Source organism: Salvelinus fontinalis, chromosome 39 (genome assembly GCF_029448725.1).
Source record: "Salvelinus fontinalis isolate EN_2023a chromosome 39, ASM2944872v1, whole genome shotgun sequence".
Classification (NCBI taxonomy): Eukaryota; Metazoa; Chordata; class Actinopteri; order Salmoniformes; family Salmonidae; genus Salvelinus; species Salvelinus fontinalis.
This window is the reverse complement of record NC_074703.1, coordinates 4,096,316-4,228,882: the sequence shown is the minus strand read 5'-3', so window position 1 is coordinate 4,228,882 and position 132,567 is coordinate 4,096,316. Positions and strand designations below refer to the sequence as shown.

The following is a 132,567-nucleotide window of genomic DNA, read 5'->3' as shown; positions in this document are numbered from 1 at the left end:
TTCCCTATGTAGTGTCGCGCTCCTATTGCACCCTATTCCCTATATTGCCCTGACCAAACGGTGTGTACAGGGCCTTCAGTGTTCACACCCCTCCACTTTTTCACATTTTATTGTTACAGCCTGAATTTAAAAAATTGATTAAATGTAGATATTTTTTTTTGTCGCTGCGTACCAATGTTCCCTCAATTTTTGGGGGGGCACCGAGCACATTTTAGGTCTTGTGAGCGGAAACTTGAACATTGAGAATGTTGTGCAACTTCCGGTGCACGTTTACAGTTTTAGACAGTAGCCAATAGGCTGTGCCCTTACAGTTTTAGACAGTAGCCAATAGGCTGTGCCCTTACAGTTTCAGACAGTAGCCAATAGGCTGTACCCTGACAGTTTTAGACAGTAGCCAATAGGCTGTATCCTGACAGTTTTAGACAGTAGCCAATAGGCTGTGCCCTTACAGTTTTAGACAGTAGCCAATAGGCTGTGCCCTGACAGTTTTAGACAGTAGACAGTAGCCAATAGGCTGTACCCTGACAGTTTTAGACAGTAGCCAATAGGCTGTACCCTGACAGTTTTAGACAGTAGCCAATAGGCTGTATCCTGACAGTTTTAGACAGTAGCCAATAGGCTGTGCCCTGACAGTTTTAGACAGTAGCCAATAGGCTGTGCCCTTACAGTTTTAGACAGTAGCCAATAGGCTGTACCCTGACAGTTTTAGACAGTAGCCAATAGGCTGTATCCTGACAGTTTTAGACAGTAGCCAATAGGCTGTACCCTGACAGTTTTAGACAGTAGCCAATAGGCTGTGCCCTTACAGTTTTAGACAGTAGCCAATAGGCTGTACCCTGACAGTTTTAGACAGTAGCCAATAGGCTGTACCCTGACAGTTTTAGACAGTAGCCAATAGGCTGTACCCTGACAGTTTTAGACAGTAGCCAATAGGCTGTACCCTGACAGTTTTAGACAGTAGCCAATAGGCTGTACCCTGACAGTTTTAGACAGTAGCCAATAGGCTGTACCCTGACAGTTTTAGACAGTAGCCAATAGGCTGTACCCTGACAGTTTTAGACAGTAGCCAATAGGCTGTACCCTGACAGTTTTAGACAGTAGCCAATAGGCTGTACCCTGACAGTTTTAGACAGTAGCCAATAGGCTGTGCCCTTACAGTTTTAGACAGTAGACAGTAGGCTGTACCCTGACAGTTTTAGACAGTAGACAGTAGCCAATAGGCTGTACCCTGACAGTTTTAGACAGTAGACAGTAGCCAATAGGCTGTACCCTGACAGTTTTAGACAGTAGACAGTAGCCAATAGGCTGTACCCTGACAGTTTTAGACAGTAGACAGTAGCCAATAGGCTGTACCCTGACAGTTTTAGACAGTAGACAGTAGCCAATAGGCTGTACCCTGACAGTTTTAGACAGTAGCCAATAGGCTGTACCCTGACAGTTTTAGACAGTAGCCAATAGGCTGTACCCTGACAGTTTTAGACAGTAGCCAATAGGCTGTACCCTGACAGTTTTAGACAGTAGCCAATAGGCTGTACCCTGACAGTTTTAGACAGTAGCCAATAGGCTGTACCCTGACAGTTTTAGACAGTAGCCAATAGGCTGTACCCTGACAGTTTTAGACAGTAGCCAATAGGCTGTACCCTGACAGTTTTAGACAGTAGCCAATAGGCTGTACCCTGACAGTTTTAGACAGTAGCCAATAGGCTGTACCCTGACAGTTTTAGACAGTAGCCAATAGGCTGTACCCTGACAGTTTTAGACAGTAGCCAATAGGCTGTACCCTGACAGTTTTAGACAGTAGCCAATAGGCTGTACCCTGACAGTTTTAGACAGTAGCCAATAGGCTGTACCCTGACAGTTTTAGACAGTAGCCAATAGGCTGTACCCTGACAGTTTTAGACAGTAGCCAATAGGCTGTGCTCTTACAGTTTTAGACAGTAGACAGTAGGCTGTACCCTGACAGTTTTAGACAGTAGACAGTAGCCAATAGGCTGTACCCTGACAGTTTTAGACAGTAGACAGTAGCCAATAGGCTGTACCCTGACAGTTTTAGACAGTAGACAGTAGCCAATAGGCTGTACCCTGACAGTTTTAGACAGTAGCCAATAGGCTGTACCCTGACAGTTTTAGACAGTAGCCAATAGGCTGTACCCTGACAGTTTTAGACAGTAGCCAATAGGCTGTACCCTGACAGTTTTAGACAGTAGCCAATAGGCTGTACCCTGACAGTTTTAGACAGTAGCCAATAGGCTGTACCCTGACAGTTTTAGACAGTAGCCAATAGGCTGTGCCCTGACAGTTTTAGACAATAGCCAATAGGCTGTGCCCTGACAGTTTTAGACAGTAGCCAATAGGCTGTACCCTGACAGTTTTAGACAGTAGCCAATAGGCTGTGCCCTTACAGTTTTAGACAGTAGCCAATAGGCTATTGTGGCTATTTGAGCATAATGTAGTCCTACCAACAAAACCAATGGCACAAATCCCATAACATTTTCACATGGCGATAGCTTTTGATTTCTATGGCCTACAGTAGCATATATGTGGTATTCAATTCAGGCCTACATTGCATGAGACTTTTAAAAACGTTTTTACATTTTGAAGGGCTTGACATTAATGATAGATTTTTTTTTTAACTTGGTCTTTAACACCATGGGTCAGTGTATTGTGTTGTATGATGCAAGAAACCACGTTACAAAATAGCATGTATTATTATTGCCATGCAGAAAATTAGACGACATTGTAGGCTACACTTCTGCCTATTGGCTTATTTACATATTCAAGCCTGTCTCAAAATCTAACACTGCCCCTTTTAAGACATACGCGTTTTACTTTGACAGGCTTCTCAGACTGCTTGAAATGTAGCCTACACGTTGTGTGCTTTAGGAAGCAGTAACTCCACCATTGCTGACCTATACTTATCTATAACTGGGCTAATAACTCGCTAACTAGCAAAGAATATCGACAATAGTGCACTGATCTGAATGGCGCATTCACTCGCGGGTGATGGAAAGACCGCTGGAGGACAACCCCCACCAATACAATTCTACTCCGTTGCGCTCTGGCTCTGCCTACAACAACATCACAGATTCAGATCTAGCGAAGTTACATTTGTTTTGGTTTGTTGCATTGAAAAGGGCCTGATTTTTTTTTTTTTTATAATGTTGATTCGATCACAGAAAAAAATGTTGATCTGCAAACTAGTGGAGCGAATTTAGTGAATTTCAATCTCTTGCGTCTATGCGCGCAGCATGGCATTAAAGCGGGATTAAGTTTTTCGAAATGTTTACAAATGACCTAATGAAAAGCTGAAATGTCTTGAGTAGTAAGTATTCAACCCCTTTGTTATGGCCTAAATAAGTTCAGGAGTAAACATTCGCTGAACAAGTCACATAATACATTGCATGGACAACAATAGTGACTTCCTCATCTCTGCTTTCCGCCAGACACTGGGAGATACATTCACCTTTCAGCAGGACAATAACCTGAAACACAAGGCCAGATACACTGGAGTTGTTTACCAAGATGACATGGAATGTTCCTGAGGGGCCTCGTTAACGTTTTGACTAAATTCTGCTTTAAAATCTATTGCAAGACTTGAAAATGGCTGTCTAGCAATGATCAACAACCAACTTGAGTTTGAACATTACAAAAAGTGTGCGAATGTTGATGTAGAAAGCTCTTAGAGATTTACCCATAATGACCCACAGCTGTAGACAGCTCCTAGATTTACCCATAATGACCCACAGCTGTAGACAGCTCTTAGATTTACCCATAATGACCCACAGCTGTAGACAGCTCTTAGATTTACCCATAATGACCCACAGCTGTAGACAGCTCCTAGATTTACCCATAATGACCCACAGCTGTAGACAGCTCCTAGATTTACCCATAATGACCCACAGCTGTAGACAGCTCCTAGATTTACCCATAATGACCCACAGCTGTAAACAGCTCCTAGATTTACCCATAATGACCCACAGCTGTAGACAGCTCTTAGATTTACCCATAATGACCCACAGCTGTAGAAAGCTCCTAGATTTACCCATAATGACCCACAGCTGTAGACAGCTCTTAGATTTACCCATAATGACCCACAGCTGTAGAAAGCTCTTAGATTTACCCATAATGACCCACAATTGTAATTGCTGTCAAAGGTGATTTATGTATTGACTCATCAAATCAAATGTATTCATAAAGCCCTTCTTACATCAGCTGATATCTCAAAGTGCTGTACAGAAACCCAGCCTAAAACCCCAAACAGCAAGCAATGCAGGTGTAGAAGCACGGGTGTGAATACTTATGTATTGAGAGATTTTGTTTTCATTTTCAAAAAATGTGCTAACATTTCTAAAAACATGTTTTCACTTTGTCATTATGGGGTATTGTGTGTAAATGGGGGGGATTAATGCTGTAACATGACAAAATGTGGATTAAGTCCAGGGGTATGAATATGTTCTGCTGTCCCAGTCTGTTCTCTGCACCCACCCACCCAGTTGACCATCCCCCTTCAGTTGGTGATGCCATTGTCTTCAGGGTGGATGGATGTTTCCCCCCCCCCCCTTCAGTTGGTGATGTCATTGTCTTCAGGGTGGATGGATGTTGACCCCCCCCCCTTCAGTTGGTGATGTCATAGTATTCAGGGTGGATGGATGTTTCCCCCCCCCCTACCCCTTCAGTTGGTGATGTCATTGTCTTCAGGGTGGATGGATGTTGACCCCCCCCCCCTTCAGTTGGTGATGTCATAGTATTCAGGGTGGATGGATGTTTGCCCCCCCCCCCCCCCCCCTCAGTTGGTGATGTCATAGTATTCAGGGTGGATGGATGTTTCCCCCCCCCCCCCCCCCCTTCAGTTGGTGATGTCATAGTATTCGGGGTGGATGGATGTTTGCCCCCCCCCCCCCCTCAGTTGGTGATGTCATAGTATTCGGGGTGGATGGATGTTTCCCCCCTCCCTTCAGTTGGTGATGTCATTGTCTTCAGGGTGGATGGATGTTTCCCCCCCCCCCCCCTTCAGTTGGTGATGTCATAGTATTCGGGGTGGATGGATGTTTGCCCCCCCCCCCCCCTCAGTTGGTGATGTCATTGTCTTCAGGGTGGATGGATGTTTCCCCCCCCCCCCCTTCAGTTGGTGATGTCATTGTCTTCAGGGTGGATGGATGTTTCCCCCCTCCCTTCAGTTGGTGATGTCATTGTCTTCAGGGTGGATGGATGTTGACCCCCCCCCCCCCCCTTCAGTTGGTGATGTCATTGTCTTCAGGGTGGTTGGATGTTTCCCCCCCCCCTTCAGTTGGTGATGTCATTGTCTTCAGGGTGGTTGGATGTTGACCCCCCCCCCCTTCAGTTGGTGATGTCATTGTCTTCAGGGTGGATGGATGTTGACCCCCCCCCCTTCAGTTGGTGATGTCATTGTCTTCAGGGTGGATGGATGTTGACCCCCCCCCCCCCTTCAGTTGGTGATGTCATTGTCTTCAGGGTGGATGGATGTTGACCCCCCCCCCCCCCCCCCTTCAGTTGGTGATGTCATTGTCTTCAGGGTGGATGGATGTTGACCCCCCCCCCCCCCCCCTTCAGTTGGTGATGTCATTGTCTTCAGGGTGGATGGATGTTGACCCCCCCCCCCCCCTTCAGTTGGTGATGTCATTGTCTTCAGGGTGGATGTTGTGCAGCTCTACTCTTATTAACCAGGAAGTGTTATCTCTTATTAACCAGGAAGTGTTATCTCTTATTAACCAGGAAGTGTTATCTCTTATTAACCAGGAAGTGTTATCTCTTATTAACCAGGAAGTGTTATGGGTGTTTCCCACAGAGAGCTGAGTGGCCCAGCATGTTCCACGTCTCAGTACCATATTATCACCTACCAACACCAGTCCACCATATCCTGCCCAGGGCCCACCCAGACGATACCATATTATCACCTACCAACACCAGTCCACCATATCCTGCCCAGGGCCCACCCAGACGGTACCATATTATCATCTACCACCACCAGTCCACCATATCCTGCCCAGGGCCCACCCAGACGATACCATATTATCACCTACCAACACCAGTCCACCATATCCTGCCCAGTGCCCACCCAGACGGTACCATATTATCACCTACCAACACCAGTCCACCATATCCTGCCCAGTGCCCACCCAGACGGTACCATATTATCACCTACCAACACCAGTCCACCATATCCTGCCCAGTGCCCACCCTGACGGTACCATATTATCACCTACCAACACCAGTCCACCATATCCTGCCCAGTGCCCACCCAGACGGTACCATATTATCCCCTACCAACACCAGTCCACCATATCCTGCCCAGTGCCCACCCTGACGGTACCATATTATCACCTACCAACACCAGTCCACCATATCCTGCCCAGTGCCCACCCAGACGGTACCATATTATCACCTACCAACACCAGTCCACCATATCCTGCCCAGTGCTCACCCTGACGGTACCATATTATCACCTACCAACACCAGTCCACCATATCCTGCCCAGTGCCCACCCAGACGATACCATATTATCACCTACCAACACCAGTCCACCATATCCTGCCCAGTGCCCACCCAGACGGTACCATATTATCACCTACCAACACCAGTCCACCATATCCTGCCCAGTGCCCACCCTGACGGTACCATATTATCACCTACCAACACCAGTCCACCATATCCTGCCCAGTGCCCACCCAGACGGTACCATATTATCACCTACCAACACCAGTCCACCATATCCTGCCCAGTGCTCACCCTGACGGTACCATATTATCACCTACCAACACCAGTCCACCACATCCTGCCCAGTGCCCACCCTGACGGTACCATATTATCACCTACCAACACCAGTCCACCACATCCTGCCCAGTGCCCACCCAGACGGTGTTCTGTCTGATTGGATAGGTTGTATTCACTACTTCCCAGCAGGGCTCCATGATCTACAGTAGATGTGGACCTGTAGCCAGGCAAGTGCAGGATCTGTACGTCTGGTTCCTTCATTCTCACAGCTCACTTTCCTTAATGTCCTTCTCTGTTTGATCAACACGCAGCATGGCACCTACCATGGAGGTAAAGTATAGTAACAGTGATCAGCACCTACCATGGAGGTAAAGTCTGTAGTAACAGTGATCAGCACCTACCATGGAGGTAAAGTCTGTAGTAACAGTGATCAGCACCTACCATGGAGGTAAAGTCTGTAGTAACAGTGATCAGCACCTACCATGGAGGTAAAGTCTGTAGTAACAGTGATCAACACCTACCATGGAGGTAAAGTCTGTAGTAACAGTGATCAGCACCTACCATGGAGGTAAAGTCTGTAGTAACAGTGATCAGCACCTACCATGGAGGTAAAGTCTATAGTAACAGTGATCAGCACCTACCATGGAGGTAAAGTCTGTATAGTAACAGTGATCAGCACCTACCATGGAGGTAAAGTCTATATAGTAACAGTGATCAGCACCTACCATGGAGGTAAAGTCTGTAGTAACAGTGATCAGCACCTACCATGGAGGTAAAGTCTGTAGTAACAGTGATCAGCACCTACCATGGAGGTAAAGTCTGTAGTAACAGTGATCAGCACCTACCATGGAGGTAAAGTCTGTAGTAACAGTGATCAGCACCTACCATGGAGGTAAAGTCTGTAGTAACAGTGATCAGCACCTACCATGGAGGTAAAGTCTGTAGTAACAGTGATCAGCACCTACCATGGAGGTAAAGTCTGTAGTAACAGTGATCAGCACCTACCATGGAGGTAAAGTCTGTAGTAACAGTGATCAGCACCTACCATGGAGGTAAAGTCTGTAGTAACAGTGATCAACACCTACCATGGAGGTAAAGTCTGTAGTAACAGTGATCAGCACCTACCATGGAGGTAAAGTCTGTAGTAACAGTGATCAGCACCTACCATGGAGGTAAAGTCTGCAGTAACAGTGATCAGCACCTACCATGGAGGTAAAGTCTGTATAGTAACAGTGATCAGCACCTACCATGGAGGTAAAGTCTATATAGTAACAGTGATCAGCACCTACCATGGAGGTAAAGTCTGTAGTAACAGTGATCAGCACCTACCATGGAGGTAAAGTCTGTAGTAACAGTGATCAGCACCTACCATGGAGGTAAAGTCTGCAGTAACAGTGATCAGCACCTACCATGGAGGTAAAGTCTGTAGTAACAGTGATCAACACCTACCATGGAGGTAAAGTCTGTAGTAACAGTGATCAACACCTACCATGGAGGTAAAGTCTGTAGTAACAGTGATCAGCACCTACCATGGAGGTAAAGTCTGTAGTAACAGTGATCAGCACCTACCATGGAGGTTAAGTCTATATAGTAACAGTGATCAGCACCTACCATGGAGGTAAAGTCTGTAGTAACAGTGATCAGCACCTACCATGGAGGTAAAGTCTGTAGTAACAGTGATCAGCACCTACCATGGAGGTAAAGTCTGTAGTAACAGTGATCAGCACCTACCATGGAGGTAAAGTCTGTAGTAACAGTGATCAGCACCTACCATGGAGGTAAAGTCTGTAGTAACAGTGATCAGCACCTACCATGGAGGTAAAGTCTGTAGTAACAGTGATCAGCACCTACCATGGAGGTAAAGTCTGTAGTAACAGTGATCAGCACCTACCATGGAGGTAAAGTCTGTAGTAACAGTGATCAGCACCTACCATGGAGGTAAAGTCTGTAGTAACAGTGATCAACACCTACCATGGAGGTAAAGTCTGTAGTAACAGTGATCAACACCTACCATGGAGGTAAAGTCTGTAGTAACAGTGATCAGCACCTACCATGGAGGTAAAGTCTGTAGTAACAGTGATCAGCACCTACCATGGAGGTAAAGTCTGTAGTAACAGTGATCAGCACCTACCATGGAGGTAAAGTCTGTATAGTAACAGTGATCAGCACCTACCATGGAGGTAAAGTCTGTAGTAACAGTGATCAGCACCTACCATGGAGGTAAAGTCTGTAGTAACAGTGATCAGCACCTACCATGGAGGTAAAGTCTGTAGTAACAGTGATCAGCACCTACCATGGAGGTAAAGTCTGTATAGTAACAGTGATCAGCACCTACCATGGAGGTAAAGTCTGTAGTAACAGTGATCAGCACCTACCATGGAGGTAAAGTCTGTAGTAACAGTGATCAGCACCTACCATGGAGGTAAAGTCTGTAGTAACAGTGATCAGCACCTACCATGGAGGTAAAGTCTGTAGTAACAGTGATCAGCACCTACCATGGAGGTAAAGTCTGTATAGTAACAGTGATCAGCACCTACCATGGAGGTAAAGTCTGTAGTAACAGTGATCAGCACCTACCATGGAGGTAAAGTCTGTAGTAACAGTGATCAGCACCTACCATGGAGGTAAAGTCTGTAGTAACAGTGATCAGCACCTACCATGGAGGTAAAGTCTGTAGTAACAGTGATCAGCACCTACCATGGAGGTAAAGTCTGCAGTAACAGTGATCAGCACCTACCATGGAGGTAAAGTCTGCAGTAACAGTGATCAGCACCTACCATGGAGGTAAAGTCTATATAGTAACAGTGATCAGCACCTACCATGGAGGTAAAGTCTATATAGTAACAGTGATCAGCACCTACCATGGAGGTAAAGTCTGTAGTAACAGTGATCAGCACCTACCATGGAGGTAAAGTCTGTAGTAACAGTGATCAGCACCTACCATGGAGGTAAAGTCTGTAGTAACAGTGATCAGCACCTACCATGGAGGTAAAGTCTGTAGTAACAGTGATCAGCACCTACCATGGAGGTAAAGTCTGTAGTAACAGTGATCAGCACCTACCATGGAGGTAAAGTCTGCAGTAACAGTGATCAACACCTACCATGGAGGTAAAGTCTGTAGTAACAGTGATCAGCATGGCACCTACCATGGAGGTAAAGTCTGCAGTAACAGTGATCAGCACCTACCATGGAGGTAAAGTCTGTAGTAACAGTGATCAGCACCTACCATGGAGGTAAAGTCTGTAGTAACAGTGATCAACACCTACCATGGAGGTAAAGTCTGTAGTAACAGTGATCAGCACCTACCATGGAGGTAAAGTCTGTAGTAACAGTGATCAGCACCTACCATGGAGGTAAAGTCTGTAGTAACAGTGATCAGCACCTACCATGGAGGTAAAGTCTGTAGTAACAGTGATCAGCACCTACCATGGAGGTAAAGTCTGTAGTAACAGTGATCAGCACCTACCATGGAGGTAAAGTCTGTAGTAACAGTGATCAGCACCTACCATGGAGGTAAAGTCTGTAGTAACAGTGATCAGCACCTACCATGGAGGTAAAGTCTGTAGTAACAGTGATCAACACCTACCATGGAGGTAGTCTGTAGTAACAGTGATCAACACCTACCATGGAGGTAAAGTCTGTAGTAACAGTGATCAGCACCTACCATGGAGGTAAAGTCTGTAGTAACAGTGATCAGCACCTACCATGGAGGTAAAGTCTGTAGTAACAGTGATCAGCACCTACCATGGAGGTAAAGTCTGTAGTAACAGTGATCAGCACCTACCATGGAGGTAAAGTCTGTAGTAACAGTGATCAGCACCTACCATGGAGGTAAAGTCTGTAGTAACAGTGATCAGCACCTACCATGGAGGTAAAGTCTGTAGTAACAGTGATCAGCACCTACCATGGAGGTAAAGTCTGTAGTAACAGTGATCAGCACCTACCATGGAGGTAAAGTCTGTAGTAACAGTGATCAGCACCTACCATGGAGGTAAAGTCTGTAGTAACAGTGATCAGCACCTACCATGGAGGTAAAGTCTGTAGTAACAGTGATCAGCACCTACCATGGAGGTAAAGTCTGTAGTAACAGTGATCAGCACCTACCATGGAGGTAAAGTCTGTAGTAACAGTGATCAGCACCTACCATGGAGGTAAAGTCTGTAGTAACAGTGATCAGCACCTACCATGGAGGTAAAGTCTGTAGTAACAGTGATCAGCACCTACCATGGAGGTAAAGTCTGTAGTAACAGTGATCAGCACCTACCATGGAGGTAAAGTCTGTAGTAACAGTGATCAGCACCTACCATGGAGGTAAAGTCTGTAGTAACAGTGATCAGCACCTACCATGGAGGTAAAGTCTGTAGTAACAGTGATCAGCACCTACCATGGAGGTAAAGTCTGTAGTAACAGTGATCAGCACCTACCATGGAGGTAAAGTCTGTAGTAACAGTGATCAGCACCTACCATGGAGGTAAAGTCTGTAGTAACAGTGATCAGCACCTACCATGGAGGTAAAGTCTGTATAGTAACAGTGATCAGCACCTACCATGGAGGTAAAGTCTGTAGTAACAGTGATCAACACCTACCATGGAGGTAAAGTCTATATAGTAACAGTGATCAGCACCTACCATGGAGGTAAAGTCTGTAGTAACAGTGATCAGCACCTACCATGGAGGTAAAGTCTGTAGTAACAGTGATCAGCACCTACCATGGAGGTAAAGTCTGCAGTAACAGTGATCAGCACCTACCATGGAGGTAAAGTCTGTAGTAACAGTGATCAGCACCTACCATGGAGGTAAAGTCTGCAGTAACAGTGATCAGCACCTACCATGGAGGTAAAGTCTGTAGTAACAGTGATCAGCACCTACCATGGAGGTAAAGTCTGTAGTAACAGTGATCAGCACCTACCATGGAGGTAAAGTCTGTAGTAACAGTGATCAGCACCTACCATGGAGGTAAAGTCTGTAGTAACAGTGATCAGCACCTACCATGGAGGTAAAGTCTGTAGTAACAGTGATCAGCACCTACCATGGAGGTAAAGTCTGTAGTAACAGTGATCAACACCTACCATGGAGGTAAAGTCTGTAGTAACAGTGATCAGCACCTACCATGGAGGTAAAGTCTGTAGTAACAGTGATCAGCACCTACCATGGAGGTAAAGTCTGTAGTAACAGTGATCAACACCTACCATGGAGGTAAAGTCTGTAGTAACAGTGATCAGCACCTACCATGGAGGTAAAGTCTGTAGTAACAGTGATCAGCACCTACCATGGAGGTAAAGTCTGTAGTAACAGTGATCAACACCTACCATGGAGGTAAAGTCTATAGTAACAGTGATCAGCACCTACCATGGAGGTAAAGTCTGTAGTAACAGTGATCAGCACCTACCATGGAGGTAAAGTCTGTAGTAACAGTGATCAACACCTACCATGGAGGTAAAGTCTATAGTAACAGTGATCAGCACCTACCATGGAGGTAAAGTCTGTAGTAACAGTGATCAGCACCTACCATGGAGGTAAAGTCTGCAGTAACAGTGATCAGCACCTACCATGGAGGTAAAGTCTGTAGTAACAGTGATCAGCACCTACCATGGAGGTAAAGTCTGTAGTAACAGTGATCAGCACCTACCATGGAGGTAAAGTCTGTAGTAACAGTGATCAGCACCTACCATGGAGGTAAAGTCTGTAGTAACAGTGATCAGCACCTACCATGGAGGTAAAGTCTGTAGTAACAGTGATCAGCACCTACCATGGAGGTAAAGTCTGTAGTAACAGTGATCAGCACCTACCATGGAGGTAAAGTCTGTAGTAACAGTGATCAGCACCTACCATGGAGGTAAAGTCTGTAGTAACAGTGATCAGCACCTACCATGGAGGTAAAGTCTGTAGTAACAGTGATCAGCACCTACCATGGAGGTAAAGTCTGTAGTAACAGTGATCAGCACCTACCATGGAGGTAAAGTCTGTAGTAACAGTGATCAGCACCTACCATGGAGGTAAAGTCTGTAGTAACAGTGATCAGCACCTACCATGGAGGTAAAGTCTGTAGTAACAGTGATCAGCACCTACCATGGAGGTAAAGTCTGTAGTAACAGTGATCAGCACCTACCATGGAGGTAAAGTCTGTAGTAACAGTGATCAGCACCTACCATGGAGGTAAAGTCTGTAGTAACAGTGATCAGCACCTACCATGGAGGTAAAGTCTGTAGTAACAGTGATCAGCACCTACCATGGAGGTAAAGTCTGTAGTAACAGTGATCAGCACCTACCATGGAGGTAAAGTCTGTAGTAACAGTGATCAGCACCTACCATGGAGGTAAAGTCTGTAGTAACAGTGATCAGCACCTACCATGGAGGTAAAGTCTGTAGTAACAGTGATCAGCACCTACCATGGAGGTAAAGTCTGTAGTAACAGTGATCAGCACCTACCATGGAGGTAAAGTCTGTAGTAACAGTGATCAGCACCTACCATGGAGGTAAAGTCTGTAGTAACAGTGATCAACACCTACCATGGAGGTAAAGTCTGTAGTAACAGTGATCAGCACCTACCATGGAGGTAAAGTCTGTAGTAACAGTGATCAGCACCTACCATGGAGGTAAGTCTGTAGTAACAGTGATCAGCACCTACCATGGAGGTAAAGTCTGTAGTAACAGTGATCAGCACCTACCATGGAGGTAAAGTCTGTAGTAACAGTGATCAGCACCTACCATGGAGGTAAAGTCTGTAGTAACAGTGATCAGCACCTACCATGGAGGTAAAGTCTGTAGTAACAGTGATCAGCACCTACCATGGAGGTAAAGTCTGTAGTAACAGTGATCAGCACCTACCATGGAGGTAAAGTCTGTAGTAACAGTGATCAGCACCTACCATGGAGGTAAAGTCTGTAGTAACAGTGATCAGCACCTACCATGGAGGTAAAGTCTGTAGTAACAGTGATCAGCACCTACCATGGAGGTAAAGTCTGTATAGTAACAGTGATCAGCACCTACCATGGAGGTAAAGTCTGTAGTAACAGTGATCAGCACCTACCATGGAGGTAAAGTCTGTAGTAACAGTGATCAACACCTACCATGGAGGTAAAGTCTATATAGTAACAGTGATCAGCACCTACCATGGAGGTAAAGTCTGTAGTAACAGTGATCAGCACCTACCATGGAGGTAAAGTCTGTATAGTAACAGTGATCAGCACCTACCATGGAGGTAAAGTCTGTAGTAACAGTGATCAGCACCTACCATGGAGGTAAAGTCTGTAGTAACAGTGATCAGCACCTACCATGGAGGTAAAGTCTGTAGTAACAGTGATCAACACCTACCATGGAGGTAAAGTCTATAGTAACAGTGATCAGCACCTACCATGGAGGTAAAGTCTGTAGTAACAGTGATCAGCACCTACCATGGAGGTAAAGTCTGTAGTAACAGTGATCAACACCTACCATGGAGGTAAAGTCTATAGTAACAGTGATCAGCACCTACCATGGAGGTAAAGTCTGCAGTAACAGTGATCAGCACCTACCATGGAGGTAAAGTCTGCAGTAACAGTGATCAGCACCTACCATGGAGGTAAAGTCTGTAGTAACAGTGATCAGCACCTACCATGGAGGTAAAGTCTGTAGTAACAGTGATCAGCACCTACCATGGAGGTAAAGTCTGTAGTAACAGTGATCAGCACCTACCATGGAGGTAAAGTCTGTAGTAACAGTGATCAGCACCTACCATGGAGGTAAAGTCTGTAGTAACAGTGATCAGCACCTACCATGGAGGTAAAGTCTGTAGTAACAGTGATCAGCACCTACCATGGAGGTAAAGTCTGTAGTAACAGTGATCAGCACCTACCATGGAGGTAAAGTCTGTAGTAACAGTGATCAGCACCTACCATGGAGGTAAAGTCTGTAGTAACAGTGATCAGCACCTACCATGGAGGTAAAGTCTGTAGTAACAGTGATCAGCACCTACCATGGAGGTAAAGTCTGTAGTAACAGTGATCAGCACCTACCATGGAGGTAAAGTCTGTAGTAACAGTGATCAGCACCTACCATGGAGGTAAAGTCTGTAGTAACAGTGATCAACACCTACCATGGAGGTAAAGTCTGTAGTAACAGTGATCAGCACCTACCATGGAGGTAAAGTCTGTAGTAACAGTGATCAGCACCTACCATGGAGGTAGTCTGTAGTAACAGTGATCAGCACCTACCATGGAGGTAAAGTCTGTAGTAACAGTGATCAGCACCTACCATGGAGGTAAAGTCTGCAGTAATAGTGATCAGCACCTACCATGGAGGTAAAGTCTGTAGTAACAGTGATCAGCACCTACCATGGAGGTAAAGTCTGCAGTAACAGTGATCAGCACCTACCATGGAGGTAAAGTCTGTAGTAACAGTGATCAGCACCTACCATGGAGGTAAAGTCTGTAGTAACAGTGATCAGCACCTACCATGGAGGTAAAGTCTGTAGTAACAGTGATCAGCACCTACCATGGAGGTAAAGTCTGTAGTAACAGTGATCAGCACCTACCATGGAGGTAAAGTCTGCAGTAACAGTGATCAGCACCTACCATGGAGGTAAAGTCTGTAGTAACAGTGATCAGCACCTACCATGGAGGTAAAGTCTGTAGTAACAGTGATCAGCACCTACCATGGAGGTAAAGTCTGTAGTAACAGTGATCAGCACCTACCATGGAGGTAAAGTCTGTAGTAACAGTGATCAGCACCTACCATGGAGGTAAAGTCTGTAGTAACAGTGATCAGCACCTACCATGGAGGTAAAGTCTGTAGTAACAGTGATCAGCACCTACCATGGAGGTAAAGTCTGTAGTAACAGTGATCAGCACCTACCATGGAGGTAAAGTCTGTATAGTAACAGTGATCAGCACCTACCATGGAGGTAAAGTCTATAGTAACAGTGATCAGCACCTACCATGGAGGTAAAGTCTGCAGTAACAGTGATCAGCACCTACCATGGAGGTAAAGTCTGCAGTAACAGTGATCAGCACCTACCATCGAGGTAAAGTCTGCAGTAACAGTGATCAGCACCTACCATGGAGGTAAAGTCTGTAGTAACAGTGATCAGCACCTACCATGGAGGTAAAGTCTGTAGTAACAGTGATCAGCACCTACCATGGAGGTAAAGTCTGCAGTAACAGTGATCAGCACCTACCATGGAGGTAAAGTCTGCAGTAACAGTGATCAGCACCTACCATGGAGGTAAAGTCTGCAGTAACAGTGATCAGCACCTACCATGGAGGTAAAGTCTGTAGTAACAGTGATCAGCACCTACCATGGAGGTAAAGTCTGTAGTAACAGTGATCAGCACCTACCATGGAGGTAAAGTCTGTAGTAACAGTGATCAGCATGACACCTACCATGGAGGTAAAGTCTGCAGTAACAGTGATCAGCACCTACCATGGAGGTAAAGTCTGTAGTAACAGTGTGTACTATAGTTCCAGTGTGATCTGTCTTCTCACAGGACCAGTAGCATGTTACATTATCTCTACCTGAAGTCATCTGGCTGAGACTCATACATGCCTTGTTATCTAGTGATTTAGCAGCGATGACTGTCTTTCCATTCACAATGGCTCTCTTTTTGGGGCTGTTGCCCTGCCGATCTTCCCCTCTCCACCCCTCCCTTCATTACTTCATCACGGCTTTCTTCTCCCCCCGCCATCATACCGCATCCATCCCTCCCTGTGACGCTTTGTAGGGGTGTATACCGAGGCAGCAGCTCCTGAGACCGCTGCAGAGTCGCATCTCCTCCGTATGGTTAGAGGGAGAACTGATATCTGATCATCGATTAAGACAGATCTATATATTTTAGCAACACTTTAATCCGTGTTTTTAAAGGCATAATTGCGCGAGATTTCCTCCTGGATGGAATAGACGTCAAGGCCATTTTCCTGTGGGCGCGAGACTGTTGACAGTTCTTGGGCTGGACCGGAGACGGAAAGATCAATGTGATTGATCAATCTCCCTCCTCCCTGGAAGACATCGGACTGTTGTGGAGCAGCTAGGCTGCTCGCGTGGGACGGAGGGAATAACGGACATTTACATTGAAGCAGCGCACAAAGGGAAAAACATTAATGTAGTCTACCGACAATAACTTTTAGGCTACACGGTGCGTGTGTCGGTTTGATTGGGAAATGAAGCAGGCCCGGTTTAACGCGGGGAGGAGGGCTCGGTCTGGGCCGTGTGTGTTGCGGCAGGGTTCGAGTGGTGTCGGTAACATCATCAGTAACGTCCTGAAGAAAAGGAACGGAATCTCACGGAGAGCGCCCCGTCTGCTCTGCACGCTCGAGCCAGGTGACCGACCGGAGCCCGTTCAGCTCCAGCCTGATTGATACTCTGTCCGTTTTTGTCTCAGGGGAGGGTGCGCTGTGGTCTGTCTGTCTACAGAATAACATGTCACTGCTAGTTGTGGTGGCGTCATGGGGGCTGTTCATTCATTGTGGTTCTTAAATCACGGCGATACTTTGAATCATGTGATTCCTCGTCAACTCGGTGTTGGGACCGATAGGCTGATAGAACTACAGCCCCGTAGTTGAATTCCTTCATTCATGTCGTCTTCTATTGGATGCTGCTGTCAGGTGTAGCCTAGCTACATGTAGCCTAGCTACATGTAGCCTAGCTACATATAGCATAGCCCATAGGTGTAGTCATATCTATCTCTAGCTAGCCCGTCTGGTGATGTAGCCTAGCTACATATAGCCTTGCCCATAGGTGTAGTCATATCTATCTCTAGCTAGCCCGTCTGGTGATGTAGCCTAGCTACATATAGCCTTGCCCATAGGTGTAGTCATATCTATCTCTAGCTAGCCCGTCTGGTGATGTAGCCTAGCTACATATAGCCTTGCCCATAGGTGTAGTCATATCTATCTCTAGCTAGCCCGTCTGGTGATGTAGCCTAGCTACATATAGCCTTGCCCATAGGTGTAGTCATATGTCTCTAGCTAGCCCATCTGGTGATGTAGCCTAGCTACATATAGCCTTGCCCATAGGTCTAGTCATATATCTCTAGCTAGCCCATCTGGTGATGTAGCCTAGCTACATATAGCCTTGCCCATAGGTCTAGTCATATATCTCTAGCTAGCCCATCTGGTGATGTAGCCTAGCTACATATAGCCTTGCCCATAGGTCTAGTCATATATCTCTAGCTAGCCCATCTGGTGATGTAGCCTAGCTACATATAGCCTTGCCCATAGGTCTAGTCATATATCTCTAGCTAGCCCATCTGGTGATGTAGCCTAGCCCATAGGTCTAGTCATATATCTCTAGCTAGCCCGTCTGGTGATGTAGCCTAGCCCATAGGTCTAGTCATATATCTCTAGCTAGCCCGTCTGGTGATGTAGCCTAGCCTATGACGGTCTGGTCTCAGCTGTCAGCGTCCTGTAGGCTACGGTTCTCTACGACGGGAGGGGGGTGTCATGGTAACACGTCGCTGTAATGTAAACAGTGTCGGAGCGACTCTGGTGGCCAGCAGCTAGCCAGCTATAGAAGACCTGACCAGATCTCAACATGGCGGAGACAGACAGCGCTCAGAGAGACCCAGGTTGGAGCTATACTCTAACCCGTATAGAAGTGTAGTGTAGGTGGGGAGAGTTAGAGAGGCCGGTGTGAGCTGTAGCATGAAGCCGAGCAGAGCAGGGCAAATGGCGGCTGTGTGGTCGCTGGCTGGCCGCCAGACAGGTTAGGGCTGGAGGAACGGGTTCAGTCTGAATCATTCTCTTTCCCGTTTGTTTCATTTAAGGCTCCTCTGATCTGGGTTATAGTTTCGTTACTTCCGTTGTGTGAGTGTCAGCGCGTAAGGTAGTGTCGTTAGGACCTGTTGTAGTGTAATTCGAGAGCGAACCCGGAAGGATTCAGCACCACAGTAGCGGACAGCAACATCTAATAATAAAACACAACCTGAGGCGTATTCGTTACGGAAACGTTTACCGTTTAAGAACCAAACGGAAGCAAGCAGAGAAAAACGATAGTTTTTATTGGGCAAATTCGGGTAGATGCCACCCTGTTTTAGTTCCGTTTGCTCCCGTTTTAAGAAAGGTTTTGTAACAGAATTGGCATAATGAATAGCCCCAGAGAGCCTAGCACCTCACAGCTGTTCGGGTGGAGCTGAACATAGATCAAGAGTAAATAATTGGAAGAACGCAAAGTCATTGTCACTAATATATTTCCACATCGCCATGTTTCAGTACTATGATAAATGTGATTTGTTTATCCCAGGTGCACACGGATAGCAGTGACGTCATTAGTATTGGACAAGCTTATTTTCCTCCCTGCATGTCACTGTACTTGAACTTAGACTGATGATATTATGTACCTGATTAGCCAGTAAGCCTTGTTAGAGAGCTTTCCATGTGTGTGTTGAGTGGTGACTGACAGTTCTGCTACAGTGGAGTCTTTGAGTCTGTACATTGTTCTCTGTAGGAGTGGACACCAGGTTAAAGTTCACCATCGAACCTTCTCTGGGCAAGAACGGCTTCCAACAGGTCAGTATGGTCGTGTCCCATCACATCTTTAGCCCAGTTTCAGGTGTCTGTGTGTGTGTGTATCATATTTATGTGATGTCGGTCTGTGTGAATCTGATCTGTGTGTGTTCTCTCTCTCCCCAGTGGTATGATGCTCTGAAGGCTGTGGTCAGACTTCCTACAGGCATCCCTAAAGAGTGGAGGAAGAGGGTACGTCATAGTAGTGCCACTGATGTAACAGATGTGATGGTACTTCCCATCTCTCTAGCAGTGTTTATTCTGACTGTCCAGCCAGCGGTCCCAGTTGATTGGTGTCCTCTGTGAGGACTCTTTACTGTGTCTCTCCTCTGTGAGGACTCTTTACTGTGAGTCTCCTCTGTGAGGACTCTTTACTGTGAGTCTCCTCTGTGAGGACTCTTTACTGTGTCTCTCCTCTGTGAGGACTCTTTACTGTGAGTCTCCTCTGTGAGGACTCTTTACTGTGTCTCTCCTCTGTGAGGACTCTTTACTGTGTCTCTCCTCTGTGAGGACCCTTTACTGTGTCTCTCCTCTGTGAGGACCCTTTACTGTGTCTCTCCTCTGTGAGGACCCTTTACTGTGTCTCTCCTCTGTGAGGACCCTTTACTGTGTCTCTCCTCTGTGAGGACCCTTTACTTTGTCTCTCCTCTGTGAGGACCCTTTACTGTGTCTCTCCTCTGTGAGGACCCTTTACTGTGTCTCTCCTCTGTGAGGACCCTTTACTGTGAGTCTCCTCTGTGATGACTCTTTACTGTGTGTCTCCTCTGTGGACTCTTTACTGTGTGTCTCCTCTGTGAGGACTCTTTACTGTGTCTCTTTACTGTGAGTCTCCTCTGTGAGGACTAGTGTGTACAGTATAACTGTGTATATATGAATACTCTGTGAGTCTCCTCTGTGAGGACTAGTGTGTACAGTATAACTGTGTATATATGAATACTCTGTGTGTCTCCTCTGTGAGGACTAGTGTGTACAGTATATATGAATACTCTGTGTGTTATCCAGGTATGGCTGACTCTGGCTGATCAGTACCTCCACAGTATCTCTATCGACTGGGACAAAACTCTTCGCTTCGCTTTCAACGAACGCAGTAACCCTGACGATGACTCACTGGGCATCCAGATTGTTAAGGTAACACCCAGACTGGTGTGTGTGTGTGTGTGTGTGTGTGGGGGGCAGGATATTTGTTCATGGAATCCATCATGGAAAACAACAGCTGTTCCCTCCATCCCTTGTCCGGAGTGAACCATGAATTAGCAGGACAAGGTCCATACCTCCTCTCTGTCTCTCTCTGTCTCTCTCTGTCTCTGTCTGTCTCTGTCTCTCTCTGTCTCTCTCTGTCTCTCTCTGTCTCTCTCTCTCTCTGTCTCTCTCTCTCTCTGTCTCTCTCTGTCTCTCTCTCTCTGTCTGTGTCTGTCTTTCTGTCTGTGTCTGTCTTTCTGTCTGTGTCTGTCTTTCTGTCTGTGTCTGTCTTTCTGTCTGTGTCTGTCTTTCTGTCTGTGTCTGTCTTTCTGTCTGTGTCTGTCTGTGTCTGTCTGTGTCTGTCTCTGTCTCTGTCTCTCTCTGCCTGTCTCTGCCTGTCTCTGCCTGTCTCTGCCTGTCTCTGCCTGTTTCTCTGCCTGTCTCTGCCTGTTTCTCTGCCTGTCCCTCTGCCTGTCTCTGTCCCTCTGCCTGTCTCTGTCCCTCTGCCTGTCTCTGTCCCTCTGCCTGTCTCTGTCCCTCTGCCTGTCTCTGTCCCTCTGCCTGTCTCTGTCCCTCTGCCTGTCTCTGCCTGTCTCTGTCTGTCTCTGCCTGTCTCTGTCTGTCTCTCTGCCTGTCTCTGTCTGTCTCTCTGCCTGTCTCTGTCTGTCTCTCTGCCTGTCTCTGTCTGTCTCTCTGCCTGTCTCTCTGCCTGTCTCTGTCTGTCTCTGTCTGTCTCTCTGCCTGTCTCTCTGTCTCTCTGCCTGTCTCTCTGTCTGTCTCTGTCTGTCTCTGCCTGTCTGTCTCTGCCTGTCTGTCTCTGCCTGTCTGTCTCTGCCTGTCTCTGTCTCTGCCTGTCTCTGTCTCTGCCTGTCTCTGTCTCTGCCTGTCTCCTCTGTCTCTGTCTCTCTGTCTCTGTCTCTCTGTGTGAAACTGTTGTGTTATATCATTAAATGCAGTCTCCTGGTATGGATGAATAAAGTCTTGTTGTTCAATAGGACCTCCACAGGACAGGATGTAGTTCATACTCCGGCCAGGAGGGGGAGCAGGACCGGGTGGTGCTGAAGAGGGTACTCCTGGCGTACGCTCGCTGGAATAAGGCTGTAGGATACTGTCAGGGCTTCAACGTACTGGCAGCTCTCATACTGGATGTTACAGAGGGCAACGAGAGCCACGCACTCAAGGTACACTCCAACACTGCTCTGAAAGGAGTTGATTTATTACACTGCTCTGAAAGGAGTTGGTTTATTACTCTGCTCTGAAAGGAGTTGATTTATTACACTGCTCTGAAAGGAGTTGGTTTATTACACTGCTCTGAAAGGAGTTGATTTATTACACTGCTCTGAAAGGAGTTGATTTATTACACTGCTCTGAAAGGAGTTGATTTATTACACTCCAACACTGCTCTGAAAGGAGTTGATTTATTACACTCCAACACTGCTCTGAAAGGAGTTGATTTATTACACTCCAACACTGCTCTGAAAGGAGTTGATTTATAACACTGCTCTGAAAGGAGTTGATTTATTAAACTGCTCTGAAAGGAGTTGATTTTTTACACTGCTCTGAAAGGAGTTGATTTATTACACTGCTCTGAAAGGAGTTGATTTATTACACTGCTCTGAAAGGAGTTGATTTATTACACTGCTCTGAAAGGAGTTGATTTATTACTCTGCTCTGAAAGGAGTTGATTTATTACACTGCTCTGAAAGGAGTTGATTTTTTACACTGCTCTGAAAGGAGTTGGTTTATTACACTCCAACACTGCTCTGAAAGGAGTTGATTTATTACACTGCTCTGAAAGGAGTTGATTTATTACACTGCTCTGAAAGGAGTTGATTTATTACACTGCTCTGAAAGGAGTTGATTTATTACACTGCTCTGAAAGGAGTTGATTTATTACACTCCAACACTGCTCTGAAAGGAGTTGATTTATTACACTGCTCTGAAAGGAGTTGATTTATTACACTCCAACACTGCTCTGAAAGGAGTTGATTTATTACACTGCTCTGAAAGGAGTTGATTTATTACACTGCTCTGAAAGGAGTTGATTTATTACACTGCTCTGAAAGGAGTTGATTTATTACTCTGCTCTGAAAGGAGTTGATTTATTACTCTGCTCTGAAAGGAGTTGATTTATTACACTGCTCTGAAAGGAGTTGATTTATTACACTGCTCTGAAAGGAGTTGATTTATTACTCTGCTCTGAAAGGAGTTGATTTATTACACTGCTCTGAAAGGAGTTGATTTATTACTCTGCTCTGAAAGGAGTTGATTTATTACACTGCTCTGAAAGGAGTTGATTTATTACACTGCTCTGAAAGGAGTTGATTTATTACTCTGCTCTGAAAGGAGTTGATTTATTACTCTGCTCTGAAAGGAGTTGATTTATTACACTGCTCTGAAAGGAGTTGATTTATTACACTGCTCTGAAAGGAGTTGATTTATTACACTGCTCTGAAAGGAGTTGATTTATTACACTGCTCTGAAAGGAGTTGATTTATTACACTGCTCTGAAAGGAGTTGATTTATTACACTCCAACACTGCTCTGAAAGGAGTTGGTTTATTACACTGCTCTGAATGGAGTTGATTTATTACACTGCTCTGAAAGGAGTTGATTTATTACACTGCTCTGAAAGGAGTTGATTTATTACACTCCAACACTGCTCTGAAAGGAGTTGATTTATTACACTGCTCTGAAAGGAGTTGATTTATTACACTGCTCTGAAAGGAGTTGATTTATTACACTGCTCTGAAAGGAGTAGATTTATTACTCTGCTCTGAAAGGAGTTGATTTATTACACTGCTCTGAAAGGAGTTGATTTATTACACTGCTCTGAAAGGAGTTGATTTATTACACTGCTCTGAAAGGAGTTGATTTATTACACTGCTCTGAAAGGAGTAGATTTATTACACTGCTCTGAAAGGAGTTGATTTATTACACTGCTCTGAAAGGAGTTGATTTATAACACTGCTCTGAAAGGAGTTGATTTATTACACTCCAACACTGCTCTGAAAGGAGTTGATTTATTACACTGCTCTGAAAGGAGTTGATTTATTACACTGCTCTGAAAGGAGTTGGTTTATTACACTGCTCTGAAAGGAGTTGGGTTATTACACTGCTCTGAATGGAGTTGATTTATTACACTGCTCTGAAAGGAGTTGATTTATTACACTGCTCTGAAAGGAGTTGGTTTATTACACTCCAACACTGCTCTGAAAGGAGTTGGTTTATTACACTGCTCTGAAAGGAGTTGGTTTATTACACTGCTCTGAAAGGAGTTGATTTATAACACTGCTCTGAAAGGAGTTGGTTTATTACACTGCTCTGAAAGGAGTTGATTTATAACACTGCTCTGAAAGGAGTTGATTTATAACACTGCTCTGAAAGGAGTTGATTTATAACACTGCTCTGAAAGGAGTTGATTTATTACACTGCTCTGAAAGGAGTTGATTTATTACACTGCTCTGAAAGGAGTTGATTTATTACTCTGCTCTGAAAGGAGTTGATTTATTACACTGCTCTGAAAGGAGTTGATTTATTACTCTGCTCTGAAAGGAGTTGATTTATTACACTGCTCTGAAAGGAGTTGATTTATTACACTGCTCTGAAAGGAGTTGATTTATTACTCTGCTCTGAAAGGAGTTGATTTATTACTCTGCTCTGAAAGGAGTTGATTTATTACACTGCTCTGAAAGGAGTTGATTTATTACACTGCTCTGAAAGGAGTTGATTTATTACACTGCTCTGAAAGGAGTTGATTTATTACACTGCTCTGAAAGGAGTTGATTTATTACACTGCTCTGAAAGGAGTTGATTTATTACACTCCAACACTGCTCTGAAAGGAGTTGGTTTATTACACTGCTCTGAATGGAGTTGATTTATTACACTGCTCTGAAAGGAGTTGATTTATTACACTGCTCTGAAAGGAGTTGATTTATTACACTCCAACACTGCTCTGAAAGGAGTTGATTTATTACACTGCTCTGAAAGGAGTTGATTTATTACACTGCTCTGAAAGGAGTAGATTTATTACTCTGCTCTGAAAGGAGTTGATTTATTACACTGCTCTGAAAGGAGTTGATTTATTACACTGCTCTGAAAGGAGTTGATTTATTACACTGCTCTGAAAGGAGTTGATTTATTACACTGCTCTGAAAGGAGTAGATTTATTACACTGCTCTGAAAGGAGTTGATTTATTACACTGCTCTGAAAGGAGTTGATTTATAACACTGCTCTGAAAGGAGTTGATTTATTACACTCCAACACTGCTCTGAAAGGAGTTGATTTATTACACTGCTCTGAAAGGAGTTGATTTATTACACTGCTCTGAAAGGAGTTGGTTTATTACACTGCTCTGAAAGGAGTTGGGTTATTACACTGCTCTGAATGGAGTTGATTTATTACACTGCTCTGAAAGGAGTTGATTTATTACACTGCTCTGAAAGGAGTTGGTTTATTACACTCCAACACTGCTCTGAAAGGAGTTGGTTTATTACACTGCTCTGAAAGGAGTTGGTTTATTACACTGCTCTGAAAGGAGTTGATTTATAACACTGCTCTGAAAGGAGTTGGTTTATTACACTGCTCTGAAAGGAGTTGATTTATAACACTGCTCTGAAAGGAGTTGATTTATAACACTGCTCTGAAAGGAGTTGATTTATAACACTGCTCTGAAAGGAGTTGATTTATAACACTGCTCTGAAAGGAGTTGATTTATAACACTGCTCTGAAAGGAGTTGATTTATAACACTGCTCTGAAAGGAGTTGATTTATTACACTGCTCTGAAAGGAGTTGATTTATTACACTGCTCTGAAAGGAGTTGATTTATTACACTGCTCTGAAAGGAGTTGGTTTATTACACTGCTCTGAAAGGAGTTGGTTTATTACACTGCTCTGAAAGGAGTTGATTTATAACACTGCTCTGAAAGGAGTTGGTTTATTACACTGCTCTGAAAGGAGTTGATTTATAACACTGCTCTGAAAGGAGTTGATTTATAACACTGCTCTGAAAGGAGTTGATTTATAACACTGCTCTGAAAGGAGTTGATTTATAACACTGCTCTGAAAGGAGTTGATTTATAACACTGCTCTGAAAGGAGTTGATTTATAACACTGCTCTGAAAGGAGTTGATTTATAACACTGCTCTGAAAGGAGTTGATTTATAACACTGCTCTGAAAGGAGTTGATTTATTACACTGCTCTGAAAGGAGTTGATTTATTACACTGCTCTGAAAGGAGTTGGTTTATTACACTGCTCTGAAAGGAGTTGATTTATAACACTGCTCTGAAAGGAGTTGGTTTATTACACTGCTCTGAAAGGAGTTGATTTATAACACTGCTCTGAAAGGAGTTGATTTATAACACTGCTCTGAAAGGAGTTGATTTATAACACTGCTCTGAAAGGAGTTGATTTATAACACTGCTCTGAAAGGAGTTGGTTTATAACACTGCTCTGAAAGGAGTTGGTTTATTACACTGCTCTGAAAGGAGTTGGTTTATTACACTGCTCTGAAAGGAGTTGATTTATTACACTGCTCTGAAAGGAGTTGATTTATTACACTGCTCTGAAAGGAGTTGATTTATTACACTGCTCTGAAAGGAGTTGGTTTATTACACTGCTCTGAAAGGAGTTGATTTATTACACTGCTCTGAAAGGAGTTGATTTATTACACTGCTCTGAAAGGAGTTGGTTATCTGTTGTGCTCGTTCTAACCGATCCTCCGTCTCGTCTCCGTCTCCTCCGTCTCCGTCTCTCCTCTAGGTGATGATCTACCTGATAGACAAGGTGCTACCAGAGAGTTATTTTGCCAACAACCTGCGTTCCCTGTCTGTGGACATGGCTGTGTTTAGAGATCTCCTGAGGATGAAGCTGCCCCATCTCTCACAGCACCTACACCTCCTGCAGAAGACTGCTGATAGAGAGGCTGGAGGTCTGTCCTACGGACCGCTACAACTCCCCTGACTAACGCTGTCTCTGTCATACGGACCACTACAACTCCCCTGACTAACACTGTCTCTGTGATACGGACCGCTACCACTCCCCTGACTAACACTGTCTCTGTCATACTGACCACTACCACTCCCCTGACTAACACTGTCTCTGTCATACGGACCACTTCCACTCCCCTCTGTCATACGGACCGCTACAACTCCCCTGACTAACGCTGTCTCTGTCATACGGACCACTACGACTCCCCTGACTAACACTGTCTCTGTCATACTACAACTCCCCTGACTAACACTGTCTCTGTCATACGGACCGCTACAACTCCCCTGACTAACGCTGTCTCTGTCATACGGACCACTACCACTCCCCTGACTAACGCTGTCTCTGTCATACGGACCGCTACGACTCCCCTGACTAACGCTGTCTCTGTGATACGGACCACTACCACTCCCCTGACTAACACTGTCTCTGTCATACGGACCACTACCATGCCCCTGACTAACACTGTCTCTGTCATACGGACCACTACCACTCCCCTGACTAACACTGTCTCTGTCATACGGACCACTACGACTCCCCTGACTAATGCTGTCTCTGTCATACGGACCACTACCACTCCCCTGACTAACACTGTCTCTGTCATACGGACCACTACCACTCCCCTCTGTCATACGGACCGCTACAACTCCCCTGACTAACACTGTCTCTGTCATACGGACCACTACCACTCCCCTGACTAACACTGTCTCTGTCATACGGACCACTACCACTCCCCTCTGTCATACGGACCGCTACAACTCCCCTGACTAACGCTGTCTCTGTCATACGGACCACTACCACTCCCCTGACTAACGCTGTCTCTGTCACACGGACCACTACCACTCCCCTGACTAACGCTGTCTCTGTCATACGGACCACTACCACTCCCCTGACTAACGCTGTCTCTGTCATACGGACCACTACGACTCCCCTGACTAACACTGTCTCTGTCATACGGACCACTACAACACCCCTGACTAACGCTGTCTCTGTCATACGGACCACTACCACTCCCCTGACTAACGCTGTCTCTGTCATACGGACCACTACGACTCCCCTGACTAACGCTGTCTCTGTCATACGGACCACTACGACTCCCCTGACTAACACTGTCTCTGTCATACGGACCGCTACCACTCCCCTGACTAACGCTGTCTCTGTCATACGGACCGCTACAACTCCCCTGACTAACGCTGTCTCTGTCATACGGACCACTACCACTCCCCTGACTAACACTGTCTCTGTCATACGGACCGCTACCACTCCCCTGACTAACACTGTCTCTGTCATACGGACCGCTACCACTCCCCTGACTAACACTGTCTCTGTCATACGGACCACTACCACTCCCCTGACTAACGCTGTCTCTGTCATACGGACCACTACTACTCCCCTGACTAACGCTGTCTCTGTCATACGGACCACTACCACTCCCCTGACTAACACTGTCTCTGTCATACGGACCGCTACGACTCCCCTGACTAACGCTGTCTCTGTCATACGGACCGCTACCACTCCCCTGACTAACACTGTCTCTGTCATACGGACCGCTACAACTCCCCTGACTAACGCTGTCTCTGTCATACGGACCACTACCACTCCCCTGACTAACGCTGTCTCTGTCATACGGACCACTACAACTCCCCTGACTAACACTGTCTCTGTCATACGGACCGCTACAACTCCCCTGACTAACACTGTCTCTGTGATACGGACCGCTACCACTCCCCTGACTAACACTGTCTCTGTCATACGGACCGCTACAACTCCCCTGACTAACGCTGTCTCTGTCCTACGGACCGCTACCACTGTCTCTGTCATACGGACCGCTACCACTCCCCTGACTAACGCTGTCTCTGTGATACGGACCACTACCACTCCCCTGACTAACGCTGTCTCTGTCATACGGACCACTACAACTCCCCTGACTAACACTGTCTCTGTCATACGGACCGCTACCACTCCCCTGACTAACACTGTCTCTGTCATACGGACCACTACCACTCCCCTGACTAACACTGTCTCTGTCATACGGACCACTACCACTCCCCTGACTAACACTGTCTCTGTCATACGGACCACTACCACTCCCCTGACTAACGCTGTCTCTGTCACACGGACCACTACCACTCCCCTCTGTCATACGGACCACTACCACTCCCCTGACTAACACTGTCTCTGTCATACGGACCGCTACGACTCCCCTGACTAACGCTGTCTCTGTCATACGGACCGCTACCACTCCCCTGACTAACACTGTCTCTGTCATACGGACCGCTACAACTCCCCTGACTAACGCTGTCTCTGTCATACGGACCACTACCACTCCCCTGACTAACGCTGTCTCTGTCATACGGACCACTACAACTCCCCTGACTAACACTGTCTCTGTCATACGGACCGCTACAACTCCCCTGACTAACACTGTCTCTGTGATACGGACCGCTACCACTCCCCTGACTAACACTGTCTCTGTCATACGGACCGCTACAACTCCCCTGACTAACACTGTCTCTGTCATACGGACCGCTACAACTCCCCTGACTAACGCTGTCTCTGTCCTACGGACCGCTACCACTGTCTCTGTCATACGGACCGCTACCACTCCCCTGACTAACGCTGTCTCTGTGATACGGACCACTACAACTCCCCTGACTAACGCTGTCTCTGTCATACGGACCACTACCACTCCCCTGACTAACGCTGTCTCTGTCATACGGACCGCTACCACTCCCCTGACTAACGCTGTCTCTGTCATACGGACCGCTACCACTCCCCTGACTAACACTGTCTCTGTCATACGGACCACTACCACTCCCCTGACTAACACTGTCTCTGTCATACGGACCACTACCACTCCCCTGACTAACGCTGTCTCTGTCATACGGACCACTACCACTCCCCTGACTAACACTGTCATACGGACCGCTACCACTCCCCTGACTAACACTGTCTCTGTCATACGGACCACTACAACTCCCCTGACTAACGCTGTCTCTGTCATACGGACCACTACCACTCCCCTGACTAACACTGTCTCTGTCATACGGACCACTACCACTCCCCTGACTAACACTGTCTCTATCCTACGGACCGCTACCACTCCCCTGACTAACGCTGTCTCTGTGATACGGACCACTACCACTCCCCTGACTAACACTGTCTCTGTGATACGGACCACTACCACTCCCCTGACTAACACTGTCTCTGTCATACGGACCGCTACGACTCCCCTGACTAACGCTGTCTCTGTCATACGGACCACTACGACTCCCCTGACTAACGCTGTCTCTGTCATACGGACCGCTACGACTCCCCTGACTAACGCTGTCTCTGTCATACGGACCACTACCACTCCCCTGACTAACGCTGTCTCTGTCATACGGACCACTACCACTCCCCTGACTAACGCTGTCTCTGTCATACGGACCACTACAACTCCCCTGACTAACACTGTCTCTGTCATACGGACCGCTACCACTCCCCTGACTAACCCTGTCTCTGTCATACGGACCGCTACCACTCCCCTGACTAACGCTGTCTCTGTCATACGGACCACTACAACTCCCCTGACTAACGCTGTCTCTGTCATACGGACCGCTACCACTCCCCTGACTAACGCTGTCTCTGTCATACGGACCGCTACCACTCCCCTGACTAACGCTGTCTCTGTCATACGGACCACTACAACTCCCCTGACTAACGCTGTCTCTGTCATACGGACCACTACAACTCCCCTGACTAACGCTGTCTCTGTCATACGGACCGCTACCACTCCCCTGACTAACGCTGTCTCTGTCATACGGACCACTACCACTCCCCTGACTAACGCTGTCTCTGTCATACGGACCGCTACCACTCCCCTGACTAACGCTGTCTCTGTCATACGGACCACTACAACTCCCCTGACTAACGCTGTCTCTGTCATACGGACCGCTACCACTCCCCTGACTAACGCTGTCTCTGTCATACGGACCACTACCACTCCCCTGACTAACACTGTCTCTGTCATACGGACCACTACCACTCCCCTGACTAACACTGTCTCTGTCATACGGACCACTACCACTCCCCTGACTAACGCTGTCTCTGTCATACGGACCACTACCATGCCCCTGACTAACGCTGTCTCTGTCATACGGACCACTACAACTCCCCTGACTAACACTGTCTCTGTCATACGGACCACTACCACTCCCCTGACTAACACTGTCTCTGTCATATGGACCACTACAACTCCCCTGACTAACACTGTCTCTGTGATACGGACCACTACCACTCCCCTGACTAACGCTGTCTCTGTCATACGGACCACTACCACTCCCCTGACTAACACTGTCTCTGTCATATGGACCACTACCACTCCCCTGACTAACACTGTCTCTGTCATACGGACCACTACCACTCCCCTGACTAACGCTGTCTCTGTCATACGGACCACTACCACTCCCCTGACTAACGCTGTCTCTGTCCTACGGACCGCTACCACTCCCCTGACTAACACTGTCTCTGTCATATGGACCACTACCACTCCCCTGACTAACACTGTCTCTGTCATACGGACCGCTACCACTCCCCTGACTAACACTGTCTCTGTCATACGGACCGCTACCACTCCCCTGACTAACGCTGTCTCTGTCATACGGACCACTACCACTCCCCTGACTAACCCTGTCTCTGTCATACGGACCACTACAACTCCCCTGACTAACGCTGTCTCTGTCATACGGACCACTACCACTCCCCTGACTAACACTGTCTCTGTCATACGGACCACTAACGCTGTCTCTGTCATACGGACCACTACCACTCCCCTGACTAACGCTGTCTCTGTCATACGGACCACTACCACTCCCCTGACTAACGCTGTCTCTGTCATACGGACCGCTACCACTCCCCTGACTAACGCTGTCTCTGTCATACGGACCGCTACCACTCCCCTGACTAACGCTGTCTCTGTCATACGGACCACTACAACTCCCCTGACTAACGCTGTCTCTGTCATACGGACCGCTACAACTCCCCTGACTAACGCTGTCTCTGTCATACGGACCGCTACCACTCCCCTGACTAACGCTGTCTCTGTCATACGGACCACTACCACTCCCCTGACTAACGCTGTCTCTGTCATACGGACCGCTACAACTCCCCTGACTAACGCTGTCTCTGTCATACGGACCGCTACAACTCCCCTGACTAACGCTGTCTCTGTCATACGGACCACTACAACTCCCCTGACTAACACTGTCTCTGTCATACGGACCACTACCACTCCCCTGACTAACACTGTCTCTGTAATACGGACCACTACAACTCCCCTGACTAACGCTGTCTCTGTCATACGGACCACTACAACTCCCCTGACTAACACTGTCTCTGTCATACGGACCACTACCACTCCCCTGACTAACGCTGTCTCTATCATACGGAACACTACAACTCCCCTGACTAACGCTGTCTCTGTCATACGGACCGCTACCACTCCCCTGACTAACGCTGTCTCTGTCATACGGACCACTACCACTCCCCTGACTAACGCTGTCTCTGTCATACGGACCGCTACCACTCCCCTGACTAACGCTGTCTCTGTCATACGGACCACTACCACTCCCCTGACTAACACTGTCATACGGACCGCTACCACTCCCCTGACTAACGCTGTCTCTGTCATACGGACCACTACCACTCCCCTGACTAACACTGTCATACGGACCGCTACAACTCCCCTGACTAACACTGTCATACGGACCACTACCACTCCCCTGACTAACACTGTCTCTGTCATATTGACCACTACCACTCCCCTGACTAACGCTGTCTCTGTCATACGGACCACTACCACTCCCCTGACTAACGCTGTCTCTGTCATACGGACCGCTACCACTCCCCTGACTAACGCTGTCTCTGTCATACGGACCACTACCACTCCCCTGACTAATGCTGTCTCTGTCATACGGACCGCTACCACTCCCCTGACTAACGCTGTCTCTGTCATACGGACCACTACCACTCCCCTGACTAACACTGTCTCTGTCATACGGACCACTACCACTCCCCTGACTAACGCTGTCTCTGTCATACGGACCGCTACCACTCCCCTGACTAACACTGTCTCTGTCATACGGACCACTACCACTCCCCTGACTAACGCTGTCTCTGTCATACGGACCACTACCACTCCCCTGACTAACACTGTCTCTGTGATACGGACCACTACCACTCCCCTGACTAACACTGTCTCTGTCATACGGACCATTACCACTCCCCTGACTAACGCTGTCTCTGTCATACGGACCACTACCACTCCCCTGACTAACGCTGTCTCTGTTATACGGACCACTACCACTCCCCTGACTAACGCTGTCTCTGTTATACGGACCGCTACCACTCCCCTGACTAACGCTGTCTCTGTTATACGGACCACTACCACTCCCCTGACTAACACTGTCTCTGTCATACGGACCGCTACCACTCCCCTGACTAACACTGTCTCTGTCATACGGACCACTACCACTCCCCTGACTAACGCTGTCTCTGTCTCTGTCATACGGACCACTACCACTCCCCTGACTAACGCTGTCTCTGTCATACGGACCGCTACCACTCCCCTGACTAACGCTGTCTCTGTCATACGGACCACTACCACTCCCCTGACTAACACTGTCTCTGTCATACGGACCACTACCACTCCCCTGACTAACGCCGTCCCTGTCATACGGACCACTACCACTCCCCTGACTAACACTGTCTCTGTCATACGGACCGCTACCACTCCCCTGACTAACGCTGTCTCTGTCATACGGACCGCTACAACTCCCCTGACTAACGCTGTCTCTGTCATACGGACCGCTACCACTCCCCTGACTAACGCTGTCTCTGTCATACGGACCGCTACGACTCCCCTGACTAACACTGTCTCTGTCATACGGACCACTACCACTCCCCTGACTAACGCTGTCTCTGTCATACGGACCGCTACCACTCCCCTGACTAACGCTGTCTCTGTCATACGGACCGCTACGACTCCCCTGACTAACACTGTCTCTGTCATACGGACCACTACAACTGCCCTGACTAACGCTGTCTCTGTCATACGGACCACTAACACTCCCCTGACTAACGCTAGCGTGTGTCTTACAGGCAGCTACGAGCCTCCCCTGACTAATGCCGGCGTGTCTTACAGGCAGCTACGAGCCTCCCCTGACTAACGCCGGTGTGTCTTACAGGCAGCTACGAGCCTCCCCTGACTAACGCTAGCGTGTGTCTTACAGGCAGCTACGAGCCTCCCCTGACTAATGCCGGCGTGTCTTACAGGCAGCTACGAGCCTCCTCTGACTAACGCCAGCGTGTGTCTTACAGGCAGCTACGAGCCTCCCCTGACTAATGCCGGCGTGTGTTACAGGCAGCTACGAGCCTCCTCTGACTAACGCCAGCGTGTGTCTTACAGGCAGCTACGAGCCTCCTCTGACTAACGCCGGTGTGTGTTACAGGCAGCTACGAGCCTCCCCTGACTAATGCCGGTGTGTCTTACAGGCAGCTACGAGCCTCCCCTGACTAATGCCGGTGTGTCTTACAGGCAGCTACGAGCCTCCCCTGACTAATGCCGGTGTGTCTTACAGGCAGCTACGAGCCTCCCCTGACTAATGCCGGCGTGTCTTACAGGCAGCTACGAGCCTCCCCTGACTAATGCCGGTGTGTCTTACAGGCAGCTACGAGCCTCCCCTGACTAATGCCGGTGTGTGTGTTACAGGCAGCTACGAGCCTCCCCTGACTAATGCCGGCGTGTGTTACAGGCAGCTACGAGCCTCCCCTAACTAATGCCGGTGTGTTACAGGCAGCTACGAGCCTCCCCTGACTAACGCCGGCGTGTCTTACAGGCAGCTACGAGCCTCCCCTGACTAATGCCGGTGTGTCTTACAGGCAGCTACGAGCCTCCCCTGACTAATGCCGGTGTGTCTTACAGGCAGCTACGAGCCTCCCCTGACTAATGCCGGTGTGTCTTACAGGCAGCTACGAGCCTCCCCTGACTAATGCCGGTGTGTCTTACAGGCAGCTACGAGCCTCCCCTGACTAATGCCGGTGTGTCTTACAGGCAGCTACGAGCCTCCCCTGACTAACGCTAGCGTGTGTCTTACAGGCAGCTACGAGCCTCCCCTGACTAATGCCGGTGTGTGTTACAGGCAGCTACGAGCCTCCCCTGACTAATGCCGGTGTGTCTTACAGGCAGCTACGAGCCTCCCCTGACTAACGCCGGTGTGTCTTACAGGCAGCTACGAGCCTCCCCTGACTAATGCCGGCGTGTCCTACAGGCAGCTACGAGCCTCCTCTGACTAATGCCGGCGTGTCTTATAGGCAGCTACGAGCCTCCCCTGACTAATGCCGGTGTGTCTTACAGGCAGCTACGAGCCTCCCCTGACTAATGCCGGTGTGTCTTACAGGCAGCTACGAGCCTCCCCTGACTAATGCCGGCGTGTGTCTTACAGGCAGCTACGAGCCTCCCCTGACTAATGCCGGCGGGTGTCTTACAGGCAGCTACGAGCCTCCCCTGACTAATGCCGGCGTGTGTCTTACAGGCAGCTACGAGCCTCCCCTGACTAATGCCGGCGTGTCTTACAGGCAGCTACGAGCCTCCCCTGACTAATGCCGGTGTGTCTTACAGGCAGCTACGAGCCTCCCCTGACTAATGCCGGCGTGTCTTACAGGCAGCTACAAGCCTCCCCTGACTAATGCCGGCGTGTCTTACAGGCAGCTACGAGCCTCTCCTGACTAACGCCAGCGTGTGTGTTACAGTTAGCTACGAGCCTCCCCTGACTAACGCCGGTGTGTCTTACAGGCAGCTACGAGCCTCCCCTGACTAATGTCGGTGTGTGTTACAGGCAGCTACGAGCCTCCCCTGACTAATGCCGGCGTGTCTTACAGTCAGCTACGAGCCTCCCCTGACTAATGCCGGTGTGTCTTACAGGCAGCTACGAGCCTCCCCTGACTAATGCCGGTGTGTCTTACAGGCAGCTACGAGCCTCCCCTGACTAATGCCGGCGTGTCTTACAGGCAGCTACGAGCCTCCCCTGACTAACGCCGGGGTGTGTGTTATAGGCAGCTACGAGCCTCCCCTGACTAATGCCGGCGTGTCTTACAGGCAGCTACGAGTCTCCCCTGACTAACGCCGGTGTGTCTTACAGGCAGCTACGAGCCTCCTCTGACTAATGCCGGTGTGTCTTACAGGCAGCTACGAGCCTCCCCTGACTAATGCCGGTGTGTCTTACAGGCAGCTACGAGCCTCCCCTGACTAATGCCGGTGTGTCTTACAGGCAGCTACGAGCCTCCCCTGACTAATGCCGGTGTGCGTTACAGGCAGCTACGAGCCTCCCCTGACTAATGCCGGCGTGTCTTACAGGCAGCTACGAGCCTCCCCTGACTAATGCCGGTGTGTGTGTTACAGGCAGCTACGAGCCTCCCCTGACTAATGCCGGTGTGTGTGTTACAGGCAGCTACGAGCCTCCCCTGACTAATGCCGGCGTGTCTTACAGGCAACTACGAGCCTCCCCTGACTAACGCCGGGGTGTGTGTTACAGGCAGCTACGAGCCTCCCCTGACTAACGCCAGCGTGTGTGTTACAGGCAGCTACGAGCCTCCCCTGACTAACGCCAGCGTGTGTGTTACAGGCAGCTACGAGCCTCCCCTGACTAACGCCAGCGTGTGTGTTACAGGCAGCTACGAGCCTCCCCTGACTAATGCCGGCATGTCTTACAGGCAGCTACGAGCCTCCCCTGACTAATGCCGGTGTGTGTGTTATAGGCAGCTACGAGCCTCCCCTGACTAATGCCGGTGTGTGTGTTACAGGCAGCTACGAGCCTCCCCTGACTAATGCCGGTGTGTCTTACAGGCAGCTACGAGCCTCCCCTGACTAATGCCGGTGTGTCTTACAGGCAGCTACGAGCCTCCCCTGACTAACGCCAGCGTGTCTTACAGGCAGCTACGAGCCTCCCCTGACTAATGCCGGTGTGTCTTACAGGCAGCTACGAGCCTCCCCTGACTAATGCCAGCGTGTCTGACAGGCAGCTACGAGCCTCCCCTGACTAATGCCGGCGTGTGTCTTACAGGCAGCTACGAGCCTCCCCTGACTAACGCCAGCGTGTGTCTTACAGGCAGCTACGAGCCTCCCCTGACTAATACCGGCGTGTCTTACAGGCAGCTACGAGCCTCCCCTGACTAATGCCGGCGTGTCTTACAGGCAGCTACGAGCCTCCCCTGACTAATGCCGGCGTGTGTGTTACAGGCAGCTACGAGCCTCCCCTGACTAATGCCGGAGTGTCTTACAGGCAGCTACAAACCTCCCCTGACTAATGCCAGTGTGTCTTACAGGCAGCTACGAGCCTCCCCTGACTAATGCCGGTGTGTCTTACAGGCAGCTACGAGCCTCCCCTGACTAATGCCGGAGTGTCTTACAGGCAGCTACAAACCTCCCCTGACTAATGCCAGTGTGTCTTACAGGCAGCTACGAGCCTCCCCTGACTAATGCCGGCGTGTGTGTTACAGGCAGCTACGAGCCTCCCCTGACTAATGCCGGAGTGTCTTACAGGCAGCTACAAACCTCCCCTGACTAATGCCAGTGTGTCTTACAGGCAGCTACGAGCCTCCCCTGACTAATGCCAGTGTGTCTTACAGGCAGCTACGAGCCTCCCCTGACTAATGCCGGTGTGTCTTACAGGCAGCTACGAGCCTCCCCTGACTAATGCCGGTGTGTCTTACAGGCAGCTACGAGCCTCCCCTGACTAATGCCGGTGTGTCTTACAGGCAGCTACGAGCCTCCCCTGACTAATGCCGGTGTGTCTTACAGGCAGCTACGAGCCTCCCCTGACTAATGCCGGTGTGCGTTACAGGCAGCTACGAGCCTCCCCTGACTAATGCCGGCGTGTCTTACAGGCAGCTACGAGCCTCCCCTGACTAATGCCGGTGTGTGTGTTACAGGCAGCTACGAGCCTCCCCTGACTAATGCCGGTGTGTGTGTTACAGGCAGCTACGAGCCTCCCCTGACTAATGCCGGCGTGTCTTACAGGCAGCTACGAGCCTCCCCTGACTAACGCCGGGGTGTGTGTTACAGGCAGCTACAAGCCTCCCCTGACTAACGCCAGCGTGTGTGTTACAGGCAGCTACGAGCCTCCCCTGACTAACGCCAGCGTGTGTGTTACAGGCAGCTACGAGCCTCCCCTGACTAATGTCGGTGTGTCTTACAGGCAGCTACGAGCCTCCTCTGACTAATGTCGGTGTGTCTTACAGGCAGCTACGAGCCTCCCCTGACTAATGCCGGCATGTCTTACAGGCAGCTACGAGCCTCCCCTGACTAATGCCGGTGTGTGTGTTATAGGCAGCTACGAGCCTCCCCTGACTAATGCCGGTGTGTGTGTTACAGGCAGCTACGAGCCTCCCCTGACTAATGCCGGTGTTTCTTACAGGCAGCTACGAGCCTCCCCTGACTAATGCCGGTGTGTCTTACAGGCAGCTACGAGCCTCCCCTGACTAATGCCGGCGTGTCTTACAGGCAGCTACGAGCCTCCCCTGACTAATGCCGGTGTGTCTTACAGGCAGCTACGAGCCTCCCCTGACTAACGCCAGCGTGTCTTACAGGCAGCTACGAGCCTCCCCTGACTAATGCCGGTGTGTCTTACAGGCAGCTACGAGCCTCCCCTGACTAATGCCAGCGTGTCTGACAGGCAGCTACGAGCCTCCCCTGACTAATGCCGGCGTGTGTCTTACAGGCAGCTACGAGCCTCCCCTGACTAACGCCAGCGTGTGTCTTACAGGCAGCTACGAGCCTCCCCTGACTAATACCGGCGTGTCTTACAGGCAGCTACGAGCCTCCCCTGACTAATGCCGGCGTGTCTTACAGGCAGCTACGAGCCTCCCCTGACTAATGCCGGCGTGTGTGTTACAGGCAGCTACGAGCCTCCCCTGACTAATGCCGGAGTGTCTTACAGGCAGCTACAAACCTCCCCTGACCAATGCCAGTGTGTCTTACAGGCAGCTACGAGCCTCCCCTGACTAATGCCGGTGTGTCTTACAGGCAGCTACGAGCCTCCCCTGACTAATGCCGGAGTGTCTTACAGGCAGCTACAAACCTCCCCTGACTAATGCCAGTATGTCTTACAGGCAGCTACGAGCCTCCCCTGACTAATGCCGGCGTGTGTGTTACAGGCAGCTACGAGCCTCCCCTGACTAATGCCGGAGTGTCTTACAGGCAGCTACAAACCTCCCCTGACTAATGCCGGTGTGCGTTACAGGCAGCTACGAGCCTCCCCTGACTAATGCCGGCGTGTCTTACAGGCAGCTACGAGCCTCCTCTGACTAACGCCAGCGTGTGTCTTACAGGCAGCTACGAGCCTCCTCTGACTAACGCCAGCGTGTGTCTTACAGGCAGCTACGAGCCTCCCCTGACTAACGCCGGCGTGTGTTACAGGCAGCTACGAGCCTCCTCTGACTAATTCCAGCGTGTGTCTTACAGGCAGCTACGAGCCTCCTCTGACTAACGCCGGTGTGTGTTACAGGCAGCTACGAGCCTCCCCTGACTAATGCCGGTGTGTCTTACAGGCAGCTACGAGCCTCCCCTGACTAATGCCGGTGTGTGTTACAGGCAGCTACGAGCCTCCCCTGACTAACGCCAGAGTGTGTGTTACAGACAGCTACGAGCCTCCCCTGACTAATGCCGGTGTGTGTTACAAGCAGCTACGAGCCTCCCCTGACTAACGCCAGCGTGTGTCTTACAGGCAGCTACGAGCCTCCTCTGACTAATGCCGGTGTGTCTTACAGGCAGCTACGAGCCTCCCCTGACTAATGCCGGTGTGTCTTACAGGCAGCTACGAGCCTCCCCTGACTAATGCCGGTGTGTCTTACAGGCAGCTACGAGCCTCCCCTGACTAATGCCGGTGTGTCTTACAGGCAGCTACAAGCCTCCCCTGACTAATGCCGGTGTGTCTTACAGGCAGCTACGAGCCTCCCCTGACTAATGCCGGTGTGTCTTACAGGCAGCTACGAGCCTCCCCTGACTAACGCCGGTGTGTCTTACAGGCAGCTACGAGCCTCCCCTGACTAATGCCGGCGTGTGTTACAGGCAGCTACGAGCCTCCCCTGACTAATGCCGGTAGGTGTTACAGGCAGCTACGAGCCTCCCCTGACTAACGCCGGCGTGTCTTACAGGCAGCTACGAGCCTCCCCTGACTAATGCCGGCGTGTCCTACAGGCAGCTACGAGCCTCCTCTGACTAATGCCGGCGTGTCTTATAGGCAGCTACGAGCCTCCCCTGACTAATGCCGGTGTGTCTTACAGGCAGCTACGAGCCTCCCCTGACTAATGCCGGTGTGTCTTACAGGCAGCTACGAGCCTCCCCTGACTAATGCCGGCGTGTGTCTTACAGGCAGCTACAAGCCTCCCCTGACTAATGCCGGCGTGTGTCTTACAGGCAGCTACGAGCCTCCTCTGACTAATGCCGGCGTGTGTCTTACAGGCAGCTACGAGCCTCCCCTGACTAATGCCGGCGTGTCTTACAGGCAGCTACGAGCCTCCCCTGACTAATGCCGGCGTGTGTCTTACAGGCAGCTACGAGCCTCCCCTGACTAACGCCAGCGTGTGTGTTACAGGCAGCTACGAGCCTCCCCTGACTAATGCCGGTGTGTCTTACAGGCAGCTACGAGCCTCCCCTGACTAACGCCGGCGTGTCTTACAGGCAGCTACGAGCCTCCCCTGACTAATGCCGGCGTGTCTTACAGGCAGCTACGAGCCTCCCCTGACTAACGCCAGCGTGTGTGTTACAGGCAGCTACGAGCCTCCCCTGACTAACGCCGGTGTGTCTTACAGGCAGCTACGAGCCTCCCCTGACTAATGCCGGCGTGTCTTACAGGCAGCTACGAGCCTCCCCTGACTAATGCCGGTGTGTCTTACAGGCAGCTACGAGCCTCCCCTGACTAATGCCGGTGTGTCTTACAGGCAGCTACGAGCCTCCCCTGACTAATGCCGGTGTGTCTTACAGGCAGCTACGAGCCTCCCCTGACTAATGCCGGTGTGTCTTACAGGCAGCTACGAGTCTCCCCTGACTAACGCCGGTGTGTCTTACAGGCAGCTACGAGCCTCCTCTGACTAATGCCGGTGTGTCTTACAGGCAGCTACGAGCCTCCCCTGACTAATGCCGGTGTGTCTTACAGGCAGCTACGAGCCTCCCCTGACTAATGCCGGTGTGTCTTACAGGCAGCTACGAGCCTCCCCTGACTAATGCCGGTGTGTGTTACAGGCAGCTACGAGCCTCCCCTGACTAATGCCGGCGTGTTTGTTACAGGCAGCTACGAGCCTTCCCTGACTAATGCCGGCGTGTCTTACAGGCAGCTACGAGCCTCCCCTGACTAACGCCGGGGTGTGTCTTACAGGCAGCTACGAGCCTCCCCTGACTAACGCCAGCGTGTGTCTTACAGGCAGCTACGAGCCTCCCCTGACTAATACCGGCGTGTCTTACAGGCAGCTACGAGCCTCCCCTGACTAATGCCGGCGTGTCTTACAGGCAGCTACGAGCCTCCCCTGACTAATGCCGGCGTGTGTGTTACAGGCAGCTACGAGCCTCCCCTGACTAATGCCGGCGTGTGTGTTACAGGCAGCTACGAGCCTCCCCTGACTAATGCCGGAGTGTCTTACAGGCAGCTACGAGCCTCCCCTGACTAATGCCGGAGTGTCTTACAGGCAGCTACGAGCCTCCCCTGACTAATGCCGGTGTGTCTTACAGGCAGCTACGAGCCTCCCCTGACTAATGCCGGTGTGTCTTACAGGCAGCTACGAGCCTCCCCTGACTAATGCCGGCGTGTGTGTTACAGGCAGCTACGAGCCTCCCCTGACTAATGCCGGCGTGTCTTACAGGCAGCTACGAGCCTCCCCTGACTAACGCCGGTGTGTCTTACAGGCAGCTACGAGCCTCCCCTGACTAACGCCGGCATGTCTTACAGGCAGCTACGAGCCTCCCCTGACTAACGCCGGTGTGTCTTACAGGCAGCTACGAGCCTCCCCTGACTAACGCCGGCGTGTCTTACAGGCAGCTACGAGCCTCCCCTGACTAATGCCGGTGTCTTACAGGCAGCTACGAGCCTCCCCTGACTAATGCCGCGTGTCTTACAGGCAGCTACGAGCCTCCCCTGACTAACGCCGGCGTGTGTCTTACAGGCAGCTACGAGCCTCCCCTGACTAATGCCAGCGTGTGTCTTACAGGCAGCTACGAGCCTCCCCTGACTAATGCCGGCGTGTCTTACAGGCAGCTACGAGCCTCCCCTGACTAACGCCGGCGTGTCTTACAGGCAGCTACGAGCCTCCCCTGACTAATGCCGGTGTCTTACAGGCAGCTACGAGCCTCCCCTGACTAACGCCAGCGTGTGTGTTACAGGCAGCTACGAGCCTCCCCTGACTAACGCCAGCTTGTGTGTTACAGGCAGCTACTAGCCTCCCCTGACTAATGCCAGCGTGTGTCTTACAGGCAGCTACGAGCCTCCTCTGACCAACGTCTTCACGATGCAGTGGTTTCTGACCATGTTTGCTACGTGCCTGCCCCACAACACAGTGCTGAAGATCTGGGACTCTGTGTTCTTCGAAGGTTCTGAGGTTCTGCTGAGGGTGGCTCTGGCTATCTGGTCTCACCTGGAGGAGTGAGTACCCTAACCCCTACACACTATAACCCTTACATACTATAACCCTGTGTTCCCTCCATCTCCTCCCTACACACTATATAACCCTGTGTTCCCTCCATCTCCTCCAGGCATATAGAGTACTGTCAGACCGCAGACGACTTCTACAGCACCATGGGATGGATCACTCAGGAGATGTTGGAGAACAGCCTCATAGACTGTAGCCACCTCATGCAGGTGAGATGTTGGAGCACGGCCTCATAGACTGTAGCCACCTCATGCAGGTGAGATGTTGAACAGCCTCATAGACTGTAGCCACCTCATGCAGGTGAGATGTTGGAGAACAGCCTCATAGACTGTAGTCACCTCATGCAGGTGAGATGTTGGAGAACAGCCTCATAGACTGTAGCCACCTCATGCAGGTGAGATGTTGGAGAACGGCCTCATAGACTGTAGTCACCTCATGCAGGTGAGATGTTGAACAGCCTCATAGACTGTAGCCACCTCATGCAGGTGAGATGTTGAACAGCCTCATAGACTGTAGCCACCTCATGCAGGTGAGATGTTGGAGAACAGCCTCATAGACTGTAGCCACCTCATGCAGGTGAGATGTTGAACAGCCTCATAGACTGTAGTCACCTCATGCAGGTGAGATGTTGAACAGCCTCATAGACTGTAGTCACCTCATGCAGGTGAGATGTTGAACAGCCTCATAGACTGTAGCCACCTCATGCAGGTGAGATGTTGGAGAACAGCCTCATAGACTGTAGCCACCTCATGCAGGTGAGATGTTGGAGAACAGCCTCAGACTGTAGCCACCTCATGCAGGTGAGATGTTGGAGAACAGCCTCAGACTGTAGCCACCTCATGCAGGTGAGATGGAGAACAGCCTCATAGACTGTAGCCACCTCATGCAGGTGAGATGTTGAACAGCCTCATAGACTGTAGCCACCTCATGCAGGTGAGATGTTGAACAGCCTCATAGACTGTAGCCACCTCATGCAGGTGAGATGTTGAACAGCCTCATAGACTGTAGCCACCTCATGCAGGTGAGATGTTGGAGCACGGCCTCATAGACTGTAGCCACCTCATGCAGGTGAGATGTTGAACAGCCTCATAGACTGTAGCCACCTCATGCAGGTGAGATGTTGGAGAACGGCCTCATAGACTGTAGCCACCTCATGCAGGTGAGATGTTGAACAGCCTCATAGACTGTAGCCACCTCATGCAGGTGAGATGTTGGGGAACAGCCTCATAGACTGTAGCCACCTCATGCAGGTGAGATGTTGAACGCCCTCATAGACTGTAGCCACCTCATGCAGGTGAGATGTTGGAGAACCTCATAGACTGTAGCCACCTCATGCAGGTGAGATGTTGAACGGCCTCATAGACTGTAGCCACCTCATGCAGGTGAGATGTTGGGGAACAGCCTCATAGACTGTAGCCACCTCATGCAGGTGAGATGTTGAACAGCCTCATAGACTGTAGCCACCTCATGCAGGTGAGATGTTGGGGAACAGCCTCATAGACTGTAGCCACCTCATGCAGGTGAGATGTTGGGGAACAGCCTCATAGACTGTAGCCACCTCATGCAGGTGAGATGTTGAACGGCCTCATAGACTGTAGCCACCTCATGCAGGTGAGATGTTGGAGAACAGCCTCATAGACTGTAGCCACCTCATGCAGGTGAGATGTTGGGGAACAGCCTCATAGACTGTAGCCACCTCATGCAGGTGAGATGTTGGAGCACGGCCTCATAGACTGTAGCCACCTCATGCAGGTGAGATGTTGGAGAACGGCCTCATAGACTGTAGCCACCTCATGCAGGTGAGATGTTGGAGAACGGCCTCATAGACTGTAGTCACCTCATGCAGGTGAGATGTTGAACAGCCTCATAGACTGTAGCCACCTCATGCAGGTGAGATGTTGGAGAGCCTCATAGACTGTAGCCACCTCATGCAGGTGAGATGTTGGAGAGCCTCATAGACTGTAGCCACCTCATGCAGGTGAGATGTTGGAGAGCCTCATAGACTGTAGCCACCTCATGCAGGTGAGATGTTGAACAGCCTCATAGACTGTAGCCACCTCATGCAGGTGAGATGTTGAACAGTCTCATAGACTGTAGCCACCTCATGCAGGTGAGATGTTGGAGAGCCTCATAGACTGTAGCCACCTCATGCAGGTGAGATGTTGAACAGCCTTGTAGACTGTAGCCACCTCATGCAGGTGAGATGTTGGAGAACGGCCTCATAGACTGTAGCCACCTCATGCAGGTGAGATGTTGAACAGCCTCATAGACTGTAGTCACCTCATGCAGGTGAGATGTTGGGGAACAGCCTCATAGACTGTAGTCACCTCATGCAGGTGAGATGTTGGAGAACAGCCTCATAGACTGTAGCCACCTCATGCAGGTGAGATGTTGGAGAACAGCCTCATAGACTGTAGCCACCTCATGCAGGTGAGATGTTGAACGGCCTCATAGACTGTAGCCACCTCATGCAGGTGAGATGTTGGGGAACAGCCTCATAGACTGTAGTCACCTCATGCAGGTGAGATGTTGAACAGTCTCATAGACTGTAGCCACCTCATGCAGGTGAGATGTTGAACGGCCTCATAGACTGTAGCCACCTCATGCAGGTGAGATGTTGAACAGCCTCATAGACTGTAGCCACCTCATGCAGGTGAGATGTTGAACAGCCTCATAGACTGTAGCCACCTCATGCAGGTGAGATGTTGGGGAACAGCCTCATAGACTGTAGTCACCTCATGCAGGTGAGATATTGAACAGCCTCATAGACTGTAGCCACCTCATGCAGGTGAGATGTTGAACAGCCTCATAGACTGTAGCCACCTCATGCAGGTGAGATGTTGGAGAACAGCCTCATAGACTGTAGCCACCTCATGCAGGTGAGATGTTGGAGAACAGCCTCATAGACTGTAGCCACCTCATGCAGGTGAGATGTTGGAGAACAGCCTCATAGACTGTAGCCACCTCATGCAGGTGAGATGTTGAACAGCCTCATAGACTGTAGCCACCTCATGCAGGTGAGATGTTGGAGAACGGCCTCATAGACTGTAGCCACCTCATGCAGGTGAGATGTTAGAGAACAGCCTCATAGACTGTAGCCACCTCATGCAGGTGAGATGTTGAACAGTCTCATAGACTGTAGCCACCTCATGCAGGTGAGATGTTGGGGAACAGCCTCATAGACTGTAGTCACCTCATGCAGGTGAGATGTTGGAGAACAGCCTCATAGACTGTAGCCACCTCATGCAGGTGAGATGTTGGAGAACAGCCTCATAGACTGTAGCCACCTCATGCAGGTGAGATGTTGAACGGCCTCATAGACTGTAGCCACCTCATGCAGGTGAGATGTTGGGGAACAGCCTCATAGACTGTAGTCACCTCATGCAGGTGAGATGTTGAACAGTCTCATAGACTGTAGCCACCTCATGCAGGTGAGATGTTGAACGGCCTCATAGACTGTAGCCACCTCATGCAGGTGAGATGTTGAACAGCCTCATAGACTGTAGCCACCTCATGCAGGTGAGATGTTGAACAGCCTCATAGACTGTAGCCACCTCATGCAGGTGAGATGTTGGGGAACAGCCTCATAGACTGTAGTCACCTCATGCAGGTGAGATATTGAACAGCCTCATAGACTGTAGCCACCTCATGCAGGTGAGATGTTGAACAGCCTCATAGACTGTAGCCACCTCATGCAGGTGAGATGTTGGAGAACAGCCTCATAGACTGTAGCCACCTCATGCAGGTGAGATGTTGGAGAACAGCCTCATAGACTGTAGCCACCTCATGCAGGTGAGATGTTGGAGAACAGCCTCATAGACTGTAGCCACCTCATGCAGGTGAGATGTTGAACAGCCTCATAGACTGTAGCCACCTCATGCAGGTGAGATGTTGGAGAACGGCCTCATAGACTGTAGCCACCTCATGCAGGTGAGATGTTAGAGAACAGCCTCATAGACTGTAGCCACCTCATGCAGGTGAGATGTTGAACAGTCTCATAGACTGTAGCCACCTCATGCAGGTGAGATGTTGAACAGTCTCATAGACTGTAGCCACCTCATGCAGGTGAGATGTTGGAGCACGGCCTCGTAGACTGTAGCCACCTCATGCAGGTGAGATGTTGGAGAACAGCCTCATAGACTGTAGCCACCTCATGCAGGTGAGATGTTGAAAAATCTCATAGACTGTAGTCACCTCATGCAGGTGAGATGTTGGAGAACAGCCTCATAGACTGTAGCCACCTCATGCAGGTGAGATGTTGAACAGCCTCATAGACTGTAGCCACCTCATGCAGGTGAGATGTTGGAGAACGGCCTCATAGACTGTAGCCACCTCATGCAGGTGAGATGTTGAACAGTCTCATAGACTGTAGTCACCTCATGCAGGTGAGATGTTGGAGAACAGCCTCATAGACTGTAGCCACCTCATGCAGGTGAGATGTTGAACAGTCTCATAGACTGTAGTCACCTCATGCAGGTGAGATGTTGGAGAACAGCCTCATAGACTGTAGCCACCTCATGCAGGTGAGATGTTGAACAGCCTCATAGACTGTAGCCACCTCATGCAGGTGAGATGTTGAACAGTCTCATAGACTGTAGCCACCTCATACAGGTGAGATGTTGGAGAACAGCCTCATAGACTGTAGCCACCTCATGCAGGTGAGATGTTGGAGAACGGCCTCATAGACTGTAGCCACCTCATGCAGGTGAGATGTTGAACAGCCTCATAGACTGTAGTCACCTCATGCAGGTGAGATGTTGGAGAACATCCTCATAGACTGTAGCCACCTCATGCAGGTGAGATGTTGGAGAACATCCTCATAGACTGTATCCACCTCATGCAGGTGAGATGTTGAACAGCCTCATAGACTGTAGCCACCTCATGCAGGTGAGATGTTGAACAGCCTCATAGACTGTAGCCACCTCATGCAGGTGAGATGTTGGAGAACATCCTCATAGACTGTAGCCACCTCATGCAGGTGAGATGTTGGAGAACAGCCTCATAGACTGTAGCCACCTCATGCAGGTGAGATGTTGAACAGCCTCATAGACTGTAGCCACCTCATGCAGGTGAGATGTTGAACAGTCTCATAGACTGTAGTCACCTCATGCAGGTGAGATGTTGGAGAACAGCCTCATAGACTGTAGCCACCTCATGCAGGTGAGATGTTGGAGAACAGCCTCATAGACTGTAGTCACCTCATGCAGGTGAGATGTTGAACAGCCTCATAGACTGTAGCCACCTCATGCAGGTGAGATGTTGAACAGTCTCATAGACTGTAGCCACCTCATACAGGTGAGATGTTGGAGAACAGCCTCATAGACTGTAGCCACCTCATGCAGGTGAGATGTTGGAGAACGGCCTCATAGACTGTAGCCACCTCATGCAGGTGAGATGTTGAACAGCCTCATAGACTGTAGCCACCTCATGCAGGTGAGATGTTGGAGAACATCCTCATAGACTGTAGCCACCTCATGCAGGTGAGATGTTGGAGAACAGCCTCATAGACTGTAGCCACCTCATGCAGGTGAGATGTTGGAGCACGGCCTCATAGACTGTAGCCACCTCATGCAGGTGAGATGTTGAACAGTCTCATAGACTGTAGCCACCTCATGCAGGTGAGATGTTGGAGCACGGCCTCGTAGACTGTAGCCACCTCATGCAGGTGAGATGTTGAACGGCCTCATAGACTGTAGTCACCTCATGCAGGTGAGATGTTGGAGAACAGCCTCATAGACTGTAGCCACCTCATGCAGGTGAGATGTTGAACATCCTCATAGACTGTAGCCACCTCATGCAGGTGAGATGTTGGAGAACAGCCTCATAGACTGTAGCCACCTCATGCAGGTGAGATGTTGAACAGTCTCATAGACTGTAGCCACCTCATGCAGGTGAGATGTTGGAGAACAGCCTCATAGACTGTAGCCACCTCATGCAGGTGAGATGTTGGAGAACAGCCTCATAGACTGTAGCCACCTCATGCAGGTGAGATGTTGGAGAACAGCCTCATAGACTGTAGCCACCTCATGCAGGTGAGATGTTGAACGGCCTCATAGACTGTAGCCACCTCATGCAGGTGAGATGTTGGAGAACGGCCTCGTAGACTGTAGCCACCTCATGCAGGTGAGATGTTGGAGAACAGCCTCATAGACTGTAGCCACCTCATGCAGGTGAGATGTTGAACAGCCTCATAGACTGTAGCCACCTCATGCAGGTGAGATGTTGAACAGCCTCATAGACTGTAGCCACCTCATGCAGGTGAGATGTTGAACGGCCTCATAGACTGTAGCCACCTCATGCAGGTGAGATGTTGGAGAACAGCCTCATAGACTGTAGCCACCTCATGCAGGTGAGATGTTAGAGAACGGCCTCATAGACTGTAGCCACCTCATGCAGGTGAGATGTTGAACAGCCTCATAGACTGTAGCCACCTCATGCAGGTGAGATGTTGAACGGCCTCATAGACTGTAGCCACCTCATGCAGGTGAGATGTTGGGGAACAGCCTCATAGACTGTAGCCACCTCATGCAGGTGAGATGTTGAATGTTTACTAATAACATGCCACTGGCTCTGAGTAAAGCCAGAGTGTCTATGTATGCGGATGACTCAACACTATACACGTCAGCTACTACAGAGTGTCTATGTATGTGGATGACTCAACACTATACACGTCAGCTACTACAGAGTGTCTATGTATGTGGATGACTCAACACTATACATGTCAGCTACTACAGAGTGTCTATGTATGTGGATGACTCAACACTATACACGTCAGCTACTACAGAGTGTCTATGTATGCGGATGACTCAACACTATACACGTCAGCTACTACAGAGTGTCTATGTATGTGGATGACTCAACACTATACATGTCAGCTACTACAGAGTGTCTATGTATGCGGATGACTCAACACTATACACGTCAGCTACTACAGAGTGTCTATGTATGTGGATGACTCAACACTATACACGTCAGCTACTACAGAGTGTCTATGTATGTGGATGACTCAACACTATACACGTCAGCTACTACAGAGTGTCTATGTATGTGGATGACTCAACACTATACACGTCAGCTACTACAGAGTGTCTATGTATGTGGATGACTCAACACTATACACGTCAGCTACTACAGAGTGTCTATGTATGTGGATTGACTCAACACTATACACGTCAGCTACTACAGAGTGTCTATGTATGTGGATGACTCAACACTATACACGTCAGCTACTACAGAGTGTCTATGTATGTGGATGACTCAACACTATACACGTCAGCTACTACAGAGTGTCTATGTATGTGGATGACTCAACACTATACACGTCAGCTACTACAGAGTGTCTATGTATGTGGATGACTCAACACTATACACGTCAGCTACTACAGAGTGTCTATGTATGTGGATGACTCAACAATATACACGTCAGTTACTACAGAGTGTCTATGTATGTGGATGACTCAACACTATACACGTCAGCTACTACAGAGTGTCTATGTATGAGGATGACTCAACACTATACACGTCAGCTACTACAGAGTGTCTATGTATGTGGATGACTCAACACTATACACGTCAGCTACTACAGAGTGTCTATGTATGTGGATGACTCAACACTACACACGTCAGCTACTACAGAGTGTCTATGTATGAGGATGACTCAACACTATACACGTCAGCTACTACAGAGTGTCTATGTATGTGGATGACTCAACACTACACACGTCAGCTACTACAGAGTGTCTATGTATGTGGATGACTCAACACTATACACGTCAGCTACTACAGAGTGTCTATGTATGTGGATGACTCAACACTATACACGTCAGCTACTACAGAGTGTCTATGTATGTGGATGACTCAACACTATACACGTCAGCTACTACAGAGTGTCTATGTATGTGGATGACTCAACACTATACACGTCAGCTACTACAGAGACTGAAATGACTGCAACACTTAACAAAGAGCTGCAGTTAGTTTCAGAGTGGGTGGCAAGGAATAAGTTAGTCACAAATATTTCTAAAACTAAAAGCATTGTATTTGGAACAAAACACTCACTAAACCCTAAACCTCAACTAAATATTGTAATGAATAATGTGGCATTGAGCAAGTTGTGATGACTAAACTGCTTGGAGTAACACTGGATTGTAAACTGTCATGGCCAAAACATATTGATACAACAATAGCTAAGATGGGGAGAAGTCTGTCTATAATAAAGCGCTGCTCTGCCTTCTTAACAACACTATCAACAAGGCAGGTCCAACAGGCCCTAGTTTCTACCTTCTTAACAACACTATCAACAAGGCAGGTCCTACAGGCCCTAGTTTCTACCTTCTTAACAACACTATCAACAAGGCAGGTCCTACAGGCCCTAGTTTCTACCTTCTTAACAACACTATCAACAAGGCAGGTCCTACAGGCCCTAGTTTCTACCTTCTTAACAACACTATCAACAAGGCAGGTCCTACAGGCCCTAGTCTCTACCTTCTTAACAACACTATCAACAAGACAGGTCCTACAGGCCCTAGTTTCTACCTTCTTAACAACACTATCAACAAGGCAGGTCCTACAGGCCCTAGTCTCTACCTTCTTAACAACACTATCAACAAGGCAGGTCCTACAGGCCCTAGTTTCTACCTTCTAAACAACACTATCAACAAGGCAGGTCCTACAGGCCCTAGTTTCTACCTTAACAACACTATCAACAAGGCAGGTCCTACAGGCCCTAGTTTCTACCTTAACAACACTATCAACAAGGCAGGTCCTACAGGCCCTAGTTTCTACCTTAACAACACTATCAACAAGGCAGGTCCTACAGGCCCTAGTTTCTACCTTAACAACACTATCAACAAGGCAGGTCCTACAGGCCCTAGTTTCTACCTTCTTAACAACACAATCAACAAGGCAGGTCCAACAGGCCCTAGTTTCTACCTTCTTAACAACACTATCAACAAGGCAGGTCCTACAGGCCCTAGTTTCTACCTTCTTAACAACACTATCAACAAGGCAGGTCCTACAGGCCCTAGTTTCTACCTTCTTAACAACACTATCAACAAGGCAGGTCCTACAGGCCCTAGTTTCTACCTTCTTAACAACACTATCAACAAGGCAGGTCCTACAGGCCCTAGTTTCTACCTTCTTAACAGCACTATCAACAAGGCAGGTCCTACAGGCCCTAGTTTCTACCTTCTTAACAACACTATCAACAAGGTAGGTCCAACAGGCCCTAGTTTCTACCTTCTTCACAACACTATCAGCAAGGCAGGTCCTACAGGCCCTAGTTTCTACCTTCTTAACAACACTATCAACAAGGCAGGTCCTACAGGCTCTAGTTTCTACCTTCTTAACAACACTATCAACAAGGCAGGTCCTACAGGCCCTAGTTTCTACCTTCTTAACAACACCATCAACAAGACAGGTCCTACAGGCCCTAGTTTCTACCTTCTTAACAACACTATCAACAAGGCAGGTCCTACAGGCCCTAGTTTCTACCTTCTTAACAAAACTATCAACAAGGCAGGTCCAACAGGCCCTAGTTTCTACCTTCTTAACAAAACTATCAACAAGGCAGGTCCAACAGGCCCTAGTTTCTACCTTCTTAACAACACTATCAACAAGGCAGGTCCTACAGGCCCTAGTTTCTACCTTCTAAACAACACTATCAACAAGGCAGGTCCTACAGGCCCTAGTTTCTACCTTCTTAACAACACTATCAACAAGGCAGGTCCTACAGGCCCTAGTTTCTACCTTCTTAACAACACAATCAACAAGGCAGGTCCTACAGGCCCTAGTTTCTACCTTCTTAACAACACTATCAACAAGGCAGGTCCTACAGGCCCTAGTTTCTACCTTCTTAACAACACTATCAACAAGGCAGGTCCTACAGGCCCTAGTTTCTACCTTCTTAACAACACAATCAACAAGGCAGGTCCTACAGGCCCTAGTTTCTACCTTCTTAACAGCACTATCAACAAGGCAGGTCCTACAGGCCCTAGTTTCTACCTTCTTAACAACACTATCAACAAGGCAGGTCCTACAGGCCCTAGTTTCTACCTTCTTAACAGCACTATCAACAAGGCAGGTCCTACAGGCCCTAGTTTCTACCTTCTTAACAGCACTATCAACAAGACAGGTCCTACAGGCCCTAGTTTCTACCTTCTTAACAACACAATCAACAAGGCAGGTCCTACAGGCCCTAGTTTCTACCTTCTTAACAGCACTATCAACAAGGCAGGTCCTACAGGCCCTAGTTTCTACCTTCTTAACAACACTATCAACAAGGCAGGTCCTACAGGCCCTAGTTTCTACCTTCTTAACAACACTATCAACAAGGCAGGTCCTACAGGCCCTAGTTTCTACCTTCTTAACAACACTATCAACAAGGCAGGTCCTACAGGCCCTAGTTTTGTCGCACCTGGACTACTGTTCAGTCGTGTGGTCAGGTGCCACAAAAAATGTTTTTTCTCCTATCACAGCCATTAAACTCTAACTGTTTTAAAGTCACCATTGGCCTCGTGGTGAAATCCCTGAGTGGTTTCCTTCCTCTCTGGCAACTGAGTTAAGGATGCCTGTGTCGCTGTAGGAACTGGGTGTATTGATACACCAGCCATAGTGTAGTAACTTCACCATGCTCTAACGGATATTCAACGTCTGCTTTTTATTTTATTTTTACCCATCTACATATAGGTGCCTTTTGCGAGGCATTGGAAAACCTCCCTGGTCTTTGTGGTTTGTGTTTTGAAATTCTGTGCTCGACTGAGTGACCTGACAGATAATTGTATGTGTGGAGAACAGACAGGTAGTTGTTGAAAAATAATGTTTAACACTATTATTATACAGAGTGAGTCCAGGTAATTTGTGACTTGTTGATGTTTACTCCTGATCTTATTTAGACATAACAGGGGCTGAATACTTATTGACTCAAGACATTTCAGCTCTTATATATATATTATATTTTTTAACATAATTTGTAAACATTTCAAAAAATATAATCCGTCTTTGACTTTATGGGGTAATGTGTGTGTGTGTGTGTGTGTGTGTGTGTGTGTGTGTGTGTGTGTGTGTGTGTGTGTGTGTGTGTGTGTGTGTGTGTGTGTGTGTGTGCGTGTGTGTGTGTGGGCCAGTAACAAAACCTTTATTTAATCCATTGTAAATTCAGTAGTCATCCATCTATTCTGAACGCACTGTATATCCACTCTAACACAAACATTTTTAAAGCCTTTATTTACATCCACAAATCTTACATGGGTCATTTAGCAGACACTCCTATCCAGAGAGACTTAGTAGTGAGTGTATACATTTTCACATTTGTTTCGTACTGGTCCCTCGCGGGAATCGAACCCACAACCCTGGCATTGCAAGGGCCCTGCCCTACGTGACCATTCAGAATGCATGGATGTAATAATGGAGGAAAAAGCCCTTTCTCCTCCTCTGTATTTCCCAGCTGTTTTATCTGCTGATGCCTCTTGTCTCTCCAGACGGTGTACTCCATGGCTGTGTTCCCATTCCCTCAGCTGGCTGAACTCCGAGAGAAATATACCTACAACATCACCCCCTTCCCCACCTCCACCTCCAACGGCAGGTTGGTCAATGTCCCTACAACATCACCCCCTTCCCCACCTCCACCTCCAACGGCAGGTTGGTCAATGTCCCTACAACATCACCCCCTTCCCCACCTCCACCTCCAACGGCAGGTTGGTCAATGTCCCTACAACATCACCCCCTTCCCCACCTCCACCTCCAACGGCAGGTTGGTCAATGTCCCTACAACATCACCCCCTTCCCCACCTCCACCTCCAACGGCAGGTTGGTCAATGTCCCTACAACATCACCCCCTTCTCCACCTCCAACGGCAGGTTGGTCAATGTCCCTACAACATCACCTCCTTCTCCACCTCCAACGGCAGGTTGGTCAATGTCCCTACAACATCACCCCCTTCCCCACCTCCACCTCCAACGGCAGGTTGGTTAATGTCCCTACAACATCACCCCCTTCCCCACCTCCACCTCCAACGGCAGGTTGGTCAATGTCCCTACAACATCACCCCCTTCCCCACCTCCACCTCCAACGGCAGGTTGGTCAATGTCCCTACAACATCACCCCCTTCCCCACCTCCACCTCCAACGGCAGGTTGGTCAATGTCCCTACAACATCACCCCCTTCCCCACCTCCAACGGCAGGTTGGTCAATGTCCCTACAACATCACCCCCTTCTCCACCTCCAACGGCAGGTTGGTTAATGTCCCTACAGCATCACCCCCTTCCCCACCTCCACCTCCAACGGCAGGTTGGTTAATGTCCCTACAACATCACCCCCTTCCCCACCTCCACCTCCAACGGCAGGTTGGTCAATGTCCCTACAACATCACCCCCTTCTCCACCTCCAACGGCAGGTTGGTCAATGTCCCTACAACATCACCCCCTTCCCCACCTCCACCTCCAACGGCAGGTTGGTTAATGTCCCTACAACATCACCCCCTTCCCCACCTCCACCTCCAACGGCAGGTTGGTTAATGTCCCTACAACATCACCCCCTTCCCCACCTCCACCTCCAACGGCAGGTTGGTCAATGTCCCTACAACATCACCCCCTTCCCCACCTCCACCTCCAACAGCAGGTTGGTCAATGTCCCTACAACATCACCCCCTTCCCCACCTCCAACGGCAGGTTGGTCAATGTCCCTACAACATCACCCCCTTCTCCACCTCCAACGGCAGGTTGGTCAATGTCCCTACAACATCACCCCCACCTCCACCTCCAACGGCAGGTTGGTCAATGTCCCTACAACATCACCCCCTTCCCCACCTCCACCTCCAACGGCAGGTTGGTCAATGTCCCTACAACATCACCCCCTTCCCCACCTCCACCTCCAACGGCAGGTTGGTTAATGTCCCTACAACATCACCCCCTTCTCCACCTCCAACGGCAGGTTGGTCAATGTCCCTACAACATCACCCCCTTCCCCACCTCCACCTCCAACGGCAGGTTGGTTAATGTCCCTACAACATCACCCCCTTCCCCACCTCCACCTCCAACGGCAGGTTGGTTAATGTCCCTACAACATCACCCCCTTCTCCACCTCCAACGGCAGGTTGGTCAATGTCCCTACAACATCACCCCCTTCCCCACCTCCACCCCTAACGGCAGGTTGGTTAATGTCCCTACAACATCACCCCCTTCCCCACCTCCACCTCCAACGGCAGGTTGGTCAATGTCCCTACAACATCACCCCCTTCTCCACCTTCAACGGCAGGTTGGTCAATGTCCCTACAACATCACCCCCTTCTCCAACGGCAGGTTGGTCAATGTCCCTACAACATCACCCCCTTCCCCACCTCCACCTCCAACGGCAGGTTGGTTAATGTCCCTACAACATCACCCCCTTCCCCACCTCCAACGGCAGGTTGGTCAATGTCCCTACAACATCACCCCCTTCCCCACCTCCAACGGCAGGTTGGTCAATGTCCCTACAACATCACCCCCTTCCCCACCTCCAACGGCAGGTTGGTCAATGTCCCTACAACATCACCCCCTTCTCCACCTCCAACGGCAGGTTGGTTAATGTCCCTACAACATCACCCCCTTCCCCACCTCCACCTCCAACGGCAGGTTGGTCAATGTCCCTACAACATCACCCCCTTCCCCACCTCCACCTCCAACAGCAGGTTGGTCAATGTCCCTACAACATCACCTCCTTCTCCACCTCCAACGGCAGGTTGGTCAATGTCCCTACAACATCACCCCCTTCCCCACCTCCACCGGCAGGTTGGTCAATGTCCCTACAACATCACCCCCTTCCCCACCTCCAACGGCAGGTTGGTTAATGTCCCTACAACATCACCCCCTTCCCCACCTCCACCGGCAGGTTGGTCAATGTCCCTACAACATCACCCCCTTCTCCACCTCCAACGGCAGGTTGGTTAATGTCCCTACAACATCACCCCCTGCCCCACCTCCACCTCCAACAGCAGGTTGGTCAATGTCCCTACAACATCACCTCCTTCTCCACCTCCAACGGCAGGTTGGTTAATGTCCCTACAACATCACCCCCTTCCCCACCTCCACCTCCAACGGCAGGTTGGTTAATGTCCCTACAACATCACCCCCTTCCCCACCTCCACCTCCAACGGCAGGTTGGTTAATGTCCCTACAACATCACCCCCACCTCCACCTCCAACGGCAGGTTGATCAATGTCCCTACAACATCACCCCCTTCCCCACCTCCACCTCCAACGGCAGGTTGGTCAATGTCCCTACAACATCACCCCCTTCCCCACCTCCACCCCTAACGGCAGGTTGGTTAATGTCCCAACAACATCACCCCCTTCCCCACCTCCACCTCCAACGGCAGGTTGGTCAATGTCCCTACAACATCACCCCCTTCCCCACCTCCACCTCCACCGGCAGGTTGGTCAATGTCCCTACAACATCACCCCCTTCCCCACCTCCACCGGCAGGTTGGTTAATGTCCCTACAACATCACCCCCTTCTCCACCTCCACCTCCAACGGCAGGTTGGTCAATGTCCCTACAACATCACCCCCTTCCCCACCTCCACCGGCAGGTTGGTCAATGTCCCTACAACATCACCCCCTTCCCCACCTCCAACGGCAGGTTGGTCAATGTCCCTACAACATCACCCCCTTCTCCATCTCCAACGGCAGGTTGGTTAATGTCCCTACAACATCACCCCCACCTCCACCTCCAACGGCAGGTTGGTCAATGTCCCTACAACATCACCCCCTTCCCCACCTCCACCTCCAACGGCAGGTTGGTCAATGTCCCTACAACATCACCCCCTTCCCCACCTCCACCGGCAGGTTGGTCAATGTCCCTACAACATCACCCCCTTCCCCACCTCCACCTCCAACGGCAGGTTGGTCAATGTCCCTACAACATCACCCCCTTCCCCACCTCCACCTCCAACGGCAGGTTGGTCAATGTCCCTACAACATCACCCCCTTCCCCACCTCCACCGGCAGGTTGGTCAATGTCCCTACAACATCACCCCCTTCCCCACCTTCACCCCTAACGGCAGGTTGGTTAATGTCCCTACAACATCACCCCCTTCCCCACCTCCACCTCCAACGGCAGGTTGGTCAATGTCCCTACAACATCACCCCCTTCCCCACCTCCACCTCCAACAGCAGGTTGGTTAATGTCCCTACAACATCACCCCCTTCCCCACCTCCACCTCCAACGGCAGGTTGGTCAATGTCCCTACAACATCACCCCCTTCCCCACCTCCACCTCCAACGGCAGGTTGGTCAATGTCCCTACAACATCACCCCCTTCTCCACCTCCAACGGCAGGTTGGTCAATGTCCCTACAACATCACCCCCTTCTCCACCTCCACCGGCAGGTTGGTTAATGTCCCTACAACATCACCCCCTGCCCCACCTCCACCTCCAACAGCAGGTTGGTCAATGTCCCTACAACATCACCTCCTTCTCCACCTCCAACGGCAGGTTGGTTAATGTCCCTACAACATCACCCCCTTCCCCAACTCCACCTCCAACGGCAGGTTGGTTAATGTCCCTACAACATCACCCCCTTCCCCACCTCCACCTCCAACGGCAGGTTGGTTAATGTCCCTACAACATCACCCCCTTCCCCACCTCCAACGGCAGGTTGGTTAATGTCCCTACAACATCACCCCCTTCCCCACCTCCACCTCCAACGGCAGGTTGGTCAATGTCCCTACAACATCACCCCCTTCCCCACCTCCACCTCCAACGGCAGGTTGGTCAATGTCCCTACAACATCACCCCCTTCCCCACCTCCACCCCTAACGGCAGGTTGGTTAATGTCCCTACAACATCACCCCCTTCCCCACCTCCACCTCCAACGGCAGGTTGGTCAATGTCCCTACAACATCACCCCCTTCCCCACCTCCACCTCCACCGGCAGGTTGGTCAATGTCCCTACAACATCACCCCCTTCCCCACCTCCACCGGCAGGTTGGTTAATGTCCCTACAACATCACCCCCTTCTCCACCTCCACCTCCAACGGCAGGTTGGTCAATGTCCCTACAACATCACCCCCTTCCCCACCTCCACCGGCAGGTTGGTCAATGTCCCTACAACATCACCCCCTTCCCCACCTCCAACGGCAGGTTGGTCAATGTCCCTACAACATCACCCCCTTCTCCACCTCCAACGGCAGGTTGGTTAATGTCCCTACAACATCACCCCCACCTCCACCTCCAACGGCAGGTTGGTCAATGTCCCTACAACATCACCCCCTTCCCCACCTCCACCTCCAACGGCAGGTTGGTCAATGTCCCTACAACATCACCCCCTTCCCCACCTCCACCGGCAGGTTGGTCAATGTCCCTACAACATCACCCCCTTCCCCACCTCCACCTCCAACGGCAGGTTGGTCAATGTCCCTACAACATCACCCCCTTCCCCACCTCCACCTCCAACGGCAGGTTGGTTAATGTCCCTACAACATCACCCCCTTCCCCACCTCCACCTCCAACGGCAGGTTGGTCAATGTCCCTACAACATCACCCCCTTCCCCACCTCCACCTCCAACGGCAGGTTGGTCAATGTCCCTACAACATCACCCCCTTCTCCACCTCCAACGGCAGGTTGGTTAATGTCCCTACAACATCACCTCCTTCTCCACCTCCAACGGCAGGTTGGTTAATGTCCCTACAACATCACCCCCTTCCCCACCTCCACCTCCAACGGCAGGTTGGTCAATGTCCCTACAACATCACCCCCTTCCCCACCTCCACCCCTAACGGCAGGTTGGTTAATGTCCCTACAACATCACCCCCTTCCCCACCTCCACCCCTAACGGCAGGTTGGTCAATGTCCCTACAACATCACCCCCTTCCCCACCTCCACCGGCAGGTTGGTCAATGTCCCTACAACATCACCCCCTTCCCCACCTCCACCGGCAGGTTGGTCAATGTCCCTACAACATCACCCCCTTCCCCACCTCCAACGGCAGGTTGGTCAATGTCCCTACAACATCACCCCCTTCTCCACCTCCAACGGCAGGTTGGTCAATGTCCCTACAACATCACCCCCTTCCCCACCTCCACCTCCAACGGCAGGTTGGTCAATGTCCCTACAACATCACCCCCTTCCCCACCTCCACCGGCAGGTTGGTCAATGTCCCTACAACATCACCCCCTTCCCCACCTTCACCCCTAACGGCAGGTTGGTTAATGTCCCTACAACATCACCCCCTTCCCCACCTCCACCTCCAACGGCAGGTTGGTCAATGTCCCTACAACATCACCCCCTTCCCCACCTCCACCTCCAACGGCAGGTTGGTTAATGTCCCTACAACATCACCCCCTTCCCCACCTCCACCTCCAACGGCAGGTTGGTCAATGTCCCTACAACATCACCCCCTTCCCCACCTCCACCTCCAACGGCAGGTTGGTCAATGTCCCTACAACATCACCCCCTTCTCCACCTCCAACGGCAGGTTGGTCAATGTCCCTACAACATCACCCCCTTCTCCACCTCCACCGGCAGGTTGGTTAATGTCCCTACAACATCACCCCCTTCCCCACCTCCACCGGCAGGTTGGTCAATGTCCCTACAACATCACCCCCTTCCCCACCTCCACCCCTAACGGCAGGTTGGTTAATGTCCCTACAACATCACCCCCTTCCCCACCTCCACCTCCAACGGCAGGTTGGTCAATGTCCCTACAACATCACCCCCTTCCCCACCTCCACCTCCAACGGCAGGTTGGTCAATGTCCCTACAACATCACCCCCTTCCCCACCTCCAACAGCAGGTTGGTTAATGTCCCTACAACATCACCCCCTTCCCCACCTCCACCTCCAACGGCAGGTTGGTCAATGTCCCTACAACATCACCCTCTTCCCCACCTCCACCTCCAACGGCAGGTTGGTTAATGTCCCTACAACATCACCCCCTTCCCCACCTCCAACGGCAGGTTGGTTAATGTCCCTACAACATCACCCCCTTCCCCACCTCCACCTCCAACGGCAGGTTGGTCAATGTCCCTACAACATCACCCCCTTCCCCACCTCCACCTCCAACGGCAGGTTGGTCAATGTCCCTACAACATCACCCCCTTCCCCACCTCCACCCCTAACGGCAGGTTGGTTAATGTCCCTACAACATCACCCCCTTCCCCACCTCCACCTCCAACGGCAGGTTGGTCAATGTCCCTACAACATCACCCCCTTCCCCACCTCCACCTCCACCGGCAGGTTGGTCAATGTCCCTACAACATCACCCCCTTCCCCACCTCCACCGGCAGGTTGGTTAATGTCCCTACAACATCACCCCCTTCTCCACCTCCACCTCCAACGGCAGGTTGGTCAATGTCCCTACAACATCACCCCCTTCCCCACCTCCACCGGCAGGTTGGTCAATGTCCCTACAACATCACCCCCTTCCCCACCTCCAACGGCAGGTTGGTCAATGTCCCTACAACATCACCCCCTTCTCCACCTCCAACGGCAGGTTGGTTAATGTCCCTACAACATCACCCCCACCTCCACCTCCAACGGCAGGTTGGTCAATGTCCCTACAACATCACCCCCTTCCCCACCTCCACCTCCAACGGCAGGTTGGTCAATGTCCCTACAACATCACCCCCTTCCCCACCTCCACCGGCAGGTTGGTCAATGTCCCTACAACATCACCCCCTTCCCCACCTCCACCTCCAACGGCAGGTTGGTCAATGTCCCTACAACATCACCCCCTTCCCCACCTCCACCTCCAACGGCAGGTTGGTTAATGTCCCTACAACATCACCCCCTTCCCCACCTCCACCTCCAACGGCAGGTTGGTCAATGTCCCTACAACATCACCCCCTTCCCCACCTCCACCTCCAACGGCAGGTTGGTCAATGTCCCTACAACATCACCCCCTTCTCCACCTCCAACGGCAGGTTGGTTAATGTCCCTACAACATCACCTCCTTCTCCACCTCCAACGGCAGGTTGGTTAATGTCCCTACAACATCACCCCCTTCCCCACCTCCACCTCCAACGGCAGGTTGGTCAATGTCCCTACAACATCACCCCCTTCCCCACCTCCACCCCTAACGGCAGGTTGGTTAATGTCCCTACAACATCACCCCCTTCCCCACCTCCACCCCTAACGGCAGGTTGGTCAATGTCCCTACAACATCACCCCCTTCCCCACCTCCACCGGCAGGTTGGTCAATGTCCCTACAACATCACCCCCTTCCCCACCTCCACCGGCAGGTTGGTCAATGTCCCTACAACATCACCCCCTTCCCCACCTCCAACGGCAGGTTGGTCAATGTCCCTACAACATCACCCCCTTCTCCACCTCCAACGGCAGGTTGGTCAATGTCCCTACAACATCACCCCCTTCCCCACCTCCACCTCCAACGGCAGGTTGGTCAATGTCCCTACAACATCACCCCCTTCCCCACCTCCACCGGCAGGTTGGTCAATGTCCCTACAACATCACCCCCTTCCCCACCTTCACCCCTAACGGCAGGTTGGTTAATGTCCCTACAACATCACCCCCTTCCCCACCTCCACCTCCAACGGCAGGTTGGTCAATGTCCCTACAACATCACCCCCTTCCCCACCTCCACCTCCAACGGCAGGTTGGTTAATGTCCCTACAACATCACCCCCTTCCCCACCTCCACCTCCAACGGCAGGTTGGTCAATGTCCCTACAACATCACCCCCTTCCCCACCTCCACCTCCAACGGCAGGTTGGTCAATGTCCCTACAACATCACCCCCTTCTCCACCTCCAACGGCAGGTTGGTCAATGTCCCTACAACATCACCCCCTTCTCCACCTCCACCGGCAGGTTGGTTAATGTCCCTACAACATCACCCCCTTCCCCACCTCCACCGGCAGGTTGGTCAATGTCCCTACAACATCACCCCCTTCCCCACCTCCACCCCTAACGGCAGGTTGGTTAATGTCCCTACAACATCACCCCCTTCCCCACCTCCACCTCCAACGGCAGGTTGGTCAATGTCCCTACAACATCACCCCCTTCCCCACCTCCACCTCCAACGGCAGGTTGGTCAATGTCCCTACAACATCACCCCCTTCCCCACCTCCAACAGCAGGTTGGTTAATGTCCCTACAACATCACCCCCTTCCCCACCTCCACCTCCAACGGCAGGTTGGTCAATGTCCCTACAACATCACCCCCTTCCCCACCTCCAACGGCAGGTTGGTCAATGTCCCTACAACATCACCCCCTTCTCCACCTCCAACGGCAGGTTGGTCAATGTCCCTACAACATCACCCCCTTCTCCACCTCCAACGGCAGGTTGGTTAATGTCCCTACAACATCACCCCCTTCCCCACCTCCACCTCCAACGGCAGGTTGGTCAATGTCCCTACAAGATGGGTGACGGCCGGCCGGCAGGTAGAGATGGGTGGCCGGCCGCCGGCTGGTAAAGTGATGATGTATTCCAGAGGTGGTCTCTGGGGCTGGTAAAGTGATGTTGTATTCCAGAGGATGTCTCTGGGGCTGGTAAAGTGATGGTGTATTCCAGAGGAGGTCTCTGGGGCTGGTAAAGTGATGGTGGTGTATTCCAGAGGAGGTCTCTGGGGCTGGTAAAGTGATTTTGTATTCCAGAGGAGGTCTCTGGGGCTGGTAAAGTGATGTTGTTGTATTCCAGAGGAGGTCTCTGGGGCTGGTAAAGTGATGTTGTATTCCAGAGGAGGTCTCTGGGGCTGGTAAAGTGATGGTGTATTCCAGAGGAGGTCTCTGGGGCTGGTAAAGTGATGATGTATTCCAGAGGAGGTCTCTGGGGCTGGTAAAGTGATGATGGTGTATTCCAGAGGAGGTCTCTGGGGCTGGTAAAGTGATGTTGTATTCCAGAGGAGGTCTCTGGGGCTGGTAAAGTGATGATGGTGTATTCCAGAGGAGGTCTCTGGGGCTGGTAAAGTGATGGTGTATACCAGAGGAGGTCTCTGGGGCTGGTAAAGTGATGGTGTATTCCAGAGGAGGTCTCTGGGGCTGGTAAAGTGATGATGTATTCCAGAGGAGGTCTCTGGGGCTGGTAAAGTGATGTTGTATTCCAGAGGAGGTCTCTGGGGCTGGTAAAGTGATGGTGTATTCCAGAGGAGGTCTCTGGGGCTGGTAAAGTGATGGTGTATTCCAGAGGAGGTCTCTGGGGCTGGTAAAGTGATGGTGTATACCAGAGGAGGTCTCTGGGGCTGGTAAAGTGATGGTGTATTCCAGAGGAGGTCTCTGGGGCTGGTAAAGTGATGATGTATTCCAGAGGAGGTCTCTGGGGCTGGTAAAGTGATGTTGTATTCCAGAGGAGGTCTCTGGGGCTGGTAAAGTGATGGTGTATTCCAGAGGAGGTCTCTGGGGCTGGTAAAGTGATGGTGTATTCCAGAGGAGGTCTCTGGGGCTGGTAAAGTGATGGTGTATTCCAGAGGAGGTCTCTGGGGCTGGTAAAGTGATGATGGTGTATTCCAGAGGGGGTCTCTGGGGCTGGTAAAGTGATGTTGTATTCCAGAGGAGGTCTCTGGGGCTGGTAAAGTGATGTTGTATTCCAGAGGAGGTCTCTGCGGCTGGTAAAGTGATGATGGTGTATTCCAGAGGAGGTCTCTGGGGCTGGTAAAGTGATGTTGTATTCCAGAGGAGGTCTCTGGGGCTGGTAAAGTGATGTTGTATTCCAGAGGAGGTCTCTGGGGCTGGTAAAGTGATGTTGTATTCCAGAGGAGGTCTCTGGGGCTGGTAAAGTGATGTTGTATTCCAGAGGAGGTCTCTGGGGCTGGTAAAGTGATGATGGTGTATTCCAGAGGAGGTCTCTGGGGCTGGTAAAGTGATGTTGTATTCCAGAGGAGGTCTCTGGGGCTGGTAAAGTGATGTTGTATTCCAGAGGAGGTCTCTGAGGCTGGTAAAGTGATGATGGTGTATTCCAGATTAGGTCTCTGGGGCTGGTAAAGTGATGTTGTATTCCAGAGGAGGTCTCTGGGGCTGGTAAAGTGATGATGTTGTATTCCAGAGGAGGTCTCTGGGGCTGGTAAAGTGATGGTGTATTCCAGAGGAGGTCTCTGGGGCTGGTAAAGTGATGATGGTGTATTCCAGAGGAGGTCTCTGGGGCTGGTAAAGTGATGATGTTGTATTCCAGAGGAGGTCTCTGGGGCTGGTAAAGGGATGATGTTGTATTCCAGAGGAGGTCTCTGGGGCTGGTAAAGTGATGGTGTATAGCAGAGGAGGTCTCTGGGGCTGGTAAAGTGATGTTGTATTCCAGAGGAGGTCTCTGGGGCTGGTAAAGGGATGATGTTGTATTCCAGAGGAGGTCTCTGGGGCTGGTAAAGTGATGGTGTATAGCAGAGGAGGTCTCTGGGGCTGGTAAAGTGATGTTGTATTCCAGAGGAGGTCTCTGGGGCTGGTAAAGAGATGATGGTGTATTCCAGAGGAGGTCTCTGGGGCTGGTAAAGGGATGATGGTGTATTCCAGAGGTCTCTGGGGCTGGTAAAGTGATGTTGTATTCCAGAGGAGGTCTCTGGGGCTGGTAAAGTGATGGTGTATTCCAGAGGAGGTCTCTGGGGCTGGTAAAGGGATGATGGTGTATTCCAGAGGAGGTCTCTGGGGCTGGTAAAGGGATGATGGTGTATTCCAGAGGTCTCTGGGGCTGGTAAAGTGATGTTGTATTCCAGAGGAGGTCTCTGGGGCTGGTAAAGTGATGGTGTATTCCAGAGGAGGTCTCTGGGGTTGGTAAAGTGATGATGTATTCCAGAGGTCTCTGGGGCTGGTAAAGTGATGTTGTATTCCAGAGGAGGTCTCTGGGGTTGGTAAAGTGATGATGTATTCCAGAGGAGGTCTCTGGGGCTGGTAAAGTGATGATGTTGTATTCCAGAGGAGGTCTCTGGGGCTGGTAAAGTGATGTTGTATTCCAGAGGAGGTCTCTGGGGCTGGTAAAGTGATGATGTTGTATTCCAGAGGAGGTCTCTGGGGCTGGTAAAGTGATGGTGTATTCCAGAGGAGGTCTCTGGGGTTGGTAAAGTGATGATGTTGTTGTGTTCCAGCGGTGGTCTAGGTGGCTGGGAGGGTGATGAAGACGAGGATGAAGATGAAGATGCAGTGGTGACAGCAGCGTTGGGATGTTTGGGTCCGCTGGGGGGGCTGTTAGCTCCAGAACTACAGCGGTACCAGAGACACATCAAAGGTTTGTCTGACCCCTGACCTCTGACCTCTGACCTATTATCATGTACAGGACCCATAAGAAAGCATTTCCCTGTTAGTCTACACCTGTTGTTTACCTAACATGTGATTTAATTCTCATCAAGGGTTAATGTTTGTACCAGTCTCTCTACCCCCCCCCCCCCTTCATCCTTCAATCTCTTCCTCTAAAGGGGTCTAGGCTTCACACCGTTCTTTAGTCTGAACACTGTTACCACCTAGATGCACTTCTGAGAGAGATTGGAATCAAATCTGTCATTAAACGTGGAATGTTAGTGATTTATCTAGTAAGCCAGGTAGACATCATGAGACAGTAGATGACCTGTATATACAATACAGACTGGACAGAGTAGATGACCTGTATATACAATACAGAGTAGATGACCTGTATATACAATACAGAGTAGATGACCTGTATATACAATACAGAGTAGATGACCTGTATATACAATACAGACTGGACAGAGTAGATGACCTGTATATACAATACAGACTGGACAGAGTAGATGACCTGTATATACAATACAGAGTAGATGACCTGTATATACAATACAGACTGGACAGAGTAGATGACCTGTATATACAATACAGAGTAGATGACCTGTATATACAATACAGAGTAGATGACCTGTATATACAATACAGAGTAGATGACCTGTATATACAATACAGACTGGACAGAGTAGATGACCTGTATATACAATACAGACTGGACAGAGTAGATGACCTGTATATACAATACAGACTGGACAGAGTAGATGACCTGTATATACAATACAGACTGGACAGAGTAGATGACCTGTATATACAATACAGAGTAGATGACCTGTATATACAATACAGAGTAGATGACCTGTATATACAATACAGAGTAGATGACCTGTATATACAATACAGACTGGACAGAGTAGATGACCTGTATATACAATACAGAGTAGATGACCTGTATATACAATACAGAGTAGATGACCTGTATATACAATACAGAGTAGATGACCTGTATATACACAATACAGAGTAGATGACCTGTATATACACAATACAGAGTAGATGACCTGTATATACACAATACAGAGTAGATGACCTGTATATACACAATACAGAGTAGATGACCTGTATATACACAATACAGAGTAGATGACCTGTATATACAATACAGAGTAGATGACCTGTATATACAATACAGAGTAGATGACCTGTATATACAATACAGAGTAGATGACCTGTATACACAATACAGAGTAGATGACCTGTATATACACAATACAGAGTAGATGACCTGTATATACACAATATAGAGTAGATGACCTGTATATACACAATACAGAGTAGATGACCTGTATATACACAATACAGAGTAGATGACCTGTATATACACAATACAGAGTAGATGACCTGTATATACACAATACAGAGTAGATGACCTGTATATACACAATACAGAGTAGATGACCTGTATATACACAATACAGAGTAGATGACCTGTATATACACAATACAGAGTAGATGACCTGTATATACACAATACAGAGTAGATGACCTGTATATACACAATACAGAGTAGATGACCTGTATATACACAATACAGAGTAGATGACCTGTATATACACAATACAGAGTAGATGACCTGTATATACACAATACAGAGTAGATGACCTGTATATACACAATACAGAGTAGATGACCTGTATATACACAATACAGAGTAGATGACCTGTATATACACAATACAGAGTAGATGACCTGTATATACACAATACAGAGTAGATGACCTGTATATACACAATACAGAGTAGATGACCTGTATATACACAATACAGAGTAGATGACCTGTATATACACAATACAGAGTAGATGACCTGTATATACACAATACAGAGTAGATGACCTGTATATACACAATACAGAGTAGATGACCTGTATATACACAATACAGAGTAGATGACCTGTATATACACAATACAGAGTAGATGACCTGTATATACACAATACAGAGTAGATGACCTGTATATACAATACAGAGTAGATGACCTGTATATACAATACAGAGTAGATGACCTGTATATACAATACAGACTGTACAGAGTAGATGACCTGTATATACAATACAGAGTAGATGACCTGTATATACAATACAGAGTAGATGACCTGTATATACAATACAGAGTAGATGACCTGTATATACAATACAGAGTAGATGACCTGTATATACAATACAGACTGGACAGACTAGATTACCTGTATATCAAGTTTATTTTATGTATATACAACATAACCGAATACCCTTCAAATTAGTGGGTTCGGCTATTTGAGCCACACCCATCGCTGACAGGTGCATAAAATCGAGCACACAGCCATGCAATCTCCATAGACTAACTTCGTCAGTAGAATGGCCTCAGTGGCTTTCAACGTGGCACCGTCACAGGATCCCACCTTTCCAACAAGTCAGTTTGAACAAATGTCTGCCCTGCTCTGTATAGAGATGTTGGCGTGTGTGACCATCTATCTGTATAGAGATGTTGGCGTGTGTGACCATCTGTCTGTATAGAGATGTTGGCGTGTGTGACCATCTGTCTGTATAGAGATGTGTTGCTGTGACCATCTGTCTGTATAGAGATGTGTTGCTGTGACCATCTGTCTGTATAGAGATGTGTTGCTGTGACCATCTGTCTGTATAGAGATGTTGGCGTGTGTGACCATCTGTCTGTATAGAGATGTGTTGCTGTGACCATCTGTCTGTATAGAGATGTTGGCGTGTGTGACCATCTGTCTGTATAGAGATGTGTTGCTGTGACCATCTGTCTGTATAGAGATGTTGGCGTGTGTGACCATCTGTCTGTATAGAGATGTGTTGCTGTGACCATCTGTCTGTATAGAGATGTTGGCGTGTGTGACCATCTGTCTGTATAGAGATGTTGGCGTGTGTGACCATCTGTCTGTATAGAGATGTGTTGTTAGGACCATCTGTCTGTATAGAGATATAGAGATGAGTCGGTTGCAACACTCCACTACCGAGTCCCAAACTGCCTCTGGAAGCAACGTCAGGACAATTACTGTTTGTCGGGAGCTTCATGAAATGGGTTTCCGTGGCCGAGCAGCCGCACACAAGCCTAAGATCACCATGTGTAATGCCAAGTGTCGTCTGGAGTGGTGTAAAGCTCGCCGCCATTGGTCTCTGGAGTGGTGTAAAGCTCGCCCCCATTGGTCTCTGGAGTGGTGTAAAGCTCGCCCCCATTGGTCTCTGGAGTGGTGTAAAGCTCGCCCCCATTGGTCTCTGGAGTGGTGTAAAGCTCGCCCCCATTGGTCTCTGGAGTGGTGTAAAGCTCGCCTCCATTGGTCTCTGGAGTGGTGTAAAGCTCGCCCCCATTGGTCTCTGGAGTGGTGTAAACCTCGCCCCCATTGGTCTCTGGAGCAGTGGAAACAGGTTCTCTGGAGTGGTGTAAAGCTCGCCCCCATTGGACTGTGGAGCAGTGGAAACAAGTTCTCTGGAGTGGTAGATGTTGTAGATGATGGTAGAGTAGTGGAAAGCCTTCCCAGAAGAGTGGAGGCTGTTATAGCAGCAATGTTCCAACATCTAGTGGAAAGCCTTCCCAGAAGAGTGGAGGCTGTTATAGCAGCAATGTTCCAACATCTAGTGGAAAGCCTTCCCAGAAGAGTGGAGGATGTTATAGCAGCAAAGTTCCATCATCTAGTGGAAAGCCTTCCCAGAAGAGTGGAGGCTGTTATAGCAGCAATGTTCCAACATCTAGTGGAAAGCCTTCCCAGAAGAGTGGAGGCTGTTATAGCAGCAATGTTCCAACATCTAGTGGAAAGCCTTCCCAGAAGAGTGGAGGCTGTTAAAGCAGCAATGTTCCAACATCTAGTGGAAAGCCTTCCCAGAAGAGTGGAGGCTGTTATAGCAGCAATGTTCCAACACCTAGTGGAAAGCCTTCCCAGAAGAGTGGAGGCTGTTATAGCAGCAATGTTCCAACATCTAGTGGAAAGCCTTCCCAGAAGAGTGGAGGCTGTTAAAGCAGCAATGTTCCAACATCTAGTGGAAAGCCTTCCCAGAAGAGTGGAGGCTGTTATAGCAGCAATGTTCCAACATCTAGTGGAAAGCCTTCCCAGAAGAGTGGAGGCTGTTATAGCAGCAATGTTCCAACATCTAGTGGAAAGCCTTCCCAGAAGAGTGGAGGCTGTTATAGCAGCAATGTTCCAACATCTAGTGGAAAGCCTTCCCAGAAGAGTGGAGGCTGTTACAGCAGCAATGTTCCAACATCTAGTGGAAAGCCTTCCCAGAAGAGTGGAGGCTGTTATAGCAGCAATGTTCCAACATCTAGTGGAAAGCCTTCCCAGAAGAGTGGAGGCTGTTATAGCCGCAAAGGAGGGACCAGCTCCGTATATAGACCGCATATATGTATATAGACCTAGAGTCCTGCTCTCTCCTCCAGGTCCATTAATGTAGTAGTAGACAGTATATATAGACCTAGAGTCCTGCTCTCTCCTCCAGGTCCACTAGTTTAATGTAGTAGTAGACAGTGTATATAGACCTAGAGTCCTGCTCTCTCCTCCAGGTCCATTAATGTAGTAGTAGACAGTGTATATAGACCTAGAGTCCTGCTCTCTCCTCCAGGTCCATTAATGTAGTAGTAGACAGTATATATAGACCTAGAGTCCTGCTCTCTCCTCCAGGTCCATTAGTTTAATGTAGTAGTAGACAGTGTATATAGACCTAGAGTCCTGCTCTCTCCTCCAGGTCCATTAATGTAGTAGTAGACAGTGTATATAGACCTAGAGTCCTGCTCTCTCCTCCAGGTCCATTAATGTAGTAGTAGACAGTGTATATAGACCTAGAGTCCTGCTCTCTCCTCCAGGTCCATTAATGTAGTAGTAGACAGTGTATATAGACCTAGAGTCCTGCTCTCTCCTCCAGGTCCATTAGTTTAATGTAGTAGTAGACAGTATATATAGACCTAGAGTCCTGCTCTCTCCTCCAGGTCCATTAATGTAGTAGTAGACAGTGTATATAGACCTAGAGTCCTGCTCTCTCCTCCAGGTCCATTAATGTAGTAGTAGACAGTGTATATAGACCTAGAGTCCTGCTCTCTCCTCCAGGTCCATTAGTTTAATGTAGTAGTAGACAGTGTATATAGACCTAGAGTCCTGCTCTCTCCTCCAGGTCCATTAATGTAGTAGTAGACAGTGTATATAGACCTAGAGTCCTGCTCTCTCCTCCAGGTCCATTAATGTAGTAGTAGACAGTGTATATAGACCTAGAGTCCTGCTCTCTCCTCCAGGTCCATTAATGTAGTAGTAGACAGTATATATAGACCTAGAGTCCTGCTCTCTCCTCCAGGTCCATTAGTTTAATGTAGTAGTAGACAGTGTATATAGACCTAGAGTCCTGCTCTCTCCTCCAGGTCCATTAATGTAGTAGTAGACAGTATATATAGACCTAGAGTCCTGCTCTCTCCTCCAGGTCCATTAGTTTAATGTAGTAGTAGACAGTGTATATAGACCTAGAGTCCTGCTCTCTCCTCCAGGTCCATTAATGTAGTAGTAGACAGTGTATATAGACCTAGAGTCCTGCTCTCTCCTCCAGGTCCATTAATGTAGTAGTAGACAGTGTATATAGACCTAGAGTCCTGCTCTCTCCTCCAGGTCCATTAATGTAGTAGTAGACAGTATATATAGACCTAGAGTCCTGCTCTCTCCTCCAGGTCCATTAATGTAGTAGTAGACAGTGTATATAGACCTAGAGTCCTGCTCTCTCCTCCAGGTCCATTAATGTAGTAGTAGACAGTGTATATAGACCTAGAGTCCTGCTCTCTCCTCCAGGTCCATTAATGTAGTAGTAGACAGTGTATATAGACCTAGAGTCCTGCTCTCTCCTCCAGGTCCATTAATGTAGTAGTAGACAGTGTATATAGACCTAGAGTCCTGCTCTCTCCTCCGGGTCCATTAATGTAGTAGTAGACAGTGTATATAGACCTAGAGTCCTGCTCTCTCCTCCAGGTCCATTAATGTAGTAGTAGACAGTATATATAGACCTAGAGTCCTGCTCTCTCCTCCAGGTCCATTAATGTAGTAGTAGACAGTGTATATAGACCTAGAGTCCTGCTCTCTCCTCCAGGTCCATTAATGTAGTAGTAGACAGTGTATATAGACCTAGAGTCCTGCTCTCTCCTCCAGGTCCATTAATGTAGTAGTAGACAGTGTATATAGACCTAGAGTCCTGCTCTCTCCTCCAGGTCCATTAATGTAGTAGTAGACAGTATATATAGACCTAGAGTCCTGCTCTCTCCTCCAGGTCCATTAGTTTAATGTAGTAGTAGACAGTATATATAGACCTAGAGTCCTGCTCTCTCCTCCAGGTCCATTAATGTAGTAGTAGACAGTGTATATAGACCTAGAGTCCTGCTCTCTCCTCCAGGTCCATTAATGTAGTAGTAGACAGTATATATAGACCTAGAGTCCTGCTCTCTCCTCCAGGTCCATTAATGTAGTAGTAGACAGTGTATATAGACCTAGAGTCCTGCTCTCTCCTCCAGGTCCATTAATGTAGTAGTAGACAGTGTATATAGACCTAGAGTCCTGCTCTCTCCTCCAGGTCCATTAATGTAGTAGTAGACAGTGTATATAGACCTAGAGTCCTGCTCTCTCCTCCAGGTCCATTAATGTAGTAGTAGACAGTGTATATAGACCTAGAGTCCTGCTCTCTCCTCCAGGTCCATTAATGTAGTAGTAGACAGTATATATAGACCTAGAGTCCTGCTCTCTCCTCCGGGTCCATTAATGTAGTAGTAGACAGTGTATATAGATCTAGAGTCCTGCTCTCTCCTCCAGGTCCATTAATGTAGTAGTAGACAGTATATATAGACCTAGAGTCCTGCTCTCTCCTCCAGGTCCATTAATGTAGTAGTAGACAGTGTATATAGACCTAGAGTCCTGCTCTCTCCTCCAGGTCCATTAATGTAGTAGTAGACAGTATATATAGACCTAGAGTCCTGCTCTCTCCTCCAGGTCCATTAATGTAGTAGTAGACAGTATATATAGACCTAGAGTCCTGCTCTCTCCTCCGGGTCCATTAGTTTAATGTAGTAGTAGACAGTGTATATAGACCTAGAGTCCTGCTCTCTCCTCCGGGTCCATTAATGTAGTAGTAGACAGTGTATATAGACCTAGAGTCCTGCTCTCTCCTCCAGGTCCATTAATGTAGTAGTAGACAGTATATATAGACCTAGAGTCCTGCTCTCTCCTCCAGGTCCATTAATGTAGTAGTAGACAGTGTATATAGACCTAGAGTCCTGCTCTCTCCTCCAGGTCCATTAATGTAGTAGTAGACAGTGTATATAGACCTAGAGTCCTGCTCTCTCCTCCAGGTCCATTAATGTAGTAGTAGACAGTGTATATAGACCTAGAGTCCTGCTCTCTCCTCCAGGTCCATTAATGTAGTAGTAGACAGTGTATATAGACCTAGAGTCCTGCTCTCTCCTCCAGGTCCATTAATGTAGTAGTAGACAGTATATATAGACCTAGAGTCCTGCTCTCTCCTCCAGGTCCATTAGTGTAGTAGTAGACAGTGTATATAGACCTAGAGTCCTGCTCTCTCCTCCAGGTCCATTAGTTTAATGTAGTAGTAGACAGTGTATATAGACCTAGAGTCCTGCTCTCTCCTCCAGGTCCATTAATGTAGTTGTAGACAGTGTATATAGACCTAGAGTCCTGCTCTCTCCTCCAGGTCCATTAATGTAGTAGTAGACAGTATATATAGACCTAGAGTCCTGCTCTCTCCTCCAGGTCCATTAGTTTAATGTAGTAGTAGACAGTGTATATAGACCTAGAGTCCTGCTCTCTCCTCCAGGTCCATTAATGTAGTAGTAGACAGTGTATATAGACCTAGAGTCCTGCTCTCTCCTCCAGGTCCATTAATGTAGTAGTAGACAGTGTATATAGACCTAGAGTCCTGCTCTCTCCTCCAGGTCCATTAATGTAGTAGTAGACAGTGTATATAGACCTAGAGTCCTGCTCTCTCCTCCAGGTCCATTAATGTAGTAGTAGACAGTATATATAGACCTAGAGTCCTGCTCTCTCCTCCAGGTCCATTAGTGTAGTAGTAGACAGTGTATATAGACCTAGAGTCCTGCTCTCTCCTCCAGGTCCATTAATGTAGTAGTAGACAGTGTATATAGACCTAGAGTCCTGCTCTCTCCTCCAGGTCCATTAGTTTAATGTAGTAGTAGACAGTATATATAGACCTAGAGTCCTGCTCTCTCCTCCAGGTCCATTAGTTTAATGTAGTAGTAGACAGTGTATATAGACCTAGAGTCCTGCTCTCTCCTCCAGGTCCATTAGTTTAATGTAGTAGTAGACAGTGTATATAGACCTAGAGTCCTGCTCTCTCCTCCAGGTCCATTAATGTAGTAGTAGACAGTGTATATAGACCTAGAGTCCTGCTCTCTCCTCCAGGTCCATTAATGTAGTAGTAGACAGTGTATATAGACCTAGAGTCCTGCTCTCTCCTCCAGGTCCATTAATGTAGTAGTAGACAGTGTATATAGACCTAGAGTCCTGCTCTCTCCTCCAGGTCCATTAATGTAGTAGTAGACAGTGTATATAGACCTAGAGTCCTGCTCTCTCCTCCAGGTCCATTAATGTAGTAGTAGACAGTGTATATAGACCTAGAGTCCTGCTCTCTCCTCCAGGTCCATTAATGTAGTAGTAGACAGTGTATATAGACCTAGAGTCCTGCTCTCTCCTCCAGGTCCATTAATGTAGTAGTAGACAGTGTATATAGACCTAGAGTCCTGCTCTCTCCTCCAGGTCCATTAATGTAGTAGTAGACAGTGTATATAGACCTAGAGTCCTGCTCTCTCCTCCAGGTCCATTAATGTAGTAGTAGACAGTGTATATAGACCTAGAGTCCTGCTCTCTCCTCCAGGTCCATTAATGTAGTAGTAGACAGTATATATAGACCTAGAGTCCTGCTCTCTCCTCCGGGTCCATTAATGTAGTAGTAGACAGTATATATAGACCTAGAGTCCTGCTCTCTCCTCCGGGTCCATTAATGTAGTAGTAGACAGTGTATATAGACCTAGAGTCCTGCTCTCTCCTCCAGGTCCATTAATGTAGTAGTAGACAGTATATATAGACCTAGAGTCCTGCTCTCTCCTCCAGGTCCATTAATGTAGTAGTAGACAGTATATATAGACCTAGAGTCCTGCTCTCTCCTCCGGGTCCATTAATGTAGTAGTAGACAGTGTATATAGACCTAGAGTCCTGCTCTCTCCTCCAGGTCCATTAATGTAGTAGTAGACAGTGTATATAGACCTAGAGTCCTGCTCTCTCCTCCAGGTCCATTAATGTAGTAGTAGACAGTATATATAGACCTAGAGTCCTGCTCTCTCCTCCAGGTCCATTAATGTAGTAGTAGACAGTGTATATAGACCTAGAGTCCTGCTCTCTCCTCCAGGTCCATTAATGTAGTAGTAGACAGTATATATAGACCTAGAGTCCTGCTCTCTCCTCCGGGTCCATTAGTTTAATGTAGTAGTAGACAGTGTATATAGACCTAGAGTCCTGCTCTCTCCTCCGGGTCCATTAATGTAGTAGTAGACAGTGTATATAGACCTAGAGTCCTGCTCTCTCCTCCAGGTCCATTAATGTAGTAGTAGACAGTGTATATAGACCTAGAGTCCTGCTCTCTCCTCCAGGTCCATTAATGTAGTAGTAGACAGTGTATATAGACCTAGAGTCCTGCTCTCTCCTCCAGGTCCATTAATGTAGTAGTAGACAGTGTATATAGACCTAGAGTCCTGCTCTCTCCTCCAGGTCCATTAATGTAGTAGTAGACAGTATATATAGACCTAGAGTCCTGCTCTCTCCTCCAGGTCCATTAATGTAGTAGTAGACAGTGTATATATAGACCTAGAGTCCTGCTCTCTCCTCCAGGTCCATTAATGTAGTAGTAGACAGTGTATATAGACCTAGAGTCCTGCTCTCTCCTCCGGGTCCATTAATGTAGTAGTAGACAGTGTATATAGACCTAGAGTCCTGCTCTCTCCTCCAGGTCCATTAATGTAGTAGTAGACAGTGTATATAGACCTAGAGTCCTGCTCTCTCCTCCAGGTCCATTAATGTAGTAGTAGACAGTATATATAGACCTAGAGTCCTGCTCTCTCCTCCAGGTCCATTAGTTTAATGTAGTAGTAGACAGTGTATATAGACCTAGAGTCCTGCTCTCTCCTCCAGGTCCATTAATGTAGTAGTAGACAGTGTATATAGACCTAGAGTCCTGCTCTCTCCTCCAGGTCCATTAATGTAGTAGTAGACAGTGTATATAGACCTAGAGTCCTGCTCTCTCCTCCAGGTCCATTAGTTTAATGTAGTAGAAGCAGGGTTTTCTGGGAAGGTGTCATGTCAGCTGCTGTTGATGTCTGAAAACACAGGAACTGTGTCTCTCTACATGGTGTCGACACCGAGGTAATTTCTGCTTGGATTTACCAGGTGCTATTTGAATCTCTCCTCTCCAGAGCAGCGTGGGGTGGAGCAGGGAGGGAACATGGCAGACCTGAGTCCCGGGGCGGTGGACGGTGGCGGCAGAGGAGAGCATCAAGCGGCCATCAACAGTATGTTGCAGGAGAGGATGAGTACCGACATCAGGGCTCTGAAGAAACAGTACTCACGTATCAAGAGACATCAGCAACAACAGGCCAGGCAGCTGTACATACACACAGGTAACACACACACACACTGTCAACTCTACACGACAACAGGTCAGGCAGCTGTACATACACACAGGTAACACACACACACACTGTCAACTCTACACGACAACAGACCAGGCAGCTGTACATACACACAGGTAACACACACACACACACTGTCAACTCTACACGACAACAGACCAGGCAGCTGTACATACACACAGGTAACACACACACACACTGTCAACTCTACACGACAACAGGCCAGGCAGCTGTACATACACACAGGTAACACACACACACACACACACTGTCAACTCTACACAACAACAGACCAGGCAGCTGTACATACACACAGGTAACACACACACACACACACACTGTCAACTCTACACAACAACAGACCAGGCAGCTGTACATACACACAGGTAACACACACACACACTGTCAACTCTACACAACAACAGGCCAGGCAGCTGTACATACACACAGGTAACACACACACACTTTTTACAAAATCAAGTCATTTTTCCAACAATTGTTTACAGACAGATTATTTCACGTATAATTCACTGTATCACAATTCCAGTGGGTCAGAAGTTCACATACACTAAGTTGACTGTGCCTTTAAACAGCTTGGGAAATTCCAGACAATGATGTCATGGCTTTAGAAGCTTCTGATAGGCTAATTGACATGATTTGAGTCAATTGGAGGTGTACCTGTGGATGTATTTCAAGGCCTTCCTTCAAACTCAGTGCCTCTTTGCTTGACATCATGGGAAAAATCAAAAGAAATCAGCCAAGACCTCAGAAAAACATTGTAGACCTCCACAAGTCTGGTTCATCTTTGGGAGCAATTTCCAAACACCTGAAGGTACCACGTTCATCTCACATTTCACGTTCTTAAAATAAAGTGGTGATCCTAACTGACCTAAAACGGAATTTTTACTAGGATTAAAGGTCAGGAATTGTGAAAAACTGAGTTTAAATGTATTTGGCTAAGGTGTATGTAAACTTCTGACTTCAACTGCAGATAGAGGATGTGGCGGGCTGTCGATAGATTGGGGAGGCGGGCTGTCGATAGATTGGGGAGGCGGGCTGTGGGTAGATTGGGGAGGCGGGCTGTGGGTAGGTTGGGGAGGCGGGCTGTGGGTAGGTTGGGGAGGCGGGCTGTGGGTAGGTTGGGGAGGCGGGCTGTGGGTAGGTTGGGGAGGCGGGCTGTGGGTAGGTTGGGGAGGCGGGCTGTGGGTAGGTTGGGGAGGCGGGCTGTGGGTAGATTGGGGAGGCGGGCTGTGGGTAGGTTGGGGAGGCGGGCTGTGGGTAGGTTGGGGAGGCGGGCTGTGGGTAGATTGGGGAGGCGGGCTGTGGGTAGATTGGGGAGGCGGGCTGTGGGTAGATTGGGGAGGCGGGCTGTGGGTAGGTTGGGGAGGCGGGCTGTGGGTAGATTGGGGAGGCGGGCTGTGGGTAGGTTGGGGAGGCGGGCTGCGGGTAGGTTGGGGAGGCGGGCTGTGGGTAGATTGGGGAGGCGGGCTGTGGGTAGATTGGGGAGGCGGGCTGTGGGTAGGTTGGGGAGGCGGGCTGTGGGTAGGTTGGGGAGGCGGGCTGTGGGTAGATTGGGGAGGCGGGCTGTGGGTAGGTTGGGGAGGCGGGCTGTGGGTAGGTTGGGGAGGCGGGCTGCGGGTAGGTTGGGGAGGCGGGCTGCGGGTAGATTGGGGAGGCGGGCTGCGGGTAGGTTGGGGAGGCGGGCTGCGGGTAGGTTGGGGAGGCGGGCTGCGGGTAGATTGGGGAGGCGGGCTGCGGGTAGATTGGGGAGGCGGGCTGCGGGTAGATTGGGGAGGCGGGCTGCGGGTAGATTGGGGAGGCGGGCTGCGGGTAGATTGGGGAGGCGGGCTGCGGGTAGATTGGGGAGGCGGGCTGCGGGTAGATTGGGGAGGCGGGCTGCGGGTAGATTGGGGAGGCGGGCTGCGGGTAGATTGGGGAGGCGGGCTGCGGGTAGATTGGGGAGGCGGGCTGCGGGTAGATTGGGGAGGCGGGCTGCGGGTAGATTGGGGAGGCGGGCTGCGGGTAGATTGGGGAGGCGGGCTGCGGGTAGATTGGGGAGGCGGGCTGCGGGTGGGGTTGAGGGGGCGGGCTGCGGGTGGGGTTGAGGGGGCGGGCTGCGGGTAGATTGGGGAGGCGGGCTGCGGGTAGGTTGGGGAGGCGGGCTGCGGGTAGACTGGGGAGGCGGGCTGCGGGTAGATTGGGGAGGCGGGCTGCGGGTAGATTGGGGAGGCGGGCTGCGGGTAGATTGGGGAGGCGGGCTGCGGGTAGGTTGGGGGGGCGGGCTGCGGGTAGGTTGGGGGGGCGGGCTGCGGGTAGATTGGGGAGGCGGGCTGCGGGTAGATTGGGGAGGCGGGCTGCGGGTAGATTGGGGAGGCGGGCTGCGGGTAGATTGGGGAGGCGGGCTGCGGGTAGATTGGGGAGGCGGGCTGCGGGTAGATTGGGGAGGCGGGCTGTGGGTAGATTGGGGAGGCGGGCTGTGGGTAGATTGGGGAGGCGGGCTGTGGGTAGATTGGGGAGGCGAGCTGTGGGTAGGTTGGGGAGGCGGGCTGTGGGTAGGTTGGGGAGGCGGGCTGTGGGTAGATTGGGGAGGCGGGCTGTGGGTAGATTGGGGAGGCGGGCTGTGGGTAGGTTGGGGAGGCGGGCTGTGGGTAGGTTGGGGAGGCGGGCTGTGGGTAGGTTGGGGAGGCGGGCTGTGGGTAGGTTGGGGAGGCGGGCTGTGGGTAGGTTGGGGAGGCGGGCTGTGGGTAGGTTGGGGAGGCGGGCTGTGGGTAGATTGGGGAGGCGGGCTGTGGGTAGGTTGGGGAGGCGGGCTGTGGGTAGGTTGGGGAGGCGGGCTGTGGGTAGGTTGGGGAGGCGGGCTGTGGGTAGATTGGGGAGATGGGATCTGCCGTTAACTGGTCTGGGATCTGCCGTTAACTGGTCTGGGATCTGCCGGTAACTGGTCTGGGATGAAGATCTGCCGGTAACTGGTCCGGGGTGAAGATCTGCCGGTAACTGGTCCGGGGTGAGGATCTGCCGTTAACTGGTCCGTGGTGAGGATCTGCCGTTAACTGGTCCGTGGTGAGGATCTGCCGTTAACTGGTCCGGGGTGAAGATCTGCCGTTAACTGGTCCGGGGTGAAGATCTGCCGTTAACTGGTCCGGGGTGAAGATCTGCCGTTAACTGGTCCGGGGTGAAGATCTGCCGTTAACTGGTCCGGGGTGAAGATCTGCCGTTAACTGGTCCGGGGTGAAGATCTGCCGTTAACTGGTCCGGGGTGAAGATCTGCCGTTAACTGGTCCGGGGTGAAGATCTGCCGTTAACTGGTCCGGGGTGAAGATCTGCCGGTAACTGGTCTGGGATCTGCCGTTAACTGGTCCGGGGTGAAGATCTGCCGTTAACTGGTCCGGGGTGAAGATCTGCCGGTAACTGGTCCGGGGTGAAGATCTGCCGTTAACTGGTCCGGGGTGAAGATCTGCCCTTAACTGGTCCGGGGTGAAGATCTGCCGTTAACTGGTCTGGGATCTGCCGTTAACTGGTCTGGGATCTGCCGTTAACTGGTCTGGGATCTGCCGTTAACTGGTCTGGGATCTGCCGTTAACTGGTCTGGGATCTGCCGTTAACTGGTCTGGGATCTGCCGGTAACTGGTCTGGGATGAAGATCTGCCGGTAACTGGTCTGGGGTGAAGATCTGCCGTTAACTGGTCCGTGGTGAGGATCTGCCGTTAACTGGTCCGTGGTGAGGATCTGCCGTTAACTGGTCCGGGGTGAAGATCTGCCGTTAACTGGTCCGGGGTGAAGATCTGCCGTTAACTGGTCCGGGGTGAAGATCTGCCGTTAACTGGTCCGGGGTGAAGATCTGCCGTTAACTGGTCCGGGGTGAAGATCTGCCGTTAACTGGTCCGGGGTGAAGATCTGCCGGTAACTGGTCCGGGGTGAAGATCTGCCGTTAACTGGTCCGGGGTGAAGATCTGCCGTTAACTGGTCCGGGGTGACGATCTGCCGTTAACTGGTCCGGGGTGAAGATCTGCCGTTAACTGGTCTGGGATCTGCCGTTAACTGGTCTGGGATCTGCCGTTAACTGGTCTGGGATCTGCCGTTAACTGGTCTGGGATCTGCCGTTAACTGGTCTGGGATCTGCCGTTAACTGGTCTGGGATCTGCCGGTAACTGGTCCGGGGTGAAGATCTGCCGGTAACTGGTCCGGGGTGAAGATCTGCCGGTAACTGGTCCGGGGTGAGGATCTGCCGTTAACTGGTCCGTGGTGAGGATCTGCCGTTAACTGGTCCGGGGTGAAGATCTGCCGTTAACTGGTCCGGGGTGAAGATCTGCCGTTAACTGGTCTGGGATCTGCCGTTAACTGGTCTGGGATCTGCCGGTAACTGGTCTGGGATCTGCCGTTAACTGGTCTGGGATCTGCCGGTAACTGGTCTGGGATCTGCCGTTAACTGGTCCGTGGTGAAGATCTGCCGGTAACTGGTCTGGGATCTGCCATTAACTGGTCCGGGGTGAAGATCTGCCGGTAACTGGTCCGGGGTGAAGATCTACCGGTAACTGGTCCGGGTGTAGATCTGCCGGTAACTGGTCCGGGGTGAAGATCTGCCGTTAACTGGTCCGGGGTGAAGATCTGCCGTTAACTGGTCCGGGGTGAAGATCTGCCGTTAACTGGTCCGGGGTGAAGATCTGCCGTTATCTGGTCCGGGGTGAAGATCTGCCGTTAACTGGTCTGGGATCTGCCGTTAACTGGTCTGGGTTGAGGATCTGCCGGTAACTGGTCTGGGATGAAGATCTGCCGGTAACTGGTCCGGGGTGAAGATCTGCCGTTAACTGGTCCGTGGTGAAGATCTGCCGTTATCTGGTCCGGGGTGAAGATCTGCCGTTAACTGGTCTGGGATCTGCCGTTAACTGGTCTGGGTTGAGGATCTGCCGGTAACTGGTCTGGGGTGAAGATCTGCCGGTAACTGGTCCGTGGTGAAGATCTTCCGTTATCTGGTCCGGGGTGAAGATCTGCCGTTAACTGGTCTGGGATCTGCCGGTAACTGGTCTGGGGTGAAGATCTGCCGGTAACTGGTCTGGGGTGAAGATCTGCCGGTAACTGGTCCGTGGTGAAGATCTTCCGTTATCTGGTCCGGGGTGAAGATCTGCCGTTAACTGGTCTGGGATCTGCCGGTAACTGGTCTGGGGTGAAGATCTGCCGGTAACTGGTCTGGGGTGAAGATCTGCCGGTAACTGGTCTGGGGTGAAGATCTGCCCGGTAACTGGTCTGGGGTGAAGATCTGCCCGTAACTGGTCTGGGGTGAAGATCTGCCCGTAACTGGTCTGGGATCTGCCGGTAACTGGTCTGGGATCTGCCGGTAACTGGTCTGGGATCTGCCGGTAACTGGTCTGGGATCTGCCGGTAACTGGCCTGGGATCTGCCGGTAACTGATCTGGGATCTGCCGGTAACTGGTCTGCTGCTGATTTGTCGTTGGATGGTGCTGGCTCTTCTCTGTGACTGACAGGAGAGTGTCAGTCTGTCTGGCCTGGTGGCTGCCAGTCTGTCTGGCCTGGTGGCTGCCAGTCTGTCTGGCCTGGTGGCTGCCAGTCTGTCTGGCCTGGTGGCTGCCAGTCTGTCTGGCCTGGTGGCTGCCAGTCTGTCTGGCCTGGTGGCTGCCAGTCTGTCTGGCCTGGTGGCTGTCCATCTAAACGTGGCGTCACCTAATAGGAATCTACTATTTGTGTAACAGACTTCCATTGGATTTGGCTTCCCGAGCTTCTATTCCCCCAAACTATTTTTCTAACTCCCAGATGTGTTTTGTCTTCAGTAATCAGGACTCAAAGCTCCTTATAACCCAAAGCAGTATTTGCTGTAAGTCCGTAAGCCTCTTCATCTTGTTCCCCATGAGAAATGTAAGCTCTGTGCTGAGGTCTGCGGTTGGGGCACAGCCAGAATGTTGTCTCAATGCTAGATGTTGTTATTGCTGTATGTGGAATCCTCTTTATAATCATGTCATGCTATGGTGCTGTTGTTGTCCTCCTGCTGCAGTATGCAGACAGAGCATAGACTGACCTGTGTGTGTTCTATCTGCAGATAGATGTCCAGCCACCAGCGTGTTAGCATCTCAGCTCCATCCTTCTCCTGTCGTCAACCACCTGTTGCTAGGCAGGAAGCCCAGGACCAGCCTGAAACAGCCTCCCTCCTCTCCCTCCAGCCTGCGAGGTGTTCCCCTGCCCCAGGCACAGTCCAGCCCTGCCACCCCTAGCGGGGAGAGGGGGAGGAACAGACTGGTATCTCAGGCTGAAGACTGTCAGAGCAGGGCGGGGTCCCCCTGGCGCGCCCACGTACGTGCCCACCGCAGGAACATAGCCCGGGCACGGGTACAGCTAGGGTTTGGAGACATGGAGGACAGACACCCTCATCAGACGGAGGAGGACGACAGACACCCTCATCAGACGGAGGAGGACGACAGACACCCTCATCAGACGGAGGAGGAGGAGGACGACAGACACCCTCATCAGACGGAGGAGGAGGAGGACAGACGCCCTCATCAGACGGAGGAGGAGGAGGACGACAGACGCCCTCATCAGACGGAGGAGGAGGAGGACAGACGCCCTCATCAGACGGAGGAGGAGGAGGAGGACAGACGCCCTCATCAGACGGAGGAGGAGGAGGACAGACGCCCTCATCAGACGGAGGAGGAGGAGGAGGACAGACGCCCTCATCAGACGGAGGAGGAGGAGGAGGACAGACGCCCTCATCAGACGGAGGAGGAGGAGGAGGAGGACAGACGCCCTCATCAGACGGAGGAGGAGGAGGAGGAGGACAGACGCCCTCATCAGACGGAGGAGGAGGAGGAGGAGGACAGACGCCCTCATCAGACGGAGGAGGAGGAGGAGGACAGACGCCCTCATCAGACGGAGGAGGAGGAGGAGGACAGACGCCCTCATCAGACGGAGGAGGAGGAGGAGGACAGACGCCCTCATCAGACGGAGGAGGAGGAGGAGGACAGACGCCCTCATCAGACGGAGGAGGAGGAGGAGGACAGACGCCCTCATCAGACGGAGGAGGAGGAGGAGGAGGACAGACGCCCTCATCAGACGGAGGAGGAGGAGGAGGAGGACAGACGCCCTCATCAGACAGAGGAGGAGGAGGAGGAGGAGGACAGACGCCCTCATCAGACAGAGGAGGAGGAGGAGGAGGACAGACACCCTCATCAGACGGAGGAGGAGGAGGACAGACGCCCTCATCAGACGGAGGAGGAGGAGGACAGACGCCCTCATCAGACGGAGGAGGAGGAGGAGGACAGACGCCCTCATCAGACGGAGGAGGAGGAGGAGGACAGACGCCCTCATCAGACGGAGGAGGAGGAGGAGGACAGACGCCCTCATCAGACGGAGGAGGAGGAGGAGGACAGACGCCCTCATCAGACGGAGGAGGACAGACGCCCTCATCAGACGGAGGAGGACAGACGCCCTCATCAGACGGAGGAGGAGGAGGACAGACGCCCTCATCAGACGGAGGAGGAGGAGGACAGACGCCCTCATCAGACGGAGGAGGAGGAGGACAGACGCCCTCATCAGACGGAGGAGGAGGAGGAGGACAGACGCCCTCATCAGACGGAGGAGGAGGAGGAGGACAGACACCCTCATCAGACGGAGGAGGAGGAGGAGGAGGACAGACACCCTCATCAGATGGAGGAGAGAGATGGAGTGGGTGAGGGAAAGGCTGATGATGAAGAGGGTAGTCACCTCCCTGTGTCTCCTGCCCAGGCCTCCAGTAACGAGGTGCCAGCTGTGGTGGAAGAGGAGGAGCATCTGGTGTCTCTAGAGCTGGACTCTGGATCAGAACTAAACCAGACCCCACCTCCACTACTCTCTCCTAGAGAGACTGACCCAGACACACGACCCTCCTCTCCTAGAGAGACTGACCCAGACACACGACCCTCCTCTCCCACCATCCCAGAGCTGCCTGTCCTGCCTCCTCTTCCTCGACCACCCTCATCACACCACCACCACCACCACCACGGTCAACAGTCTGACCCTTCAGTCTCCTCTCTGAGCATCTACTGTATGAGACACTCCCCTGTTACCCCCTCTAACCCCCACACCCCTGGTAGCCCTGTTACCCCCTCTAACCCCCCTACTCCTGTTACCCCCTCTAACCCCCATGTTACCCCCTCTAACCCCCATGTTACCCCCTCTAACCCCCCTACTCCTGTTACCCCCTCTAACCCCCATGTTACCCCCTCTAACCCCCATGTTACCCCCTCTAACCCCCATGGTACCCCCTCTAACACCCCTACTCCTGTTACCCTCACTAACCCCCCTACTCCTGTTACCCTCACTAACCCCCCTACTCCTGTTACCCTCACTAACCCCCACACCCCTTGTACTCCTGTTACCCCCTCTAACCCCCCTACTTCTGTTACCCTCTCTAACCCCCCTACTCATGTTACCCCCTCTAACCCCCACACCCCTGGTACCCCCTCTAACCCCCACACCCCTGGTACCCCATTTAACCCCCATACTCCTGTTACCCCCTCTAACCCCCACACCCCTGGTACCCCCTCTAACCCCCATACTCCTGGTACACCGCTATCCCCCACCCTCCCTCTCTCCTGCCCCTCCATGCCCCAGGACCAGCCCAGGGCCACCCCCCAGCAGGTATTCTCCCCCTCCCTCCCTCTCTCCTGCCCCTCCATGCCCCAGGACCAGCCCAGGGCCACCCCCCAGCAGGTATTCTCCCCCTCCCTCCCTCTCTCCTGCCCCTCCATGCCCCAGGACCAGCCCAGGGCCACCCCCCAGCAGGTATTCTCCCCCTCCCTCCCTCTCTCCTGCCCCTCCATGCCCCAGGACCAGCCCAGGGCCACCCCCCAGCAGGTATTCTCCCCCTCCCTCCCTCTCTCCTGCCCCTCCATGCCCCAGGACCAGCCCAGGGCCACCCCCCAGCAGGTGTTCTCCCCCTCCCTCCCTCTCTCCTGCCCCTCCATGCCCCAGGACCAGCCCAGGGCCACCCCCCAGCAGGTATTCTCCCCCTCCCTCCCTCTCTCCTGCCCCTCCATGCCCCAGGACCAGCCCAGGGCCACCCCCCAGCAGGTATTCTCCCCCTCCCTCCCTCTCTCCTGCCCCTCCATGCCCCAGGACCAGCCCAGGGCCACCCCCCAGCAGGTATTCTCCCCCTCCCTCCCTCTCTCCTGCCCCTCCATGCCCCAGGACCAGCCCAGGGCCACCCCCCAGCAGGTATTCTCCCCCTCCCTCCCTCTCTCCTGCCCCTCCATGCCCCAGGACCAGCCCAGGGCCACCCCCCAGCAGGTATTCTCCCCCTCCCTCCCTCTCTCCTGCCCCTCCATGCCCCAGGACCAGCCCAGGGCCACCCCCCAGCAGGTATTCTCCCCCTCCCTCCCTCTCTCCTGCCCCTCCATGCCCCAGGACCAGCCCAGGGCCACCCCCCAGCAGGTATTCTCCCCCTCCCTCCCTCTCTCCTGCCCCTCCATGCCCCAGGACCAGCCCAGGGCCACCCCCCAGCAGGTATTCTCCCCCTCCCTCCCTCTCTCCTGCCCCTCCATGCCCCAGGACCAGCCCAGGGCCACCCCCCAGCAGGTGTTCTCCCCCTCCCTCCCTCTCTCCTGCCCCTCCATGCCCCAGGACCAGCCCAGGGCCACCCCCCAGCAGGTATTCTCCCCCTCCCTCCCTCTCTCCTGCCCCTCCATGCCCCAGGACCAGCCCAGGGCCACCCCCCAGCAGGTATTCTCCCCCTCCCTCCCTCTCTCCTGCCCCTCCATGCCCCAGGACCAGCCCAGGGCCACCCCCCAGCAGGTATTCTCCCCCTCCCTCCCTCTCTCCTGCCCCTCCATGCCCCAGGACCAGCCCAGGGCCACCCCCCAGCAGGTATTCTCCCCCTCCCTCCCTCTCTCCTGCCCCTCCATGCCCCAGGACCAGCCCAGGGCCACCCCCCAGCAGGTGTTCTCCCCCTCCCTCCCTCTCTCCTGCCCCTCCATGCCCCAGGACCAGCCCAGGGCCACCCCCCAGCAGGTGTTCTCCCCCTCCCTCCCTCTCTCCTGCCCCTCCATGCCCCAGGACCAGCCCAGGGCCACCCCCCAGCAGGTATTCTCCCCCTCCCTCCCTCTCTCCTGCCCCTCCATGCCCCAGGACCAGCCCAGGGCCACCCCCCAGCAGGTATTCTCCCCCTCCCTCCCTCTCTCCTGCCCCTCCATGCCCCAGGACCAGCCCAGGGCCACCCCCCAGCAGGTATTCTCCCCCTCCCTCCCTCTCTCCTGCCCCTCCATGCCCCAGGACCAGCCCAGGGCCACCCCCCAGCAGGTATTCTCCCCCTCCCTCCCTCTCTCCTGCCCCTCCATGCCCCAGGACCAGCCCAGGGCCACCCCCCAGCAGGTATTCTCCCCCTCCCTCCCTCTCTCCTGCCCCTCCATGCCCCAGGACCAGCCCAGGGCCACCCCCCAGCAGGTATTCTCCCCCTCCCTCCCTCTCTCCTGCCCCTCCATGCCCCAGGACCAGCCCAGGGCCACCCCCCAGCAGGTATTCTCCCCCTCCCTCCCTCTCTCCTGCCCCTCCATGCCCCAGGACCAGCCCAGGGCCACCCCCCAGCAGGTATTCTCCCCCTCCCTCCCTCTCTCCTGCCCCTCCATGCCCCAGGACCAGCCCAGGGCCACCCCCCAGCAGGTGTTCTCCCCCTCCCTCCCTCTCTCCTGCCCCTCCATGCCCCAGGACCAGCCCAGGGCCACCCCCCAGCAGGTATTCTCCCCCTCCCTCCCTCTCTCCTGCCCCTCCATGCCCCAGGACCAGCCCAGGGCCACCCCCCAGCAGGTATTCTCCCCCTCCCTCCCTCTCTCCTGCCCCTCCATGCCCCAGGACCAGCCCAGGGCCACCCCCCAGCAGGTATTCTCCCCCTCCCTCCCTCTCTCCTGCCCCTCCATGCCCCAGGACCAGCCCAGGGCCACCCCCCAGCAGGTATTCTCCCCCTCCCTCCCTCTCTCCTGCCCCTCCATGCCCCAGGACCAGCCCAGGGCCACCCCCCAGCAGGTATTCTCCCCCTCCCTCCCTCTCTCCTGCCCCTCCATGCCCCAGGACCAGCCCAGGGCCACCCCCCAGCAGGTATTCTCCCCCTCCCTCCCTCTCTCCTGCCCCTCCATGCCCCAGGACCAGCCCAGGGCCACCCCCCAGCAGGTATTCTCCCCCTCCCTCCCTCTCTCCTGCCCCTCCATGCCCCAGGACCAGCCCAGGGCCACCCCCCAGCAGGTATTCTCCCCCTCCCTCCCTCTCTCCTGCCCCTCCATGCCCCAGGACCAGCCCAGGGCCACCCCCCAGCAGGTGGTGTTCTCCCCCTTCCCGAGTGTAAAACAGCACAGGAGATCAGCTGCGGCCCGTAACCTGGGCCTCTACGGTCCCACAGCCAGAACCCCCACAGTTCACTTCCCTCAGCTCAGCCTGAACCGTACGTCCTCCACTCTCTCCACCAGGAGGCGCTAGAGGCCACGCTTCACTGACTGACTGGCTCTGGGAGATACAGCCTGAATCTCTCTGATGGTCTGGATCTGTGGCATTGTGGGGGGGTGACTGTACCTGAGAGAAACGGGCATCGTCAGTATCAGCTGTGGTCTGATCCACTGCTGTAGGTAGACCCTTAACTTTTCACAGTGTAGGGGACTCTATGTAACCCACTATGTTGTAGTCATCCCCCTGCTGGAAGCTGTGTACTGGGTCTGTCTGGTTGAACGACTCCCCTCTCAACCACTGGGAGAAGAAGAGCTGCTCTGTAACCCACTATGTTGTAGTCATCCTGCTGTGTACTGGGTCTGTCTGGTTGAACCTCATCATGGGACATCTCTGTAACCCACTATGTTGTAGTCACCCCCCCCTGCTGTGTACTGGGTCTGTCTGGTTGAACCTCATCATGGGACATCTCTGTAACCCACTATGTTGTAGTCATCCCCCCTGCTGTGTACTGGGTCTGTCTGGTTGAACCTCATCATGGGACATCTCTGTAACCCACTATGTTGTAGTCATCCCCCCTGCTGTGTACTGGGTCTGTCTGGTTCAACCTCATCATGGGACATCTCTGTAACCCACTATGTTGTAGTCATCCCCCCTGCTGTGTACTGGGTCTGTCTGGTTGAACCTCATCATGGGACATCTCTGTAACCCACTATGTTGTAGTCATCCCCCCTGCTGTGTACTGGGTCTGTCTGGTTCAACCTCATCATGGGACATCTCTGTAACCCACTATGTTGTAGTCATCCCCCTGCTGTGTACTGGGTCTGTCTGGTTCAACCTCATCATGGGACATCTCTTTAACCCACTATGTTGTAGTCATCCCCCCTGCTGTGTACTGGGTCTGTCTGGTTGAACCTCATCATGGGACATCTCTGTAACCCACTATGTTGTAGTCATCCCCCTGCTGTGTACTGGGTCTGTCTGGTTGAACCTCATCATGGGACATCTCTGTAACCCACTATGTTGTAGTCATCCCCCCTGCTGTGTACTGGGTCTGTCTGGTTGAACCTCATCATGGGACATCTCTGTAACCCACTATGTTGTAGTCATCCCCCCTGCTGTGTACTGGGTCTGTCTGGTTCAACCTCATCATGGGACATCTCTGTAACCCACTATGTTGTAGTCATCCTGCTGTGTACTGGGTCTGTCTGGTTCAACCTCATCATGGGACATCTCTGTAACCCACTATGTTGTAGTCATCCCCCCTGCTGTGTACTGGGTCTGTCTGGTTGAACCTCATCATGGGACATCTCTGTAACCCACTATGTTGTAGTCATCCCCCTGCTGTGTACTGGGTCTGTCTGGTTGAACCTCATCATGGGACATCTCTGTAACCCACTATGTTGTAGTCATCCCCCCTGCTGTGTACTGGGTCTGTCTGGTTGAACCTCATCATGGGACATCTCTGTAACCCACTATGTTGTAGTCATCCCCCCTGCTGTGTACTGGGTCTGTCTGGTTCAACCTCATCATGGGACATCTCTGTAACCCACTATGTTGTAGTCATCCTGCTGTGTACTGGGTCTGTCTGGTTCAACCTCATCATGGGACATCTCTGTAACCCACTATGTTGTAGTCATCCCCCCTGCTGTGTACTGGGTCTGTCTGGTTCAACCTCATCATGGGACATCTCTGTAACCCACTATGTTGTAGTCATCCTGCTGTGTACTGGGTCTGTCTGGTTCAACCTCATCATGGGACATCTCTGTAACCCACTATGTTGTAGTCATCCTGCTGTGTACTGGGTCTGTCTGGTTCAACCTCATCATGGGACATCTCTGTTCACTCACCTTCTTTTCCAGGTCAAGTTCTCTTCACCATAACACAATGTTGAAACCTTCAGCTCCTTCCTCCTCTCGGCTCATTTCTGTTTCCACTTCCTGTCTACCTGTTACTTCCTGTCAAATGTCTCTCCACAGTAAGACGCCATACTAAAAGATCCATAGACCATATCATGTCATTGATCTGATTGTATTGTTCTCTACAGTCTGCCAATGATCTGGATGTATTGTTGGTAAATGAACCCACACCATTCTGGTGTCAGAGGTCACTGCACTCCTAATAAAGAACGTGAAAGGATGCTGTCATCTGTGTGATTTCCTCTGTGTGATTTCCTCTGTGTGATTTCCTCTGTGTGATTTCCTCTGTGTGATTTCCTCTGTGTGATTTCCTCTGTGTGATTTCCTCTGTGTGATTTCCTCTAGGTGATTTCCTCTAGGTGATTTCCTCTAGGTGATTTCCTCTAGGTGATTTCCTCTAGGTGATTTCCTCTAGGTCATTTCCTCTAGGTCATTTCCTCTAGGTCATTTCCTCTAGGTGATTTCCTCTAGGTGATTTCCTCTAGGTGATTTCCTCTAGGTGATTTCCTCTAGGTGATTTCCTCTAGGTGATTTCCTCTAGGTGATTTCCTCTAGGTGATTTCCTCTAGGTGATTTCCTCTAGGTCATTTCCTCTAGGTCATTTCCTCTAGGTGATTTCCTCTAGGTGATTTCCTCTAGGTGATTTCCTCTAGGTGATTTCCTCTAGGTGATTTCCTCTAGGTCATTTCCTCTAGGTCATTTCCTCTAGGTGATTTCCTCTAGGTGATTTCCTCTAGGTGATTTCCTCTAGGTGATTTCCTCTAGGTGATTTCCTCTAGGTGATTTCCTCTAGGTGATTTCCTCTAGGTGATTTCCTCTAGGTGATTTCCTCTAGGTGATTTCCTCTAGGTGATTTCCTCTAGGTGATTTCCTCTAGGTGATTTCCTCTAGGTGATTTCCTCTAGGTGATTTCCTCTAGGTGATTTCCTCTAGGTCATTTCCTCTAGGTCATTTCCTCTAGGTCATTTCCTCTAGGTCATTTCCTCTAGGTCATTTCCTCTAGGTGATTTCCTCTAGGTGATTTCCTCTAGGTGATTTCCTCTAGGTGATTTCCTCTGTGTGATTTCCTCTGTGTGATTTCCTCTAGGTGATTTCCTCTGTGTGATTTCCTCTAGGTCATTTCCTCTAGGTGATTTCCTCTAGGTGATTTCCTCTAGGTGATTTCCTCTAGGTGATTTCCTCTAGGTTAGAGCTCCATTCAATCTGGAAGGATTGCCTATAAACTGTCAATGTTCTGAGACTGTAATGCAGAGCTTCCATGCTACAGGTTGACCGTCTCGCCCAATTCCAGTGCTTTAACGATGTAGAGTCCAGCAGTAATACCCATTATAACCATGTAGAGTACAGCAGTAATACCCATAATAACCATGTAGAGTCCAGCAGTAATACCCATTATAACCATGTAGAGTACAGCAGTAATACCCATAATAACCATGTAGAGTACGGCGGTAATACCCATTATAACCATGTAGAGTACGGCGGTAATACCCATTATATCCATGTAGAGTACGGCGATAATACCCATTATAACCCTGTAGAGTACGGCAGTAATACCCATAATAACCATGTAGAGTACAGCAGTAATACCCCTTATAACCATGTAGAGTACGGCGGTTATAACCATGTAGAGTACAGCGGTAATACCCGTTATAACCATGTAGAGTACGGCGGTAATACCCGTTATAACCATGTAGAGTACGGCGGTAATACCCGTTATAACCATGTAGAGTACGGCGGTTATAACCATGTAGAGTACGGCGGTAATACCCGTTATAACCATGTAGAGTACGGCGGTAATACCCGTTATAACCATGTAGAGTACGGCGGTAATACCCGTTATAACCATGTAGAGTACGGCGGTAATACCCGTTATAACCATGTAGAGTACGGCGGTAATACCCGTTATAACCATGTAGAGTACGGCGGTAATACCCGTTATAACCACGTAGAGTACAGCAGTAATACCCGTTATAACCATGTAGAGTACGGCGGTTATAACCATGTAGAGCACGGCGGTAATACCCGTTATAACCATGTAGAGTACAGCAGTAATACCCATTATAACCTTGTAGAGTACAGCAGTAATACCCATTATAACCTTGTAGAGTACAGCAGTAATACCCATTATAACCTTGTAGAGTACAGCAGTAATACCCATTATAACCTTGTAGAGTACAGCAGTAATACCCATTATAACCATGTAGAGTACAGCAGTAACACCCATTATAACCATGTAGAGTACAGCAGTAATACCCATTATAACCATGTAGAGTACAGCAGTAATACCCATTATAACCATGTAGAGTACAGCAGTAATACCCATTATAACCATGTAGAGTACAGCAGTAATACCCATTATAACCATGTAGAGTACGGCGGTTATAACCATGTAGAGTACAGCAGTAATACCCGTTATAACCCTGTAGAGTACGGCGGTTATAACCATGTAGAGTACAGCAGTAATACCCGTTATAACCCTGTAGAGTACGGCGGTTATAACCATGTAGAGTACAGCAGTAATACCCATTATAACCATGTAGAGTACGGCGGTTATAACCATGTAGAGTACAGCAGTAATAACCATTATAACCATGTAGAGTACAGCAGTAACACCCATTATAACCATGTAGAGTACGGCAGTAATACCCGTTATAACCATGTAGAGAACAGCAGTAATACCCATTATAACCACGTAGAGTACGGCAGTAATACCCATTATAACCATGTAGAGTACGGCGGTAATACCCGTTATAACCATGTAGAGTACGGCAGTAATACCCGTTATAACCATGTAGAGAACAGCAGTAATACCCATTATAACCATGTAGAGTACGGCAGTAATACCCATTATAACCATGTAGAGTACAGCAGTAATACCCATTATAACCATGTAGAGTACAGCAGTAATAACCATTATAACCACGTAGAGTACGGCAGTAATACCCATTATAACCACGTAGAGTACGGCAGTAATACCCATTATAACCACGTAGAGTACAGCAGTAATACCCGTTATAACCATGTAGAGTACAGCAGTAATACCCATTATAACCATGTAGAGAACGGCAGTAATACCCATTATAACCATGTAGAGTACGGCAGTAATACCCATTATAACCACGTAGAGTACGGCAGTAATACCCATTATAACCACGTAGAGTACGGCGGTAATACCCATTATAACCATGTAGAGTACGGCAGTAATACCCATTATAACCATGTAGAGTACGGCAGTAATACCCATAATAACCATGTAGAGTACGGCAGTAATACCCATAATAACCATGTAGAGTACGGCAGGAATACCCATTATAACCATGTAGAGTACAGCAGGAATACCCATTATAACCATGTAGAGTACAGCAGTAATACCCATTATAACCATGTAGAGTACAGCAGGAATACCCATTATAACCATGTAGAGTACAGCAGGAATACCCATTATAACCATGTAGAGTACAGCAGTAATACCCATTATAACCTTGTAGAGAACAGCAGTAATACCCATTATAACCATGTAGAGTACGGCAGTAATACCCATTATAACCTTGTAGAGAACAGCAGTAATACCCATTATAACCATGTAGAGTACGGCGGTAATACCCATTATAACCATGTAGAGTACAGCAGTAACACCCATTATAACCATGTAGAGTACAGCAGTAATACCCATTATAACCATGTAGAGTACAGCAGTAATACCCATTATAACCATGTAGAGTACAGCAGTAATACCCATTATAACCATGTAGAGTACAGCAGTAATACCCATTATAACCATGTAGAGTACGGCGGTTATAACCATGTAGAGTACAGCAGTAATACCCGTTATAACCCTGTAGAGTACGGCGGTTATAACCATGTAGAGTACAGCAGTAATACCCGTTATAACCCTGTAGAGTACGGCGGTTATAACCATGTAGAGTACAGCAGTAATACCCATTATAACCATGTAGAGTACGGCGGTTATAACCATGTAGAGTACAGCAGTAATAACCATTATAACCATGTAGAGTACAGCAGTAACACCCATTATAACCATGTAGAGTACGGCAGTAATACCCATTATAACCATGTAGAGTACGGCGGTAATACCCGTTATAACCATGTAGAGTACGGCAGTAATACCCGTTATAACCATGTAGAGAACAGCAGTAATACCCATTATAACCATGTAGAGTACGGCAGTAATACCCATTATAACCATGTAGAGTACAGCAGTAATACCCATTATAACCATGTAGAGTACAGCAGTAATAACCATTATAACCACGTAGAGTACGGCAGTAATACCCATTATAACCACGTAGAGTACGGCAGTAATACCCATTATAACCACGTAGAGTACAGCAGTAATACCCGTTATAACCATGTAGAGTACAGCAGTAATACCCATTATAACCATGTAGAGAACGGCAGTAATACCCATTATAACCACGTAGAGTACGGCAGTAATACCCATTATAACCACGTAGAGTACGGCGGTAATACCCATTATAACCATGTAGAGTACGGCAGTAATACCCATTATAACCATGTAGAGTACAGCAGTAATACCCATTATAACCATGTAGAGTACGGCAGTAATACCCATAATAACCATGTAGAGTACGGCAGTAATACCCATAATAACCATGTAGAGTACGGCAGGAATACCCATTATAACCATGTAGAGTACAGCAGGAATACCCATTATAACCATGTAGAGTACAGCAGTAATACCCATTATAACCATGTAGAGTACAGCAGGAATACCCATTATAACCATGTAGAGTACAGCAGGAATACCCATTATAACCATGTAGAGTACAGCAGTAATACCCATTATAACCTTGTAGAGAACAGCAGTAATACCCATTATAACCATGTAGAGTACGGCAGTAATACCCATTATAACCTTGTAGAGAACAGCAGTAATACCCATTATAACCATGTAGAGTACGGCGGTAATACCCATAATAACCATGTAGAGTACGGCGGTAATACCCATTATAACCACGTAGAGTACGGCAGTAATACCCATTATAACCATGTAGAGTACAGCAGTAATACCCATTATAACCATGTAGAGTACAGCGGTTATAACCATGTAGAGTACAGCAGTAATACCCATTATAACCATGTAGAGTACAGCAGTAATACCCATTATAACCATGTAGAGTACAGCAGTAATACCCATTATAACCTTGTAGAGTACAGCAGTAATACCCATTATAACCTTGTAGAGTACAGCAGTAATACCCATTATAACCTTGTAGAGTACAGCAGTAATAACCATTATAACCATGTAGAGTACAGCAGTATTACCCATTATAACCATGTAGAGTACGGCAGTAATACCCATTATAACCATGTAGAGTACGGCAGTAATACCCATTATAACCATGTAGAGTACGGCAGTAATACCCATTATAACCATGTAGAGTACGGCAGTAATACCCATTATAACCATGTAGAGTACGGCAGTAATACCCATTATAACCATGTAGAGTACAGCGGTAATACCCATTATAACCATGTAGAGTACGGCAGTAATACCCATTATAACCGTGTAGAGTACGGCAGTAATACCCATTATAACCGTGTAGAGTACGGCAGTAATACCCATTATAACCACGTAGAGTACAGCAGTAATACCCATTATAACCATGTAGAGTACAGCAGTAATATCCATTATAACCATGTAGAGTACGGCGGTAATACCCATTATAACCATGTAGAGTACGGCGGTTATAACCATGTTTAGTACAGCAGTAATACCCATTATAACCATGTAGAGTACGGCAGTAATACCCATTATAACCATGTAGAGTACGGCAGTAATACCCGTTATAACCATGTAGAGTACAGCAGTAATACCCATTATAACCATGTAGAGTACAGCAGTAATACCCGTTATAACCATGTAGAGTACAGCATTAATACCCATTATAACCATGTAGAGTACAGCAGTAATACCCGTTATAACCATGTAGAGTACAGCAGTAATACCCATTATAACCTTGTAGAGTACGGCAGTAATACCCATTATAACCACGTAGAGTACAGCAGTAATCCCCATTATAACCATGTAGAGTACAGCAGTAATACCCATTATAACCTTGTAGAGTACGGCAGTAATACCCATTATAACCATGTAGAGTACAGCAGTAATACCCATTATAACCTTGTAGAGTACAGCAGTAATACCCATTATAACCATGTAGAGTACAGCAGTAATACCCATAATAACCAATCAATCAATCAATTTTATTTTATATAGCCCTTCGTACATCAGATAATATCTCGAAGTGCTGTACAGAAACCCAGCCTGAAACCCCAAACAGCTAGAATGCAGGTGTAGAAGCACGGTGGCTAGGAAAAACTCCCTAGAAAGGCCAAAACCTAGGAAGAAACCTAGAGAGGAACCAGGCTATGAGGGGTGGCCAGTCCTCTTCTGGCTGTGCCGGGTGGAGATTATAACAGAACTATGCCAAGATGTTCAAAAATGTTCATAAGTGACAAGCATGGTCAAATAATAATCATGAATAATTTTCAGTTGGCTTTTCATAGCCGATCATTAAGAGTTGAAAACAGCAGGTCTGGGACAGGTAGGGGTTCCATAACCACAGGCAGAACAGCTGAAACCGGAATAGCAGCAAGGCCAGGTGGACTGGGGACAGCAAGGAGTCATCATGCCCGGTAGTCCCGACGTATGGTCCTAGGGCTCAGGTCCTCCGAGAGAAAGAGAGAAGGAGAAAATTAGAGAGAGCCAAGATTTTCAAAATGTTCATAAATGACAAGCATGGTCAAATAATAATCAGGAATAAATCTCAGTTGGCTTTTCATAGCCGATCATTAAGAGTTGAAAACAGCAGGTCTGGGACAGGTAGTGGTTCCATAACCGCAGGCAGAACAGTTGAAACTGGAATAGCAGCAAGGCCAGGCGGACTGGGGACAGCAAGGTGTCAGCATGCCCGGTAGTCCTGACGTATGGTCCTAGGGCTCAGGTTCTCAGAGAGAAAGAGAGAACGAGAGAATTAGAGAGAGCATACTTAAATTCACACAGGACACTGGATAAGACAGGAGAAGTACTCCAGGTATAACCAACTGACCCTAGCCCCCCGACACATAAACTACTGCAGCATAAATACTGGAGGCTGAGACAGGAGCGGTCAGGAGACACTGTGGCCCCATCCGAAGAAACCCCCGGACAGGGCCAAACAGGAAGGATATAACCCCACCCACTCTGCCAAAGCACAGCCCCCACACCACTAGAGGGATATCCTCAACCACCAACTTACCATCCTGAGACAAGGCCGAGTATAGCCCACAAAGGTCTCCACCACAGCACAACTAAGGGGGGGCGCCAACCCAGACAGGAAGTTCACGTCAGTAACTCAACCCACTCAAGTGACGCACCCCTCCTAGGGACGGCATGAAAGAGCACCAGCAAGCCAGTGACTCAGCCCCAGTAACAGGGTTAGAGGCAGAGAATCCCAGTGGAGAGAGGGGAACCGGCCCTGGAGAGACAGCAAGGGCGGTTCGTTGCTCCAGAGCCTTTCCGTTCACCTTCACACTCCTGGGCCAGACTACACCCAGACTATAACCATGTAGAGTACGGCAGTAATACCCATTATAACCATGTAGAGTACGGCAGTAATACCCATTATAACCACGTAGAGTACGGCAGTAATACCCATTATAACCATGTAGAGTACAGCAGTAATACCCATTATAACCACGTAGAGTACGGCAGTAATACCCATTATAACCATGTAGAGTACAGCAGTAATACCCATTATAACCATGTAGAGTACGGCAGTAATACCCATTATAACCATGTAGAGTACAGCAGTAATACCCATTATAACCATGTAGAGTACGGCAGTAATACCCATTATAACCATGTAGAGTACAGCAGTAATACCCATTATAATCATGTAGAGTACGGCAGTAATACCCGTTATAACCATGTAGAGTACGGCAGTAATACCCATTATAATCATGTAGAGTACGGCAGTAATACCCGTTATAACCATGTAGAGTACGGCAGTAATACCCATTATAACCACGTAGAGTACGGCAGTAATACCCGTTATAACCATGTAGAGTACGGCAGTAATACCCATTATAACCACGTAGAGTACGGCAGTAATACCCATTATAACCCTGTAGAGTACGGCGGTAATACCCATTATAACCATGTAGAGAACAACTGGGTGTCTGAGGGGGGGGGTTACAGGGTTATTGGGTCGTTGTTGTGTGATGAGGAGAACAACTGGGTGTCTGGGGGGGGGGGGGGGGGGGGGGGGTTACAGGGTTATTGGGTCGTCACCCCTAGCCAGTCACACGCTGCCGTTACGATGAGGAGAACAACTGGGTGTCAGGTTTTTTCAACATATCTAACTAGACCTATTTCATCTGGACAAATACTGTTTGTTTAAAGACCTCTGCCAGTCCGTCTGTTCTGTTCTGGAGGATTCTTTACTGAGATCTAATTAAACCATTAATCTGTTTGTAATCTGACGCACACAACCCTAGACAGCTCATAGCCAGTCACACACAACCCTAGACAGCTCCTAGCCAGTCACACACAACCCTAGACAGCTCATAGCCAGTCACACACAACCCTAGACAGCTCATAGCCAGTCACACACAACCCTAGACAGCTCATAGCCAGTCACACACAACCCTAGACAGCTCCTAGCCAGTCACACACAACCCTAGACAGCTCCTAGCCAGTCACACACAACCCTAGACAGCTCCTAGCCAGTCACACACAACCCTAGACAGCTCCTAGCCAGTCACACAACCCTAGACAGCTCCTAGCCAGTCACACACAGCCCTAGACAGCTCCTAGCCAGTCACACACAACCCTAGACAGCTCCTAGCCAGTCACACACAACCCTAGACAGCTCCTAGCCAGTCACACACAACCCTAGACAGCTCCTAGCCAGTCACACAACCCTAGACAGCTCCTAGCCAGTCACACACAACCCTAGACAGCTCCTAGCCAGTCACACAACCCTAGACAGCTCCTAGCCAGTCACACACAGCCCTAGACAGCTCCTAGCCAGTCACACACAACCCTAGACAGCTCCTAGCCAGTCACACACAACCCTAGACAGCTCCTAGCCAGTCACACACAACCCTAGACAGCTCCTAGCCAGTCACACACAACCCTAGACAGCTCCTTGCCAGTCCCACACAACCCTAGACAGCTCCTAGCCAGTCACACACAGCCCTAGACAGCTCCTAGCCAGTCCCACACAACCCTAGACAGCTCCTAGCCAGTCACACACAGCCCTAGACAGCTCCTAGCCAGTCACACACAGCCCTAGACAGCTCCTAGCCAGTCACACACAACCCTAGACAGCTCCTAGCCAGTCACACACAACCCTAGACAGCTCCTAGCCAGTCACACAGTCCTAGACAGCTCCTAGCCAGTCACACACAACCCTAGACAGCTCCTAGCCAGTCACACACAACCCTAGACAGCTCCTAGCCAGTCACACAGTCCTAGACGGCTCCTAGCCAGTCACACAGTCCTAGACAGCTCCTAGCCAGTCACACAGTCCTAGACGGCTCCTAGCCAGTCACACACAACCCTAGACAGCTCCTAGCCAGTCACACAGTCCTAGACAGCTCCTAGCCAGTCACACAGTCCTAGACGGCTCCTAGCCAGTCACACAGTCCTAGACAGCTCCTAGCCAGTCACACACAACCCTAGACAGCTCCTAGCCAGTCACACAGTCCTAGACAGCTCCTAGCCAGTCACACAGTCCTAGACGGCTCCTAGCCAGTCACACAGTCCTAGACAGCTCCTAGCCAGTCACACAGTCCTAGACGGCTCCTAGCCAGTCACACAGTCCTAGACAGCTCCTAGCCAGTCACACACAACCCTAGACAGCTCCTAGCCAGTCACACAGTCCTAGACGGCTCCTAGCCAGTCACACACAACCCTAGACAGCTCCTAGCCAGTCACACAGTCCTAGACAGCTCCTAGCCAGTCACACACAACCCTAGACAGCTCCTAGCCAGTCACACAGTCCTAGACAGCTCCTAGCCAGTCACACAGTCCTAGACGGCTCCTAGCCAGTCACACAGTCCTAGACAGCTCCTAGCCAGTCACACACAACCCTAGACAGCTCCTAGCCAGTCACACAGTCCTAGACGGCTCCTAGCCAGTCACACACAGCACTAGACAGCTCCTAGCCAGTCACACAGCCCTAGACAGCTCCTAGCCAGTCACACACAGCCCTAGACAGCTCCTAGCCAGTCACACACAGCCCTAGACAGCTCCTAGCCAGTCACACACAACCCTAGACAGCTCCTAGCCAGTCAAACACAACCCTAGACAGCTCCTAGCCAGTCACACACAGCCCTAGACAGCCCCTAGCCAGTCACACAGCCCTAGACAGCCCCTAGCCAGTCACACAGCCCTAGACAGCTCCTAGCCAGTCACACAGCTCTAGACAGCTCCTAGCCAGTCACACACAGCCCTAGACAGCCCCTAGCCAGTCACACACAACCCTAGACAGCTCCTAGCCAGTCACACAGCTCTAGACAGCCCCTAGCCAGTCACACACAGCCCTAGACAGCTCCTAGCCAGTCACACACAGCCCTAGACAGCTCCTAGCCAGTCACAAACAGCCCTAGACAGCTCCTAGCCAGTCACACACAGCCCTAGACAGCCCCTAGCCAGTCACACACAGCCCTAGACAGCTCCTAGCCAGTCACACACAGCCCTAGACAGCTCCTAGCCAGTCACACACAACCCTAGACAGCTCTTAGCCAGTCACACACAGCCCTAGACAGCCCCTAGCCAGTCACACACAGCCCTAGACAGCTCCTAGCCAGTCACACACAACCCTAGACAGCTCCTAGCCAGTCACACACAGCCCTAGACAGCTCCTAGCCAGTCACACACAGCCCTAGACAGCCCCTAGCCAGTCACACAGCCCTAGACAGCCCCTAGCCAGTCACACAGCCCTAGACAGCTCCTAGCCAGTCACACAGCTCTAGACAGCTCCTAGCCAGTCACACACAGCCCTAGACAGCCCCTAGCCAGTCACACACAACCCTAGACAGCTCCTAGCCAGTCACACAGCTCTAGACAGCTCCTAGCCAGTCACACACAACCCTAGACAGCCCCTAGCCAGTCACACACAGCCCTAGACGGCTCCTAGCCAGTCACACAGCTCTAGACAGCTCCTAGCCAGTCACACACAGCCCTAGACAGCCCCTAGCCAGTCACACACAGCCCTAGACAGCCCCTAGTCAGTCACACACAACCCTAGACAGCTCCTAGCCAGTCACACAACCCTAGACAGCTCCTAGCCAGTCACACACAACCCTAGACAGCTCCTAGCCAGTCACACACAGCCCTAGACAGCTCCTAGCCAGTCACACACAGCCCTAGACAGCTCCTAGCCAGTCACACAACCCTAGACAGCTCCTAGCCAGTCACACACAGCCCTAGACAGCTCCTAGCCAGTCCCACACAACCCTAGACAGCTCCTAGCCAGTCACAAACAACCCTAGACAGCTCCTAGCCAGTCACACACAACCCTAGACAGCTCCTAGCCAGTCCCACACTAACCCTAGACAGCTCCTAGCCAGTCACACACAGCCCTAGACAGCTCCTAGCCAGTCCCACACAACCCTAGACAGCTCCTAGCCAGTCACACACAACCCTAGACAGCTCCTAGCCAGTCACACACAACCCTAGACAGCTCCTAGCCAGTCCCACACAACCCTAGACAGCTCCTAGCCAGTCACACACAACCCTAGACAGCTCCTAGCCAGTCACACACAACCCTAGACAGCTCCTAGCCAGTCCCACACTAACCCTAGACAGCTCCTAGCCAGTCACACACAGCCCTAGACAGCTCCTAGCCAGTCCCACACAACCCTAGACAGCTCCTAGCCAGTCACACACAGCCCTAGACAGCTCCTAGCCAGTCACACACAACCCTAGACAGCCCTTAGCCAGTCACACACAGCCCTAGACAGCCCCTAGCCAGTCACACACAGCCCTAGACAGCTCCTAGCCAGTCACACACAACCCTAGACAGCTCCTAGCCAGTCACACACAGCCCTAGACAGCTCCTAGCCAGTCACACACAGCCCTAGACAGCCCCTAGCCAGTCACACAGCCCTAGACAGCCCCTAGCCAGTCACACAGCCCTAGACAGCTCCTAGCCAGTCACACAGCTCTAGACAGCTCCTAGCCAGTCCCACACAGCCCTAGACAGCCCCTAGCCAGTCACACACAACCCTAGACAGCTCCTAGCCAGTCACACAGCTCTAGACAGCTCCTAGCCAGTCACACACAACCCTAGACAGCCCCTAGCCAGTCACACACAGCCCTAGACGGCTCCTAGCCAGTCACACAGCTCTAGACAGCTCCTAGCCAGTCACACACAGCCCTAGACAGCCCCTAGCCAGTCACACACAGCCCTAGACAGCCCCTAGTCAGTCACACACAACCCTAGACAGCTCCTAGCCAGTCACACAACCCTAGACAGCTCCTAGCCAGTCACACACAACCCTAGACAGCTCCTAGCCAGTCACACACAGCCCTAGACAGCTCCTAGCCAGTCACACACAGCCCTAGACAGCTCCTAGCCAGTCACACAACCCTAGACAGCTCCTAGCCAGTCACACACAGCCCTAGACAGCTCCTAGCCAGTCCCACACAACCCTAGACAGCTCCTAGCCAGTCACAAACAACCCTAGACAGCTCCTAGCCAGTCACACACAACCCTAGACAGCTCCTAGCCAGTCCCACACTAACCCTAGACAGCTCCTAGCCAGTCACACACAGCCCTAGACAGCTCCTAGCCAGTCCCACACAACCCTAGACAGCTCCTAGCCAGTCACACACAACCCTAGACAGCTCCTAGCCAGTCACACACAACCCTAGACAGCTCCTAGCCAGTCCCACACAACCCTAGACAGCTCCTAGCCAGTCACACACAACCCTAGACAGCTCCTAGCCAGTCACACACAACCCTAGACAGCTCCTAGCCAGTCCCACACTAACCCTAGACAGCTCCTAGCCAGTCACACACAGCCCTAGACAGCTCCTAGCCAGTCCCACACAACCCTAGACAGCTCCTAGCCAGTCACACACAGCCCTAGACAGCTCCTAGCCAGTCACACACAACCCTAGACAGCTCTTAGCCAGTCACACACAGCCCTAGACAGCCCCTAGCCAGTCACACACAGCCCTAGACAGCTCCTAGCCAGTCACACACAACCCTAGACAGCTCCTAGCCAGTCACACACAGCCCTAGACAGCTCCTAGCCAGTCACACACAGCCCTAGACAGCCCCTAGCCAGTCACACAGCCCTAGACAGCCCCTAGCCAGTCACACAGCCCTAGACAGCTCCTAGCCAGTCACACAGCTCTAGACAGCTCCTAGCCAGTCCCACACAGCCCTAGACAGCCCCTAGCCAGTCACACACAACCCTAGACAGCTCCTAGCCAGTCACACAGCTCTAGACAGCTCCTAGCCAGTCACACACAACCCTAGACAGCCCCTAGCCAGTCACACACAGCCCTAGACGGCTCCTAGCCAGTCACACAGCTCTAGACAGCTCCTAGTCAGTCACACACAGCCCTAGACAGCCCCTAGTCAGTCACACACAACCCTAGACAGCTCCTAGCCAGTCACACAACCCTAGACAGCTCCTAGCCAGTCACACACAACCCTAGACAGCTCCTAGCCAGTCACACACAGCCCTAGACAGCTCCTAGCCAGTCACACACAGCCCTAGACAGCCCCTAGCCAGTCACACACAACCCTAGACAGCTCCTAGCCAGTCACACAGCTCTAGACAGCTCCTAGCCAGTCACACACAACCCTAGACAGCCCCTAGCCAGTCACACACAGCCCTAGACGGCTCCTAGCCAGTCACACAGCTCTAGACAGCTCCTAGCCAGTCACACACAGCCCTAGACAGCCCCTAGCCAGTCACACACAGCCCTAGACAGCCCCTAGTCAGTCACACACAACCCTACACAGCTCCTAGCCAGTCACACAACCCTAGACAGCTCCTAGCCAGTCACACACAACCCTAGACAGCTCCTAGCCAGTCACACACAGCCCTAGACAGCTCCTAGCCAGTCACACACAGCCCTAGACAGCTCCTAGCCAGTCACACAACCCTAGACAGCTCCTAGCCAGTCACACACAGCCCTAGACAGCTCCTAGCCAGTCCCACACAACCCTAGACAGCTCCTAGCCAGTCACAAACAACCCTAGACAGCTCCTAGCCAGTCACACACAACCCTAGACAGCTCCTAGCCAGTCCCACACTAACCCTAGACAGCTCCTAGCCAGTCACACACAGCCCTAGACAGCTCCTAGCCAGTCCCACACAACCCTAGACAGCTCCTAGCCAGTCCCACACAACCCTAGACAGCTCCTAGCCAGTCACACACAACCCTAGACAGCTCCTAGCCAGTCCCACACAACCCTAGACAGCTCCTAGCCAGTCACACACAACCCTAGACAGCTCCTAGCCAGTCACACACAACCCTAGACAGCTCCTAGCCAGTCCCACACTAACCCTAGACAGCTCCTAGCCAGTCACACACAGCCCTAGACAGCTCCTAGCCAGTCCCACACAACCCTAGACAGCTCCTAGCCAGTCACACACAGCCCTAGACAGCTCCTAGCCAGTCACACACAACCCTAGACAGCTCTTAGCCAGTCACACACAGCCCTAGACAGCCCCTAGCCAGTCACACACAGCCCTAGACAGCTCCTAGCCAGTCACACACAACCCTAGACAGCTCCTAGCCAGTCACACACAGCCCTAGACAGCTCCTAGCCAGTCACACACAGCCCTAGACAGCCCCTAGCCAGTCACACAGCCCTAGACAGCCCCTAGCTAGTCACACAGCCCTAGACAGCTCCTAGCCAGTCACACAGCTCTAGACAGCTCCTAGCCAGTCCCACACAGCCCTAGACAGCCCCTAGCCAGTCACACACAACCCTAGACAGCTCCTAGCCAGTCACACAGCTCTAGACAGCTCCTAGCCAGTCACACACAACCCTAGACAGCCCCTAGCCAGTCACACACAGCCCTAGACGGCTCCTAGCCAGTCACACAGCTCTAGACAGCTCCTAGTCAGTCACACACAGCCCTAGACAGCCCCTAGTCAGTCACACACAACCCTAGACAGCTCCTAGCCAGTCACACAACCCTAGACAGCTCCTAGCCAGTCACACACAACCCTAGACAGCTCCTAGCCAGTCACACACAGCCCTAGACAGCTCCTAGCCAGTCACACACAGCCCTAGACAGCTCCTAGCCAGTCACACAACCCTAGACAGCTCCTAGCCAGTCACACACAGCCCTAGACAGCTCCTAGCCAGTCCCACACAACCCTAGACAGCTCCTAGCCAGTCACACACAACCCTAGACAGCTCCTAGCCAGTCACAAACAACCCTAGACAGCTCCTAGCCAGTCACACACAACCCTAGACAGCTCCTAGCCAGTCCCACACTAACCCTAGACAGCTCCTAGCCAGTCACACACAGCCCTAGACAGCTCCTAGCCAGTCCCACAAAACCCTAGACAGCTCCTAGCCAGTCACACACAACCCTAGACAGCTCCTAGCCAGTCACACACAACCCTAGACAGCTCCTAGCCAGTCCCACACAACCCTAGACAGCTCCTAGCCAGTCACACACAACCCTAGACAGCTCCTAGCCAGTCACACACAACCCTAGACAGCTCCTAGCCAGTCACACACAACCCTAGACAGCTCCTAGCCAGTCCCACACAACCATAGACAGCTCCTAGCCATTCACATACAGCCCTAGACAGCTCCTAGCCAGTCACACACAACCCTAGACAGCTCCTAGCCAGTCACACAGCCCTAGACAGCTCCTAGCCAGTCCCACACAGCCCTAGACAGCTCCTAGCCAGTCACACACAGCCCTAGACAGCTCATAGCCAGTCCCACACTAACCCTAGACAGCTCATAGCCAGTCCCACACTAACCCTAGACAGCTCCTAGCCAGTCACACACAGCCCTAGACAGCTCCTAGCCAGTAACACACAACCCTAGACAGCTCCTAGCCAGTCACACACAGCCCTAGACAGCCCCTAGCCAGTCACACACAACCCTAGACAGCTCCTAGCCAGTCACACACAGCCCTAGACAGCCCCTAGCCAGTCACACACAACCCTAGACAGCTGCTAGCCAGTCACACAGCTCTAGACAGCTCCTAGCCAGTCACACACAGCCCTAGACAGCCCCTAGCCAGTCACACACAACCCTAGACAGCTGCTAGCCAGTCACACAGCTCTAGACAGCTCCTAGCCAGTCACACACAGCCCTAGACAGCCCCTAGCCAGTCACACACAACCCTAGACAGCTCATAGCCAGTCCCACACAGCCCTAGACAGCTCCTAGCCAGTCACACACAGCCCTAGACAGCTCCTAGCCAGTCACACACAGCCCTAGACAGCTCCTAGCCAGTCACACACAACCCTAGACAGCCCCTAGCCATTCACACACAACCCTAGACAGCTCCTAGCCAGTCACACACAACCCTAGACAGCTCCTAGCCAGTCACACACAACCCTAGACAGCTCCTAGCCAGTAACACACAACCCTAGACAGCTCCTAGCCAGTCACACACAGCCCTAGACAGCCCCTAGCCAGTCACACACAACCCTAGACAGCTCCTAGCCAGTCACACACAGCCCTAGACAGCCCCTAGCCAGTCACACACAACCCTAGACAGCTCCTAGCCAGTCACACACAACCCTAGACAGCTCCTAGCCAGTCACACAACCCTAGACAGCTCCTAGCCAGTCACACACAGCCCTAGACAGCTCCTAGCCAGTCACACACAGCCCTAGACAGCTCCTAGCCAGTCACACACAGCCCTAGACAGCTCCTAGTCAGTCACACACAGCCCTAGACAGCTCCTAGCCAGTCACACACAGCCCTAGACAGCTCCTAGCCAGTCACACACAGCCCTAGACAGCTCCTAGCCAGTCACACACAACCCTAGACAGCTCCTAGCTAGTCACACACAGCCCTAGACAGCTCCTAGCCAGTCACACAACCCTAGACAGCTCCTAGCCAGTCACACACAGCCCTAGACAGCTCCTAGCCAGTCACACACAACCCTAGACAGCTCCTAGCCAGTCACACACAACCCTAGACAGCTCCTAGCCAGTCACACACAGCCCTAGACAGCTCCTAGCCAGTCACACACAACCCTAGACAGCTCCTAGCCAGTCACACACAACCCTAGACAGCTCCTAGCCAGTCACACACAACCCTAGACAGCTCCTAGCCAGTCACACAACCCTAGACAGCTCCTAGCCAGTCACACACAACCCTAGACAGCTCCTAGCCAGTCACACACAACCCTAGACAGCTCCTAGCCAGTCACACACAACCCTAGACAGCTCCTAGCCAGTCACACACAACCCTAGACAGCTCATAGCCAGTCCCACACTAACCCTAGACAGCTCCTAGCCAGTCACACACAGCCCTAGACAGCTCCTAGCCAGTAACACACAACCCTAGACAGCTCCTAGCCAGTCACACACAGCCCTAGACAGCCCCTAGCCAGTCACACACAACCCTAGACAGCTCCTAGCCAGTCACACACAGCCCTAGACAGCCCCTAGCCAGTCACACACAACCCTAGACAGCTGCTAGCCAGTCACACAGCTCTAGACAGCTCCTAGCCAGTCACACACAGCCCTAGACAGCCCCTAGCCAGTCACACACAACCCTAGACAGCTGCTAGCCAGTCACACAGCTCTAGACAGCTCCTAGCCAGTCACACACAGCCCTAGACAGCCCCTAGCCAGTCACACACAACCCTAGACAGCTCATAGCCAGTCCCACACAGCCCTAGACAGCTCCTAGCCAGTCACACACAGCCCTAGACAGCTCCTAGCCAGTCACACACAGCCCTAGACAGCTCCTAGCCAGTCACACACAACCCTAGACAGCCCCTAGCCATTCACACACAACCCTAGACAGCTCCTAGCCAGTCACACACAACCCTAGACAGCTCCTAGCCAGTCACACAGAACCCTAGACAGCTCCTAGCCAGTAACACACAACCCTAGACAGCTCCTAGCCAGTCACACACAGCCCTAGACAGCCCCTAGCCAGTCACACACAACCCTAGACAGCTCCTAGCCAGTCACACACAGCCCTAGACAGCCCCTAGCCAGTCACACACAACCCTAGACAGCTCCTAGCCAGTCACACAACCCTAGACAGCTCCTAGCCAGTCACACACAGCCCTAGACAGCTCCTAGCCAGTCACACACAGCCCTAGACAGCTCCTAGCCAGTCACACACAGCCCTAGACAGTTCCTAGTCAGTCACACACAGCCCTAGACAGCTCCTAGCCAGTCACACACAGCCCTAGACAGCTCCTAGCCAGTCACACACAGCCCTAGACAGCTCCTAGCCAGTCACACACAACCCTAGACAGCTCCTAGCTAGTCACACACAGCCCTAGACAGCTCCTAGCCAGTCACACAACCCTAGACAGCTCCTAGCCAGTCACACACAGCCCTAGACAGCTCCTAGCCAGTCACACACAACCCTAGACAGCTCCTAGCCAGTCACACACAACCCTAGACAGCTCCTAGCCAGTCACACACAGCCCTAGACAGCTCCTAGCCAGTCACACACAACCCTAGACAGCTCCTAGCCAGTCACACACAACCCTAGACAGCTCCTAGCCAGTCACACACAACCCTAGACAGCTCCTAGCCAGTCACACAACCCTAGACAGCTCTTAGCCAGTCACACACAACCCTAGACAGCTCCTAGCCAGTCACACACAACCCTAGACAGCTCCTAGCCAGTCCCACACAACCCTAGACAGCTCCTAGCCAGTCACACACAACCCTAGACAGCTCCTAGCCAGTCACACAACCCTAGACAGCTCCTAGCCAGTCACACAACCCTAGACAGCTCCTAGCCAGTCACACAACCCTAGACAGCTCCTAGCCAGTCACACACAACCCTAGACAGCTCCTAGCCAGTCACACACAGCCCTAGACAGCTCCTAGCCAGTCACACACAACCCTAGACAGCTCCTAGCCAGTCACACACAACCCTAGACAGCTCCTAGCCAGTCACACACAGCCCTAGACAGCTCCTAGCCAGTCACACACAGCCCTAGACAGCTCCTAGCCAGTCACACACAGCCCTAGACAGCCCCTAGCCAATCACACACAGCCCTAGACAGCCCCTAGCCAGTCACACACAGCTCTAAACAGCTCCTAGCCAGTCACACAGCCCTCGACAGCTCCTAGCCAGTCACACAGCCCTAGACAGCTCCTAGCCAGTCACACACAGCCCTAGACAGCTCCTAGCCAGTCACATACAGCTCTAGACAGCTCCTAGCCAGTCACACACAGCCCTAGACAGCCCCTAGCCAGTCACACAGCCATAGACAGCCCCTAGCCAGTCACACAGCCCTAGACAGCTCCTAGCCAGTCACACAGCCCTAGACAGCTCCTAGCCAGTCACACAGCCCTAGACAGCTCCTAGCCAGTCACACAGCCCTAGACAGCTCCTAGCCAGTCACACAGCCCTAGACAGCTCCTAGCCAGTCACACAGCCCTAGACAGCTCCTAGCCAGTCACACAACCATAGACAGCCCCTAGCCAGTCACAAACAACCCTAGACAGCTCCTAGCCAGTCACACACAGCTCTAGACAGCTCCTAGCCAGTCACACACAGCCCTAGACAGCTCCTAGCCAGTCACACACAGCTCTAGACAGCTCCTAGCCAGTCACACACAGCCCTAGACAGCCCCTAGACAGTCACACACAGCCCTAGACAGCTCCTAGCCAGTCACACAGCTCTAGACAGCTCCTAGCCAGTCACACACAGCCCTAGACAGCTCCTAGCCAGTCACACACAGCCCTAGACAGCCCCTAGCCAGTCACACAGCTCTAGACAGCTCCTAGCCAGTCACACACAGCCCTAGACAGCCCCTAGCCAGTCACACACAGCCCTAGACGGCTCCTAGCCAGTCACACAGCTCTAGACAGCTCCTAGCCAGTCACACACAGCCCTAGCCAGCCCCTAGCCAGTCACACACAGCCCTAGCCAGCCCCTAGCCAGTCACACACAACCCTAGACAGCTCCTAGCCAGTCACACAGCTCTAGACAGCTCCTAGCCAGTCACACACAGCCCTAGACAGCCCCTAGCCAGTCACACACAACCCTAGACAGCCGCTAGCCAGTCACACAGCTCTAGACAGCTCCTAGCCAGTCACACACAGCCCTAGACAGCCCCTAGCCAGTCACACACAGCCCTAGACAGCTCCTAGCCAGTCACACAACCCTAGACAGCTCCTAGCCAGTCACACACAGCCCTAGACAGCTCCTAGCCAGTCACACACAACCCTAGACAGCTCCTAGCCAGTCACACACAAACCTAGACAGCTCCTAGCCAGTCACACACAGCCCTAGACAGCTCCTAGCCAGTCACACACAACCCTAGACAGCTCCTAGCCAGTCACACACAACCCTAGACAGCTCCTAGCCAGTCACACACAACCCTAGACAGCTCCTAGCCAGTCACACACAACCCTAGACAGCTCCTAGCCAGTCACACAACCCTAGACAGCTCCTAGCCAGTCACACACAACCCTAGACAGCTCCTAGCCAGTCACACACAACCCTAGACAGCTCCTAGCCAGTCCCACACAACCCTAGACAGCTCCTAGCCAGTCACACACAACCCTAGACAGCTCCTAGCCAGTCACACACAGCCCTAGACAGCTCCTAGCCAGTCACACACAGCCCTAGACAGCTCCTAGCCAGTCACACATAGCCCTAGACAGCTCCTAGCCAGTCACACACAGCCCTAGACAGCTCCTAGCCAGTCACACACAGCCCTAGACAGCTCCTAGCCAGTCACACACAGCCCTAGACAGCTCCTAGCCAGTCACACACAACCCTAGACAGCTCCTAGCTAGTCACACACAGCCCTAGACAGCTCCTAGCCAGTCACACAACCCTAGACAGCTCCTAGCCAGTCACACACAGCCCTAGACAGCTCCTAGCCAGTCACACACAACCCTAGACAGCTCCTAGCCAGTCACACACAACCCTAGACAGCTCCTAGCCAGTCACACACAGCCCTAGACAGCTCCTAGCCAGTCACACACAACCCTAGACAGCTCCTAGCCAGTCACACATAACCCTAGACAGCTCCTAGCCAGTCACACACAACCCTAGACAGCTCCTAGCCAGTCACACAACCCTAGACAGCTCCTAGCCAGTCACACACAACCCTAGACAGCTCCTAGCCAGTCACACACAACCCTAGACAGCTCCTAGCCAGTCCCACACAACCCTAGACAGCTCCTAGCCAGTCACACACAACCCTAGACAGCTCCTAGCCAGTCACACACAACCCTAGACAGCTCCTAGCCAGTCACACAACCCTAGACAGCTCCTAGCCAGTCACACAACCCTAGACAGCTCCTAGCCAGTCACACAACCCTAGACAGCTCCTAGCCAGTCACACACAACCCTAGACAGCTCCTAGCCAGTCACACACAGCCCTAGACAGCTCCTAGCCAGTCACACACAACCCTAGACAGCTCCTAGCCAGTCACACACAACCCTAGACAGCTCCTAGCCAGTCACACACAGCCCTAGACAGCTCCTAGCCAGTCACACACAGCCCTAGACAGCTCCTAGCCAGTCACACACAGCCCTAGACAGCCCCTAGCCAATCACACACAGCCCTAGACAGCCCCTAGCCAGTCACACACAGCTCTAAACAGCTCCTAGCCAGTCACACAGCCCTCGACAGCTCCTAGCCAGTCACACAGCCCTAGACAGCTCCTAGCCAGTCACACACAGCCCTAGACAGCTCCTAGCCAGTCACATACAGCTCTAGACAGCTCCTAGCCAGTCACACACAGCCCTAGACAACCCCTTAGCCAGTCACACAGCCATAGACAGCCCCTAGCCAGTCACACAGCCCTAGACAGCTCCTAGCCAGTCACACAGCCCTAGACAGCTCCTAGCCAGTCACACAGCCCTAGACAGCTCCTAGCCAGTCACACAGCCCTAGACAGCTCCTAGCCAGTCACACAACCATAGACAGCCCCTAGCCAGTCACACACAACCCTAGACAGCTCCTAGCCAGTCACACACAGCTCTAGACAGCTCCTAGCCAGTCACACACAGCCCTAGACAGCTCCTAGCCAGTCACACACAGCTCTAGACAGCTCCTAGCCAGTCACACACAGCCCTAGACAGCCCCTAGCCAGTCACACACAGCCCTAGACAGCTCCTAGCCAGTCACACAGCTCTAGACAGCTCCTAGCCAGTCACACACAGCCCTAGACAGCTCCTAGCCAGTCACACACAGCCCTAGACAGCCCCTAGCCAGTCACACAGCTCTAGACAGCTCCTAGCCAGTCACACACAGCCCTAGACAGCCCCTAGCCAGTCACACACAGCCCTAGACGGCTCCTAGCCAGTCACACAGCTCTAGACAGCTCCTAGCCAGTCACACACAGCCCTAGCCAGCCCCTAGCCAGTCACACACAGCCCTAGCCAGCCCCTAGCCAGTCACACACAACCCTAGACAGCTCCTAGCCAGTCACACAGCTCTAGACAGCTCCTAGCCAGTCACACACAGCCCTAGACAGCCCCTAGCCAGTCACACACAACCCTAGACAGCTGCTAGCCAGTCACACAGCTCTAGACAGCTCCTAGCCAGTCACACACAGCCCTAGACAGCCCCTAGCCAGTCACACACAGCCCTAGACAGCTCCTAGCCAGTCACACAACCCTAGACAGCTCCTAGCCAGTCACACACAGCCCTAGACAGCTCCTAGCCAGTCACACACAACCCTAGACAGCTCCTAGCCAGTCACACACAAACCTAGACAGCTCCTAGCCAGTCACACACAGCCCTAGACAGCTCCTAGCCAGTCACACACAACCCTAGACAGCTCCTAGCCAGTCACACACAACCCTAGACAGCTCCTAGCCAGTCACACACAACCCTAGACAGCTCCTAGCCAGTCACACACAACCCTAGACAGCTCCTAGCCAGTCACACAACCCTAGACAGCTCCTAGCCAGTCACACACAACCCTAGACAGCTCCTAGCCAGTCACACACAACCCTAGACAGCTCCTAGCCAGTCCCACACAACCCTAGACAGCTCCTAGCCAGTCACACACAACCCTAGACAGCTCCTAGCCAGTCACACACAACCCTAGACAGCTCCTAGCCAGTCACACACAACCCTAGACAGCTCCTAGCCAGTCACACAACCCTAGACAGCTCCTAGCCAGTCACACAACCCTAGACAGCTCCTAGCCAGTCACACACAGCCCTAGCCAGCCCCTAGCCAGTCACACACAGCCCTAGCCAGCCCCTAGCCAGTCACACACAACCCTAGACAGCTCCTAGCCAGTCACACAGCTCTAGACAGCTCCTAGCCAGTCACACACAGCCCTAGACAGCTCCTAGCCAGTCACACACAGCCCTAGACAGCCCCTAGCCAGTCACACACAACCCTAGACAGCTCTTAGCCAGTCACACACAGCCCTAGACAGCTCCTAGCCAGTCACACACAGCCCTAGACAGCTCCTAGCCAGTCACACACAACCCTAGACAGCTCTTAGCCAGTCACACACAGCCCTAGACAGCCCCTAGCCAGTCACACACAGCCCTAGACAGCCCCTAGCCAGTCACACAGCCCTAGACAGCTCCTAGCCAGTCACACAGCCCTAGACAGCTCCTAGCCAGTCACACAGCTCTAGACAGCTCCTAGCCAGTCACACAGCTCTAGACAGCTCCTAGCCAGTCCCACACAGCCCTAGACAGCCCCTAGCCAGTCACACACAACCCTAGACAGCTCCTATCCAGTCACACAGCTCTAGACAGCTCCTAGCCAGTCACACACAACCCTAGACAGCCCCTAGCCAGTCACACACTGCCCTAGACGGCTCCTAGCCAGTCACACAGCTCTAGACAGCTCCTAGTCAGTCACACACAGCCCTAGACAGCCCCTAGTCAGTCACACACAACCCTAGACAGCTCCTAGCCAGTCACACAACCCTAGACAGCTCCTAGCCAGTCACACACAACCCTAGACAGCTCCTAGCCAGTCACACACAGCCCTAGACAGCTCCTAGCCAGTCACACACAGCCCTAGACAGCTCCTAGCCAGTCACACAACCCTAGACAGCTCCTAGCCAGTCACACACAGCCCTAGACAGCTCCTAGCCAGTCCCACACAACCCTAGACAGCTCCTAGCCAGTCACACACAACCCTAGACAGCTCCTAGCCAGTCACAAACAACCCTAGACAGCTCCTACCCAGTCACACACAACCCTAGACAGCTCCTAGCCAGTCCCACACTAACCCTAGACAGCTCCTAGCCAGTCACACACAGCCCTAGACAGCTCCTAGCCAGTCCCACAAAACCCTAGACAGCTCCTAGCCAGTCACACACAACCCTAGACAGCTCCTAGCCAGTCACACACAACCCTAGACAGCTCCTAGCCAGTCCCACACAACCCTAGACAGCTCCTAGCCAGTCACACACAACCCTAGACAGCTCCTAGCCAGTCACACACAACCCTAGACAGCTCCTAGCCAGTCCCACACAACCATAGACAGCTCCTAGCCAGTCACACACAACCCTAGACAGCTGCTAGCCAGTCACACAGCTCTAGACAGCTCCTAGCCAGTCACACACAGCCCTAGACAGCCCCTAGCCAGTCACACACAACCCTAGACAGCTGCTAGCCAGTCACACAGCTCTAGACAGCTCCTAGCCAGTCACACACAGCCCTAGACAGCCCCTAGCCAGTCACACACAACCCTAGACAGCTCATAGCCAGTCCCACACAGCCCTAGACAGCTCCTAGCCAGTCACACACAGCCCTAGACAGCTCCTAGCCAGTCACACACAGCCCTAGACAGCTCCTAGCCAGTCACACACAACCCTAGACAGCCCCTAGCCAGTCACACACAACCCTAGACAGCTCCTAGCCAGTCACACACAACCCTAGACAGCTCCTAGCCAGTAACACACAACCCTAGACAGCTCCTAGCCAGTCACACACAGCCCTAGACAGCCCCTAGCCAGTCACACACAACCCTAGACAGCTCCTAGCCAGTCACACACAGCCCTAGACAGCCCCTAGCCAGTCACACACAACCCTAGACACCTCCTAGCCAGTCACACACAACCCTAGACAGCTCCTAGCCAGTCACACAACCCTAGACAGCTCCTAGCCAGTCACACACAGCCCTAGACAGCTCCTAGCCAGTCACACACAGCCCTAGACAGCTCCTAGCCAGTCACACACAGCCCTAGACAGCTCCTAGTCAGTCACACACAGCCCTAGACAGCTCCTAGCCAGTCACACACAGCCCTAGACAGCTCCTAGCCAGTCACACACAGCCCTAGACAGCTCCTAGCCAGTCACACACAACCCTAGACAGCTCCTAGCTAGTCACACACAGCCCTAGACAGCTCCTAGCCAGTCACACAACCCTAGACAGATCCTAGCCAGTCACACACAGCCCTAGACAGCTCCTAGCCAGTCACACACAACCCTAGACAGCTCCTAGCCAGTCGCACACAACCCTAGACAGCTCCTAGCCAGTCACACACAGCCCTAGACAGCTCCTAGCCAGTCACACACAACCCTAGACAGCTCCTAGCCAGTCACACACAACCCTAGACAGCTCCTAGCCAGTCACACACAACCCTAGACAGCTCCTAGCCAGTCACACAACCCTAGACAGCTCCTAGCCAGTCACACACAACCCTAGACAGCTCCTAGCCAGTCACACACAACCCTAGACAGCTCCTAGCCAGTCCCACACAACCCTAGACAGCTCCTAGCCAGTCACACACAACCCTAGACAGCTCCTAGCCAGTCACACACAACCCTAGACAGCTCCTAGCCAGTCACACAACCCTAGACAGCTCCTAGCCAGTCACACAACCCTAGACAGCTCCTAGCCAGTCACACAACCCTAGACAGCTCCTAGCCAGTCACACACAACCCTAGACAGCTCCTAGCCAGTCACACACAGCCCTAGACAGCTCCTAGCCAGTCACACACAACCCTAGACAGCTCCTAGCCAGTCACACACAACCCTAGACAGCTCCTAGCCAGTCACACACAGCCCTAGACAGCTCCTAGCCAGTCACACACAGCCCTAGACAGCTCCTAGCCAGTCACACACAGCCCTAGACAGCCCCTAGCCAGTCATACACAGCTCTAAACAGCTCCTAGCCAGTCACAAAGCCCTCGACAGCTCCTAGCCAGTCACACAGCCCTAGACAGCTCCTAGCCAGTCACACACAGCCCTAGACAGCTCCTAGCCAGTCACATACAGCTCTAGACAGCTCCTAGCCAGTCACACACAGCCCTAGACAGCCCCTAGCCAGTCACACAGCCATAGACAGCCCCTAGCCAGTCACACAGCCCTAGACAGCTCCTAGCCAGTCACACAGCCCTAGACAGCTCCTAGCCAGTCACACAGCCCTAGACAGCTCCTAGCCAGTCACACAGCCCTAGACAGCTCCTAGCCAGTCACACAACCATAGACAGCCCCTAGCCAGTCACACACAACCCTAGACAGCTCCTAGCCAGTCACACACAGCTCTAGACAGCTCCTAGCCAGTCACACACAGCCCTAGACAGCTCCTAGCCAGTCACACACAGCTCTAGACAGCTCCTAGCCAGTCACACACAGCCCTAGACAGCCCCTAGCCAGTCACACACAGCCCTAGACAGCTCCTAGCCAGTCACACAGCTCTAGACAGCTCCTAGCCAGTCACACACAGCCCTAGACAGCTCCTAGCCAGTCACACACAGCCCTAGACAGCCCCTAGCCAGTCACACAGCTCTAGACAGCTCCTAGCCAGTCACACACAGCCCTAGACAGCCCCTAGCCAGTCACACACAGCCCTAGACGGCTCCTAGCCAGTCACACAGCTCTAGACAGCTCCTAGCCAGTCACACACAGCCCTAGCCAGCCCCTAGCCAGTCACACACAGCCCTAGCCAGCCCCTAGCCAGTCACACACAACCCTAGACAGCTCCTAGCCAGTCACACAGCTCTAGACAGCTCCTAGCCAGTCACACACAGCCCTAGACAGCCCCTAGCCAGTCACACACAACCCTAGACAGCTGCTAGCCAGTCACACAGCTCTAGACAGCTCCTAGCCAGTCACACACAGCCCTAGACAGCCCCTAGCCAGTCACACACAGCCCTAGACAGCTCCTAGCCAGTCACACAACCCTAGACAGCTCCTAGCCAGTCACACACAGCCCTAGACAGCTCCTAGCCAGTCACACACAACCCTAGACAGCTCCTAGCCAGTCACACACAAACCTAGACAGCTCCTAGCCAGTCACACACAGCCCTAGACAGCTCCTAGCCAGTCACACACAACCCTAGACAGCTCCTAGCCAGTCACACACAACCCTAGACAGCTCCTAGCCAGTCACACACAACCCTAGACAGCTCCTAGCCAGTCACACAACCCTAGACAGCTCCTAGCCAGTCACACACAACCCTAGACAGCTCCTAGCCAGTCACACACAACCCTAGACAGCTCCTAGCCAGTCCCACACAACCCTAGACAGCTCCTAGCCAGTCACACACAACCCTAGACAGCTCCTAGCCAGTCACACACAACCCTAGACAGCTCCTAGCCAGTCACACACAACCCTAGACAGCTCCTAGCCAGTCACACACAACCCTAGACAGCTCCTAGCCAGTCACACAACCCTAGACAGCTCCTAGCCAGTCACACAACCCTAGACAGCTCCTAGCCAGTCACACACAGCCCTAGCCAGCCCCTAGCCAGTCACACACAGCCCTAGCCAGCCCCTAGCCAGTCACACACAACCCTAGACAGCTCCTAGCCAGTCACACAGCTCTAGACAGCTCCTAGCCAGTCACACACAGCCCTAGACAGCCCCTAGCCAGTCACACACAACCCTAGACAGCTCTTAGCCAGTCACACACAGCCCTAGACAGCTCCTAGCCAGTCACACACAGCCCTAGACAGCTCCTAGCCAGTCACACACAACCCTAGACAGCTCTTAGCCAGTCACACACAGCCCTAGACAGCCCCTAGCCAGTCACACACAACCCTAGACAGCTCCTAGCCAGTCACACAGCCCTAGACAGCTCTTAGCCAGTCAAACACAGCCCTAGACAGCCCCTAGCCAGTCACACAACCCTAGACAGCTCCTAGCCAGTCACACACAACCCTAGACAGCTCCTAGCCAGTCACACACAACCCTAGACAGCTCCTAGCCAGTCACACACAGCCCTAGACAGCTCCTAGCCAGTCACACACAGCCCTAGACAGCCCCTAGCCAGTCACACAGCCCTAGACAGCCCCTAGCCAGTCACACAGCCCTAGACAGCTCCTAGCCAGTCACACAGCTCTAGACAGCTCCTAGCAAATCACACACAGCCCTAGACAGCCCCTAGCCAGTCACACACAACCCTAGACAGCTCCTAGCCAGTCACACAGCTCTAGACAGCTCCTAGCCAGTCACACACAGCCCTAGACAGCCCCTAGCCAGTCACACACAGCCCTAGACAGCTCCTAGCCAGTCACACACAGCCCTAGACAGCTCCTAGCCAGTCACACACAGCCCTAGACAGCTCCTAGCCAGTCACACACAGCCCTAGACAGCCCCTAGCCAGTCACACACAGCCCTAGACAGCTCCTAGCCAGTCACACACAGCCCTAGACAGCTCCTAGCCAGTCACACACAACCCTAGACAGCTCTTAGCCAGTCACACACAGCCCTAGACAGCCCCTAGCCAGTCACACACAGCCCTAGACAGCTCCTAGCCAGTCACACACAACCCTAGACAGCTCCTAGCCAGTCACACACAGCCCTAGACAGCCCCTAGCCAGTCACACAGCCCTAGACAGCCCCTAGCCAGTCACACAGCCCTAGACAGCCCCTAGCCAGTCACACAGCCCTAGACAGCTCCTAGCCAGTCACACAGCTCTAGACAGCTCCTAGCCAGTCACACACAGCCCTAGACAGCCCCTAGCCAGTCACACACAACCCTAGACAGCTCCTAGCCAGTCACACAGCTCTAGACAGCTCCTAGCCAGTCACACACAACCCTAGACAGCCCCTAGCCAGTCACACACAGCTCTAGACAGCTCCTAGCCAGTCACACACAGCCCTAGAAAGCCCCTAGCCAGTCACACACAACCCTAGACAGCTCCTAGCCAGTCACACAACCCTAGACAGCTCCTAGCCAGTCACACACAACCCTAGACAGCTCCTAGCCAGTCACACACAGCCCTAGACAGCTCCTAGCCAGTCACACACAGCCCTAGACAGCTCCTAGCCAGTTACACAACCCTAGACAGCTCCTAGCCAGTCACACACAGCCCTAGACAGCTCCTAGCCAGTCCCACACAACCCTAGACAGCTCCTAGCCAGTCACACACAACCCTAGACAGCTCCTAGCCAGTCACAAACAACCCTAGACAGCTCCTAGCCAGTCACACACAACCCTAGACAGCTCCTAGCCAGTCCCACACTAACCCTAGACAGCTCCTAGCCAGTCACACACAGCCCTAGACAGCTCCTAGCCAGTCCCACACAACCCTAGACAGCTCCTAGCCAGTCACACACAACCCTAGACAGCTCCTAGCCAGTCATACACAACCCTAGACAGCTCCTAGCCAGTCCCACACAACCCTAGACAGCTCCTAGCCAGTCACACACAACCCTAGACAGCTCCTAGCCAGTCACACACAGCCCTAGACAGCTCCTAGCCAGTCCCACACAACCCTAGACAGTTCCTAGCCAGTCACACACAGCCCTAGACAGCTCCTAGCCAGTCACACACAACCCTAGACAGCTCCTAGCCAGTCACACACAACCCTAGACAGCTCCTAGCCAGTCACACACAGCCCTAGACAGCTCCTAGCCAGTCACACACAACCCTAGACAGCTCCTAGCCAGTCACACACAACCCTAGACAGCTCCTAGCCAGTCACACACAACCCTAGACAGCTCCTAGCCAGTCACACACAACCCTAGACAGCTCCTAGCCAGTCACACAACCCTAGACAGCTCCTAGCCAGTCACACACAGCCCTAGACAGCTCCTAGCAGGTCACACACAGCCCTAGACAGCTCCTAGCAGGTCACACACAACCCTAGACAGCTCCTAGCCAGTCACACACAACCCTAGACAGCTCCAAGCCAGTCACACAACCCTAGACAGCTCCTAGCCAGTCACACAACCCTAGACAGCTCCTAGCCAGTCACACAACCCTAGACAGCTCCTAGCCAGTCACACACAACCCTAGACAGCTCCTAGCCAGTCACACACAGCCCTAGACAGCTCCTAGCCAGTCACACACAACCCTAGACAGCTCCTAGCCAGTCACACACAACCCTAGACAGCTCCTAGCCAGTCACACAGCCCTAGACAGCTCCTAGCCAGTCACAAACAGCCCTAGACAGCTCCTAGCCAGTCACATACAGCTCTAGACAGCTCCTAGCCAGTCACACACAGCCCTAGACAGCCCCTAGCCAGTCACACAGCCATAGACAGCCCCTAGCCAGTCACACAACCCTAGACAGCTCCTAGCCAGTCACACAGCTCTAGACAGCTCCTAGCCAGTCACACACAGCCCTAGACAGCCCCTAGCCAGTCACACACAGGCCTAGACGGCTCCTAGCCAGTCACACAGCTCTAGACAGCTCCTAGCCAGTCACACACAGCCCTAGCCAGCCCCTAGCCAGTCACACACAACCCTAGACAGCTCCTAGCCAGTCACACAGCTCTAGACAGCTCCTAGCCAGTCACACACAGCCCTAGACAGCCCCTAGCCAGTCACACACAACCCTAGACAGCTGCTAGCCAGTCACACAGCTCTAGACAGCTCCTAGCCAGTCACACACAGCCCTAGACAGCCCCTAGCCAGTCACACACAACCCTAGACAGCTCCTAGCCAGTCACACACAGCCCTAGACAGCTCCTAGCCAGTCACACACAGCCCTAGACAGCTCCTAGCCAGTCACACACAGCCCTAGACAGCTCCTAGCCAGTCACACACAGCCCTAGACAGCCCCTAGCCAGTCACACACAGCCCTAGACAGCTCCTAGCCAGTCACACACAGCCCTAGACAGCTCCTAGCCAGTCACACACAACCCTAGACAGCTCTTAGCCAGTCACACACAGCCCTAGACAGCCCCTAGCCAGTCACACACAGCCCTAGACAGCTCCTAGCCAGTCACACACAACCCTAGACAGCTCCTAGCCAGTCACACACAGCCCTAGACAGCTCCTAGCCAGTCACACACAGCCCTAGACAGCCCCTAGCCAGTCACACAGCCCTAGACAGCCCCTAGCCAGTCACACAGCCCTAGACAGCTCCTAGCCAGTCACACAGCTCTAGACAGCTCCTAGCCAGTCACACACAGCCCTAGACAGCCCCTAGCCAGTCACACACAACCCTAGACAGCTGCTAGCCAGTCACACAGCTCTAGACAGCTCCTGGCCAGTCACACACAGCCCTAGACAGCCCCTAGCCAGTCACACACAACCCTAGACAGCTCCTAGCCTGTCAAACAGCTCTAGACAGCTCCTAGCCAGTCACACACAGCCCTAGACAGCCCCTAGCCAGTCACACACAGCCCTAGACGGCTCCTAGCCACTCACACAGCTTTATACAGCTCCTAGCCAGTCACACACAGCCCTAGACAGCCCCTAGCCAGTCACACACAACCCTAGACAGCTGCTAGCCAGTCACACAGCTCTAGACAGCTCCTAGCCAGTCACACACAGCCCTAGACAGCCCCTAGCCAGTCACACACAACCCTAGACAGCTCCTAGCCTGTCACACAGCTCTAGACAGATCCTAGCCAGTCACACACAGCCCTAGACAGCCCCTAGCCAGTCACACACAGCCCTAGACGGCTCCTAGCCAGTCACACAGCTTTATACAGCTCCTAGCCAGTCACACACAGCCCTAGACAGCCCCTAGCCAGTCACACACAACCCTAGACAGCTGCTAGCCAGTCACACAGCTCTAGACAGCTCCTAGCCAGTCACACACAGCCCTAGACAGCTCCTAGCCAGTCACGCACAACCCTAGACAGCTCCTAGCCAGTTACACAGCTCTAGACAGCTCCTAGCCAGTCACACACAGCCCTAGACAGCTCCTAGCCAGTCACACGCAGCCCTAGACAGCTCCTAGCCAGTCACACACAGCCCTAGACAGCTCCTAGCCAGTCACACACAGCCCTAGACAGCCCCTAGCCAGTCACACACAGCCCTAGATAGCCCCTAGCCAGTCACACACAGCCCTAGACAGCTCCTAGCCGTTAACACACAGCCCTAGACAGCTCCTAGCCAGTCACACACAGCCCTAGACAGCCCCTAGCCAGTCACACAGCCCTAGACAGCTCCTAGCCAGTCACACACAACCCTAGACAGCTCCTAGCCAGTCACACTAACCCTAGACAGCTCCTAGCCAGTCACACACAGCCCTAGACAGCTCCTAGCCAGTCACACACAACCCTAGACAGCTCCTAGCCAGTCACACACAGCTCTAGACAGCTCCTAGCCAGTCACACACAGCTCTAGACAGCTCCTAGCCAGTCACACACAGCCCTAGACAGCTCCTAGCCAGTCACACACAGCCCTAGACAGCCCCTAGCCAATCACACACAGCCCTAGACAGCCCCTAGCCAGTCACACACAGCTCTAGACAGCTCCTAGCCAGTCACACAGCCCTAGACAGCTCCTAGCCAGTCACACAGCCCTAGACAGCTCCTAGCCAGTCACACAACCCTAGACAGCTCCTAGCCAGTCACACAGCTCTAGACAGCTCCTAGCCAGTCACACACAGCCCTAGACAGCCCCTAGCCAGTCACACACAGGCCTAGACGGCTCCTAGCCAGTCACACAGCTCTAGACAGCTCCTAGCCAGTCACACACAGCCCTAGCCAGCCCCTAGCCAGTCACACACAACCCTAGACAGCTCCTAGCCAGTCACACAGCTCTAGACAGCTCCTAGCCAGTCACACACAGCCCTAGACAGCCCCTAGCCAGTCACACACAACCCTAGACAGCTGCTAGCCAGTCACACAGCTCTAGACAGCTCCTAGCCAGTCACACACAGCCCTAGACAGCCCCTAGCCAGTCACACACAACCCTAGACAGCTCCTAGCCAGTCACACACAGCCCTAGACAGCTCCTAGCCAGTCACACACAGCCCTAGACAGCTCCTAGCCAGTCACACACAGCCCTAGACAGCTCCTAGCCAGTCACACACAGCCCTAGACAGCCCCTAGCCAGTCACACACAGCCCTAGACAGCTCCTAGCCAGTCACACACAGCCCTAGACAGCTCCTAGCCAGTCACACACAGCCCTAGACAGCTCCTAGCCAGTCACACACAGCCCTAGACAGCTCCTAGCCAGTCACACACAGCCCTAGACAGCTCCTAGCCAGTCACACACAGCCCTAGACAGCTCCTAGCCAGTCACACACAACCCTAGACAGCTCCTAGCCAGTCACACACAACCCTAGACAGCTCCTAGCCAGTCACACACAGCCCTAGACAGCTCCTAGCCAGTCACACACAGCCCTAGACAGCTCCTAGCCAGTCACACACAGCCCTAGACAGCCCCTAGCCAATCACACACAGCTCTAGACAGCTCCTAGCCAGTCACACAGCCCTAGACAGCTCCTAGCCAGTCACACAGCCCTAGACAGCTCCTAGCCAGTCACAAACAGCCCTAGACAGCTCCTAGCCAGTCACACAGCCCTAGACAGCTCCTAGCCAGTCACACAGCCCTAGACAGCTCCTAGCCAGTCACAAACAGCCCTAGACAGCTCCTAGCCAGTCACATACAGCTCTAGACAGCTCCTAGCCAGTCACACACAGCCCTAGACAGCCCCTAGCCAGTCACACAGCCATAGACAGCCCCTAGCCAGTCACACAACCCTAGACAGCTCCTAGCCAGTCACACAGCTCTAGACAGCTCCTAGCCAGTCACACACAGCCCTAGACAGCCCCTAGCCAGTCACACACAGGCCTAGACGGCTCCTAGCCAGTCACACAGCTCTAGACAGCTCCTAGCCAGTCACACACAGCCCTAGCCAGCCCCTAGCCAGTCACACACAACCCTAGACAGCTCCTAGCCAGTCACACAGCTCTAGACAGCTCCTAGCCAGTCACACACAGCCCTAGACAGCCCCTAGCCAGTCACACACAACCCTAGACAGCTGCTAGCCAGTCACACAGCTCTAGACAGCTCCTAGCCAGTCACACACAGCCCTAGACAGCCCCTAGCCAGTCACACACAACCCTAGACAGCTCCTAGCCAGTCACACACAGCCCTAGACAGCTCCTAGCCAGTCACACACAGCCCTAGACAGCTCCTAGCCAGTCACACACAGCCCTAGACAGCTCCTAGCCAGTCACACACAGCCCTAGACAGCCCCTAGCCAGTCACACACAGCCCTAGACAGCTCCTAGCCAGTCACACACAGCCCTAGACAGCTCCTAGCCAGTCACACACAACCCTAGACAGCTCTTAGCCAGTCACACACAGCCCTAGACAGCCCCTAGCCAGTCACACACAGCCCTAGACAGCTCCTAGCCAGTCACACACAACCCTAGACAGCTCCTAGCCAGTCACACACAGCCCTAGACAGCTCCTAGCCAGTCACACACAGCCCTAGACAGCCCCTAGCCAGTCACACAGCCCTAGACAGCCCCTAGCCAGTCACACAGCCCTAGACAGCTCCTAGCCAGTCACACAGCTCTAGACAGCTCCTAGCCAGTCACACACAGCCCTAGACAGCCCCTAGCCAGTCACACACAGCCCTAGACAGCCCCTAGCCAGTCACACACAACCCTAGACAGCTCCTAGCCAGTCACACAGCTCTAGACAGCTCCTAGCCAGTCACACACAGCCCTAGACAGCCCCTAGCCAGTCACACACAACCCTAGACAGCTGCTAGCCAGTCACACAGCTCTAGACAGCTCCTAGCCAGTCACACACAGCCCTAGACAGCCCCTAGCCAGTCACACACAACCCTAGACAGCTCCTAGCCTGTCAAACAGCTCTAGACAGCTCCTAGCCAGTCACACACAGCCCTAGACAGCCCCTAGCCAGTCACACACAGCCCTAGACGGCTCCTAGCCAGTCACACAGCTTTATACAGCTCCTAGCCAGTCACACACAGCCCTAGACAGCCCCTAGCCAGTCACACACAACCCTAGACAGCTGCTAGCCAGTCACACAGCTCTAGACAGCTCCTAGCCAGTCACACACAGCCCTAGACAGCCCCTAGCCAGTCACACACAACCCTAGACAGCTCCTAGCCTGTCACACAGCTCTAGACAGCTCCTAGCCAGTCACACACAGCCCTAGACAGCCCCTAGCCAGTCACACACAGCCCTAGACAGCCCCTAGCCAGTCACACACAGCCCTAGACGGCTCCTAGCCAGTCACACAGCTTTATACAGCTCCTAGCCAGTCACACACAGCCCTAGACAGCCCCTAGCCAGTCACATACAACCCTAGACAGCTCCTAGCCAGTCACACAGCTCTAGACAGCTCCTAGCCAGTCACACACAGCCCTAGACAGCTCCTAGCCAGTCACGCACAACCCTAGACAGCTCCTAGCCAGTCACACACAGCCCTAGACAGCCCCTAGCCAGTCACACACAGCCCTAGACAGCTCCTAGCCAGTCACGCACAACCCTAGACAGCTCCTAGCCAGTCACACACAGCCCTAGACAGCCCCTAGCCAGTCACACACAGCCCTAGACAGCTCCTAGCCAGTCACACACAACCCTAGACAGCTCCTAGCCAGTCACACACAGCCCTAGACAGCTCCTAGCCAGTCACACACAGCCCTAGACAGCCCCTAGCCAGTCACACAGCCCTAGACAGCCCCTAGCCAGTCACACAGCCCTAGACAGCTCCTAGCCAGTTACACAGCTCTAGACAGCTCCTAGCCAGTCACACGCAGCCCTAGACAGCTCCTAGCCAGTCACACGCAGCCCTAGACAGCTCCTAGCCAGTCACACACAGCCCTAGACAGCTCCTAGCCAGTCACACACAGCCCTAGACAGCCCCTAGCCAGTCACACACAGCCCTAGATAGCCCCTAGCCAGTCACACACAGCCCTAGATAGCCCCTAGCCAGTCACACACAGCCCTAGACAGCTCCTAGCCAGTCACACACAGCCCTAGACAGCTCCTAGCCAGTCACACACAGCCCTAGACAGCCCCTAGCCAGTCACACAGCCCTAGACAGCTCCTAGCCAGTCACACACAGCCCTAGACAGCCCCTAGCCAATCACACACAGCCCTAGACAGCCCCTAGCCAGTCACACACAGCTCTAGACAGCTCCTAGCCAGTCACACAGCCCTAGACAGCTCCTAGCCAGTCACACAGCCCTAGACAGCTCCTAGCCAGTCACAAACAGCCCTAGACAGCTCCTAGCCAGTCACATACAGCTCTAGACAGCTCCTAGCCAGTCACACACAGCCCTAGACAGCCCCTAGCCAGTCACACAGCCATAGACAGCCCCTAGCCAGTCACACAACCCTAGACAGCTCCTAGCCAGTCACACAGCTCTAGACAGCTCCTAGCCAGTCACACACAGCCCTAGACAGCCCCTAGCCAGTCACACACAGGCCTAGACGGCTCCTAGCCAGTCACACAGCTCTAGACAGCTCCTAGCCAGTCACACACAGCCCTAGCCAGCCCCTAGCCAGTCACACACAACCCTAGACAGCTCCTAGCCAGTCACACAGCTCTAGACAGCTCCTAGCCAGTCACACACAGCCCTAGACAGCCCCTAGCCAGTCACACACAACCCTAGACAGCTGCTAGCCAGTCACACAGCTCTAGACAGCTCCTAGCCAGTCACACACAGCCCTAGACAGCCCCTAGCCAGTCACACACAACCCTAGACAGCTCCTAGCCAGTCACACACAGCCCTAGACAGCTCCTAGCCAGTCACACACAGCCCTAGACAGCTCCTAGCCAGTCACACACAGCCCTAGACAGCTCCTAGCCAGTCACACACAGCCCTAGACAGCCCCTAGCCAGTCACACACAGCCCTAGACAGCTCCTAGCCAGTCACACACAGCCCTAGACAGCTCCTAGCCAGTCACACACAACCCTAGACAGTTCTTAGCCAGTCACACACAGCCCTAGACAGCCCCTAGCCAGTCACACACAGCCCTAGACAGCTCCTAGCCAGTCACACACAACCCTAGACAGCTCCTAGCCAGTCACACACAGCCCTAGACAGCTCCTAGCCAGTCACACACAGCCCTAGACAGCCCCTAGCCAGTCACACAGCCCTAGACAGCCCCTAGCCAGTCACACAGCCCTAGACAGCTCCTAGCCAGTCACACAGCTCTAGACAGCTCCTAGCCAGTCACACACAGCCCTAGACAGCCCCTAGCCAGTCACACACAGCCCTAGACAGCCCCTAGCCAGTCACACACAACCCTAGACAGCTCCTAGCCAGTCACACAGCTCTAGACAGCTCCTAGCCAGTCACACACAGCCCTAGATAGCCCCTAGCCAGTCACACACAACCCTAGACAGCTGCTAGCCAGTCACACAGCTCTAGACAGCTCCTAGCCAGTCACACACAGCCCTAGACAGCCCCTAGCCAGTCACACACAACCCTAGACAGCTCCTAGCCTGTCAAACAGCTCTAGACAGCTCCTAGCCAGTCACACACAGCCCTAGACAGCCCCTAGCCAGTCACACACAGCCCTAGACAGCTCCTAGCCAGTCACACACAACCCTAGACAGCTCCTAGCCAGTCACACACAGCCCTAGACAGCTCCTAGCCAGTCACACACAGCCCTAGACAGCCCCTAGCCAGTCACACAGCCCTAGACAGCCCCTAGCCAGTCACACAGCCCTAGACAGCTCCTAGCCAGTTACACAGCTCTAGACAGCTCCTAGCCAGTCACACGCAGCCCTAGACAGCTCCTAGCCAGTCACACGCAGCCCTAGACAGCTCCTAGCCAGTCACACACAGCCCTAGACAGCTCCTAGCCAGTCACACACAGCCCTAGACAGCCCCTAGCCAGTCACACACAGCCCTAGATAGCCCCTAGCCAGTCACACACAGCCCTAGATAGCCCCTAGCCAGTCACACACAGCCCTAGACAGCTCCTAGCCAGTCACACACAGCCCTAGACAGCTCCTAGCCAGTCACACACAGCCCTAGACAGCCCCTAGCCAGTCACACAGCCCTAGACAGCTCCTAGCCAGTCACACACAGCCCTAGACAGCCCCTAGCCAATCACACACAGCCCTAGACAGCCCCTAGCCAGTCACACACAGCTCTAGACAGCTCCTAGCCAGTCACACAGCCCTAGACAGCTCCTAGCCAGTCACACAGCCCTAGACAGCTCCTAGCCAGTCACAAACAGCCCTAGACAGCTCCTAGCCAGTCACATACAGCTCTAGACAGCTCCTAGCCAGTCACACACAGCCCTAGACAGCCCCTAGCCAGTCACACAGCCATAGACAGCCCCTAGCCAGTCACACAACCCTAGACAGCTCCTAGCCAGTCACACAGCTCTAGACAGCTCCTAGCCAGTCACACACAGCCCTAGACAGCCCCTAGCCAGTCACACACAGGCCTAGACGGCTCCTAGCCAGTCACACAGCTCTAGACAGCTCCTAGCCAGTCACACACAGCCCTAGCCAGCCCCTAGCCAGTCACACACAACCCTAGACAGCTCCTAGCCAGTCACACAGCTCTAGACAGCTCCTAGCCAGTCACACACAGCCCTAGACAGCCCCTAGCCAGTCACACACAACCCTAGACAGCTGCTAGCCAGTCACACAGCTCTAGACAGCTCCTAGCCAGTCACACAGCTCTAGACAGCTCCTAGCCAGTCACACACAGCCCTAGATAGCCCCTAGCCAGTCACACACAACCCTAGACAGCTGCTAGCCAGTCACACAGCTCTAGACAGCTCCTAGCCAGTCACACACAGCCCTAGACAGCCCCTAGCCAGTCACACACAACCCTAGACAGCTCCTAGCCTGTCAAACAGCTCTAGACAGCTCCTAGCCAGTCACACACAGCCCTAGACAGCCCCTAGCCAGTCACACACAGCCCTAGACGGCTCCTAGCCAGTCACACAGCTTTATACAGCTCCTAGCCAGTCACACACAGCCCTAGACAGCCCCTAGCCAGTCACACACAACCCTAGACAGCTGCTAGCCAGTCACACAGCTCTAGACAGCTCCTAGCCAGTCACACACAGCCCTAGACAGCCCCTAGCCAGTCACACACAACCCTAGACAGCTCCTAGCCTGTCACACAGCTCTAGACAGCTCCTAGCCAGTCACACACAGCCCTAGACAGCCCCTAGCCAGTCACACACAGCCCTAGACAGCCCCTAGCCAGTCACACACAGCCCTAGACGGCTCCTAGCCAGTCACACAGCTTTATACAGCTCCTAGCCAGTCACACACAGCCCTAGACAGCCCCTAGCCAGTCACATACAACCCTAGACAGCTCCTAGCCAGTCACACAGCTCTAGACAGCTCCTAGCCAGTCACACACAGCCCTAGACAGCTCCTAGCCAGTCACACACAGCCCTAGACAGCTCCTAGCCAGTCACGCACAACCCTAGACAGCTCCTAGCCAGTCACACACAGCCCTAGACAGCCCCTAGCCAGTCACACACAGCCCTAGACAGCTCCTAGCCAGTCACGCACAACCCTAGACAGCTCCTAGCCAGTCACACACAGCCCTAGACAGCCCCTAGCCAGTCACACACAGCCCTAGACAGCTCCTAGCCAGTCACACACAACCCTAGACAGCTCCTAGCCAGTCACACACAGCCCTAGACAGCTCCTAGCCAGTCACACACAGCCCTAGACAGCCCCTAGCCAGTCACACAGCCCTAGACAGCCCCTAGCCAGTCACACAGCCCTAGACAGCTCCTAGCCAGTTACACAGCTCTAGACAGCTCCTAGCCAGTCACACGCAGCCCTAGACAGCTCCTAGCCAGTCACACGCAGCCCTAGACAGCTCCTAGCCAGTCACACACAGCCCTAGACAGCTCCTAGCCAGTCACACACAGCCCTAGACAGCCCCTAGCCAGTCACACACAGCCCTAGATAGCCCCTAGCCAGTCACACACAGCCCTAGATAGCCCCTAGCCAGTCACACACAGCCCTAGACAGCTCCTAGCCAGTCACACACAGCCCTAGACAGCTCCTAGCCAGTCACACACAGCCCTAGACAGCCCCTAGCCAGTCACACAGCCCTAGACAGCTCCTAGCCAGTCACACACAACCCTAGACAGCTCCTAGCCAGTCACACTAACCCTAGACAGCTCCTAGCCAGTCACACACAGCCCTAGACAGCTCCTAGCCAGTCACACACAACCCTAGACAGCTCCTAGCCAGTCACACACAGCCCTAGACAGCTCCTAGCCAGTCACACACAGCCCTAGACAGCCCCTAGCCAATCACACACAGCCCTAGACAGCCCCTAGCCAGTCACACACAGCTCTAGACAGCTCCTAGCCAGTCACACAGCCCTAGACAGCTCCTAGCCAGTCACACAGCCCTAGACAGCTCCTAGCCAGTCACACAGCCCTAGACAGCTCCTAGCCAGTCACACAACCCTAGACAGCTCCTAGCCAGTCACACAGCTCTAGACAGCTCCTAGCCAGTCACACACAGCCCTAGCCAGCCCCTAGTCAGTCACACACAACCCTAGACAGCTCCTAGCCAGTCACACAGCTCTAGACAGCTCCTAGCCAGTCACACACAGCCCTAGACAGCCCCTAGCCAGTCACACACAACCCTAGACAGCCGCTAGCCAGTCACACAGCTCTAGACAGCTCCTAGCCAGTCACACACAGCCCTAGACAGCCCCTAGCCAGTCACACACAACCCTAGACAGCTCCTAGCCAGTCACACACAGCCCTAGACAGTTCCTAGCCAGTCACACACAGCCCTAGACAGCTCCTAGCCAGTCACACACAGCCCTAGACAGCTCCTAGCCAGTCACACACAGCCCTAGACAGCCCCTAGCCAGTCACACACAGCCCTAGACAGCTCCTAGCCAGTCACACACAGCCCTAGACAGCTCCTAGCCAGTCAAACACAACCCTAGACAGCTCTTAGCCAGTCACACACAGCCCTAGACAGCCCCTAGCCAGTCACACACAGCCCTAGACAGCTCCTAGCCAGTCACACACAACCCTAGACAGCTCCTAGCCAGTCACACGCAGCCCTAGACAGCTCCTAGCCAGTCACACGCAGCCCTAGACAGCTCCTAGCCAGTCACACACAGCCCTAGACAGCTCCTAGCCAGTCACACACAGCCCTAGACAGCCCCTAGCCAGTCACACACAGCCCTAGATAGCCCCTAGCCAGTCACACACAGCCCTAGATAGCCCCTAGCCAGTCACACACAGCCCTAGACAGCTCCTAGCCAGTCACACACAGCCCTAGACAGCTCCTAGCCAGTCACACACAGCCCTAGACAGCCCCTAGCCAGTCACACAGCCCTAGACAGCTCCTAGCCAGTCACACACAACCCTAGACAGCTCCTAGCCAGTCACACTAACCCTAGACAGCTCCTAGCCAGTCACACACAGCCCTAGACAGCTCCTAGCCAGTCACACACAACCCTAGACAGCTCCTAGCCAGTCACACACAGCTCTAGACAGCTCCTAGCCAGTCACACACAGCCCTAGACAGCTCCTAGCCAGTCACACACAGCCCTAGACAGCCCCTAGCCAATCACACACAGCCCTAGACAGCCCCTAGCCAGTCACACACAGCTCTAGACAGCTCCTAGCCAGTCACACATCCCTAGACAGCTCCTAGCCAGTCACACAGCCCTAGACAGCTCCTAGCCAGTCACACAACCCTAGACAGCTCCTAGCCAGTCACACAGCTCTAGACAGCTCCTAGCCAGTCACACACAGCCCTAGACAGCCCCTAGCCAGTCACACACAGGCCTAGACGGCTCCTAGCCAGTCACACAGCTCTAGACAGCTCCTAGCCAGTCACACACAGCCCTAGCCAGCCCCTAGCCAGTCACACACAGCCCTAGCCAGCCCCTAGCCAGTCACACACAACCCTAGACAGCTCCTAGCCAGTCACACAGCTCTAGACAGCTCCTAGCCAGTCACACACAGCCCTAGACAGCCCCTAGCCAGTCACACACAACCCTAGACAGCTGCTAGCCAGTCACACAGCTCTAGACAGCTCCTAGCCAGTCACACACAGCCCTAGACAGCCCCTAGCCAGTCACACACAACCCTAGACAGCCCCTAGCCAGTCACACACAGCCCTAGACAGTTCCTAGCCAGTCACACACAGCCCTAGACAGCTCCTAGCCAGTCACACACAGCCCTAGACAGCTCCTAGCCAGTCACACACAGCCCTAGACAGCCCCTAGCCAGTCACACACAGCCCTAGACAGCTCCTAGCCAGTCACACACAGCCCTAGACAGCTCCTAGCCAGTCAAACACAACCCTAGACAGCTCTTAGCCAGTCACACACAGCCCTAGACAGCCCCTAGCCAGTCACACACAGCCCTAGACAGCTCCTAGCCAGTCACACACAACCCTAGACAGCTCCTAGCCAGTCACACACAGCCCTAGACAGCTCCTAGCCAGTCACACACAGCCCTAGACAGCCCCTAGCCAGTCACACAGCCCTAGACAGCCCCTAGCCAGTCACACAGCCCTAGACAGCTCCTAGCCAGTCACACACAACCCTAGACAGCTCCTAGCCAGTCACACACAGCCCTAGACAGCTCCTAGCCAGTCACACACAGCCCTAGACAGCCCCTAGCCAGTCACACACAGCCCTAGATAGCCCCTAGCCAGTCACACACAGCCCTAGACAGCTCCTAGCCAGTCACACACAGCCCTAGACAGCTCCTAGCCAGTCACACACAGCCCTAGACAGCCCCTAGCCAGTCACACAGCCCTAGACAGCTCCTAGCCAGTCACACACAACCCTAGACAGCTCCTAGCCAGTCACACACAGCCCTAGACAGCTCCTAGCCAGTCACACACAACCCTAGACAGCTCCTAGCCAGTCACACACAGCTCTAGACAGCTCCTAGCCAGTCACACACAGCCCTAGACAGCGCCTAGCCAGTCACACACAGCCCTAGACAGCCCCTAGCCAGTCACACAGCCCTAGACAGCTCCTAGCCAGTCACACACAACCCTAGACAGCTCCTAGC

At 51.9% G+C, this 132,567-nt stretch overlaps 4 protein-coding genes across 8 annotated transcripts; all 4 read left to right on the top strand.

Annotated features, from left to right (window-relative positions):
* Positions 1–16,378: 16,378 nt before the first annotated feature.
* LOC129838344 (protein PRRC2C-like) lies at positions 16,379–89,473 on the top strand. The gene is made up of 23 exons (XM_055905280.1): positions 16,379–17,024; positions 19,149–19,210; positions 19,334–19,399; positions 20,210–20,335; positions 21,382–21,567; positions 26,151–26,319; positions 41,875–42,043; positions 42,154–42,259; positions 53,528–53,631; positions 65,045–65,184; positions 75,710–75,913; positions 81,975–84,835; positions 84,953–84,979; positions 85,097–85,123; positions 85,241–85,267; positions 85,385–85,411; positions 85,601–85,627; positions 85,745–85,771; positions 85,961–85,987; positions 86,105–86,131; positions 86,249–86,275; positions 86,393–86,419; positions 86,537–89,473. The coding sequence occupies exons 1-23, from the start codon at positions 16,865–16,867 to the stop codon at positions 87,368–87,370; spliced, it is 5,457 nt and encodes a 1,818-aa protein (XP_055761255.1). The 5' UTR covers positions 16,379–16,864; the 3' UTR covers positions 87,371–89,473.
* Positions 55,510–57,636, top strand: LOC129838914 (uncharacterized). 4 transcript variants are annotated; one of them, XM_055906185.1, is made up of 3 exons: positions 55,510–55,863; positions 56,612–57,029; positions 57,310–57,524. In XM_055906185.1, the coding sequence occupies exons 1-3, from the start codon at positions 55,510–55,512 to the stop codon at positions 57,522–57,524; spliced, it is 987 nt and encodes a 328-aa protein (XP_055762160.1). The 4 variants fall into 4 exon arrangements, with proteins under 4 accessions (XP_055762160.1, XP_055762158.1, XP_055762157.1 ...); XM_055906183.1 differs by having other exon boundaries at positions 55,722–55,863; positions 56,612–57,636; XM_055906182.1 differs by lacking the exon at positions 55,510–55,863 and adding an exon at positions 56,190–56,443 and having other exon boundaries at positions 56,544–57,636.
* Positions 57,742–59,647, top strand: LOC129838912 (uncharacterized). The gene is made up of 2 exons (XM_055906181.1): positions 57,742–59,167; positions 59,448–59,647. Exons 1-2 carry the CDS (start codon positions 57,742–57,744, stop codon positions 59,645–59,647), a joined length of 1,626 nt encoding a protein of 541 aa, XP_055762156.1.
* LOC129838911 (uncharacterized) lies at positions 59,936–62,452 on the top strand. Of its 2 annotated transcripts, XM_055906180.1 has the most exons (3): positions 59,936–59,977; positions 60,414–61,467; positions 61,848–62,452. In XM_055906180.1, exons 1-3 carry the CDS (start codon positions 59,936–59,938, stop codon positions 62,450–62,452), a joined length of 1,701 nt encoding a protein of 566 aa, XP_055762155.1. The 2 variants fall into 2 exon arrangements, with proteins under 2 accessions (XP_055762155.1, XP_055762154.1); XM_055906179.1 differs by lacking the exon at positions 59,936–59,977 and having other exon boundaries at positions 60,042–61,467.
* Positions 89,474–132,567: the final 43,094 nt, after the last annotated feature.

What these genes read in the sequence shown, in the direction of transcription:
- LOC129838344 (XM_055905280.1), top strand. Translation starts at nt 16,865, where the DNA reads ATGAAGCAGGCCCGGTTTAACGCGGGGAGGAGGGCTCGGTCTGGGCCG. An exon ending in CCAGGGCCACCCCCCAGCAG is followed by an intron (nt 84,836 to 84,952) that starts GTGTTCTCCCCC and finishes TCCATGCCCCAG; the next exon opens with GACCAGCCCAGGGCCACCCC. An exon ending in CCAGGGCCACCCCCCAGCAG is followed by an intron (nt 86,132 to 86,248) that starts GTATTCTCCCCC and finishes TCCATGCCCCAG; the next exon opens with GACCAGCCCAGGGCCACCCC.
- LOC129838914 (XM_055906182.1), top strand. Translation starts at nt 56,190, where the DNA reads ATGTCCCTACAACATCACCCCCACCTCCACCTCCAACGGCAGGTTGAT. An exon ending in ACCCCCTTCCCCACCTCCAC is followed by an intron (nt 56,444 to 56,543) that starts CTCCACCGGCAG and finishes CCCCTTCTCCAC; the next exon opens with CTCCACCTCCAACGGCAGGT.
- LOC129838912 (XM_055906181.1), top strand. Translation starts at nt 57,742, where the DNA reads ATGTCCCTACAACATCACCCCCTTCCCCACCTCCACCTCCAACGGCAG. An exon ending in TTCCCCACCTCCACCGGCAG is followed by an intron (nt 59,168 to 59,447) that starts GTTGGTCAATGT and finishes CTCCAACGGCAG; the next exon opens with GTTGGTCAATGTCCCTACAA.
- LOC129838911 (XM_055906179.1), top strand. Translation starts at nt 60,042, where the DNA reads ATGTCCCTACAACATCACCCCCTTCCCCACCTCCACCTCCAACGGCAG. An exon ending in TTCCCCACCTCCACCGGCAG is followed by an intron (nt 61,468 to 61,847) that starts GTTGGTCAATGT and finishes CTCCACCGGCAG; the next exon opens with GTTGGTTAATGTCCCTACAA.